The sequence below is a fragment of the Ursus maritimus genome, unplaced genomic scaffold (assembly GCF_017311325.1).
Source record: "Ursus maritimus isolate PB19 unplaced genomic scaffold, ASM1731132v1 scaffold_24, whole genome shotgun sequence".
Lineage (NCBI taxonomy): Eukaryota > Metazoa > Chordata > Mammalia > Carnivora > Ursidae > Ursus > Ursus maritimus.
The window spans coordinates 9,564,802-9,708,980 of NW_024424897.1; positions in this window are offsets into that span (position 1 = coordinate 9,564,802).

Here is a 144,179-nt window from a genome sequence, read left to right on the forward strand (position 1 = left end):
TCCCAGTGACTATGAATGTTTTTTCTGTTTTGTTTTGTCTTGTTTTTCTCTGCTATCAGTTTGGTTAAAATTCAGTTCCACAGCAAACATATAGGAATTCAAAGTAAAAAGAGGCTTATTAAATGTATATCTTTGAATATCATGATGCAGGCCTCAAAAACAATATTAAAATTTCACTGTCACACTTATGTCCATGTGATTTACATAACTTCCCTTTTACTGTTAATTACTTATCAGGAAAAAAGTTGTCTCATTGTGTGTAGGGACATATGTTGACATTTATTAATTTAAACACCTACCATAATATTTAAATATATAATTTTATCGGGAAAAATTCTAAACTATATTAAAATATGGGATTTTCTCAAAGGAAAATGAATAAAAAGTATTCATCACCCTATGTCTCCAGATATCATCTAAAGTAATGGTACCCAATAGATCCATAATGAAAGCCACATATGTAATGTTAAATGTTCTGGTAGCCAAAATTTTTAAAGGTAAAAAGGAACAGGCAAAATTCAATTTTAATGTTTTACTTAATCTAATATATTAAAATATGTATTAAATATATTTTATATAAATATATATTAATCCAATATATTAAAAATATCATCATTTAAACTTGTAATCAATATTTTAAAAAATCACTAATGAACTATATTACATTCTTATTTTTTTATTTTATCTTCAAAATCTGCGGTGTTTTCCATACATGCAGAATGTCTCACTTTTACAAGCCACATTTCAAGGGCTCAGTAGCCACACTTGAGGTAGTGGCTACTCTCCTGAGTAGTGGAGATCTAAAGATTTTTTTTTAAAGGAAAAAATAAGAAAGCCAGAGAAAGTCAAAATGATGACAAGACTTAAATTATATATATAGAGAGAGGACATTGATCATTTATGGCCTGATTCTTAAATCTCAAAGAATAAGACACAGAGAATAAACTCATTTATGATTATTAGAACACAGTCTATGAAACACAGCTCTGCTTCAATTGGATAAAAGGCACATTTTCTATGATTTACTATTTAAAAAAATAAATAAATAAAACTACCTCCCCTGCCATTATTACCATGGCTTTGTAGATCTAAATGGAAAAGCAATTAGGACAAAACAGCAAATATTTCTTGAGAATGTACTTGAGGTTCCGCACTTTGTTAAAAGCCGTGAGACATTCAAAACATTAAACATGTTTCCTATGCAGTAAGTGTGGTATAGCGGAAGGAGCCAGATAGACCTGGGTTTGAATTGTGGTCACATACTAGGCTGTCTGAACTTCATTGATTTATATAAAATAGATGCAATAATATAATACCAACCTCACAGAGTCTGACGCTAGAAATGAGACCAAGTATCCGCGCAGTGCCTACCTCACAGCAGTGCTTCCCTGAAGCAAACTCCATTCGATAATAAGTTAGAGTCCACTTTGTGAAGGAAAAATGATGTGTCCTGAATAATCCTCAGGCAAGGCAGGCTAGCCTTTAATTAAAAGTTTACTTGTGTGAAGCATGATTTAAGAACCATAGAAAAGTAGAGGATAAGAATTAAAGGCTGCCTGAAGGAAATGGCGTTTGAGCTTCTTCGGTCATCGTGAAAATTGGGCAATGGGGAAAGAAAATTGCAGATAAGAAGATTAAGGCAGTGGTACCTAAGTAGTGTATGTGGTGGAGTGATCAACTGAGCCAATTTGCGTGGAACTGAAAAGGTCCACAGGATGCAGGATTTTCAGTGCTAAAACTAGGGCAAGTCCTGGCCACCTGAGATGGTTGGTCACTAGCACAGGATAGAGAGAAGCAAGAAATTCAGCTTGATGGTGATAAAATGTTCATGTTGTGAGACTAATAGAAAATGGAATAAAGCGGTTAGATGGGGCAAGGTTTTGATGGGTCTTGAAATACAAGTAGGGGGTTGTGAAAGCAGTATGAGGGACTATTTGTGAACAGAAAGAACAAATGTGATAGAATGCTGGCTGATGAGTCAAAAGAGTTGAATTTTAGTTCTGGTCTACCACCAACTCTGATCCTCCCACCACCTTTACCTCTAAGGGGCTCAGTTGCCTCCCTTGTAAATGAGAAGGCTATAGCAGACGACCTCTCTAGCCTTGTGTGGCTGACCTCTGTTGTGATTCTCTTGGAAATAAGAAATCCTAGAAGGCTTTTGACCATACTGGCGGTCCAAGCTGAGTCTGAAAGGTGTATATGCAGTTTAGATGGTTTCTCTGTCATCTTGGAAACATTTTCTTACTCTCTCCAGTACCATTACTTGAAAGTCTTCTAGTGACACAAATTGATAATGTGTACTTCCATTTCTTCTATTAAGAGTGGAATAAATTTGTAGGCTGTGAGTTTCTGATGTATCTGGGGATAATGTCCAAAATGCTGTTGAGTTGAGGTTACTTTTTTCATCACTTCCAAAACAGTAAAGGTGTTAAGATACAGTTATTTACAAGAATTCAAAAGGAAGATGACAGACCAGACTACAGCCATGAGCACCTTCTTGAATACATACATTCATGAGTTACTGCCTTACTAACAGAGCCCCACGCTAGAATTTTCAGTGTTGCTTTCAAAAGGTAGTTTTGACATCAGAAACTAGGAAGAGAAAAGGAACAACCAAGAAAGGGAAAATGATTGCGAAAGCTATAAGACATACTCTCTAGAGCCAAATGACTCAGCTTTATGTTGTCCGTATTCACTTCCTTTCTATTTATGGCTTAACCATGAGACTTTTAGCTAGTACCTCCTAAGTAAGAAGCTTATCTATTGGCTTCCGAGATCCCGTTGGCAGAAACTCAACTCTAAACTTAGTGTTTATAACCAATAAACATTTAATGCTAGACTTTAGCTTCTTGCCAGAATATAAGTATCGTTATAAATCTTCATGAAAGGAAGAAAAAAATTAGTACATTGGAAATTCAATCAATGAGAGTATGCATGCAAAAGAATGATAGATCATAGTCTACCTGTTTAAGTGAAAAGGAAGAAACATCTTAATTACACTAATGGCTTACATTTTTTTTCATGTAATTACTAGTCTAAAGTTTTTCTTTGCTGCTAATTTTGTATGAAACATATTCGTGCTAAATATTCCCTTACCATACACCTAGAGATGTTTATTTACACAGATGCAGGGTATTTGAATCTAGAGGGAGAGGGTCATTGAAGCCAGAACTCAAGGCCAACCCCTCTCCAACAGTAATTTGTGGGTTTTCCTACATTTAGTGGTTACAAAGGAGCCTTAGACTCTGTTGGTCACGACCAATACTGCACCATTATTTTATATGAAATTTTAGAAAAAAGAATCCTTACTCTCATAACCCAATAAATATTTTAACTCACTTTAGGTGAGTATTGGGGTGGTGGTAAGGAAGGGGTGGAGGTAATCTGGGTGGTGTCACATAAATGAGACCAAATTCCGACAGAAGGGAACTGCGTGTCCAGTTTCTTTATCTGAGCCATGAAAACAAACTTGTGTCTGGGTGTAAAATAAAATAAGGTAGTAATAAAATAAATTAGGCAAGGAGCCAAATGTAGAATCGATTTACTTTTTTATTTTATTACATGAAAGCCTCTATGTAAACATAATTAAACAAAAAGATATCCACGTGTATGCACAACGTATCGTTTATATAATGAAATCTATGTGAGTTTCTGCAAACAGAAATGTTCATGCAGGTGCTGTTCATATTGAGAATCATAAAAAAGGAAGGAAATATTGATCAAGAAAAAAAGGATGAGCTGGGAATGTGGATTTTCAGGATGTGTGAAAGTATGATTTGAAAGGTAGCTTAGCAATTAGCTCTTTCGTGAATTATTTTCTCTCTCCTCCACCACTAGCTGAATATCCTAAGAAAATAAGGTAAGATGTGTAAAAAAAAACCACACACAAAACAAAACAAAACAAAAACTTAAAACGATGTTAATGTTCTGATTAAAAAGAAACAAGGGGGAAAAGACCAAGAAAATAAATCTGATTAGGCAAACAACTCTTACACATATGTGGGGAGAGAAAATACCATTTCTTTGGGATAGTAGCTTGATCGAGGACCTGATTTGATCATTAAGTTTAATATCCTTCTCTTAAAAATTTAGCCCTAAAGCAGTTTTCAATGACTATGTGGGTGGAAAAATAATAATATGTTTAATTTCAGATGCAAGCTAAAATATCCATGATTTTTAGGTGTTTTCTCTAGAATCCCAGTGGAGAGAACAGCTTTGGGAATCTATAGCATGAAGATGACAATGATTTATCAGAATTTTGATTTGAGGTTGATATAGTCGGTATAATATTTAAGCCTCTTTTCAAGAAATTGGGTGTTTCATTCCATGGCTCAAGCATTCAGAAGCTGCACGGCTAATTTTATGGATGAAATAAGCATATTCAGTTTCACTTATTTGCTTTCAATGTATAGAAATAATTTTATTTCCAAGGTTCTGTCACTAACTCTTTCCCCTTAGCTAAGAAGTAAAAATAATATATTGTTATAACTGGCATTCAGTTGTAGCTTTTTAAAAGCTCATAATGTTAATTTGGTTTGACTAAAACACCAAATTTTCTCAACTGGAGATTCTGCTGGAGTTGCAGTAACAAAAAGATGAAAGAGTTAATAAACATTCATATTTAAGAAACACTAAGATGAAAAATCTAAAATGTTTTAAAATATTTAAAACTAGAAATATTAAAAACTTACTCCTTACCCTCAAGTGAATCACGAACACATAATTGCAGAATGGAGAGAAGTCATTCTGGAAAGAAAAAAAGAAGAAATGAGATTATGTGTGTGGACAATTGCTTGGGGCCAAAGAGAGTATAAAAGTCTTAATAAAATAGAAAAAGTATATCCTAACTATACCTGATGATGTTTAGCAACATGCAAATGAGCCTGTAATTATGTATCTGCTTCTACATCTTCTTCCTACTTCTTACCAATATTACCATGTTAAAATCTTTGTAGTCCTATATTGATGTGGGAGTTTCCATCTGACTTTCCACCTGGAAAGGCTTTGGGACATGACTTCTGACCCAGTTAATACCCTTCCCTGCCCCCTTGTGGTTGCCAAAGTTACACACCAGGTTTGCCTTTGAAGGTAAATGCCATTGGCACTTCATCACATGGTACTTTCTTTGTAGCTATCTTGGTTCCAGCTTTCCCATAAATTTTGGCACAGTCACTCCTTAATATCTTGTCAGTGTTGCTATGTGCTGACATATGTTTCAGCAACAGAGCAAGCAGGGTACAGAAATAAACTTACTCGTATATGGAATCTTGATATATGACAAAATGACCTGACCAGTTACTTAGAAAAGAGAAATTAGCACTGAAAAGCACTGAGCGACTAGTCTGCCCTTAGAAAATAATGAAACTATCTCTCTATTTTACACCATTTATAACAAGTAATGGCAGAAGGATTAGGAATTAAATGTAGATTTCTGTTTCTAGTAATAGGCTAGGTTTTTGAGACCAAATCTCTTGCTGAAAGCAGATATTGACTGACTAAATAGATTTTATACTAGTAATACTTTTTGAGTTAAAGAGAGTCATTTCATCATGATTAAAGATTTAATTCACTAGAAAAATGTAACAGTTCCAAATGTAGGTGGACTAAATAACATGGCTTTAAGACACAAACATGCATACATACGAATAAATATGGCTAAATGAGAAATGAGCAAATTCATAATAGAAGTGGAGGGTTATTGCTTATCTCTCTGGTAATTGCCTTAATATTGGAAATATTTCATCTCTTCAAAACTGATCTTTAGATTTATGCAATCCCAATAAAAATGCCATTTTCCCCCCTTTGGTAGACCTTGACAAGCACGTTTTAGAATTTACATGAAATTGCAACAGATCATAAATAGTTAAGAACTCTGAATGAAGGACAGGTGGGAGAACTTTCTCTTCCTAATATCAAACCTTATTTTAAAGCTACAGTAATTAAAGCAATGTGGAATTTACACAGAGATAAACATACACAAAAGTATTTGACAGCTCAGCAATAGAACATATATATATACACACTTAATGTATGTCAGAGGTGGTATTATACAAGGATAGAAAATACACATTTAAAGGTGCTTTGTGTTTTAATTTATTAATAATATCATTCGTATGCATTTTTAAAATTTTGAATTCCAGACTTTCAGGAATGTTGAAATATCAGTATTTTCCCAAATAGCCTTCAGTCAGATGCTCCAAATGTCAACATTTTTTAAAACACACACACACACCCACACACTCACTCCCTGAATAAATCACACACAAAAGGATATGACTTCATTCAAATATGTTCAAAGACAGATAAAAGTAAACTGTATCACATAGGCAATAAACCATGAAGAAAATGAAAATGATTTTAGTGTAAGTCTGGGTGGCAGTTTCCTTGAAGGGCAAAATGGTCAGAGAAGGGAACCTCAGTCTCCTGAGGGAATGATGATGTCCTTTCTTTCTTTATTTGAGGGAAGGCAATGTTATATTTATTTAATTAGACGTGGTTCACATTACGATATGTATATTTTATCCATGTTTCCACGTATAGTACATTTCACAATAAAATGAAAAAAAAAAACATTTAAACCAAGAAGAGTAGAACTTTAAAAACTGTTACCAGATTTATCAATCCTTAAAAACCTATGGGTAAAATCTACTTTATCAATAATATCTTTTGTCAGTAAATATCACACTTAAGATTTTATCATAGGATCCCTTCTGGTCTCAAGTTTTTTAGAGATAATTATTCGCTGATAGTAGTGGAGTGACTGTTTGCCATGTTATTTATCAAAGTTGAATAAACAATTACTCATCTCTTGGCTAGACAGGTGTTGGAAGAATACATGACAGGTTTTGGCCTGGAGAAATACTCTTAACAGATAAACATAATATCAGTGACTTAATGAGAAACTAGCTAAAGACATGAAGAACATCTACTATCTTCACCAGGCCACTCACCAACCTCCCATTCTGTATCCAAATCCTCTGCCCTCTTGGGACTCTGCAAGTGAACTATTTACGCTCCAATCCAGCTCTTGTTCTTATATTATCAGTTTTCTCTTTCAATAGCATTTTCGTCATAATTCAAGCATGCTGTTGCTTCTTGCATTTTGGGAAAGCAAACTGTTCTATATAGCAACATTTCAGGAAATGATTCCTTGTATTCAATTTGTATCTTTCCATATTATTTTAAACTCACTTCGACCAGGTTTTTGCCCCCACTCCTCCACTAAAACTTCTCTTGTTAAGATCTCCAGAGACTCCATGTTGCTAACATCCACGATCAATGATTAGTCCTCATCTCATGTGATCTGTCACCATGCCTTTGTCACAGTTGATCACTCATCTTGGAAACACTTTCATTGCTTGGCTTCTGCAGTATCACTCTACATTTTTTTTTTTAACTTTCTTCATTAGCTGCTCATTATCAGTCTCCTTTGGTACTTCTTTTTATTCCCCTCAACCTGGAAACACCCCCACCCCCCAAGCCCAAACCATGGGTTTTCTTTTTTTTCTTTTTTTCTTCTTTTCCTATCCGCACTCAATCTCTTGGTGATTTCAGCCAGTAGCATGGTGTAAATACCACCCATATGCTAAGAATCCCCACATTTACATTTCGAGCCCAGGCTGTTCCACTTAACTCAGACAACTACTCAACACCTCCGTTTGGATGTCTAAAAGACTGAACTACTGGAATTTCCCCCAAAGCTTCTTACCACCTTACCATCTCAGCCAAATCACAACTCCATCCTTCAGATGTCTTTATGTCATTCTAGAGTCCTCCTTTTCTTTCACGCCCCATGTCCAATCTGTCAGTTCATGCTGTTGGCATTATCTACTCTCTATATATAATGCATATAATTTTGTCTTAAATTATTGCAGTAGATTCCAAATTGCTCTTCTCACTTCTACTCATATTTCTCCAAAGTCTGATCTTAATCTTGCAAGCTGTAGGGTGCTTCTAACACTTAAAACAGATCGTACTCCTCTGCTCAAAACCTTTCGACGGCTTCCCATTTCATTCAGAGTAAAAGACAAAGCCTTAAATGGCCTACTAAGCACTCTGTGATGTAGTTAGTCTCTAACCTCGTCTCCCACTTGGGCACTCCGGCAGAGCCAGGCAGATCATAGACCCCATTGCTATTCATGGGATGGGCACACTTCCATATCAAGACGTTTGAGCTTCTTCCTCTCTGGCCTGAAACATTCTTCCCCCAGATTTCGGGGTGGTTCATTCTCTTGCCTCCTTTGTTTAAATACCATCCTCTCAATGAGGCCCCTTATTTAAAAATTTCACGTCCCCACCCCCAGAACTCCCAGTCTCCTATACCTCGCTCTCTTTTGCCAATGTATAACACAAACCATCCTTTTACATATTCATTGTTAATTTTTATACACTTGGAAAAGTGTCTCTTTTTTGTTCACTAATGTTTCCTTAGCTCCTAGAAGAACATTCTACATAGAGCATATGCTCAATATATATTTGTTCAGTAAATTAATTGTATTGCTTCATATAAGCTGTAAGTGTTTTAAGAGTTTGGAGAAGAGGGAGACAAGTATTAGCCAGAGGAGTCAGAGTTTTGAACATACACAATTCCTGCTTGTATTTCATGTGCCATATGTGGTTGAGATCAAGCAGAAAGAAAAACACCTATATTGGATGGAGGTATGGAAAATAGAGTTGAGAAGAGAGACCTTCTCCCTTCAGAATAAAAGTCATGGTTTCTACATGGTCCTTCATCACCAGTTTAAGATATAAAATAAGGGTCTTTTTTTTTCTTTTTTCCTCACTTTCTTTCTCTCTCTCACTCACTCTCAATCTCTCTCTCTCTTCCCTTCCTCACTCCCTCTTTTTCCTCCCTCCTTCCCTTCCTTCCTTCCTTCCTTCCTTCCTTCCTTCCTTCCTTCCTTCCTTCTAAGGTTCCAATCTCCCATCAAACATTTCTTGAAGAATTCTTTTCCTTTCCTTCCTAAAGACCTTTTCCCATGATGAGTTGAAGCCTATGAAATAGTTGTCTACTTATACCTGGATTTTTTTCTGTAATAATAAAATCTTACTATTTGGTCTGACTGATAGGATATAAGAGAAATTGTGTGTGTAACTTCTAGGAGACATAATGAGGTTTAGGAAATGTCATTAAAGAATGGGAGCATGCTCTTCAGCCTCCTTTTTCATCCTCATGCTGTATGAAATGCAAAATGATGGCTGGGCTTGAGAAACATCTTGTATCGCAAGCTGGTAGTCAGTTATGGAAAATGGCAGAACAACACAAGAGAAAAACCTAGGGTTCCCAACAATGAAGAAGCTGCCAAAGCAGCCCTGGGCTGTCCACCTGTACTTTCATGTGACCAAAATGAAGCCTCCATGTTGTTTAAGCCACTAATAATTTGGTTGTCTGACATTTGCTATCAAATTTAATCCTAAAACACTATCGTTAAAAGGTCTCATTATCCTAAAGATGAAACTTCTTTTCTCAGACATCATATAAAAATATAAAACAACCAATAAGGCAGAGTTACCAAGCAAGCCCCATAAACATTGACCTTGGAGTTAGAGAAGCGTCTTAGAAACCCTCTGCTGTGCCAGTCTTTAACCCTTTAATTTGTAGATCTTGGAGAGGTCAGAGTGATACTATGAGTAAGGCCAGTCTGTCCAGAACTGACATGAAGATTTCAGGGAACTTGGAGAAGGCTCCTTATCAACGAGTATGTGAGTGTTTCAATACTGTAGCAGCATAAGTGGTTATGAATATCAGGTTCATCTCAATATCAGCTCCCTCTTCTTCTGATCCGAGAGTGAAGTGGGGGTGTATCCCCTTTGTTTTTTATCTATATGATTCAGTTGGAAATAATTCCAGTCAGTATTCATGATTATAGGCAAAATTAATCAGAAAACCCCATTGCTATATCAGTCTCAGGTCAGTAAATATTACAAAACCTAAGGCATTTATTATTTATTATTATAAGGCATTTTTAAAACATTTATTTTAGAGAGAGAGAACAAGCAGGAGGGGCAGGGGGAGAGTGAATCCCAAGCAGACTCCACACTGAGCGCAGAGCCCAACATGGGGCTCAATCTCACAACCCCAAGATCACGACCTGAGCCTAAACCAAGAGTCAGACACGTTAGCTGACTGTGCCACACAGGTGCCCCTATTATCACTATTAAAGAAGCAGGATCTATAGCCATTTGGATCTGGTTTGGTAATGATGTGAGCTTGGGGCTGCTGGAGTCACAAGTGTAGTTTGAGAATGAAGCTAAGATGGTAGAAAGGATGCCATCAGTGCTGAGATTCTGGGTGCCAGTACCTCCTGGGTCCTGAATTCAGCCATACCTGAAATCAAGAGCTATCTATAATTTTTTATTATTACAAAATAATAATTTCCTTCTTTCCTCTTGAACTAGTGTAGGTCAGTGTTCTGCTGTCTTGTGACCAAGACTCGTATCTAATCTAATGAGCAAGAATTGCAATCTGCAGATGCATCAGAAAAGAGCATTCTAAATAAAGCACAGACACGGAAACATGGGCATTCATTTTGGAAAAGGGAACTAATTTTGTATATACATGGTAGCAGTTTGAAGAGCAAATTGAATCAGGTAAAATTAAAGACTACAAGATACATTAAAGGAGCACTGGAATATTTCAGTCAAGAATTGATGAGGCTATGAATTAAATAAATGGGAAGAAGCAGACAGTAGAGCCACCATGAAGTCAAAATGGATATTAGGGGAACAGCCTGAATAATTCAACCAAAGTCATGGATTTCTTTATTGGAGTTGGTGATTCCAGCTCCGCAGGTCTCTGCTTTGACCGTTCAACCATAACTTCCTCTGATGCGAAGGGTCCCCTTGCCAGAAGATAGGACGAGCTACCTAAATGTCAGGACCCAGTGCAAGATGAAAATGTGAGCCTCTCGTTTAACAGCTATTATGAATTTTGAGACAGCAACAGCAAAACATTAAGCCAAGCATGGGACCCTTCCAAGTGCAGGGCCCCGTGGACAACACAAGCTGGCCAGCCTTGAAGCTTGCCTTGTCAAAAATGGAATTTGTAGGGGCGCCTGGGTGGCTCAGTTGGTTAAGCGTCTGCCTTTGGCTCAGGTCCTGATCCTAGGGTCCTGGGATCGAGCCCAGCGTCAGGCTCCCTGCTCGGTGGGGAGTCTGCTCCTCCCTCTCCCTCTGCCCCTGTCCCTCGTTCATGCTCTCTCTCTCTCAAAATAAATAAATAAAATATTTTTAAAAAATGGTATTTGAAGCTTTCTTCAATGACTCTTCACACATGGGTAAGGCTATAATTTGGGGAAAAAAACCCAAAGGCTATTTCACTGGCATGGCTTTGTGCCCTTTTGCTGATTCAGTTATGGGAGAGAGAGAGATTATTCAAAAAAACAAAACAAATAAAAACTTGGCCATGAGGTATGATACAGCAGTTCTTCATCTTGTTCTACCTACACGTTGCATTTGACCGTCTTCTGTTCAGTGGTACAACCCTTCATATGCAGCTCCTTGAATGGCCCAAATCTTCCATTCATGTTGCACTAGCATGCTTAACATTTGCAATGCAGTTATTTATGAAGGTAATTTTTAAATAGATTTGAAATATATATCCTCCTTATCTTTTTGAGAAAGACAAAACTAGTTTGATATTCTCATTTTTTAATGTAAAGCTTTTATTTAGCTACACTTTTGAAACATTTTGGGAAGTTCTTTTCTAGAGATTAAAAATATTGAGATTTGCCTAAGGCTTTTATATCTAGAATGAAAAGGGATCTTAGACACATTTTATGAAGACAGACCAAAGTCAGCTCCCTTCTCTATGCAACTCCACGTCTATGGAGATAATTTAAGTAGTATTTGCCCTTTGCGAAAGGTCCAATTTGTGTTTTGTTTCCTGTGCCCATTCAAGTATTCATTATGAAGGGGTTGCAAATGGAAGGCCTGGAAACAAGAAGTCTAGGTTTAGATCAATAGCTGTCACTTAAATGAATTGGGTATTCCACTTAACCTCAGTGATCCTGTCTTTGAAAAAGGAATAATAATAGGAGTGATCTTATTAGGGCTTTGTAATGGTTATATGAATGAATACATGTAGGACAGTTAAGATAGTGCAGGGAACCTCATAAGCACTTAATACATGCAACAAGAACTATGCTTTTATCCACCCAGCAAATATTGAGTCCAGACGATAACCACAAACTTGGTAAGTGATGGGCTCACAGTGTAAATAAGACCGGCGTGCCTCCTACCCAGGTACAGCACACAACTGTGATACTGTGTGATAAATGACTTGAAGTGAGGAGTACAGCACACTATGGAGCACTTAGCAGGGGCACTGGAACAAGGTGGGAAGTGTGTATTGGCTAAAAGAAGTGGGTCAGAAAACAGGTTCAAGAAGAATATGCTTCTAAATCAGGATGAATAAGTAGGAGTTGGCCAGAGAAGGGATAGAGATAAAAATCCCAAGGCAAAGAAGAGTTACAAGTGAGACAAAAGAGAACAGAGAACCCCTAAAGAACTGGGAATTGTTCAATAGGGTATTGATAATTGTGGGCAGTGGTAATACGTGAACTACGGAGGGAAGCAGGAGCCAAATCATAAAAGCATGCTGAGGGGTTTTATTTTTATCCTAAAGAAAATCTGCAGATGTATCTGAAGCCAAGAGTGGGTCCCTAAATCAATCTTTTGTAAAAGCCTATTAAACCTTCATGTGGGAAGAGGGGAGAATGGCAAAGGAGAAATGAAAAATTTGACAGAATTATAGAAAATCCACTGAGTAATTGGAAGAAAGAAAGATAAAAAGAGGGAAATGAGGAGGAAAAAGAAAGATGACCAGGGAGATCCAGCCTCGAAGAGGAGTTAGAGAAGAGGGGATTAAGAGAAAAAAAATCATCAACAATGCGTACAAGAGCTTTACGCAGAATTTTAAAAAATACGAATTTCTAGATTAAAAGACATCACCTTGTGTTCGGTATTCTAATTTAAAAAAAAAATTCACGTCAAGGTGCCTCATAAAAAAATCATAGGTCACCAGTAATAAAGAAAATATCTTAAAAGCTTTTAGGAAAAAAATCCCAAACAAACAAGGCAAATGCAAAGAAAAACCATGAATGAGATTACTGGGAGCTGGAATATAGCAGGAATATGTCTTCAAAATTCTGGAAAAAATTCCAAAACTATAATTATAATCCTAGCCAAACCATCAGGAGGTGTAATAGTAGAATCGAGGTATTTTCAGACCTGCCAACGCTCAAAAAAATTACCTGCCATACATCTTTTTTCCAGGAAGCTCCTGGCGTCACACTCCAAGGCAGTAATCCATAAAAGAGGAATATGTAGGATTTATGAAATAGGGAAGAAGTGAAGACAACTCCCAGATGATGGTGAAGAGAAGTCTTAGGAAGACAGCTGGTATAGCAGACCCGAGCAATGCCTTCTGTGGTTTGAGGCAGAAGAAAGGAGATACCGAGAAGTACACAAACACGTGCATGTGCACGCCCACGCCCCCCACAAACTAATCGACTCTCTCATGTTGGAATAGAATATTGGGGAAGTTGGACTGTTTTTCCTTTGAAATCTTTGAAGCCAAATAAGTGATGGTTATATAGAACAAAACGCAAAGAAAAACAAAATAGAAGCGACTTCTAACCGTCAGGAGAGCATAAAAATGTACAAAAGAGTGAAATGTAATCTTAAAGTACTGGGTGGCTAAGCTATAAACAAAATATTCCCAGTCATAATAAGGTGTGCGCTGGTTAAATATTAATTTAACCAAAAAATTCTGGGAGCAGGACGGAGGGAGGAAAAGAGCCCACCCACGCCTGTGTGTGTTGAGGAATAAGACCTGGAGTTAATTGTCCGTCAGCTCCGGAGGGAAGCAAAAGTGGAATCTCTAAACTTTTTTAAAATTAAAAATAGTTATAACAGCATTTTCTTGAGAAATATGAAGATCAATACCCTTAGAAACAGCCCGAGTGGCTTCATCTGTTGAAAAGGAATTAAAAGATGAGAACAAGAGGAACAAAGAAACAGCTGTTTTTTATTATGGAGTCTTCCAGCACTATTCAACTTTTTAAAACTTTTTATTGTGAATTATAACTTATATGCAGAAAACTGTATAAAACATATTTGGACAGTTTAACAATATAATAAAGGAAACATCTGTGTGACCACCACCTAGGTCAAAAAATAGAACACTGCTGGCCCTAGAACCCCCCCCCCACCATGTGCCCTCTCTCAGCAAAACCTCCTCCCGACCTCTCGAGGTAACGACCCCGACTTTGGTGATAGTTACTTTGCCTTTATTTAGATTTTCAGCACCTATGCGCACATCCCTTAACAATGTAGTTCAGCTTTCCATGGTTTTGACTGAGTTGTCAAGTATGTGGCTAGTTCACTTAAATGAAATTTAAATTTTTAAATGCAGTATTTTGCCCATACAAGTACAAACACTGGATTTATACACCCTCTACTATAAAGAATTATTGAGCATACTGGCTTTCCCACACTGATACTTTCATAAGAAAAAAGGTATTATTACTCATTTCTCCCAGACGCTTGTAAATATACCTTTACCTTGGAACTGGAAGGAAAGCCTACAGATCTGTACAAGGAATACTTGTATTTCTATACCATTAAATGACCAACGTATGTTTTTAATATTGTGCATTAAAAGCTATATTAAAATGCAATTTAACAATTATTTCAATGAGCCATACATGATTAACAGCAAAAGAAGATTCTAGGCCCAGAAGGAAGAATAATGGCAAGGACAAGTCACTTAAAAAAAAAAAAAGGAAAAATTAACTTTTACGCCCATACCACAAATCTGGTATTTTGCAAGAGTGGTTTCCATGTAGGGTGAGTATCAGAGTTGACTGAGGTTTTAAAACAATCCCAGTAAAAAACCATCCTTTTTGCCAGAGAGGGTAAATTAGAATCTCAGGGATTGGGGGATGGTGACCAGCATTATTTTAACAAACAGTGGCCATCCGTGAGGACACCAGCAAACTCCTCAGGGCATCTTGATCCTAATATACTCATTCCTTATTGTGGTATACCATCCCAGAGCACAACTGTTGTATTAGTGAAGAGCAGACGCTCCCAACATCTCCCTCGACCCATGGTCTTCTTTTCCCATCTTTTCCAGATTTTCTGAATACCTTGCCGGTGGAACCTGAATGGTCCCCATTTGAGACTTGGAATCTGCTCATTTCCTTTCCAGCTCTGGCCCTACTACCTGCACTGGGCGGTCACGGCATAGTGTTATAAGGTGAACTACCTCATTGCTACCACTTCTCCACCTAGTCAAAATGTATTCGTTGGAACTTATTCTGGGCCATGGAACAAAATGTAACAGGACACAGTCCTGACATTAGGGGAGGCCAAAGAGGTAGAGAAAGAGCCAGTTTGGCTGCATCAAGCCTGAGTCCTCTCTCTGTTGCTAAGGAGGAGCTTCGTCTGGTGGTCAGAGCAAGAGCTGGGAGCCATGACTCATGGAGCCTTTTCCTGACTCTTCTCTGAGTCACTTTATGACCTTGGACAAGTCCTTCTATCTTGCTGGGCCTCATAACCTCCATCTAGTCCTTCCGGTCTCCCTGAGATTTCATATGTTTATATTTTTTAAGTGTTAAGACTCTTCAAGAGAGCCATTTCAGAAGAAATATTGGTTCTGTAGCTCAAGCGGATTGTCCAAGTCAGGCTTTGCAAGTAGAGGTACTAAGTCCCTATTAACCTGTGTTGGTTTGCTAAGATTTTCTTTCCTTCCTCCATCTTGAGTTCTGTCTAGTTTACTTTTGCCTGCCAGTGCTGCTTATGGCTATTTGGTGACCTTTACTTAAAGCCGAACGCTGATCAAGTTGAACCTGCCATCTGCTCAGAAACCTGTGACCCTCTCATTGTCTTTCAAATAAAGATCAAGCTGAGATTCAGGTCCTTCCACAATTAGATGCCCATCCACCTTCCCTGTTTTATATCTTCCATTCCCTTACATATTTTATGATATAGATGAACCAGTCGCCTAGCTGTTTTTCAAATAAGTGCTACCCCCCGGGGGCAAAGACCTCATTTTATTCGATTTCATAGTCTGGGATCAAACACAACGCCTCCTCCATTGTCACTGCTTAATGGATGTTGGGTGAATGCGTAAATGAATGAATGAGTGAATAAATGGATGGATTCTGTTTCCTCCACCCAAAATGTCTTTAAAATATAAACACTATCCATGTTTTATGGCCCATCTCAAATGACACCCTCCACAAAGCCTTCCTGGACTCTCCCTGTGGGAAAGGGCTTTCCCTCCTTCTTTACACCATTCTATCTGCTCTAATGACATAATTCCATGTATTGAATTTACTTATATATATCATAGCCCTCATATCACAGTCTCCCGAAGGGAAAGGACAGAATGTTTTTCAGTTTTATACTTTTACTCGGTCCCGTTTTAAAAACCGTTCTTCGAATTATGTGTGCGTGTTTACGTGTTATGTGCATGTGTGTTAATATGCATGCCTTGGAAATAGTATATTCCCCCCCTTTTTGCAAATATTCTCCATCTCTCAGTTTCTCCTGTAATTTGGGAGCTCTGAGATTTAGGCAGCACCTTCCTCTGCCATAAAATAGAGAAGTAGGACCAGAGAATCCATTTGATGTAGGCACAAGATTTCTTTAGGTCAAGAGTATTAGAATGAAGAAATGTAATATAAATGTATTACTAAATACATAAGGAGTGTTTGGCACCTTACATTGCCTGGTATTTTTGCTGTCTTATAAGTCATTAAGAAAACGATGTTTTTCTCGAGTTTTCATCTTTGGCAGTTTCTGTTTGCTAATGTTTAGGGCCAAAATCTCCCTAAGTTAAATAATAAAAATCACAGACCCCAAAAAGACCCTTGAGGTTATATACTCTGGTCTTTTCACATATCAGAGGAGGAAATTGAGATCCTGGGACAGAAATTGGTTTGCTCCAAGCAACCTAAAGCTGAATACGAAATCCCAGCAAAGGATCTCATTCTCCTGGATAAATAAGCAAAACAAACCACAAGATTCATCAGCTTCCTTCTTCCTGATGACGTACCCATGAACTTTTTGTTTCCCTTCTCCACCCCCTTGTTGTTGTTGCTGTTGTTTTAATTGGGGGATTAAAAATGAGTCTTTGGTTTCAGCAGTGACCCTACAGGTGTCTAAAGCATATGGTCCAAGTTCTTCTCATATGAGGTACATAGCCATTATGAAAAGCACTGTGAGATGGAGTTGAGGGGCATATTCCAGATCCAGCTAAACAACTGGGCAAGAAATGAGAAAAGCAACGGTGTGAGTTTGGACGTTCTTGGAAAGCTTACCATATCTCAGGCCAGATTTGCATCCTTTGTAACTCCACAAGGGAATTCCCAGAAGGCGTATATTTTCTTTCCTTGACAAATGTCTCAAATTAAAGAGCAACAAAGGAAAATGGTTGAAGCACCAAGGGTGTGATATTTTAAGAGATTTAACTCGGTCTTTGGCTCTTTTGAGCTGAATAGGTCACAGCTCTCCATAGGGAGAACATTTGTCGATCAATTTGTATCTCATTAGGGCTCCAAGGGCGCTGCTAGCAGGGTCATCTATTTATTTGAGGTTTAGTGGTGAAAAAGATTGATTTTCTCCCCACCCTTATGCTGCTTTTTTTTTTTTATTTTTAGTTCCAGCTATCTTTTATTGTTCCCCGTGGTAGATGATCCCCTTAAGAGAAGCTCAGTAGAGAAGGTAGAAGCCCCTGGAGTTGATATATGCTCCCATTAATCATGTCTAGGAAAGATAAAGAGTCTTGTAGGCAGTTCATAGAGCAGATTGAAGACAATAATCAAATGGTATGCTTACTAACCCCTCAAGACTATGGCATTGGCAGAGATGTCCTATTTTTGTTCGTTTTTCCTTAGTAAGGAGCATTAATATTCATAGTCACTGCTGTAATATACTTATTTATTGAATTGCAGTTACTACTAACATATTAACATTCTTAAGATGTGCTTTCTTTGTTTTTAAGATTTTATTTATTTGAGAGAGAGAGAGGGAGAGAGAGAAAGAGCACACAAGCAGTGGGGTGGGGGGCTCACAGAGGGAGAGGGAGAAGCAGATTCCCCACTGAGCGGGGAGCCTGACGAGAAGCTTGAACCCAGGACCCTGGGATCACAACCTGAGCTAAAGGCAGTTGCTTAACCAGCTGACCCACCCAGGCGCCCAGGAAACGCTTTCTACAGAGTCCTTTTATCTCCATTACAAGAACAGTGACACATTTCAGTTGAACTTATTTTCTATGTTCATCGCCCCTTTCCTGCAGGTGCTGAAAGGATGCTGATTCACAATGCAAACATGGTTTTTTTAATAATGATTTTTTATTATATTATGTTAGTCACCATACAGTACATCCCCGGTTTTCGATGTAAGGCTCGATGATTCATTAGTTGTGTATAACACCCAGTGCACCATGCAATACGTGCCCTCCTTACTACCCATCACCAGTCTATCCCATTCCCCCACCCCCCTCCCCTCTGAAGTCCTCAGTTTGTTTCTCATAGTCCATAGTCTCTCATGTTTCATTCCCCCTTCTGATTACCCCCCCTTTCTTTATCCCTTTCTTCCCCTACTGATCATTCTAGTTCTTATGTTCCATAGATGAGAGAAATCATACGATAGTTGTCTTTCTCTGCTTGACTTATTTCACTTAGCATTATCTCCTCCAGTGCCGTCCATGTTGTAGCAAATGTTGAGAACTCATTCTTTCTGATAGCTGAGTAATATTCCATTGTATATATGGATCGCAACTTCTTAATCCAGTCATCTGTTGCAGGGCATCTCGGCTCCTTCCACGATTTAGCTATTGTGGACATTGCTGCTATGAACATTGGGGTGCATATGGCCCTTCTCTTCACTACGTCTGTATCTTTGGGGTAAACACCCAGTAGTGCAATGGCTGGATCATAGGGTAGCTCAATTTTTAACTTTTTAAGGGACCTCCACACGGTTTTCCAGAGTGGCTGTACCAACTACAATGCAAACATGGTTTTTGAAGGTAAATTCTAAAATTTTATAAAGGTGTTGAGAAGACTAATGCACATATTTAAAATTTGATGCACATGAATACTGATCTGATATGAGAGATTACAAATGAAGTATTTCAGCCCTAAGATGGCCTTTGCCTCAAGATTTTAATTAAATTCTAATTAAAATGAGGCTAATATTTACCTTTTCATTATAAATACTTCTTAGTGCAATAAATACTGCTATCTCAGCTCCCTGTTTCCCACACCCCCAACTTCATCCTCCCAAAAATCTTATCAACAATACACAAAAATAATAATGAAAGGCATTTATAACATTATATGGCAGGCACAACTCAAAGAATTTACTGCGATTAATTTGAATAATTCTTACAGTTCAACCATCTCATTCCATTATGAGCCCCTTTCTACAGTTGATAAAAAATGAGAGCTGTCAAGATAGTTTGGTACAGAGAATAAGACATGGACAAGTCAAATTGGTGGCCAAAGTCAAGCAATAATAAGTAGGAGAGCTAGGATTTAAACCCTAACCATAGACGTGAGGGAGAAAAAAGGTTGATGTGATACACACACACACACACACACACACACACACACACACCACAGTGGAATATTACTCAGCCATAAAAAGTACAAAATCTTGGCATTTGCAACAACCTAGATGTGGCTAGAGTATGATGCTAAGTGAAATAAGCCAGTCAGAGAAACACAAATACCATGTCATTTCCCTCATATGCAGAGTTTAAGAAGCAATACTAATGAGCAAAGGGATAAAAAGAGAGAGAGAGAGAGAGGAAAATCATAAAACAAACCCTTAACTATAGAGAACAAATAGATGGTTACCAGAGGGGTGGTGGATGGGGGGGATGGGTTCAATAGGTGATGGGGAGAGGCGCCTGGGTGGCTCAGTCAGTTAAGCATCTGCCTTCAGCTCAGGTCCTGATCTTGGGGTCCTGGGATTGAGCCCCACGTCAGGCTCCCTGCTCAGCTGGGAGTCTACTTCTCCCTCCCACTCCCCCTGCCCGTCCCCCTGCTCTTGAGCTCACAAGGGTGCATGCACTCTCTCAAATAAACTCTTTTAAAAAAAAATTGGGTGATGGGGATTAAGGAGTGCAGTTATGTGTTGAGCACAGGGTGTTGTATGGAAGTATTAAATCACTATATTGTACAAATGAAATTAATATTATACTGATGATAACTGGAATAAAAGTAAAACCTTAAAATCAGTCAATCAATCAGTCAGTCCAAGCTCTTGGGCTCCACCATTCATGCTTCTGTCATGGAGAGTCAGCTTTCTGTTGATAACAGAGTTCAAATACTTTGTTATCACTTTGTAAGTATATTAGAGATATTAACCACTACCTTCTTACAGGAAATTAACAGATTATATTAGGAGTAACAGGGTATTACGCTGTATGGACTAGCTCAAAGATATTTTTTAAATTTATTTTTCATAGCACTTTTCACTACTTATTTGAAAGATGCTATATCAAGCTTAAAAATGCGTAATCATGAGGAAATTACAAGTAAGAAAAAGAAAAGCCAGTACTAGTAACAAATATAAGATGGCGTGCATGTGTAGTGCATAACGGCAATATTCTCTAATAACTACACAAGTATTGTTATCCTTTGCCACAAAACAATAATTTCTATGATATATTGTTTCATAACTGTAAGTCAAATTATTATTGTTTCCTTGAAAAAAGTTATGTCTATAATGTACGCTTTCTAAGAATTTAGACCATGCTACTTTTAGCAAAAGAGAAATTAAAAAAATAGTAGTTTGGACCAAATCCTATGATATCTTCTATATAGTGAAAGCTTCAAATATTTTACTACTTTAAATGATAATAAATCTACTCAGATTGAGACGAATATTTATTATATTTGGAATTAACAATAATAAAACCAAATATTGCCTTCTGCAATATTCAGAGTGGAATTTAATGGAAATAAAATGATCCTGTGAAGTTTGATTTTCTACTTAATACATTGTCATATTTTTGGAACCAAGGTCTCCCTAAGATTACATTACTTGAAAAGTTGAAATAACTGCATTCAGGTGTAAATCAGACTATTTTTCCTGGAGCTAATATCACCACCGTGGCCTAGTTTTACCTCTGTAGCCTTTTAAAAAATGCACTTAGGAACAGTCTGCTTAAATTAAAGAAAGAAGAGAGGAATTTCTTCTTTCTGCCTAAATTTGAAAACAAACTCACTTGCAATAAGAAAGAAGGGACTTCTGGACATTGGAAATGTCCTTCAAATCGGGGGGAAATCGGTTTTACATCAACTGCAGTTTTCAGTTGCAGAGTATTAAAAAAAGAAAAAAGAAAAGGAAAAAATTAGCTACAGTGGAATTTTTACCAAATGAACTGCTCTATCTATTCCCAATATACCTTAAAAATTAAAGGATAAACGTATTTGTTTCCCCATTTCAGTTTTTCATGGGAGCCTTTAAAAAAACCAAACATACGGCTCACCCCCGCAAAGGAAAGCCTTACCTCCCTCTGCTGTTCAACAGTCTCCACGTAACAGAAAACACTTATTTTGTAATTTACTGAGACACTGCACTCTGCAAAATTGGGCTCAAAGACAAACCTCAAAGTGTAGTAGCAGCTCAGCTCCTGAAACAACATACCTGGGCTATATTTGGAAATGTCTGTGTAGACAAAACAGCGTGCGCTTGGAGGGGCGGGTGTGTGGAGGAGCGAGGCAGGCATTATCTGGTTTCACTGTCTACAGTGATCATATTAACTGAATAATTGCCCATTATTTGCTTTGTATCCTAGAGCCCAAGGCCAATGTATTTACTTTCAAAGTGAAATGAAGAACAGAGGATAAGTCAGCTCCCCTATGACTTTTCCCTCCTCCGTCCCCGCTCCAGCATTTGCTTTTAGCTTTCCAAATTGAGAAGCTATGCCTAGGCCCTAAATTGAATTTCGTGACTTCATTTGTGATATAATTATGCATGGCTCTGCACCCTTTAAGCTGAGCATTATAAAGGGCATGCAGCCAGACTGTGTGTGAGCAGGCGAGGTGGGGCAGTGGTGGGACCAAGCAGCTCCGGATGGGAAGCTCTTAGGGCATCCATGATAACTGCAGTGGGTTTGGTATGGAACCCGCTATCAGATAAATGTGGTAGATTTCAGATTTCACTTAAAACGATTTCTGAACCTTGCCACTCAGATATTCCTCAAATGTGTGCCTTTCTTTTCATCCCACTTCCAAAGTTCTAGAACAGACCCCAGCATCAGTAACGTTGAGTATTGTAGTTGTCCTCAATCTGGTTTCCAACTTCCTCCATCCAGTCTATCTTCTACATTGTTTCCAGCATGTTCTCAAACAAAACTCTGGCCATGCCTATCTCCTTCGTGAAAACCCTCCAAGGGCATCCTATGACTAGCAGGAAAAACTCTGAGACTCTCTGGGTCCCAGCTCTTCTCACATTGCTACCCAGTGCTCCTCTCTGGCTTACCTACGTTTTGAGTAATACCCAATCACTAGTACATTGCCCAGATATGTGCCCTGTATGTCTTCTGCTTCAGATTCTCTGTAATGCAACAAAGCCACCACTCTCCCCTTTCTTAACCTCTCCATTAAAACTACACTTGTTCATCAGTAAAGTCAGGAAATATTTTCTGACACTAGAGCTGACTGTCATTCATCCGTCCTTCTGTAGGATACTGTAGGATACTGTCCATAATTTATCAGAATAAGATTAACAGATATATATCTCACATTATATAGTAATCTTCTCAGAGGGGAGAGATTTCCCATGACCTAGCACTTCTATCCCTGTTTACCCAGTAACCAGTATGTCAAAGGCACTGCTTGAATGTCTGTGAAGAAATTTCCATAGCACGGAGAGCCACACTAACTTACTTATACTTGCTGGGTACGTCTTCAGCTTGATGAACACTGCATGTCAGATATCCCTGCAGGGACTACTTAAAGTTGACTTTTGCTCTAGGCTAAAAACAATATGTTTGAAAAAAAACAATAACATGACTTCCACCCTTGAAATTTTCATTTGGCTAAATTTTATTTTTTCCAGACTGTTTTGAATGACTGAATCGGCCACTACGTAAGTGTGCATTTTTGTATAACAATTTTGAGTGACTTCAACAGACTCTACAGTTGCAGGGGACTTTATATGTTGGACTAAAAGAAGAATAAAAGCTAACACTCACAGCAGGAAGAACAATTATCAAATTCATGAGTCAGTTCAACTACAGTTGAAATACATGTCTCTTAAGACTGTCTTTTCCAGAGAGAAATTGTTATGATTCTGATTCTAATTGACTCTTGAAGGGTGATCATTTATTATTTTAAGTAAGACCTTATGCCTTGAAGGTAGTTTGAGACATAAAAATGCTGACTTAGTATAGTTCCCTGCTGTGAAAGGCAAAATATGTGAAATTCAAACGGGAGGTCACCATTTTATCCTAAGCAAAATAACATGGATGTAAGCAAATATATGAAATCAGCCTTGGCAGGATAATAATAAATAAGACCTCGCTAATGAATTGACTTGCATCATCCAGTTGCTGATGTGAACTTCAATATAGTCTGTAATTTAATGCACATGTGCATCTTATCTGAGATTGTGGTAGTGTGGTTTAGTCAATAAATACATAGCAAACATCTCCTTGGTGTCAGACTTGCCACTAGGAGTTTATGATGCAGATGTGAGAGACATAGACTAGAAATTGGAAGATTTCACATTTTAGGTGAAAAGGCAAATGATCAATCCAGTCATTAAAATGCCATGTTTAAATGATCAATATGCAAAAGGTAGTACAAAAAAACAGAGGAGAGCCATCAAACTCAGCGAGAGAGTTCCAGGAAGGCTCTGGAGAAAATGCTGCTATACTGGAATTCAGCAAAATTGTAGAAATAAGTCAAGCAGAGAATATGGCAGGAGGTTCCAGAAAGAGGGGAAGTAGGCACAGAATGCTGGGAGGCCTCTCAGATCATGGCATATTTCAAGAACTTCAATTAATTCAATATGACTATTGGATGCTTTATAGGACAGGATGAAGAGATGAGGTCATCGAAGTAAGATATCAAAGGATAGACACCAGGTGTGTATGTCATGCCTACTAGTTTTGGTGTTGTCATGTCTAGGTGACAAAAAGGGTTGCAAATGATATTTACATTTTATAACTATAGAATGGGGTGACTCCTCAATCTCTGGTAGAGATGGGAGACAAATGCATTATTCAGGGGAAGAAATAATGGAGGTCTAAAATAAAATACTGATGCAGAGAAGGAACCAGGCATGAGAGCTGTTTGGAAGGAGGAAATACAGAGCTGATGGTGTACCAAGTGGTGAGCTGGAGGACATTGCTGCAGATTTCTGGCTTGGGAGACCTGCTGATGGTAATGCTGCTTCCTCAAGATCAGGAATAAAAGAATTGGATTTGAAGAGCTGGGGGAAGTAAGAAGGGCTGATTTGTAGACATTCTGAGTTTGGGTTCCTTTGGGAGCTATCAATCAGTGAAGTCGGTAGAGAGAATATAGTTGTTTAAGCAAGAGGCAGGAGTGAGGGCATATAGGAGCTCTTCGAGTCATGGGTGCTGTAATCACTCTAGAGAAGCATACGGAATAAGACTGGGGACTTTAACCAGTAGGATGAAGGAAGAGAAAAGCTCAAAATTACCAAAGGTTCCAGTGCTAAAGGAAAGGAACACGTTCATTGGATTAAATAAATGGTCATTGTTGAACTGAAGATTGTGATTTCAACACAGTTATAGTGGATGGACCCCAGATGGAAAGGGTTGAATGATGACTTGGAAGTGGGGGATTTGTAACAATCTGGGGCTGTTCTTTCAAGATGCATCAAGGCGAGGGAAGCATGATTAAAAGTTCAACACGGTTTGATGCTGTTTTAAGACAGGCTTATCTGACAGAGGAAGAGGACATACAGGCCAGGTGTTTGAGGGTTTTGGACCTAGAACAGAGAAAGAGAAGTTATACTTGGAAAAGAGGAGAAATGTATTCTCATCCGAGGCCAAAAGGAAGATGGGAATGCCAGTATGTTTTTATGTAGAGGTGGAAGGCAGTTGGAGGCTGTTCCCACCTGGCGTAAGTAGGAGAGAAATCATTTGCTGAGCTAAGAGCAGAGATTGTGAGACAGGTGAATGGTTATTTGGGGGACAGACTGCTGAGCCAAGTTGTCTCTTAGCACAGCTGAAGCGTCAACGTCCAGTCCTGTTGTTCAGCCTTCCTTTCTCCCTTCCTTCCCAGTTCCTCTCTCTGTGCTCCGTTCTTCTTCAAGGCAACGTGGCAAGCTCACAAATTCCTCAGCTCCTCCTGTGGAATGTGTGAACCCTGCCAAGAGATTTGACCATGGTCAGCTTGTGCAATGAGATGCCTAGGTCTTTGAAAGACATGAAATCATGTCCTGCTAAATTCTTTCTAAATTCTTAGGGAAAGGCCACCTTCTTCTTCTCTGGTCCCTATAAGGGCCGGTGGAGATAATGATGGAGGTGGAGGAAGATACCATTCTTTAAGTTATGTAAGAAGTTCTTGTAAATGAGATGCTAACCTCATTCTGATGTCATTATTATTATCTCATATTTCAATTTTATACAAAAATCCATGGAAATATTATGTAAGAATTATTTTATACATGAGATCTACTTTTATGTTTCAAATTTTAGAAAACATAGAATAGAAATTTTGTATGTTAATTGTGTCTTAACGGATGAATCAACTGAAGTTCGGTACATAAAGCCAGTCCCTGTTCTAACTTCATCTCTGGACTGATTTATTTTATTTTGAACATTTTTCATAAACATATACCAATTTTGAGAGTATACTAAATATACTAAATATATTATAACAATAGGTATTTTATATATACATATATATATAAAACATATCACAATACATTTGACTTAAATATCACACTCAATGAAACTAAGCCATAAGAGATCACTCCAGGGTTGGGTTATTTCTTTATTTCTTTTCATTTTTTGAACATGGGAGAAATTGTTCAGGGAGAGACAGACTGGAAGCAACATAGGGGCTTTGATTTTATAAATATAAGGTTGTGTGTAAATCATCATTTTATAAATTGAAATATACTTAACCTTAAAAGGGACCTGGTTACTTTAAAACTACATTATTGTGAATATCTTTTAAGTAGGTAATTATGTTTATCTGTGACTTAACTTTATTTTTATTTTTTTAAAACACTTTTTTTAAACAATTTTTTAAAGGATTTTATTTATTTGTTTGAGACACAGAGATAGAGAGAGAGAGCATGAGCAGGGGGAGAGGTGGAGGGAGAGGGAGAAGCAGACTCCCTGCTGAGCCAGGAGCCCAATGTGGGGCTCAATCCCAGGACACTGGGAGCATGAGCTGAGCCAAAGGCAGATGCTTACCCGACTGAGCCACCCAGGTGCCCCAACTCTATTTTTCAAACTATACATTGTTCGTAGTGGGTCATAACTTCATGACAAACCAAAGGTCAATTATGACTATTCATTCAATTATGTTTCAAGTGAAGGCCAATGTGTCTGCATTAAACAGTGATAGAGCAGATTTGACTGTCCCTCAAATACAAGGCAAGGGTAATGTGAAGACAAGCAACAGTTAGTACCACCAGATATGCAGGAACACAGAAAGAGCTAAGATGAAAATTTTGGTCTTTGCCATGTTTTTTGCCTTTGGAACTCCTGACACAGCATTTATTAGGATCTCAAGATGAAACCTCAGATTCCAAGCTCTTCCTCTGTATTCTCCACACCTCCCCCAAGAGTGAACAGACACACCGAGACTCCTCTGGTGTCTCATGTTCCAGCAATACCTAGCAAATGTTTTGACTTCAGCGTCGCATTAACTTTTTTATCCATAAATTACCCTGAAAGTGTGCATACACTTTGTTGGTCATTCACATCCAAGAAACACCTGCTGTGGAAGAGTCAGGTTGAGCAGAGCTGCCAAACTGGGGAGACAGGAACACGAGTGAATGGCTTCAGGGCCCTCACACTCTGCTTTCTCCCTACAAACTGGAGGAAGTGTAGCCTTGAAGACAGTTAAAAAATCCAGAAGATACAGGCATGGAGTTAACTGACCATGTAGATGCATTAATTCTTCCAGCAACTAAGGGTATACACCAGTGTCTTCCAACAAGAAAACCTTCAGAAATAACAAATGAGAGAACTGGAGATGTATCAAAGGAAAATTATTCTTTCTCTATTTCACCACTGACTTAAGAATTACGAAACCTGACTTCATATTATGCCTCCATATATTTACATGATGCTAGTTACTTGGCTTCTTTGTGTCCCACTTTCTCTATCACTAAAAGCAAGAAATTGTATGACTTGACCTCTACTTATCTTTACTCTCTATTATTTACATTATATAAATCCTTAAATAAAAATTCAAGGATATTTTTAATGTCAGTGAAAATATCTCTAGTGATATGTATAAAAACTATGCACTAAATACTATTTTTAAATCATTTTAGTTTAAGCAGGCCTGAAATAATTTTTTTGTGTCTTTTGATGGTCAGTAATTCACAAAGAAAAAAGTCAGCACCATAAGAAAGTTAAAAAAAAATAACAATTTAGGTGGTGCTTCTGAATGTTTAAGAATAGAAAATGTAAGATTTTTATTCAATAAAATAAGCTTGTTTACTCTTTGTTTAGTTTTTTTATTTTATTATTTCCATTGTTTTAGTTATGTATATAGTTTGGAATTTGGAATTAGCTTGGAATTTCTCTTGAAAACCATATGCAGTTCCATGTCATACAATTTGTTATTAAATCATTAAGTGAGAATGTTAATCACAGGTTAATATGATAGACTATTTTGTCTAAAAACTTCTCCAATTCTTCTTAATTAATTGACTGTCCTAAGTGCTGGATATATACCTCTCTGAACAGAATATATCACTTTGTTTGTTTGTTTGTCTAAAGAAGGAGAGAGAGAGAGAAGGGGCAGAGGGAGAGGATGAGAGAGAATCTTAAGCGGTCTCCACACCCGGCATAGAGCCCAACGTAGGGCTCGATCTCATGACTCTGAGATCATGACCTGAGTTGAAATCAAGAGTTGGACCCTTAACCAATCGAGCCACCCAGACACCCCAGAATATATCATTTTGTATTGGAACAATTTCATATCTGTGTCTTCCATCAATCCTATATAATCCTTGGAAATTAGTGCTGGACACATGCGTAGCACTTAACGTTTTTATTTGAAAAAATAAGAAAAAACATAAATATATGCATTCCTTGAACTTTTCTTCTCTAGGTTTTTCGGTAATACGTTATCATGATCATAACCATCATCATCTCCTTCTTCATCAGTACAGTCAACTTGATAGTTATAATAATTTTAGGTGGCATTTATTAAGCTTTTGCTATCTCCTAGGAACTATCTTTAGTATTTTACTTAGTGCTCTCCTGATCCAGGTTCTTTCTGTCCTCTTCTGTGTCCTGCTCCGTGTCCTGGAATTTTGATCTTTGCAGAAAGCATCACCTAAGTTCCCCCTCATTCGTTAGATTCTGTTGCCTTCAGCCAATGGCAGACATCAAAAAGGGACACAAGACGGAAGAAAATAAGATCATGAATTCCTTTTTCTGCTTCCTTCCTGCATAGACACCAAGTCCAACAGGGACTATATGCCCTCATGACTACTGACCCCACCAGGGTGTCCCCTTTTCTGTGGTTCCACTGGTTTCAGATCTTGTCTACCTCTAATAACACTGTTTTCTCTCTGTGTCTGTTAGGATGCTAATGGCTTCCAGCAATTGCTGAGTCTCTTTAAACTTTACTACTATTCCCTTAGGTGCCGTTATCCCATCTTTATCTCTATAAGTAGTTTCTTCTTTAAAGTCTCTACATTTGAACCATCTGTGATTTCTGTTTTCTGGCAGATTATGTAATAATAAATAGATAAACATAGTTTAAAATGTGTAATAAAAATTATATATATATATATATATATATGTGTGTGTGTATATATTTGCATTTATGTGTTTAACCCTATAAAGAATATGCTTTTAGACCCAGCATTTTATGGTCAAGAAAATTGATACGTAGAAATGTTAAATAACTTTCCCAAAGGCTGTATTTGGCAAAGGCCACAGGTGCTATAATAACCTAGAATTTTTTTTTCTTTTTCTGACTCCAGAATTTCTCATTTCCCACTTATTTTCCTGTGGTGGGGGGTAAGTTCTGGTCACCACTGTTAGTACTCATAATTTTTGACTATTTCATAACCTGGGTTCTAGACCATCCCCATTACCATATGAATTCCCAGGGAGAAAATAATGTTCTACAGTACTTTTCTAAGAACTTCCAGACTTTCTGGGCTTAGTAAACTGGGACTATCACTAATAGTTGTTACGTTGCCTGTTATCAATGGCAATCAATTATTAGTGGTTAAAAAATAATAAGAGTAAAAGCGTGATAAACTTAATGTCATCTTTGCCCCTAATCCAGCCAAGTTGTTCTAGTTATAGAGTCGTCTTTTTTTTTTTTTTCCCTTCTTTTCAGCTGTTTCTCCTTGCTCAGTGCACACGGGTTTGGCATTTATTTTTCCTCTCAGTGGGAACACTCTGAGCTGTGGGTGGCCTCTCTTGAAACCTCTTGTTTAAAATGAAGTTGGGGAGGAAGCATGATGCTTTCTCAACAAAAAAGAGAACATCTGTTCTCTTCCCTGGAGGATAAAAATATAGTGAGATTGGACCCAGGGAGAGTTCATTTGTCCCCTCCACCTCCCCCCTCACTCACCAAGCCTATTTTTTCCCTCATCTAATGGCCCCAGTGCAGACAGGGAAGCAGATCCTCTATCTTAAATCATATGCTCTTCCTGCCAGACGGAGACACTTGGACATGGCATCATCAATTATTGGTCAGTGAGACTGTGTTTCTTTACTGTTTGGGATTTCCAAAGGAAATAAGCAACAATTGTATTTAGTTATCTGCTTTTCCATCTATCCTCCCTTCTCAAAGAAAAGGGGGTCCCTCTTCTGCCCAAACTTTATTATTTTGCTCTGTGGCATTTCTCTTCTCAGACATCTCTCTGGTATTTCTCCTCATCTTGAAACAATAGCACCAGCCCCTCGCCCAGCATTTCCTTCTTCTAAACATAAAAACAATCTAAACATCCCACTGATATGTAGAAAAATGAAAGAAATCATGTCCACAGGTACTTCCACCTACGTCCATATTTCTCTCCCTTCCTCCACAGCAAAGTTTTTGCAGGGATTATTCACTCTTTGTACTGACTCAGCTACCAATGCACTCATTCCCATGCTAGCCATCCAGCCTGATACAGGGACTTCGATGGAAAGGCTCTGACAAAATTCTGGAGTGTGCCTTTTGCCAAAAAATCCAGTGGATGTTTTTCAGCTCTGCTGTGACATGACTTATCTACCTGATTGGACACTCTTGACTCCTCCCTTCTTGAAAATACCTCATCTCTTGACTTCTAGGACACTCTGACGATCTTTTTCGAAACCTCTCTCTGGTCATTCTTGATCTTTTCCATGAACAGCCCTTCCCTACTCATCTGTTAAATGATAACGACTCTCCAGTGTTCTCTTGCATGTGATTGAGCTTCCTGCACCACAGAGTTCTGTGCTCAACAACCTTCTAGAAATTTGGGGAACACCACAAACGAAACATGTGCCAAGCACATCTCAGCGTGTTTCACCAAGCAAACACACACTGCTTCCCCAACCTCCCTTTCTCAATAAATTATACTATCCTGTTTTTATCTGTACAAAAGAGAATATAGAGAGTCACCCTAAACCACCCCTCTCCCTCATTCCCTTATCCAAATTACCCGTAGGTTCATTATGTCTATTACTTGCTTTAAGATCCAGCCCTTGCTACATCTCAAGTGTTTCTACTTTATTTGGGGTTGAAGCTTCTCTTGAATAAGTCAGTAGATTTTGCTTTTCTTCCCGGCTTCACTTTTATGTCCCTCTACTCTGTCTTCCATGCTATAAGTGGTCTTGCCAGAAGTCACACGTGTCTTTGGCATAAACTCAGAGCTCTTTGGAATAAAGCTCATTCGAGTCATCAGTTTTTTGCTTCAGCTCATGCGCAGCCCTGCTAATAGTCTTGTGTGTCAGACTACTTACAGATAACCACACACGCATGTTCTCCCAATAACTTGCCTTGCATCTTGTTAAAGTTCTGGCAGGAATGCCCTTCCTCTGCTTTACTCTCCTTTTCATCCTGTTTAGAACCTAATTATTTCTTAAGGCGAAGATTTAAAGCCTGCTAGAGGCTTTCCCTGAGCATCGCAGATTGGGTTAGCTTCCTTTCTTTGAGCCCCTAGGACACCTTGTATCTGTTTCCCTACAGCATGTACACATCCCAGAGTCATTTTCAATCTGCTTATCTAGCTACCCTACTGCTCTGTTGGTTCTTTTAGCTCCGTGTCTATCAAATACCTTATCTGGAGTACCAAATTCAGACAGTGATTTCTAGTAGTCTCCAAATGTTGGTGGAGGAAATAAACTGTGAAGTGAATTATGTTATGGCTCGTTTGTCCAGTCATTTAGGAATAAGCTCCGGGAGGAATTTACAGCTCAAGGTAAAGAGCATTTTCATCACTCACGCTGGGACCTTCTGTGAACTCTTCTGGGGAGGAAGAGCGTTTGGGGGGATTTCAAGAAAGAGATATCTTCTGTTTCACACCAGATGCTCAGAGAAATTGTAAAGAAGAGTTAAGCACTTACAAGCCCTCCCACAAAGTACAAAATAGGGGATTTAATTTTACCACCTAGGAAACAGATTAACCCTACTTGTATCTCTTTTACAAGTGAATCTTTTTACTCTAAAAGAACAGTTTGGTTCAGCCACCAAGAATGTAGCAATAGAATTTAGTATGTCTTTAATCCTGTTGCTTAGAGGTTCATAGGATGAAACACTACACAGCGAAATGCCAGGATGTGCGAGGAGGACTCCAGCATGGGTTGAGCTGAGGTTTCTCCTTCCTTTTGTTCTGAAAATAAATGTAATCATAATTTCACTTAGCATACTATTTTTTCAAGGTTCATCTCTCTATAGCATGCATCAGTTCTTTGTTTCTTTATAGTGCCAAGTACTATTCCACAGCATGAATGCATTATTACTTTTTATTTTTCCATCTGTCAGTTCTTTCCACTTTTTGACCATTATGAATGCTGTAAACATTCATATACAAGTTTTTACATTGGCGTAAGTTTTCTATTCCTCTTGGGTATATACCTACAAATGGAATTGCTGGGTCACATTATGTTTAAACTGATGAGAATCTGCCGAACACTTTTACAGTGGTTTTACCATTTTAGATTCTCTCCAGCAATGTGTAAGCATTCTGATTTCTCTCTAGCATCCCTAACACGTGTTACATTCTGTTATGTTCATTACGGCCATGCCAGTGTTTGTAAAATGTCACAGAAAATCATGATTTTGATTTGCATTTCACTAGTGGTTAATGATATTAAGAACCTCTCCGTGTGTTTATTGGTCATTTGTGTATCTTTGGAGAAACATCTGTCCAGATCCTTGTAATGATATCCAGCTCCTTTTCATGTGCTTATTGAATATTTGCCTGTCTTTCTTTCTTCTTTCTTTCTTTCTCTCTTTCTTTCTTTCTTTCTTTCTTTCTTTCTTTCTTTCTTTTTCTTTCTTTTCTTTCTTTCTTCTTCCTTCCTTCCTTCCTTCCTTCCTTCCTTCCTTCCTTCCTTCCTTTCTTCCTTCCTCCTTTCTTTCTTCTTTCTTTCTTTCTTCTTTCTTTCTTTCTTTCTTTCTTACTTTCACTTTCTTTTGGAGAAATGTCTATTCAGATACCTTGCCTATCTTAAAACTGTGTATTTTTTTATTATTGAGTTGTCAGAATTCTTTATATATTCTAGATACCATTACCTTATCAAAGATATGGTTTGCAGGGGCGCCTGGGTGGCGCAGTTGTTAAGCGTCTGCCTTCGGCTCAGGGCGTGATCCCGGCGTTCTGGAATCGAGCCCCACATCAGGCTCCTCTGCTGGGAGCCTGCTTCTTCCTCTCCCACTCCCCCTGCTTGTGTTCCCTCTCTCACTGGCTGTCTCTATCTCTGTCCAATAAATAAATAAAATCTTTAAAAAAAAAAAAAAGATACGGTTTGCAGATATTTTCTCCTGTCCTGGGGATTGTCTTTTAACTTCTTGGTGGTGTCCTTTGAAACATACAAATTTTATTTTTGATGAAGTACAATTTTTTATTTATTTTTATATTTTGTCACTTGTGGTTTTGCTGTCATATCCAAGAAAGGTGTGCTTAACCCAAGGTCATGAAAATTTACTCCTGGATTTCTTCTAAGAGTTTTATAGTTTCAGCTCTTACATTTAGGTTTACGATACATTTAGACTGTGTGTGTATGGTGTGAGGAAAGCATTCGGTTTCATTCTTTTGCATGTGACTAGCCAATTGCCCCAGCACTACTTCTTAAAAAGACTGTTCTTTTCATATTGAATCATCTTGACACCTTTGTTAAAAAAAATCATTGACCACAAATGTGAGTGTATGACTGGACTTTCAGTTCTACTCCATCGATCTGTTTATCTATCCCTGTGCCACCACCTCAGTTTTCATTATTCTAGCTTTGTCGTAAGTTTTTACGTGGGTAAAAGTCAGTCCTCCAGCTGTGTTCTTTTCTGGATTGCTTTGGCCATCTTGGGTTGCTTGAATTATCACTCAAATTTCCATGCGAAGTTTAGGTTCAGCTTATCATTTTCTAAAAAGGAAAAAAAGCTTGCCACAATTTTGATAAGGATTGTACTGAACTTGTAGATGGCTTTGGGGCATTTTGTCATTTTAACAAAATGAAAACGACTCTATAAATTTGGGATTTTTTCTTATTTATTTGTATTTTCTTTAATTTATTTCAGCAATATTTTAGTTTTCTTTTCTTCTTCTTCTTTTTTTAAAGATTCTATTTATTTATTTGACAGGGAGAGAGAGAGCATGCAAGCAGGGGGAGTGGCAAGCAGAGGTAGAGGGAGAAGCAGGCTTCCCACAGGGCAGGGAGCCCAATGTGGGGCTCGATTCCAGGACCACAAGATCATGACCAGAGCTGAAGGCAGACACTCAACAGACTGAGCCACCCAGGTGCCCCTGTTTCACAGTTTTCAAAGTGTAAGTTTGCAATTACTTGGTTACATTTATTCCTACGGATCATATTCGTTTTGTGCTTTTGTAAATGGAATGTTCTTAGCTCAATGTCAGATTTTTCATTGCTAGTGTATAAAAATCAAATTGATTTTGGTATATTGATGTTATACTCTGCAACTTTACTGAACTCTTTCATTAGTTCTAACAGTATTTCCGTGGATTCCTTAGGATTTTGTATACCCAAGCTCATGTCATCTGTAAGTAGTGATAGTTCTGCTTCTTCTCGTCCAATCTGGATGCTTTTTATTTAATTTTCTTGCCTAATTGCCCTAGCTAAAATTTCCAGTACAATGTTGAAAAGAAGCAATGAGATGAGATGCCCTTGTCTTGTTCCTGATCTTAGAAAACTTTCATTTTTTTACCATTAAGTATGATGCTAGCTATAGAATTTTTATAGACACTCTTTATTGGATTGGGGAGTTTCCTTCCATTCTGAGTTTGCTGGGTGTTTCTTTTTTTTATGAAAAAGTGGTGGATTTGGTCAAATATTCTTTCTCTGTCGATTGAGATGATCATGTGTTCTTTTCCCCTTATTCTGCTAATTTGGTGTATGTAATTGAAACTCTTACGTTGAACCAATCTTGCAATCCTGAGTAAGTCTGATACATTCTTGGTATAGAATTCTTTTTACAGACTACTAGATTCAGTTTACTGGTTATTTATTGAGGATTTTCATGTTTAAATTTATAAGAAATATTGTTTCATAGTTTTCCTTCCTTGTGATGTCTTTGTTAGGCTTTTGTATAAGGGTAAAACCAACCTCATCAATGATGAGTTTAAAAGTTTTCCCCTTCTATTCTTAGAAGAGTTTGTGCAAGATGGGTGGTATTTCTTATTTCACTGTTTGGTAGAATTCACTTATAAAGCTGTCTAGGCCGGGACATTTTTTTGTGGGAAGATTTCTGATTGGTAATCCAATCTCTTTATTTTTACAGGTATATTCTAATTTCCTTCCTGTAGGAAGGAATCCAATAGTTTGTATCTTCTAAGAAATTGTCCATTGTGTCTAAGCTATGTAATGTTCTGGTTATCTAATGTTTAACAGTCACTTAGATATCAATAAGATAACAAAACTTTTGTTTAAAAAGATAAATAACAGTATATGTAATATTTTAAAGAAGTGAATGTTTGGTAATTAATTCCAATTTAGGTTTCATCCTAAATTAATTTCCCAAGGTAACGACACATGGCTGATGCTACATTATCTCTCATGCCCTATACTTTGTCCAATCAAGTCCTGTTGTTTGACCTGTTCTAATCTGTTCTGCCACCACCGTAGTGATGCAGTGCTCCTCCATCATAGTTTACCTGGTTAATTTCAACAGTCTTCTATTTGATTTCTCTTGGTTTTACACTTGAGCACATTTAAATAGCACATCAGTGCAACATCAAATATTAGTGAAAATGTGACGCAGCCAGAATTCTCAAGTATTGTTATGAGAATGTAAAACATGAATTCACTATGATAGTTTCTCATGAAGTTATATATACACCTATCAACTCTGTGACCCAGAAATTCTGCCTCTGGGTATTTAGGCACAAAAACAGAAAATATACGTCTACCAAAAAACACATATAAGAATGTTCATAAGAATTTTATTTATAATAGACAAAAACTGAAAAGTGTCTAAATATCCAGGATAGTTAAACATACTGCAAGGCAGTCTCGTAATTAAATACCACCCAGCAATGCACACGGTGGATGTCTGATACAAGCAGTAATTTGGAGGAATCTCACAGACACTATACTAAGTTAAAGAAAGTATATAAAATTAGTGTATACTGTATGATTTCATTTATATGAAATTCTAGAACAGGCAAGATAACTTTAGAGGAACCAGAATGGTGATTTCTCCAAGATGGTGATAAATGGGGTTGAAGCCTGGGGTGTCTGTTGTGGGGATGAGAATGGCGATGTTCTATTTTCTTGATAGGGTTGTGGGTCACATGGTGTATGCTTTTCAGAAATTCATTGAACTTAAAATCTGTGTAAATTATATCTCAATAAAATTTTTTTTAAATCTACTTTAACTAAAAAAACCCAAAAACAACAACAATAAAAAACACCCAGCAAATTAGAGGGAGAGATTTTTATAAAGAACTTTAAATCAGTTCCATGTATTTCTATCTATAAATCATTCACAAACTTCTTTATTACTAGTAAGAATTTCTTTCCAACGCATCTTACACGTGATTAAAACACATCAGGGACGTGCCAACTGAGAAGCAGTAAATCTTGATAATTCAAGCTTTAAAATCCAAAATCCCTTGCTGTCTCTCTTCCTTTTATCTCCCCTCCCTTCTTGATTGACTGACGTCTGAAAAATCCAATTAGCCACTTGGACTATTCAGATAATATCATTGTTCATACAGATAAAATGCAGTCTCAGCTGTGCCCAGGGCTTTCCTGCGCTCGTGTCAGGGATTAAATTCTACACGGTACTCTAATGTTCCCCACCACTCATTCTAGGCCAAAAAATTACTTCAGACTTTAACACCGCCTCCTCAGGATATGAAAGTTTCCACGTTTACCGAATCATTTTCATGGAGATTTGCTCCGCAGGTCAGATGACTAGAGACAGAGCTCTGAATAACTGGATACCCAAATACTTAGATAATTCTTAAAAGAATAGCCTCATTTGACTATCTACTTCCAGTGTACTGTGTTCTGAGTAGACGCCACCTCAATTTAATCCTCCCGGTATTCCCAGCAAGGGCTGCTCTTAGAGGAGTAACACATACGCACAAAACACGTAACTACTGAGTTTATAGAAATGGCTCTAAATGATACAAGTACCAAGGGGGAGCAGCGTATTGTCCTCAACCATAAATCCAATTACCTAATGTGTACAGTTGCTTCGTTAAATGGAAGACATTGAAATAATAAAAAGATACTCATTCCTTCATTTAATCAACAAGCATTGGTGGAGTACTTACAATGTGATGGGAGGACTCTGTTAGGAGCTGAGACTTAGTTTTTAACTAAGAAGAGGGGATCTTGGCCTTCAAGCAGCATGCAGTTGAATGAGGGAGGTGGAGGAAGGAAGAAGTAATGTACTATAATATAGGTATGGAGAAGGTGAGGCAGGAAAGCCAAGAAGGGGGGTGCCTGGCTGGCTCAGTCAGTTAAGCATCTGCCTTCGGCTCAGGTCATGCTCTCAGGGCCCTGGGATCAAGCCCGAAGTTGGACTCCCTGCTCAGTGAGGAGTCTGTTTCTCTCTCTCTCTCTCTCCCCCTCTCTCAAATAAATAAATAAATCTTTAAAAAAAAAGAAAAGAAAAAAGAAAAGAAGAAGACGAAAGAAAAGAAAGCTGGGAAGGAGCTTTGAGATCTGCAATCTGATCATTTTCTTAAGCAAAGCTGAGAGGTTGTCAGATCCCCAAAGCAGATCACTCTTGGAAGAGTTGCCCGGGTCTTGTAGGCACAGATTACATTTGCAGAGCGACTCACTGTACTTCCAGAGCCAGTGCTCGGGCCTCAAGCCAGTGAGCTGGGTGTGGCCAGGTCCTATTTGCAGTGAAAGATTCATCCAAGTCCAGGAGATGACCATGAGCTTTCTCTAGAAAGATACTTTCCTTTCTCCTTTTTCCAGAGTAAGTTTCCATGAGGTGGGTGTGTTTGGGTTTTAACGGGGAAGAACTCCACGGTGGTGTGTTGTTTTAGTGGTTAGAGCATGACATAAAGTGAAAACCATAAGTTCAAAGTGTCTGGCTGTTTACGGGAATCCCACCTCCAGAGAACTGGCATTGGAGGGTGAAATTACTCATCTGTATTAACGTTTGGGATAAACACTTTCTTGTTAAGTGTGACATGGACTATACATTTCCTGACAAAGTTGTTCTCAAATTTAAACAGAATATCTGAAGGAGGGTGTCTTTTTAAAGATATATTTAGAAAGAGAAGAGTTACTTCAGTGCATTCTTTTCAGACACTGCCTGGGGTTTTGGGGCAAAACCACAGAGCAGAGACTTGATACCACGTTCTCAGTGAGAAGAGAGCTGACCAATATTCCAGGTATTTCCCATGACATCACTTCATCTATGTCTTGGCAGCTGCAATCAGCTCAGTTATCTCTGGTTCAGGGTGTTACTTTGTACATTAATTCTAAAAGCCAAGCTAGGGGTTCCTCAGACTCCAATTTATTTGTGAAGCCCGAGTCTGTGTCCGTGTCTGAGGTAAGAGAGTAAGTGCCCACAGTTGACATAACTGTAAGAATAAATCTAGAGGAGCAAAGTCATACTAACAAAAACCCCAAATAGAATACACTCAAGAGACAACAAGAGGGAGAGTGGAGAGGATTATCCCATCTAACCACCTGCTTCCTTCTGTGGAGATGGACATAAGAGCTAGCATTTACTTAAATGTTTGTTGACCACATTTCTCTAAGATGTATGTTTGTGGTCTTCTTTTAGTAGGTATGCCCATCCATTTATTTATTAACCGATGAATCTCCAGGGCCCCTGGGTGGCTCAGTCAGTTAAGCAGCTGCCTTCCACCCAGGTCACGATCCCAGGGTCCTGGGATCCAGTCCCACATCTGACTCTCTGCTCGGCAGGGAGCCTGCTTCTCCCTCTCCCTCTGCCTGCCGCTCCCTCTGCTAGTGCTCTCTCACTCTGTCTGTCAAGGAAACAAATAAAATCTTTAAAAAAAAAACAAAAACAGATGAATCTCCAAGGCATCTCATTAGGTGCTTTCGGCAATATAAAAATTATGAAATAGAGATATTGTCCCTGGAGCAGAAATTTCTTTGTTTTTAAAAGATTTATGTATTTATTTAAGAGAGAGAGAGAGAGCAGGGAAGGGGCAGAGGGAGAGAGAGAAACAGACTCCCTGCTGAACAGGAAGCCTGACATGGGGCTCAGTCCCAGGATCCTGAGATCATGACCTGAGCCAAAATCAAGAGTGAGACACTTAACCGGCTGAGCCACCCAAGTGCCACTGGACCAGAAATTTCTGATGAAATTATAAACAAATAACAACTTCCTTCAAAATTAGTAGGCACCTACCTACCCTCCTATCTTGGTCCCTTTGGGCTGCTATCCCCAAAATGGCATAAACCAGATGACGCATAGAAAACAGGAATTTATTTCTCACGGTTCTGAAGACTGGAAGTCCAAGACAAGGGTTCCACCATGGTCAGATTGTGGTGAGAGCCTTTGTTGTGGTTCATAGAGAGGTCTTTTCACTGTGTCCTCATATGGCAGAAAGGCAAAAGAATTCTCTGGGGTTTCTTTTATAAGGCCACTGATCCCAATCATAAGGGTCCCACCCCGTGACCTAACACCCTATCAAAGGCCCACCTCTAATACTATTATCTTGAGGGTTAAAATTTCAATATATGAATTTTGGGGGGACACAAACATTCAGACCATAGTATTTCCTATCTTAAGACTGAGCAAACCAGAGGAGGCAAAAAGATGTTTTTCATCCCCCTAGACATGTTAATGATCTTGGGGAAAATTAGAGATTTAATAGTGCTGTTAGTACAATAAGAGAGTGAAGTTATTTAAGTAACAACACTCTTCTAAGAAGTGTGGATATTGTCAAGTGATAGGGCTTTTGATTCTGTAAGTATAAAGAGGGACAAATGCTTAATTAGAGCAACACTGTCTTCTTGCCAGGTTGGATATTGGGTTATTTGTTTTTGTTTTTAAAATTTGATATAGAGAGAGAGAGTGAGCACAAGCAGGGGGAGAGGGAGAAGGAGGAGCAGGCTCCCCACTGAGGAGGGAGCCCCACTCAGGCTTAATCCCAGGACCCCAAGATCATGACCTGAGCCGAAGGCACACGCTTAACAGACTGAGCCACCCAGGCGCCCCCAGGTTGGATATCGTTAAATGGGAAGACTTTTACTTTGCTGAGTACCTTGGTGTATTCGGATAGGCAGGCTTTTGCATTCCCTGGACACGAAGTCAAGTATGTGCCCAGTCTTATATAGATCTGAAGGTGGAGAGAGAACCCAGCTTTATACATGCAGATGTTCAAGAAAAATGTGGGCATATCTTGACTCTAGACCAATCATGGATTTATGTTCTTCATGAAACCTTTTACCTCAAGATCTGGTCTGGAGCTCTCCGTTGCAGAGTTCAAGTTGATACTGCAAGCAACTCAAACAAACTAACAAATGGGAAACAGAACAAAATGGACTCCTGTCCCCCACCGTGCCTCTGGGGTACATAGAGGAGCTCCTACTGAGGAAAGTCCCCCTTTAATGTGGAAGAGAATCTGAAGAGGGGTCCAGAAACAAAGAACACTGCTGTATCTTTGCTGGACCTGCTGAAGTTGCCAGACCAGCCAAGAGCAAGAATTGATTCTTGTGACTCACAGGACCTGAGAAGTCCTCCTGAGCCACGGACTCATGGGGCAGCTGGCTCAGCCCTGCGTGGGGTATGGAGAAGGGAGGGGCAGTAACACAGGAGCCACCATTAGGCGGGGCCACCAGGTAGTCAATATGGCAACAGAAGCCTAACCACAATTACTAGCTAGCCCTTCATAACATTTATTACTTTGTGTACTCTCTATGTGATTATTCATATTTGCCCAGAAACTTAAAAGCCAGAAATGACTAAAAGGTGGCACATGAATCCACTATTTCAAAATCCATGAATCGGGTTGTTCCAGAAGCATTTCATCAGCTTTCCTTTTTTTTTTTTTTTTCCTTGTGTAATTCTGACTAGAGGTAGCAGTGGCAACATTTTGGAGGAGGCAAAGCTTGCTGTTAGTGTGTCCTACTTCCAGGTATTGAGAAACTTACAGTAGTTCCCCTTTAGCTTTATGTATGTAATTCTGGATTCCTAGCTGAGTTCACACTTCGTAGCAAAACTTTCTAGACTTTTCCAAAGTCCTTGTTCCTCACTTTAATACTTTAACTCTAAATATCCCATTTCTGTTTATTCTTGCAACCTTCTCTCTGCTGCTGGATTGCTATTATATACCTTTAATTTGTGAAAGGATTTTTGTCATTTTTAAATATTAATGTTTCCTTATTGAAGTTTCCCAGAGAGGGATGCCTGGGTGGCTCAGTGAGTTAGGCGTCTGCCTTCAGCTCTGGTCATGATCCCAGGGTCCTGGGATCGAGTCCCACATTGGGCTCCTCGCTCAGCGGGGAGCCTGCTTCTTCCTCTGCCTCTGCTCCCATCTGTTTATACTCTTGCTCGCTCGCTCTCTCTAGCAAATAAATAAAAGAAATTTCTCAGGGAAAAATATCCTAATCATACTGTTGATTAAATTTAAAGACAAGACCTAATGAAGTTTGGGAACAGAAAGGAGTTTGGGAATTGGGAAGGAAATTGAGCCCTTAGATGATATTCAATAATACAGAATCAGCAGACATTCATTCCACTAAAAATTCATGCCTCGCCCTCCCCTCTCTCTCTTTCTCCCCCACTCCTTCTCTCTCTTACTCCCTCTCTCTCTCTCAGTAAACCTGTAAAGTCAATAATTTATATACTCATACTTTTAAACCTAGAGAATACAATGCTTCTGAATTGTAGAATGTTTTCCAATAAATTTTGCTGTTTTGTAATTTAATATACATAATAATTTAAAAAATTAACTCTGTACATGAAGAATTTAAATTATCATAAATTTATCTGCATAAATTACTTTCTTCCAGTGTGCAGATTTCCTTGCTGGTAACATATTTATACATGTACACACGAAAATGCAGCCAATTTTGTTTTCCTGGAGACCTGGAAAATACCTGACTAGTATTCTCTAATACCTGACTGGCTCCTAAAAATAACTCAGTGAGATGGTTAGCTAGCTAGCTATCTAGATGATAGATAAATGAATCCTCCCTGACTACGCAGCTGGCCAGTATAGAATTTTAGTACTTAGAGACTTGACATAAACAAGAATAATGTGAATTGCCATTTCACCACAAATGTGATTGTCTTATTCTGGATCCGTTGCTGTGACATTTGGTCATAGGAAAATCATAAATGAAAAAGTATACAGACACATATAAATTAGAAATTGAAAGATGGACTGCTTATTTTCTCTAGTTTTTTTTAAATTCAGTTATCTATAGGATTTGTGGGATAACCTCACTTCCAAGGAGAATACTGTTGTTATTCTAACTCCAAAGGACACAATATTGCTAAAACATTAAGCTACAATATTTTCTTTAAGTACAGTTAGCATTAATGATGATCACTGTTTACTGTTATTCAAAAATCCAATTTGACTGTGCGTACACCTAATTTGCATTCTTTATACTCTGTGTTTCCCCTTTGCCATCAGAGGGAAGGATTGGATCATTTACTCTCTAAATTTGGATGTGGAAAATTATCTGGAAGAAAATATTTTTAAAACTCCAGGGATACCAGTTTATATCTGTAATCATAGATATTTTCCCTGAGTTTGAAATGAAGCAGTACAGATCTAAGTGTATATATGAAAATCCAAAAATTATTACTAGAAAAACCTATCATTTCTGTCTCCTCCTGTAGCAGTTGGCTAAAAGTAAATATTTGTTTACTCAGTAATTTATTTAAAATCCACTAAAAAAAGGAACTTGGGTTTTAAAGCAAGTTTTTGGTTTATTAAGCAAACTCCCATCTTGCCGCAAAGTTCTTTGTACCTGCTTAAGGACATTCCCAAAAAAGATGAAAAATCAGCTTTGTTTTTTCAAGCCTACCCATTTAGGGAAACCTGTATGCAACCGAAAGTAAAATATTAAATTTTTAATTATGAGAAGTGTTTATGTTTTTATAGCAGATCCTACCGCTTTCAGTTCAGCTCTGAGAAACTCTCTTGCGGTCCAAGTGAGGGTCACAAATCAGGCCAGGGTCACAGATGACACTTTATCAATCACTCTGCCAGCAAATTCTCACATTTGTGCCTAGGAATACAGACTCTCAACCCCTGACCTCCATAGAGATCCTTAAACCAGCAAGAGAAAACGTTTTCGTCTTCATGCTAAATACTGAAGGTTTATGGACTGATAGATTTGATTCTCCGTGTGTTAGAAAGAGGTAGTAGGTAGTATGTGGAGGAAGGAGGGAGAGAAGGAGGGAAGAAGAAAGAGAAAAACAGCCTCAATCCATCTGAATCATTTAAAAACACAATGAATATCTCATGCATAGGAAAACTGGTTTGCAAATTTACATATAGGCACATAAATATATATATTTATATATTTATAATTTTTTAAATATTTATATATTTTTATAATTGTATTATATATGTAAATTTTATTTATACATATATATGTAAATACATATATATGTAAACATTTTATATATATATATATATATTTATTTATTTATTTATTTATTTATGTTTAGTTTGTTTCTCTTCAAAGAGGTGAATTTGACCACAGAGACTTGGGCTGCCGTGGAAATCTTAAGACCCTCAAGGAAGAAAAGCTTTGTTCGGTGCTTTCTTTAGAACAGTGTTTCTCAAGCTTTAATGTACATATGGATGAGTTGAAAATCTCAAATTGCTGTAAGCAAGTTTGAATTGAGACCTGAGAACTTGCATTTTTGAAAGCCTCCCGGGAGATGCTCCTGCTGCTGTGCCGTGGATCTCACTTTAAGCAGCAAGGCTGAGAAGACCCAAAGGACCTTAGGATAGAGAACATAAGGAAATGCTTGCCCTCACCCAAAATAGACTTTCTCTCCTTTCATGCTGGATTTGTTCTTAGTCAAGCAGTTCATAGTGCCTGTCTTCAGTGAGGACTTGACCTTGACAACTGCTCCGGGGTCCTAGCAAACAGAGGAGAGGAAGCCACACCTCTCAGCTCCATCTTCATCTTGGTATTCTTCACGTTCTCCTAGAATCTGGCTTAGGAAGTGATCGCAGAGTCGTGAATTATCACTTCACCAGTGCACAAAAGCAAACAAGACAGGGTGCACCTAGAGGCTTCTTCATGGGTCTGGGTACAGACAGACACCTCAGTTAAACACTCAGCCCAACACGGGACACCTTAGTTACATTTTCTCTACATTGTAATTAAACTACCTACTCATATGGACAAGAAAATTTTAATGAAGCAATCAATGACTGTGGAGATTTCTCTGTGTAACGGCAGCCTACCCTTAAAACTACATGCCAAAACTTGGGTTTCAGAGGAGTGGAAACCTGTCTCAATTTGCCAGAAGATGGGCTTTTTGAGAAATTTCCATAATAGAATGTTGGAGAAGAAAACTGAAGAAGGCCTTCCCTCATTCAAAAGCTCTGCTCTGTCCCGTCTCACAAGGGTTTGCAAACTGCCCCTCGAATTTGCTGTGTCTTCTGCCCCCAGGCATGAACTCTTACTACAGATTTTCAAAGCCAGCTAAGGATCCGGTATCACCAGAGGTGTCTTCTCTGTAAGTGACCCAAGTTGTTAACCTCCTACTGTAACTCGTCTTGTTCTAATGGTCACCCTGGCGTATGGCTCCTCCCCAAACTTCTGCCACCTCTAACTCAGGGTTTTCTGTCTTAACTCCCCAGAATACCAATATTCTCGGCGGTGGAACTGAGTCACTCTGCTGGTCAACATTCTCTTCCCATGTTATCTGATGGCTACAAATGGCCTGCCGGGTATCTGTCTCTTGTTGACCTGGCTCTGAGAAGTCTGAGGGAATTCTGTGGGAAGGTAGTGGAAGGAGCAGAAAGGCTGATTAAGCCATCGCTTACATTGATTTAGTAGCCAGCAGCTTCAGCTGATGCTTTATCAACTCTTAAGTTCAGACCCTGGCTGGAAACTGAGTCATTCATCAAGAAGGATTAGAAAATGCAAAGGGTCCATAAATTTAGCAGACTGATTCTTGTTATCTCCAGAGATTTTCCTGTCACTTAAAAATGATGTCTGGGGTACAATTTGCATCTAAAATGGCCTTGGAAAGAGGCAAAAGGCCAGTCCTTCAAACTAATGAATCCTCAGGTTACAGAGAAATGCTCTCAGCCAAGTAAAGCAAACCACATTCTGCCATATTCCAATCGGACCTAACCTGAATCAGCAGCAACCTTGCTAGTGGACTTTAGCTTCTTTCTTCCTGGAGAAATACTATTTTTCCCCCACAAAATTCACATTAAGTAGAAGTAAAGGTAGCATATAGAAAACAGAAAAACAGGGTGGTATACCAAGAAAACTTGGGTTCTAATTTCAGAGGCCACCAAATAAGTCTGTGATTGTAAGTAAGTCACATTTTCTCTTTGGGATTTCACCATTTATAAAGTTGAATATCCAACATCCTTTCTGTCCTATTACTGTACAAGGTCTTTTCTTACTGCTCCAAGACTGTAACTGTCTATGATTTTACAAAAAAATAATGGCTAGCGATTTTTCTAATGAATTAAAATGTTCCATCTCCCTCTCTTACAGGGTAGGAAAATGAGTATTCCATGCTTTTAACCTCTTAAAAACTTGTTCTTAGAGTGCTGTATGTCTTCCTCATTCCAACCACAGATTATTTGAAGGTTATCTCTAGTGTGACATCATGTCCTATGGAGTACCCATTCTGTGTGTGTGTGTGTGTGTGTGTGTGTGTGTGTGTGTGTGTGTGTGTGTATACTTTTCCAGATAAATTTCTCTAAGCCATACTTCTAAAACAGGAAAGACATGGTCTACTCATGTGAAAACATTTTTTGGATACTATTGTTATGGGCTCATGATAGAGTGTGAACCCCAAAATTGTGCCCACTGAAATGTGTGTTTCTTTTGCTGGAGGATTGTGAACAGGGTTCATTTAGACATAATGAATGTTGCTGCCTTAGTGGGGTTTTTCAGTATTTGAATAGATAAAATAATTGGATCAAGTCTGGCGTGTGCAACAGCCTGGTATCTTGGAGGGATACGTTTTTTTTACATGCAAAACTTCATTCTCCTTAGGGAAGATTATGAAAATATCAGATCTTATCCTATAAAAACCAAAAGACTACACAAAATATGTGAAGATTCTCTTCTGAGGTCATTTCTATGGCAAGCTATGTTATTAGGCATTTTCAGATAATAAAAAAGAGATACCCAGGATACGAGAGTGTGTGTTTTGAAAAAGCGTCAAGAAAAAAGCAAAAAATCTTGGGTATATTTTCTGCAACAAAATAGTGATTTGGGACAAATTATTGTCTTAGTCCCTCTGCATCGGCTAAGCGCCCCCCCCCGCCACGCCCTGCCAACTTGCAATGCATGGCTCCCTTTTAGAACCAGCATCTATAAGACCTTAAATGAAAGAACAGTTGACCCCTGAGCAATGTAGGGGTCAGGGGCACTTACCCCCTGTGCTGTCACAATGCCAAGTATAACTTTTGACTCCCCAAAAACTTTACCAATAGCCTACTGTTGACCAGAACAAGTATTTTGTGTGTTATATGTATTATGCACTGTATTCTTACCATAAAATAAGCTAGAGAGAAGAAAATGCTATTAATAACATCATAAGAAAAAAATACATTTACTGGACTGTCCCATGTTTACTTTTAAAAATCTGCGTAAAAGTGAACCTGGACAGTTCAAACCTGTGTTGTTCAAGGGTCAACTCATAATGGATGACCATTTTGCAGTTTTCTAAAGTCATCAATTTTGACCTTTTTGCCTCACCTGGTCAATTTTCTGCCCTTAGCAACTTTCCCACTAGGAAGTGTTGTTTTTTTCCAAGTGGCAGTTATACATCATAAACTCACCAAGTTACTGCTATCACCAATTTGCTTTCTCATTGCACGCACTGGCTCATAGAATGCTACAGCATTGTCTGCTAAAATCAGATTTATGCTGTCCATATGTAGTGCCAGCAAAGAACACTTCCTATGAGTGACCAGCCAGTGGGCAGAGCCTTGCTGTGCTCTCATGGGTTGAATTCTTGAGTGGTCCAGTTGCTTCTCTAGCAAGAGGGTAACAATAACGATTCTTGTAGACAAGAGTGTTTTTCTCCACATTTTCTATTTTACGTAATATATAATGCCTTTAAGTGTTTTGAATCAAGACCTGACATGGTTCATGGAACTCAGCAAATTTGACGTCCCTATATCAACCTGTAAGTGTTGTTAAAATACAGTGTGAGTGTAAACCATCTTTGAATGCAAATAATTCTTGACTTAAGCCTGGAGGAAGTTTTTAGTGATCTAGCCTGAAGCCGTTAGTCTAGAGAGGAGCTTGTCATTTTAGGGCTCAAGGCAGTGGTTTAACTCCTCTTCTTATAGAACTATCCTAGGTGTACAGTACATTCACAGGTCAGGAAAGGCAAATCTGAGAAAGTCGACTGTGACATTGGGGCAAGACCAGAGGACACCCCAGAATTGTCTTGAATGTTGTGGTCGTATGCCTGAAACCACCTTTTTGCTTTTACCAGAAGAAAGAATAGTCCTAGTGGTGAAAGTGTAGACCTGATAAAGTTAAAATTTCACAGTGTTTTCTTAAATTTCAAAGTGTAAGTAGCTTGGTTCACCTGCCTTCCTGTTATTCTGATCTGTTATTCCAGATAAGACAAACTGGGACAACTAACTGCAGTTTGAGGATTGAAAATTTTTAAATCCTAAACTCTTCTTATGCCCTTTAGTTTATGCTCGTTCCTTGGAAATCGAGGACCCCCAGCTCTGTAAAATGTAAGCTTCAGACATTTTAGAATCTCTGTTTTAAAAGAACAGATGCCCAAAGCTCATCCCAGATTCTGAATTTTCTTCCCTCTTGACGCTCCAAACTCAACCACTCGTTTGAAATTTCAGATCTTCTGTATTTTCTTACTCTCTTCAGTTAAGGAGCGTGACTAAGCCCTACTTCTGTGGTTTCTTGGCACCATGTGCAAATTTCTATTGTATTTTTTATCACATTGCACCCTAAGTATTAGTTTTATGTCTGTGCTTTCGACGAGGAACCACATTGACACCAGGTCAGGAATCTCTCCGTAAATATTCACTTGTTTGTTTATTCACCAATGATATTTTTTAGCCTTTGCATTTGGGTCTAGGAAATAAAGATAATCAAAATATTATCAGCAGAGTACAATAATAATTGTCAAATTGTAGTCATTTATCAATAGTTATGTGAATGAAGAAAGGAAAAATAGCGGCTAACCCCCACCATAGGCAATAGAAGGCCTGGGACATGATAGATAATTATGAATATTTCTTAAATGATGTTGAATAAATGAAGAATAAATTATTAAGGGGCTTTCAAGTCAAAAGCCATATTCTCTTTAAATAAGCTTTCTTTCTTCCTTCTTGTCCTCTTTTTTTTCTTTCACATTGCACGTTTCATCTAGATCGTTTGCGCTTTGCTTCATACTCAATACTAGCCTCATACTATCAACAAACACTCACAGAGGACTACCAGTTTGTTCAATTAGGGTTTTTCAAATCAAATATATTTATGTCATTGTCCCTGTTCTACTTTGATATGAAAAGGAAGTGTCTGGTTACCATTGTAAATTCCGCTGGGTATTTGATCGCTAACACATAACACTGAACATTTTCTCTCTGACCATTTCTCTGCTCTAAAGCAGATCATTAAATTGCTCCCAGGCAGAAAGAACACGGACCAGAACAGCAGGGCACTTTTGTAATAAGACCTTGTAAATTGAAAGCCTTGGATACCTTTCCCACTGTGAGAACCCATGGAGATTGGTTCCTTTTAACATGGCATTAATAGGCTCTTCAGACCCAGTTAATTAAAGACAGTATATCTAGGCGGGCTCTCACAGGCATGGCAACTCTTAAAACCCTGTTCTTATCTTTAGGTATTTTCCCTCTATTGAAGCTTACGCTGGTCGTCAAGATTTGGTTGGCCCAAATCTTCCAAAACTCAGTCTCCCCCTTATGTATAGAGCCATGGACTTGAAATGGCCTGTATTAATCATTCAGTCGTGTGCTTGAACTTTACACATGTTTTTCACAACAAAGTCAGATGTAAGGAGCATCTAGCTATGATTAACCAAGTCCATTTATTAAATCCCTGCTGGTTAAAGGAAAGGCTTATAATTGCAAATATCATGGCCCTACAGTTACAAACTGGGGGCCTGCTGAGAAACGCAGAACTTAATGAAGAGGTGTCATTAAAACCTCCAAGTCAGTTGAGGTAGTTAATCACTCAATTAGACTCTCATTATCATCTGCCCCGAATCAAAAAGACTTCCCGCAGTCAAGGAGGGGTTGTAACCAGTCACTTTGACAGGTGATCCCCCTCCTCAAATACAATGGCTACAATAGGCCTTGGAGGAGATATCAGCAGGACGGGGCTTGTATCTAAGCTGAAGCAGAGGCCCGGGGAGCTTAGACAGCCCTAGCTGAGGAGATCAAAGGCCGGGAAGCAGCTGATCCCAGACTGGCTGGTGTCAGCCTGGTGTTTCCTCTGTCAAAGGCAGATGGAGAACCAACTTATTGATTGCTGGCCTCAATATTCGGCCAGGAATAAAAGGCCTGGCCTGGGGGAATATTCAGGAGGAATGTCTGGCTTTGGAGGCCGTGGCAGCAGAGATATTAAGAATCCACCAGCCCTCCCTTCAGAAAAGGACTGCTTGAGGAAATCGAGGGCAAATTTGTCATTTCTCCGCCACACAGTGGCGTGCGGGGAAGTTAAATCCAGCCGCTGGCACAGTTTAAGGCATGGCTCTGTTCCATTTAAATGTTTTTCACACGCAGAGCTGGTCTTCCTGGGTGTGACTGTTTGCTGGGGACTCTAGTAACCAACCGAGGGTCCCATGGGACAAGCAACACCATAGACTAGCATTGAACATATAACCAGCAGCATTTCCAAAATATCTGAAGTGTAATAAAATAGGGGGGCTTATATTGGCCTGATGCAACATTCTAACCTTTTTCCTAAAGAGTCAAATGCCCACCGAAGTTCATAATTTAATGCATAGAGAATGGAAAGTCTCTAAGAGAGAAGCACAGATGGGTTCCTGGATATGCAGAATAGAATTTGTCAAGTGGGACTTTATTCGTTACTAAGTCTAATAAGTTAAAAGATCGTGGACTGATACTGACTTTTAAATAATTTCTCTTCACAGCTGTCAGTCACTACCCACCCATTCAAACTGGGCTTTCTCTGCATGTGCCAAATATCAAATCCTGAAGTAATTAAATCACATTACTGAGTTGTCAGTGAGGTTCATAATTCCATCTTTTAACAGGAGACCCTGGAAACATTGTTTTCAATGCTTTTTAGCCTGAGACCTTTTCCTTAGAATTTGAGGGCATCATGGACTGTCTTGGTAAACAGGCTCAGTTGGTTTATTTTATCCTGCCCTTTTTTAAAATGCTGAGCTTTTTTTTTCCAAGAGTTCCTTTAACATTTGTGAATTTTTGTCAAGCCAAAAAGTCTTCAAAAATATCCGTCAAATCAAGCACTCAAGGCCTTCTTTTGTGTTGCCCTTTGCAAAATAACTTGTTTACAGTTTTATTGGCAATAAATTTGAGATACATTAATCTGCTTTTAATATCTCTTAATTTACAGTATCTTCAGCTTAGCAGAAACATTGCAAAGATAACACCAACTTCCCTTACAACCCCACATCTCGTTTCTCTTTTTAACATCTTCTATTAGCATAGTGTATTTGTCACAATTAATGAACCAATCTTGATAGGTCATTACTGATTCAAGTCCATTCTTGACTGAGATTTTCCTCACTTTTTACTAATGTCTCTTCTGTCCCAGGATCCCAACCAACATACTGTTACATTTAGCTGATACAACTCCTTAGGATCTTCTTCGTTGTGAGTTTCTCAGACTTTCCTTATTTTTTTTTTTTAAGATTTATTTATTTATTTTAGAGAGAGCGCAAGCAGGAGGGGCAGGGAGAAGGAGAAAGAATCTCAAGCAGACTCCTGTGCTAAGTCCAGAGCCCAATATGGGGCTCAGTCTCACAACCCTGAGATCACGACCTGAGCCAAAACCAAGAGCTGGATGCTTAACCAACTGTGCCATCCAGGCGCCCCCAACTTTCCTTGTGTTTGATGCCCTTGATAGTTTTGGGGTGTACAGGTCAACATTTTGTAGAATGCTCACCAATTGGTATTTCTCTAAAGTTTTTTCTTTTTTCATTATCAGACCGAGGTTATATGGGTTTTTTGGAGGACGTCTACAGAATAAAAGTGCCATTTATATAGCATCATACCAAGGGTGCATTCTATCAACATAACTTATTACTATAGATATTAATCTTGATTACCTGGGTGAAGTAGTGTTTGTCAGGATTCTCCACGGTTAAATTACTCTTTTTTTCCCCTTTTTGCACTGTGCTCTTTGGAAGGAAGTCAGTATGGATAGCCCACCCTTCAGGAGTAGGGGCTATGCCTCACTTCCTTGGGGGCAGAATATGTACATAAATTATTTTAAATTCTTCTGCATGGGAGACTTGACTATTCTGTAATTATTTATTAAGTAACTTATCAGTAAGCACTCATGGATATTTCTTTTATACTTTGAGTTATTACCCAATACTATCAACTAGTGTACAGGGCTTAAGAATAGTCTTTTTTGCCTTTACTCTTACAGATTTAACTCATTTCCAAAGTTACTTAAATCAGTACTTTTTTTTTTTTTATCTCCTTGAGTAAGGTTGTTTCATACCTTTTCAATAAAGTTGGGTTACATTCTGGAGTCCCCTAGCCGCCTGAGTGATTTTGTTAGAGATCACTCTCTCTGCTGGAATGTTCTGTGGGTTTTGACAAATGCTTAGTGTCATGCATTTTTATTATACTATTGTGCAAAATAGTTGTACTGCCCTAAAAATGTTCTCACTGCTTCACCATCCAATTCCACCTCTTGGCAAATACCAATCTGTATATTATCTCTGTAGTTTTGTCATTTCCAAAATGTCAGTAGAAGCATGCAGTGCGTAGTCTTTACAGACTGGCTCTATTTCACTTAGCAAAATGCATTTAAAAATCATCTGTGTCTTCGTGTGGCTTAATGGCCCATTCCGTTTCATTACCAAATAGTATTCCGTTTATGGATAAAACACAGTTTATCCATCTATTTATTGAAGGGTTGCTTCTACTTTTTGACAGCTGTGAAGAAATCTGCTGTAAACATGCATACTCTTGTTGCAGGTACACTTTCAATCAGTTGGTTAATTACCTAGGGGCATGACGGCAGGCCTGTAGGCTAAGACTCTGGTTAGCTTTCTACGAGACTGCCAAGTTGTCTTCCAAAATGGCTGCACCCGTTTGCATCCCCGACCATCCCTGACCGGCAACACCGGTAAGAGTTTCTGTTATTCTTCCTCACCAGCATTGGTATCATCACATTGGGTTTTTCGTGTGTTGTTTTTTTTGTTTTTTTTTGTTTTTGTTTTTTTTTTTTAGGCCCTTCTAAGATGTATGGAGTTGTCTCTTATTTTATTTTGCATTTCTCTAATGACAAATGATGTTGAGTGTATTTTCTCATAGTTACTTGCTGTCTTTATAGCTCTCTGGTAACATGTCTGTTGGATCTTTGGCCTACTTTTAAATTGGATTGTTTGTTTTCTTGTTGTTGAGGCGAAGAGAAGTTTTTTTTTTTTTTTTTAAGATTTTATGTATTTGAGAGAGAAAGAGAGAGCACAAGCTAGGGGAGAGGCAGAGGGGGAGGGAGTGGGAGAAGCAGACTCCCTGCTGAGCAGGGAGCCCGAGTAGGGCTGGATCCCAGGGTCCTGGGATCATGACCTGAGCCGATGGCAGATGCTTAACCTATGGAGCCAGCCAGGCACCTTGAGAAGTTCTTTATATATTTTGGGCACACATCCTTTGCCAGATGTGTATTTTACAAATAAAAGCTTGTCTATGGTTTATCTTTCTTAACCTTGTATTTCGCAATGCAGAAGTTTTACATTTTAATGAAGTCCAAATTATTATTTTTTTTTCTTTCGTGGATCAGTCTGTTTTAATTAAATACTAAGAATTGTGAAGAATATGAATCTGCGAAGGGATTTTCTCCCCTCCCCCATAAACTTTAATTTTCAGTTGGAACAAAAAAGCAGACATACTCCATAGTTGGAACAAAAAAGTTGGAACAAAAAAGCAGACATACTCCATAGTTTTCTGTTTTAGTGACATTTGAATAGATTGTCATTAAGTTGATCTATTTAAAATGTGTATATATATATATATATTTAAAATGTCATTTCAACAATTCTATAGAAATTCTTTCCAGTCACCTACTCCTTTTTAATTTATAGCTATCCTTAATCCTTTGGTCTTCTCCCTTTATTCCCCTTTCAAGTGCCTTGTTTGAAAACATCTTCAGTCAATTTTTTATTTACTTCTCTACCCACCTCTTCAAAACAAAAGGACCTAGAACAATGTCTTGCAGGGGTGGAAGATCTAAATTATGTAAGCAGAGCACCTAGTGTATACTGTAGACTCTAACAAGCGGTTGTTAAATGGCGTCACTGTAAATTAGAGTGACATGTAAATTACAAGGTGCCTGGACTGTGTCCATGTGTTTATCTGGTCCCAGAAGGCTGGGGTCAATATAAGCGTATGTGAAGAGCCACTAGGACCGGATTGAGGTACATGCAGCAGGACACAGTGGTCGAGGGCAGAGGTTCCAGCTCTGGGCTGCCCCGGTTTCTATGCTGTCTCTTCTACTTACTTAGCTGGGCCACAGCGGGCAAAGTCATCTTGCTATGCCTCCATTTTCTTCATCTGTGAAATGGGTGCTGACAGTACCATCTCCCTTACTGGACTGTGAGAGGATTGAGTGAGTTAGTGCCTGTAAACCCTTAGGAGAATGGCTGTCCATGAATGGGTGCTGCATAACTGTTTACTAGTGTTTCTCATTAGCGTGGCATTCTGAAAGCATAAGGCACCTTCCCAGACTTATCATTGGCTAGTAGCTTACAGCATCAGAGTATATGAACCCTTTACCTTTAAAAGTTTTAACTTTGTCCAATAGACTTTGCTCCTGAAAACTATTTTCCTTCTCTTCCACTAAAAGGAGAAATGCGGGGTGAGTGTGGTGGTCGTGGGAGTGCAGTGGGAACATGGAGCTTGTTTGGAGCCAGGACTCCTGCTGGAGAGTACAGGAGAGGCCTGGATGGGGGGAGCCGTGGAGGCAGTGATGTATGACAAATGAGTTGTTGTGGCGATGGATCATCAGAGCCTGGCTACACTGGTGACACGTCACAGTTATACATCATCAGAGCAGTGCCCGGCAGGAGCAGCAGCCTGGAAACCACGCTGCCCCATAAATTTTAACACAGCCAAATAAGAGAGCTGTAATTTTCTTTTCTTCTAAACTAAAGATTGACACTCGGGAGACGAGGGACAGAGGAGTCTTTCATAGGACCCAGTTGCTTTGCAAAGACCCCAAAGGCACTGGGGTCCTCCGCTGATATACACTATCGCCATTGCTCTGCAGTGAATGCAAAAAAATCCGGGTACCTTGGTTTAACCAAACCAGACTGCCCCACTCTCTGACATGGCACAATCTGCCCTGTAATGTAATGATAGCCTGTATTAACTTCTGGACAGTTGTCTGAGATGGTGGGTCACTTCGTTATTCTCCATTTGTCTATAATCAGCTGATGGGAGTGCATTAAAGTTTGCTGGGATTTGTGAAGCATCCTTGGCACTTTGTGTCTTAGTGGAGATAGGTGTGGCTAGCCCAGTGAACAAATTTAATGAGTTCTTTTAAAAATCAAAGTAACAATTTACTGGGGCGCCTGGGTGGCTCAGTCATTAAGCGTCTGCCTTTGGCTCAGGGCATGATCCCGGCGTTCAGGGATCGAGCCCCACATCAGGCTCCTCCGCTGGGAGCCTGCTTCTTCCTCTCCCACTCCCCCTGCTTGTTTTCCCTCTCTCACTGGTTGTCTCTCTCTGTGTCAAATAAATAAATAAAATCTTAAAAAAACCCACAAAATAACAATTTCCTTACTAGGTTGTGAGATACAACAATGAACAAAACATTCTAAAAGCTTGCATTCTAGTTGGGCTTAAGAGGAGATGCTAAAAATGAACACAAAATGAGTAAGACAGTTCCAACTTTTGAAAAATACTCTAAAGAAGAAAAAGGAAAAATAAACATAGTAATGTGATAGAGATCATGTGTTCATTTTCACTAAGGTGGTTATTAATGTCATCATTAAGGAAGTTACTTATGATTTGGGACCTCAGTGATGAGAAGTAAGCAGCTGAGGAAATCTCAAGGGAATAAAGTGTCCTATACAGAGAAATAGCAAGTGGAAGTCTTGAGACAGTAATAAGCATATCAACTTTGAGACAGAAGGGTGTCTCTGTAGCATACGCAGAAGGAACACAAGAAGACTTGAGACTGTAGAGATCAGACGGATAGGCAAGTTGCAAGTCATATAGAGACTTGTAATCCATACAGAGGAGTGTGGATAATCTGGTTGCAACCAATTAGAAGGTTTTAAGCAGGGGAAGGGTGTGAGAACAGTCACGATTTGGAAAAAGTCATTCTTGTTGCTGTGTGGAGGGAATGGTGAGAAAGGCAGCATTGCAGAGAGGGTAAGCCTAGACGTGGAGAGACCAGTGAGAAAGCTATCAGAATAATACAGGCAAGAGATGATGTTGACTTTGCAATATAATTTTAGCAGTGTGATGGAAAGAAGTTTGGATTCATAAAATATTTTGGAGGCAGAGCTGACATGACTTGCTCTTGGAGTAGATGTTTTGCAGAAAGCAGGAAGCAGAACCAGGAAAATTCTTAGTTTCTATTTCTAAATGACAAAGTGGTGGTGACATTGTTTACTGAATTGTCTACTAAAATTTTGGAGTAAGTTTGTGTGTGGGGGGGGGATCAAGACTTTTGCTTTTTGGCCATATTCTATTGTGATGGCAATTCAGTATCCTAATGGAGCTCCCAAACAGGCAGTCAGACATGTAATATGTGAGCTCAGAAGACTGGTCTAGAGATGAAAATTGAAGATTCTTCAGGGTCCATAAAGTATTTTAAACCATGAGAACAAATGAAATCTGAGAATAAGGTAGTGCTGGAAAAGACAGGAAGATTGAGGATAGGGCTCTAAGACATTCTAATGTTTTGAGGTCCAGTAAGGGAGAAAGAACACTTCAGAAAGGGTGATAAGATAAGGAAGAGTAGAAAATAAACCCAGATAGGAGTTGGTGTTGGGGGGAAAAATCTAGAAAACAAAGAGTTTCAAGAAGGAGGGATTGGTTCTTCTGTGTCTACTGAGGCTAAATTGTGGTTTAAAATCCAGCAATTGCACTACTGAGTATTTACCCCAAAGATACAGATGCAGTGAAGAGAAGGGCCATATGCACCCCAATGTTCATAGCAGCATTGTCCACAATAGCTAAATCATAGAAGGAGCCGAGATGCCCTTCAACAGATGACTGGATCAAGAAGATGTGGTCCATATATACAATAGAATATTACTCAGCTATCAAAAAGAACGATTTTTCAGCATTTGCTGCAACATGGACGGGACTGGAGGAGATTACGCTAAGCGAAATAAGTCAAGCAGAGAAAGACAATTATCATATGGTTTCACTCATTTATGGAACATAAGAAGTAGGAAGATCAGTAGGAGAAGAAAGGGAAGAAGGGGGAATGAACCATGAGAGACTATGGACTCTGGGAAACAAACTGAGGGCTTCAGAAGGGGTGGGGTGAGGGAATGGGATAGACTGGTGATGGGTATTAAGGAGGGCACGTATTGCATGGTGCACCGGGTGTTATACACACGTAATGAATCGTGGAACTTTACATCAAAAACTAAGGATGTACTGTATGGTGACTAACATAATATAATAAAAAATATTATTAAAAAAATAAAAAAAATAAAATGAGCATCAAGAGTATCATCTTTCACGAGGTTAATGTTGTTAGTAACAGTGTGACAAATATCTATGGAGTGATGGAGACAAAGGTCCAAGTGGAATGATCAAAGGACAGAATGGTGGCTAAGGAATTAGGAACACAGACTGTAGACAACTGTTTGATGAAATAGCATGTTGCCAGCAAAGGAAATGGAAACTGGAATAGTAAAAGATGGACATGAGGTCTAGGGAAGTCCTTTTAAAGGTGGGTGATATTAAGGTACATTTGAGTACTAATGGGAATGAACCATTAGAATGACAGAAGTAGGTGAGGCAGGGCAGAAAGGGGGAAATTCCAGGAGTAGAGTCCTAAGAGGGTAGAGGGGAAGAGACCCACAGTATACAAATGGCCGTGAATAAGAGCAGGGGAAGTTCGTGTACTTTAAAGGGAGATGAGTTTCAACATACGATGCTTATGCAGGTGGGTTGGTAGATGTGGTTGCAGTCGGATAAGGATTCTTATTAGATCTATTTTCTCTATGAAGTATGAATCAGGTCTTCAACTGAGAATGAGGAGTGAAGGTGTTGAAGATTTCAGGAAAAAGACAGTGGGGGAATATCATCTTTAACAGGGAAAAATGACTATGTTAAAATGCTAAAGTAGTCCAGAAACTTGGGGGCTTATTTGTGATCGTGAATTTGTCACCTGTCTTACTTCAAGGATTGTTCAGATCCTCAGATCCAGGCGTTGACTAAGTGGTTAGTGGGTTAACTAGAGTTGGGTATTGCTGGGCATATTTAAGGATCTATGCAAGGGATCGGTTATAGTACTAGGCTATGGGACACAGCTTGTTTAAGAAGAGAAAGGAGCACTTGCGTGTAAAGAGGTTTTGAATGATAATGAAGACATAGTGCCAGAGATGGGTTGGAAGTTAATTGGGAGAACCAGCGTAAGTGAACTGGAGGGTAGCAGGTGATACACGATCAGACCGTACTGACAGAATATAAAATGAGATTGTGATATAGAGGTACCGGTATTATTTCTTCCATGACTCATTTTTATAAAAATGATACATGATTTATCAGTTCTTCAAATACAATAACTTGAACACTTGTGATTTTTGTTCTGTGTTGCTTTTTCCCCTGGCTGACTGAACTAAATATACCCGACAAACAGCTCTTACTCGATAAAGGAACATCTGCATGTTTTTCCTTCAGGAGAAGGAAAATATATTCTTAAGACATGCCTTATACCCTCTCCCTGCGTACTTCCCTCTATGATAAATATTATGTTTTTCTAATTCATGTTTATGTAAAAAAATAAATAAGAATAGACTCAGTGTAGTTAAATAATTTATTTGAATGATAACCATAAGGCAACATTAAGATGAATGCTCTAAGATCCTGAAATGTGGGTGAGCCTATTGCTTGGTTTATAGGAATGTCTCCCTCCCAAATTATGTAGGAGACACTGATTGAAAATGAGGGAGGGACAGACAGAGAGACAAAGATAAATACGTAGAGACCTGCAGAGAGACAAAGACAGGCAGAGATCAGGATACCGTCTCATTAGAAAAATACACCTAAAGTTCTGTAAGAAATCCCTATGCTATGGATGCTATCCCAAACATCTCTTGGCTAATGTGAAAAATGTGAATACATCCAGCTAACTGGCTGGAAAATGCTCTCCAGTGCCATGATTTTTTTTCTGAGGCGGTACCTGTGTGGTTTCATTGAAAAGTTTCTTTAGCAGACGATGTTGGAAATTCGGGGAGAAGGCGCCAAGGGTTTCTTAGAAATGTATTTCATGGTACAGTATCAAGGGACAGCATTTATTTTGGATATGCTTCCAGGGGAGGATTGAGATGTTGTGGGGTAATTTGTCCTCCCCACCTCCATATAATGTTAATGGTCCTAAATTAATTATAAACCCCAAATTAGTCTGCTCCCAAAAGTTAAAAGGAAATGCCTCCGTGTTTTCTTCTTCTTCTTAAAATTCTAGGGGACCCAGTCCTGAACAAACCTCACTCCCACCTATCAAAGGATCCAGTGTGTGTTAATTCTGTTACTCACCCAGATGTGTGCTTTTTTTTCTTCTTTTTCTTTCCATTCTCTATTAGATCTCTCCTAAATAAACACTGCAAAAAGAAAACGAACTGGATTTTTAAATCTACAAAATAAATTAATCTGCAAATAATGCTCTAGTATTCAGAGAGCCGAGCTAGTATTTGAGGAGAAAGGGAAGAAGTCTACCCACCTTGAGCCCTCTCACAAGAAGAGAAATAAAATGTCAAAGTCCTCTCTGTTATGGGAGGTACCTTCCATCCTAGAATGGGCAGTAGGAATGTCTTGTTTTTGTTACTATTCATTGCACTTTGTTTGCCCTCATTCAAGTTCCAAGGAGAGTGATGGTTTTGACCCAGCCCACACTTCGCATTTCATATAGTCGCCCATCAGTTATTTGCATGAATGGGTAAAAAAAAGAGACAGCGACAAAAGATGCCACAGATAACTCTAGAGAGAGAATGATCCTCAAATTGTGCCCATTTGGTCTTTGGAGGGTTTTATTTTAATATGATGGCAGTGATGTGATAGGTAGAATTTCTCAGTTCTTAAGTTAATATAATGATTCATATAATGACGTTTAATGAGGCGCAGTCACCTTTCTCAATTTGCCTTCATGCTTGGCTCTCCTCTCCTTATTTTCATAGAAGGACTTATTTATATCACTTCTGAGACTGATTATTCCAAACCACCACCTGAGGAAAAGCAGTCCTTTGCAAATCTTGTCCCCTCACACCTTCCCTAGGGCAAGAGATACTTATCTTGGCTTTTGAAAATCTTTCTGCTTGCTAGCCTAACCTTACGTAAATATCCCGTTTCCACAAAGTGCATAATTAGTTGAATGAATGAAAATGTTAATATAAATTTAAAAGCAGAGTCCTCATGGATAATTTTTAATTCCAATAATTCATTCCCGGATAATTAGGAATTCCTTCATAATTCTTAATTAAGGAATGGGTCATGTCCCTGTACATAGTAGTCTTCAAGGTAAAAGTCATAGCAATGTTTGCAAAGGCTAGGAAAAGTCCAGAAAAATAAGGTAAGAAATTGGGTAGTTTTTATGTACAGAAAGACAAATGATTCAGTGTATTTCGTTTAGAAAGCAGGAGCCTGGGGAGCAGTAATTGATTATTATTTTTTTTTTATTTTAATTTATTTGTGATAAAGAGAGAGAGCGAGAACACAAGCAGGGGGAGCAGCCAGGCAGAGGGAGAAGCAGGCTCCCTGCTGAGCAAGGAGCCCAATGTGGGACTCGGTCCCAGGACCCTGGGATCATGACCTGAGCTGAAGGCAGACACTTGACCAACTGAGCCCCCCAGGCTTCCCAGTAATTGATTATTAATTTGAGAATTGTATATGAACAAGTAGAGGTAAGAACTACTCTCTATATTTGGGCAGTTATTACATGCACCCGGTTTGTTCGCACAGAGTAAGACTGTGAGTTATTTATCTCCATAACCCTAGGGTCTAGCCCAGTGCAGTTCGTCTCAAGTAATTATTGGATATTGGGAACAAAGTAAATGAATTAATTATTTAGTGGGCTTTATAATGACTTCAGGCACACTCTCAAAACTTGGGATTTGCTGACAGGCAGGAGGAAGCTCAGATAATCCATCCATATTTAGTATTTCTATGCATTTTACACTTAATCCTAATAATTACAATTTATTAAATATTTTATTCTACATTCAGCTCATTATACACTTTATCTCACCAAATCCTTGTCAATTAAAGAAAAAAGATAAGACCAAAAAAAAAAAAAAACCCACATCAGAAACGCATGTAGTCTCACACAGCAGCCATTTAAACCCAGGTCTGTCAACCTCCTTCATGTATCATCACGTCTACACCAGAGCTTCTAATTACTTGACTGAAGATGCTTAGACCTGTTCTATATTCCACCAGGTTAATTGCAAATGGTCTTTGATAAGAAGCTTTGATTTTGGTTATCTGCTGTAATCAGAATTCAGACTTTGCCAGTGTTCTCACTATTGTTATTGTTTTAATGTTCTATTCATAAATTACGCAAATTTAACCTACATGTGACCAAAATGGCGGTACACAGTGTACCATGAGTTAATAACAGTTTATTGACAGAGAAGAGTTCCTTATTCTTTCCCATAACAGGAAGTTCCCCTCAATTCTGAGAATCCCAAATGTCGGTCCCACGTCAGGCACAGAGATATTCACGGATTGTACCCTATCTTGTGTCTAAGATCCTCCAACTTTTTTTCCAAAAGACATTTCCTTATTTTTGTCACACATTCTGCCTACAACAAGCACACTCTTTTTGCAGTGATGTTTTACACTGTGTTACTGTGAGCCCACTTGTGTCTGCTGCAATGAGAATAAATATGGCTAAGCTCTGTCTCAGTTTTAGAAATTGGAGAGTGGGGGCACAGTGAGGGTAACTGACTAGTCCTAATCCTTGGGGAGCTCTATGCAATGGTGCTATTCCCACAGATCAGGGGAGGACCAGCCACAATAAAACTGATGATACATAAAGGCTTCTTTTCACATATTAGTGCTTTGTAAGTTTTAGAACTTATTTTGCCCATGGTGCTTAAAAAGATAAAAATAATACCAGCATCTTAAAAAGAAAGTGACTTCCTTGTGTGGTAAAATGGGCAAAATAATTCTAGAGGACAATTTTGTGGTATTCTTCAAAGGTCTTATAGATAGTCTTGATTCTATAACCCACATTCTAGACTATATTTTTTTCCAGAAAGTAACAGTAGTTCTGCCTACAGGTGTGTTCAGAAAAGCTTCAAATCATGCTAAACAAAATTTTGAAGTATCAAAAAGTATAGCTGGTTAACTAAATTACATAATATTCTACTAAAATCCATGGTATAGAAAAATATCTTTTATAAAAATACCCTTCTAACATAGAGGTATTTAAAAGATATTTAGAAACAGAACAGAGTAAGATCTATGTCAAGCAAGAGTGAGAATCTCACAATGAGACTCATTTGCATATGTGTGCTTCCAACCACTGTTCGCATTGATCTTTGAACATAGTTTAGGCAGTTGTCCCTCAAATTATATTTCAGTCATGTAATTCCTCTTTAATTAGACAAAAAAATTGATGAATGCTCTACTGGGAGTGGTAATAGCGTTTAGTGACTCTCTTTGTGGAGATGAGAATCGGGCTGGGTAGTAGAAAATCATAACTAAGAATTCGATGAGCTATCTTAGATTTGGGAGCTTGGGCTTATGTCATCACAGCTATCCAAGAATGTTCCAAAGCTTGGTGGCCATCAGAGTGATAACTACACCTTCACTGCTTCGGTGCTCTGGCAGCCCTTATGACTTTATGACTGCAGGACCTTATGACTTTTTTTTCTAGTAAATTTCCAACACCCAGGATGGTACTCCTGGAGATTCTCCTATGGGCATCCCTTCCAAAATCTGCAGACACCCGGATGTAGTTCAGGTTACCACTGGACTGCCTATCCCATGAAGACTGGATACTCAGCTGGCTGCTGACCCAACAGTGAGCCTTTCCTGCATAAGGAGCGTCCAGTGAATATCATAAATCCTGCTTGTGAAGTTATCTGATCTCAGAGAAAGCTTTTCTTCACCTGAGTAGCTTTGTGTCCCACTCATGAGGGCACGCAGAGCCTTGTCACCACAGTCTTATTTCAGTGGGAGTATGACCACTTCATATTCTCTATTCTACAGCTGTAATGTGCAAAAATTATACAGCAGTCTCATGTCAGCTACAGTGATCAGAATATACGGGCGAAAAACAAGAGTACAGAGTCAGGAAAATAGTTTATTTTTCTTTTTTTACATATATTCATGTTCTACGTTTTTAAGTTCTCGGCTCTTGCTGCAGCCAGAAAGTGCAGTTTGTACTGTGACAAGAAAAGCCCAATAACATCCCTTTATGTTCATAGAAGTTGGTCCCTAGTGTTTTTAGGGGACACAAAAACGCACAGCTATACACAACAACAGCCCATAAAGCAGCTTGAGCAACAAAACTGCTGCTGACTGATAGTTTTTCCCGTATTTACATGTCCTTGCAAGATAGAGAAAGAAAAATAAATAGATAGATAAAAAAGTACCTTCTACGCCACCACATTTAGCCATTCCTAACTGTGCCTTCAGGCTTTTCCTGCAATGGGAGAGTCCAGTAAATATAATAAATAAATAGCAGAGGGAACTGCCTTCCCCAGCTACCCCTGCTACTCAGCTTACGCCCTGCAGCAGAAGACTCGATTTCACTTTTATCATTATTTTAGCTAGCAATTGCTTAGACAATTATCCAGTTCTTCTTAAGAAGCTTAATTAAATTATTTATGATGTTGACCTACCTAACAGTGAACTCCTTAAAATCTCCTTATGTAAGAATGGAGCACTATGTTATTTTATGAAGGAGAGAGGTGAGTTAACTATGGAAACGCAAGCTCCTAGTTATGCATTTTTCAACTGCACTTGGTACACAAAGAGATTCCAATGAATAATATTGTTGTCCAAGTTGGTTTCTCTGGCCTTATAATGAAGATGTCAACAATAATTCAGCTTTATTGATTGACTTGGTTATGTCAAAAATCAAAGGGAGAAGTGAAGGAGGGTTGTTCTCGTCTCTCATGTGGACAAGGTTCTTCTCTTTCCCTAATGGTTTAAAAAGAAAACGGGGCTTATTAGAAACCTGGGCCATCCCTAAAATACCGTGATGGCAAGTGACATCGGGGAACCATTTTGAAATGTTGCTTTGTTGGTTTTTCGAGTAGTAATGACAGTAACCGAAAACGTTAGAAAAGGTCTCTCATAGTCTGTTCTGTAGCAATTAGCTGAATTAGGGCACAGTTATTTGGCTTGTGCAGTTCCCATAAATACACTTAAGACTAGAGAGAGTTAGAGTAGAACCATGTTCTCCTGTCCAATCCATCTCTATTGGTTGTGCTGAGAATATATGAAAACAGAAGACTTTCAGATGTATGCTGTGCTATATTTTGTTCAGTGGCTGATGTAGTTTTCCTCCTGTTATATACTCAGGCTATCAAAATTTGCAGGCAAATACTGTGAGCATCCAGCACAATAGAAACCTAACACATCTACAAATGATACTGGGGAAAAATAGTGTTCACCTAAAACATTGGCTTTTGTAATAGTGGAACAAATCAAATGAAACTATTTATCTACTTCAAGGCAATATTGAAAGGTTGCTTATTTCTTAACTCGTCTTCATTCTCCCTGGTACCAGGCCTATGACCAGTTGAGGTCAACAAGCCTCCATCCATGAGATCTGTAGGCATTTGCCTTTAGAACGCAACACTTTAGTAAATGATAAGAGAAGGTGGCCTGATCAGTGATTCTCGGTATGTCCCATGGCTGGTTTTGTATGTTGGTTTATTGGTTTGGTTGCTTTTGCACAGCTGGTTTTGTAAGTAGTCGTTCTGGGCAGAATAAAGAGTTAGTGAGCTAAATACGTAAAGGAATATTTAAAGACAATATCCATGGAACGTTTGTAATTATCTCTTTCATCCTTCTTCCTCATCCCTCTGTTACCTTCCTGAGAGTTCCATTTCAGGGCCATATCTGCAGATTGGGGAGAGTCAGGGAACCTCCTGAGATATTCATACAAAGCCTCAGTTTTTCAATACATTGCTTTTCAGGCTTGAAGAAGTAGAGGAAACCCCATTGCAGGGTGTACATATAGAGTACCTGGGCTGTAGCGCACCCACAATACATCATAGAGAAGACTGCCTGTAAATGATTAAATGTGAAAATACAAGTGTGCCTATGTATTTGCAGTAGCTTCCTTCTTCCCTGGTCTCCCTGACTCCAGCCTCTTCCTGTTTCCAGCCTGTCCCACATTCTCCTGCCAGAATAAACTTCCTGGTGTAGTGGAGAACCCAACTTGAGCCTAAACTATGTCTGGGCATGTCGTTTAAACTGATGGGCAGTTATGACAAGACATTTATCTGTAGGTGGGCTTGGGGGGCCTTTGGGAGAAACTCATCTTGCGGGAAATAAAGAATTAAAAAGTAAAGCTTGATCAAGTAATAAAACCTGAGTTGTCAGAAATGACAGATGATTCTGAGTTCAGCCAGGAGCCTGTGATTAGTCTACTGGATTTAGAGTCTTCATCCAGGGGAACACTGTGGAGCTACAGCTAGGAGATCTATTTTACTAAAAATTCTTTATACCCTAAGAGCAAAATAATCACTACTTGGTATCCTGTGAACTGTGGTAACACAAAAAAAGCCTAAACGTTACTTGTTTTCATTTCTCTGAGGTCCCTCGTGGGCTTTTGGAACCAAAATGTGTTTCAGGGGCACCTGGGTGGCTCAGTCCATTGAGCGTCTGACTCTTGATTTTAGCTCAGGTCATGATCTCTGGGGGTGAGATTGAGCCCCACATCAGGCTCTGCACTCAGCACAAGTCTGCTTGGGTTTCTCTTCTTCTGCCCCTCCCCCCATGCTCTCTCTGTGACTCTAAAATGAATAAATAAATCTTTTTTAAAAATGTGTTTCAATGTGTGGGTGGTAACACCTGTAGAGTTGGAAAGCCCTATAGGACAGCTTTCCTCTACAGAAGTGTTGTCGGGGGCACCTGGGTGGCTCAGCCTGGTAAGCGTCTGACTCTTGGTTTCAGCTCAGGTCATGGTCTCAGGATCGTGAGATCAAACTCCGAGTTGGGCTCTGCACTGGGCATGGAGCCTGCTTAAGATTCTCTCCTCTTCCTCTGCCCATCCCACCTACCCTCCTCTCTAAAAAAATAAAATAAAATAAAAATAAAGAAGTCCTGTCAGAGATAAGAAAGAGACATTGGTGCCCTGGACTGGCACTCGGTGAGGCACAGGGAGACTCAGGGAAGCAGCCCTGGTCCCTCCTGGAGGGCCAGCGCCACACAAGGCACACCCCATGGTGACTGACCATGTTTATTTATGACCACGCGTGAGATGCTCCCTGAGACTCTCTGAAATATTTGAGGAAGCTGTGTTTGTTTGCTTGTTTGTTTGTTTGTTTTCAGGATTTTATTTATTTATTTGTGAGAGAGAGAGAGAGACTGAGGGAACAAGTGGGGGGAGGAGCAGAGGGAGAAGCAGACTCCCTCCGAAGCAGAGAGCCCAACTTGGGACTTGATGCCAGGACCCTGGGATCATGACCTGAGCCGAAGGCAGACACTTAACCAACTGAGCCACCCAGGCGCCCTTGAGGAAGCTTCAGATGGAGCTGAAGCACTGAATGAGTGTGTGGAGGAAAAGAGATACAGGAATTTGCCCTTTAAAAATTACAAAATATTTAAGTCCTATGGAAAATTCAGAAAACACTGATATCCAAGTCCCTGGAGCCCACATAAAAGAGTTGTGACTATCTTGCCATATTTGCTTAAGAGTACAGTTTTATGCTTTTTCTATTAAAAAAATAAAACATTATAGCTATATCCATGTTCCCTTCTACGTCCTCACAGGTACTTAACATCAGGGAGCTGAGACATGGGAATCCATAAAAAAAAATATTTCATGTTTTCTTTTTGCTTTTGAATGTTAATAATAGTAGATTATACACAACTTTTTAAACTTCTTACATTCACTTTAAAAAATACTTGATCTGGGGCGCCTGGGTGGCACAGCGGTTAAGCATCTGCCTTCGGCTCAGAGCGTGATCCCGGCGTTATGGGATCGAGCCCCACATCAGGCTCTTCCGCTATGATCCTGCTTCTTCCTCTCCCACTCCCCCTGCTTGTGTTCCCTCTCTCGCTGGCTGTCTCTATCTCTGTCGAATAAATAAAATCTTAAAAAAAAAAAAATACTTGATCTACTTCTTCTGTTTAAAATATCGTAGAGTATGCCATCATTTGAATGAACTGTGATTGATTTATGCATTTGAGGCACTGACATGTATGTTGTCGTTGATGTGAGCAAATTTTTATACACATGTTTATGGTATACTTCTCATGTTCACAATATTCCAGAAACTCCTACTATTATGTGTGGAATAAAGCCCAAACCCATCCGTGTGGCATTTGGGTTTGGCAATAAGGACATGTTCAGACTTTTATCCATTGCTCCTGTCCTCCCCTGTGTACAGGGAACCATGGCTGTGTCACTCCAGTGGCCATCCCATGAACTTTTCTCCTGCCCTCTCCCTAAAATCCTTCTTTCTGCCTGTAGTTCTTACCTCTACTCTCTGCCCCAAGCCAACACTACTCTCCATTTGGAGAATCACAATTCAATTTTTGAAGCCCAGACTGTTTCATACTTTTTTTGCCCCCCAGTTCCCAGTTGGATTTCATCTTCCTCCTTCTGGATCTTTCTGTTTGATCTCTATTATAGAATTGGTTATACCTGGACTTCTACTTCAGTTAGGACACTTGTGTGCCTTCCCCGACTTTGATCTCTGGATCATCCTTAGCTCCTTCCATAGTAAGTAAAAGTTAAATGAATATGAATAAATGAACAAAGAAAAAATAATAAATGCTCAATTAAATGGAGAGCAGAAGGTATTGCTAATCTGAAAGTAGTCTTAGTGTTCTTTAAAACCCAGAAGCCACTCATGACTGCACACCACACGGCATCAGCTGTCGTCTCTAAAATACAATTGTGAAAAATGACGAGCGACGGGGCGAATGAAAAGTGGTCCGGTCAAAACCACCAGCAGACATTGTTGACAGTAGGGACAAGGAGAAGGAGAAAACTCCTTTTCTGTTTCTGAGCTCAGACCCTGGGCGCACGCGCATGCGCATTCCTCCATCAGAGGAATTGATTGATTCGCAGGTGGTTCTAGGCAGAGCTGCTTGAGGCTGAGTCAAACCTTTTTGGGGGGAGGGAGGTCCAGGATTGAGAGACATACAGACGCAGGCACTCATCCCTGGCTCTGCTCCAGATTACAGGAATCTCTGGTAAGAGCCAGAGCCTGCTACACCATTAGAGAGAAAATCACTCGGCTCCCCCAGTCTTTTGCGTCCAATTTATGTCCAATTTGCAGACTTTCAACATTGCAACCTCACAGTTCATAAAATCAAACTCAGCCTGGGTAAGTCTCCAGGTAATGGATTTAGGATCACGGGAGGTGTTACCTGCAGTCCATGATGGGTAACTTTCTTGTTAACTAAAGTCCCTTTAGCTAAATGAGTTCCAGGTTTAAGTCTCCCTTTCTTTTTTTTGGCAGGGATTTGGGGGATGGGGGTGGGGTAGGCGTAGAACTTTATTAGGCTGCGCGTGGAGAGCTTTTCATTGCAAAGGCAACAGAAAAAAAATTGGGATAAGCCAGTCTTTGTATAAACGGAAGGTGGTGAAAGGAAGGCTGTGTATGGGGGCTAAGGGATCAACCCTCCGGCTCCACTCGGCTACATAGGGACCCGGGGAGACTGCCTGGTGCTCCAGGCGGAGCCGGGCTGTTTCCGCAGGTAACTGTGGCTCTGCGGGGAAGGCCCAGGGAGGCTGAAACCGCAGCAGAGGGGACTGGGGGAGCGCGGCGCGGACACTCGCCATCTCTCATCCCCTTCCTGCGTCCTCGCGCTTAGCGCGAATTCACTTTCATCCGCTTGCCCTAGGGGGGGGTTCTCATCAGTAGTCCGTCGTCGAAAGCAGGTCAACTTAATATTCTAGGTGTGTGTCTAAGCATGTGTGTGAATATGCATACCACACGGGAGCCTATGTGTGTGCTCACACTAACAATTACAGATCTATTCCAGAAACCTACAGGGAGCTAACCCTCCTAAGATCAGTGGCCCTTTAAATGTCAGGCTCAGAAATCAGGTTAATTGGATGTCTTATGTTTTTCAAACAAGTCATGTTTGACTCACTCCACTTAAAAAGCTAATAAAATACTATTTCATGTGGGCCTTCTGTTATTCCTTAAACCAAGACTAGCCGCTTCTATATTTTATTCCTTTGAAAGGTCGTTTCCTTTATAAAAATCGCATGGCTGCATGTGTTTCATTGCTCACCTGGATGCACACGTCTCTTAAACCCTTCACCTTGCCTTCCTGCTCCCTGTACCTGCTCCTTGGCCCCTCTGTCTTCCTGGTTTTTCCCGAAGCTACCATTCTGCCTTGTCCCATCTCTGAGTACCATGATCTTTTCCAAAGAGAGCTCAGACGACTGTAGTTGAGAGAGGAAGAATGAGTATTTGACTTAATTTAGTGGTCAGATAATCTACTTTTACTAAAACAAGGGCAGTTCCTGTTCTTAGAACTTTCAGTGAAAGAGACGAGTCCTTCTTTTATTGCTTTTTTGTTGTACCTACTGGAAATTGTCCTCTTGTTTCACACATTGTAGACATGAGGGCCAGTGTTGACATTTTATACATTACTGCAAGATTAATAGATAATAGACTGGCTATTATGGTATTAGAGTATTTTCCTTTACCAGAAGACTCTTTGGTATATATTTATAGACACTGTTTATGTCTATAGGAGATATGTAGTGCTGTGTTTCCATTTTCTCCATTGATACATCCGTAAGATGGAGTTTTGGGTTTTGTTTCTGTTTTAATCGGGTTAGTGGATTGTTGTCAGTATGGGAACAATACATGCACACGTCCTAATCCTATCACTAAATAGGAGCTCACAATGTTGTGGGCATTTTTTTTTTAAGTGGGGAGAGGTTACCATGATTTCATTCTTGTCCTGTGTCTCTCAACAAAGTTTAATGAGAGAAAAATAACTATTTTTTCTTTCTTTCAAAAACCCTACATAAACTCATTTAAAATTCTCGATGTTGTAGACACACTTACACCACAGTTTGAGGAAAAGCTTCAAGGAAATATGCTAGGATATGGAGCAAATGAGTAACAAAGATTCTGGTATCTGAATCTAATGAATGGACACAAAGTAATCACCTGGGAAAACCATTCAAGAGAACAACCGTGGAATGACTTTGATGAATTGTTGGAATCTTCTCTTGCTAATGTCCTTTCTTTCATCTGGCTTGCCTTTGAAAACAGATCTGCTCCTTCTTTACACATGGGTACTGTTCTTTGCTCTCCCTGGCTTATAGGAGGGAAAGTGGAGATGGAGAATCAGTCTGTTGACTCAATGCCTTGGGTCTTGTGAATAACCAACTTTCACTGGGAAGGAGCTACCACCATGCAGGGCCTCGATTTCAATATTTCAGTCTATGAATTTGAAGGGAAAAGAAGGTGAAGGACTTACTGGAAAATTTAAGTTACCTCTTAGTCATGTGCCCTTTGGAAATTAAACTGCTCTCTCAGAACTTGGACTCCAGACTTGTCCTTTGGTTTGTGTGAGGCATCTGGAGGGAAACTGTGAGCCAAATGTGGTGTCCTGGGTGGGAAAGGTGGTTAACCCGATCCCAAACACCTTTCCCTGCCATATGCTCCTGGGTGTCTTAGAGTTTGCCTTTCCAAGCCAAGCACCAGAAAATGTCTACAAGATGAGGTTGGGACAATTATACGGTGGTGGTGGTATCTTATTTTTTAAGAAAAGATGGGGGGAACCCTTAGGTGTTCAGGGTTTGGCAAACAGATTTAGCAAAATATTTTAGATTTAGAAATTAGAGGGGGACACTCTGTCCCTAGGACATCTGTCTTTTATTTCTGTTGACAACTCATAAAATATGAGTTAAAATTTTATTGTTTTTAATTCATTGAGGCTCTATTTGTTCAGAAAATCATTACTAAGATAAATATTAGAACAATAGAAGCAAGATATCAATAGTTGGAATTAATATGATTGTCTAAAAAAAAGCAAGCAAACTGACAAAAATAATTATAAGTAGCAAGTGTAAATTGTTGGTGGATTGCTGTAAAAACAATATAGAGCGATCAATTGCTTTCTTAAAAATCGATATTAGTCTTGAACTAAATTTGGAATTAGCTGGGGGAAAACTTTTCTGTGTCTATTTCTTTATCCATAAAATAGAACTAATAATAGTTCTCATCACAAACAACTATTATAAGAATAATTGAGATAGCATATATAAAGCATTCAGAACAGCTGAATAAACATAACATTTTAGTTGTATTAGTTGGAAAATGATATTAATATTATCTCATCCAAAACTGTCATTAAAATATACAAAAAAATTCTTAGAAAAATTTTACAGAAAAAATGTAGGACCTATAAGAAGGAAAATACTAGATTTTACTACGGAATAAAAGGTTTCCTTTCAGTAATGAAATAATATGCTATCTTTATAGATTAGGAGATTCAATATTATAGTGATATCAGAATACATATAATCCATTGGGAATGTTTAGGGTGTACTATGTGTCAGTAACTGTACAATTATTAGTATGTGTGTGTATATCCCAATTATTATTCATATCAACTCAGTGAGGAAGGAATTATTTTGTTCAACTCATAAAAGGGTACTGGGGCATAAAGAAAAAAAGCACAGAAGTCCATACAGCTTAACTGGAGGAATGTGAAATTGGATAGAAGTAAATTTATTTCTAATTTGAAAAATGAATAGGACTTTGGAATTGCTTAAATGGTTCAAAATTAATCGGAAAAGATAAGTCCACTAGAGCAACCAAGGGTAATTTTCAAACAAAGAATAGCATATGTACGATTATCTCAACAGGTATTAGAATATGTTATAAAGCCAGAAAAGGACAGAGTCATGGTACAGAATCTAGTCAAGAAATAGAATCAAGAATAAAGGATGGTTATCTTAGCTTGGGTTTGCTTTAAAATCGGTCTAAGACAAACATTTGCATCCAGATAGCTTCGGGATAGGAGCTGGGGACTTGGAAGAGTGGCACAAAGAGAAAGGCAAAGCCAGTGTAAGGGATGCATTATTTGGCTGATAACTCAAGTGGGCAACTAGGACTTGGTCCCGCTGGAGACATTCTGAGGAGCCATGTACAATACATCTTCGGCACTGAAGAAGACAGAAGAGCAGTGTATTCATCCGGTCTCCTGTCCCACACACTGGTCAGGGGTTGTCCTTGGTCAAGGGTACTATTCACTTATACTTCAGGATTTGTGTATGTGTCATAGTGGCCGAGTGGTTTCACCAAGCCTCCTCTGCCACTGTGGCAGAGGAAGTCCCTGGGGCTGGAAAGGAGAGATTTCTGTTTTCAGAGGAGGCAAGTTGCCGTCAGCTCTGAATCCATTGGGAGCTGCAGCAGTGGCCAGAGTATGAAATGGTCTGAAAAGATGGGTGAAGTCAGAGAGGGATTAGATGCAGGGAAGTAGTTTCTAGTAAAAGTGACATTTCAAAAGCAGTGCGGAAGCAGCATTTTATTTGATTACAGAGTTAGGGAAAACTGGTTAAAATATGAATAAAACTGAAGTTACATAAAGTTAAGTTCCAGGTGAAATAATTAAATTGGTAGAAAACAAAAATACTAAAGGATTAGAAGAAAATACAGGTGAGTAGTTTTTGTTTGTTTGGTTGCTTGCTTGCTTGTTTTAGTTTTTGTTTTTTAACAATCTTAGGGATGGAAAAGCGTCTGTCGCCATAATATTTAAGACTAAAAACCACATAGGAAAATACTAAACTAATTTTTTAAAATTTTTAAAAAGTTAATCCAAAATAGTTTTTGCTCTTCAAAAGTTGCTTTCTTTCTCCAGCTAAACAGTTTTATTAAATTAAATAAACATATCAGAAGTTTGACTAGTTAGTTGCCAAGTACTCATATCCACTCTCTGCCCTAATATACTGTATTTAATACTGTGTGTACAGCACTTAGTAACTTACAAGCCTATGATCAAAGAGAGATCTAGACCACCCTTAAATGTATATCTAAAATCTAGATGAATTTTTTTCTAAGATCAAAGTCAGATTTATACTCAGAATCTATTAGGGGTGTGGGTCTATAAATGGAATATCGGAGCAATTTAAGAGTAAAGTATTCCCCTCTTTCACTGCTATTTGAATTTTTTTAAAGATTTTGCTTATTTGAGAGAGAGAGAGACAGCACGAGCAGGGGAAGGGACAAAGGGAGAAGCAGACTCCCCACGGAGCAGGGATCCCAACTCCGGGCTGGATCCCAGGGCCCTGGGATCGTGACCTGAGCCGAAGGCAGACACTTAACTGACTGAGCCATCCAGGCGCCCCCAATTTTTTTTTAATACAGTCATTTGAGACACAACTTTTTTTGTTACAGTTGGAGAAACTATGATTTAGTGGTGATGCCCACATTTGCAAAAATAAATAAAATAATGCGACAATTTAGGCAATTCATCAAATATTTATTATAACCATCACCCTCTTGCGTCCGTGCCTAATCACACGCCATCAGAGAAGACTTTTGGTCTACGTTATAAACATATTTGATTATTTCTATACTTAGCTTTTATAATTTGATACAATTTATATATTCAAAAGGTGGCTTGCTTAATACGGGTTAGCATAGGTGTGCTCTTAGGCACTTCCAGGAATGAACCATTTTCAGTATTTCTCATACTCTCAACCGAGCAATGAATTTGAATTTTTTTAAAATTCAGATTCAAATAATTCTTTCAACTTGTCTCTATTACAATCTCATTTTTACAATTAGTGGAAAATGGAAAAAATCCGCTCAGAGATACTTTAAGTTGCAGACGAAGATTTAAACAAGCCAAACAACTTAAAAACTGTGTCATTTGTCAGAAGAACGCTAGATAGAAGAGAAATGGTCCTCACCACAGTAGCCTAAGATTGAGGACTTCCTCTAAATATCTACGCATGGTAACCTGTTCATTTCCTTAGTGCCTTTTTTCATTCATCTCGTTTTTGTGGCTGTGTTTTTCTGAAATGAATTTCATACTAAATGGGACCGAATGTTTCCATTTGTGTCTTGTCACTGACTAGCTTCTGATCTGCTTTGAGGACTGGTGAATACATTTGATGAATTCCAAAGCAACTGGGAAATTGGGTGAGGAAAACACTGGCCACAAATTGATTATCGTGCAGCATAAACCCAAAGAAACTCACTTTTTGAATTTTCCAGGTTTTGGACATTAGGGAAACGCGGTATTGGACAGAATTTGTGATGCTTTTCTCCATGGACCATGAAGGGGAATATCTTTGGGAAATGATCAACAGCTAGAATTTGTACTGGCTTGTGCTGCTTTTTCCTTTCAGCTTGTCATGTTCTTTATAATTTTTTTTAGTTTAATAATATGCAAAGCCTTGAATGTGCAATGCTCTCATACTTTCCACTGAGCTTCAAAGAAAGAAAACAGAATGAAGCTTGTTGTAAACTTTTATTTCCATTTTCTGCTCTATGTAACCTTATTTTAGTAGCTCCACTGAAATGTAACCACATTAACCAACACTTAATTTGGACTCAATGACGAAAGAAAGCCAAAAATAGCTCAGAAACAAATTTGAAAAGTGTATGTCTGCCCCCACATCAGATGCTCTCAAGTCACAGTTGGTTTTTTTTGGGGGGGGGGGCAGGAAAAGATAATAGAAGATAATAGAAACTCATTGATAGAAGTATTTGAGCAAGTGAGCTTAATTATCCTTTTCTCCTCGCTGCTGTGATAGTCGTTATGTAAAATTATGAAAATAAAGTGAAAAGTGAGTCTTTGTCTAATTCCAATTAGCTACATTATTACTAGTCACTTCTGTTTTCGTGTGAAGTTAAGTGTATGTTCAGTTTATTAAAAGTCATGGGTTTCGGGGTGCCTGGGTGGCACAGCAGTTAAGCGTCTGCCTTCGGCTCAGGGCGTGATCCCGGCGTTACGGGATCGAGCCCCACATCAGGCTCCTCCACTGTGAGCCTGCTTCTTCCTCTCCCACTCCCCCTGCTTGTGTTCCCTCTCTCGCTGGCTGTCTCTATCTCTGTTAAATAAATACATAAAATCTTAAAAAAAAAAAAAAAGTCATGGGTTTCTACATAAATTCATGAAATTATCAGAGTATACTCCATATAATGTCTGAACATACGATGAGAGTTTGATAATAAACGTGATGGTGGGTTAAATTCAGTGTTCTTTAAACTATGATCAACACCTGTGTTTTCTTTGTACCCTGTTATCAATCAACAACTGAATGATTGTGAGCCACTATAAATACCTTCTCTTTGTTTAATGTTTCACAGCCTACAAAATAACCTTATATCAGTTCTTTTATCTGATCCTAACAGTTGTCCATGGCTTGTGATATTTCAGAGTGTCAGCGATAGAGCTGTGGATTGATTGTAGATCTGTGACTCCAGATCCGAAGCATTTCTAGAATATCCAAATACTGTAGAGGTTTACGCTATATAAAATATGCCTTGTTGTGTATTACCTATTTAGATGTGTATAGTTGACAACTATATTTACTTAGAATAATATCCTGGAATTTTAGCATATTAATGAAAAACTAACATGCATCCAGGACCTAGTTATACAAGGATCTGCATTTCTTCTCTAATAATGTATTGTTATGCATAGTTTTTGGTAAGACAAACTTACTAAAAACTCAGGGACTTCAAATAATACCCATTTTATTTCTTTGCCATGATTCTGCCATCCAGTCAGTGCTTTGCAAGCAGAGCTCATGTGCTTCGATGGCACAGGCGGGGGCGGGGTTGGAGGGTGGCTAAGGCTACACTCCCAAGCAGGCTAACTCCCATGGCTGGAAGGTTGATGATGATTGTTTGCTGGAACGCAGATGTATGGGTTGGCCACTAGCCTTGGTTCACACTTCTGCCTGGATTTCATGAGTCTTCCTCCCCAAGCCTCTCGGTGTGGTTAGCTTGGGTTTCCTTATAGGACTGGGTTCTCAGGGTAGTTAACTTCCAAAAGGGCAAGAGCAAAATCTTCCTAAGGCTTAGGCTCAGAACTGGCACAGTGTCACTTCTGCCACCTTCTACTGGTTAATATGATTCACTGGGCTAGCCCATATGCAAGGGGAGAGGACAACACAAGGGTGAGAGCATGTCAGGAAGTGTGTTGCACTGGAAGCCATCGATGTATCATACAGAAACTTGTGCATAAATGATCATAGCTTTATTCATAGCAGCCTTACTCCGGAAACTAGCCAGATGTCCTTCAGCGGATGAGTGGCTAAACAAACTGTTAAACCCATCCTATTGAATCCTACTGAGCAATAAAAAGGAGTTAGTGCAAGAACTTGTATTAACCTTAAGGAGATAGTTCTGAACAACAACAACAACGACAACAAAAAAGCGCTAATCTTAGGATATATGCCACATGATTCCATGTATACAACGTTTGTGAAATAACATATTGTAGAGATGAAGAATGGATTAGTTGTTGCCTGGGGTCAGGGATGGGGAGGGTAGGTGTGGCTATAAATGGTTCACGGCACAGAGCTTTGCGGTGATGCTATAATTGAGTACCTCCATTGCGGTGGTAGCTAGAGAGCCGACACGTGATAAAATTACACAGAGCTACACACACATACACATGAGTGAGTCCAACATATGTTCCGTGGATTGTACCAATGTCAGTTTCTTAGTTGTGATACTGAATTCTGTTACACAAGGAACAGACGTTGGTGGAGCTGGGTGGAAGGCACGTAAGATCTCCCTGTACGTTTCTTTGTGACTTCCTGTAAAGCTTTAATTATTTTAAAATTGAAAATAATGAGGAAGAAGAAGATGACCCTTGGGCTTGGAAAACAGTCAGGGGGTGTTTAGCAGTCAAACGACTCTGGCTTAACCCTTGGCCCATGTTTTATAACGTGCCTTGGATTTTATTTGTAATCGGATATGGTGAGGCCAACAGATCAGGAGACTATTATCACTGAAAAGATAGTTACTCACAGTTCCCCAGAGGAGGGAACAGGAGCCATGCTACATAGACTGTCGGGGAGCAAGAATTTTCTGTCCCCTCAAGGTCCTTCTAGCTGGACCGAGAATGCTTATTAACATAAGATGGATTAACAGAAGGAAATCAAATTTAATAGCATACAGAGAATCCACACAGACATGGAGATTCCAAAGACAATCAGGCACAATGAGGGACATATGTCATCCTGAACTAAGGAGGAAGGGGTGGGGGTTTGGGACTTGCAAAGAAAGGAATGCAATTTACAGGAAGATGAAAAAGAGTAATGTTTGGTATACAAATGTTTGCTGGGCCACTTGGAAACAATTGGACAAAGAGAGGGCTTTGCTCAGACAGGCCTTGTTAGCTCCCTCCCTATCTGCCCTACCTAGCTGGCATCCTAATGTAGTTGTCCATGGTGACAGCTCTGTCCTTGAAGCAGGTCTTCTATGTAAATTCTATTAGGCAGTTGAGGGGCAAGTTAAGTGCTTTTCCTAAGTCTGCTGGGTTTTGATTGCTTTTTAACTCAAAATAATTTTCATGATGAAGTGGCCCATTTGGGGGCAGCCTGCCCTTGGCCCCTCAGGTCCACAGGGGAAAGCAGTCGGGAGGCAGATGGGGTATAGGGAAAGCATGGACTAGAGCCTTGATTGTGGTTTTAGCAGGAAGGAAGGGGCGAGGCAGGGTAAGCAGCTGAACAGGTTTAGGATCGGATAGTTGGAAAACTTTTGGCAAGCTCTGGCCCGTAGAGGTGGTCTCAGGTTATTCCAAACCTGGCCCTGGGGTGATTGAAAGCAGAAGGAACAATAGCTTGGTAAGTGAGAATTTGATAAAGAAGGTGATTGAACTCAGAATTGGTTGGTTTGCGTATCAAAGGTGTGCTCACGGGCAAGTTGATAGCTAGCGCTAAGAATTAGCTAACCTTGCAGGTTCATCTCTTTCCTCCTCGGGTTCCTGAGGTTCCAAGATGGGAAAGCATCCTAAAATAGAGAAAATAAAAAAACATGAGTAGTAGAGTGTACCAGTTCGTGGCAGTTGTAACCGCACAGTGCTATTTGACTGTTCAGGCCTCAGTTTCTTCTTCTTTATAATTTGGATAATAATAATGCCTAACTCCTAAAGTTACCATGAGGACAGACAAGAAAATAGTCCTCCCAAAGCACTTAACAACAGTGCCTGGCCCCTACGAAGCGCTCAAGGAAATGCGCTAATGCATGTAGGCTTGGGCTCCTGACAAAGCACCATTGGGGGCAATGGTGGGTGGATTTGGAGGTTCCAATAAATCTTCACTCAAATAATAATTCATGTAATGACTAATGTCATATATAGAATTCTGTTCTCCTGAAGCAAAACTCTTTTACTCTATCCTGTTTCCATTTTAGCGTTACTTATACTAAATTCCAGGATAAATTTAGAGGGGAATACATTTTGGTAGCAAAGAAAATCTTAGTACTATTGCAGTCTATAACGTGTATGTAAGACAGTTATTCCACAGATGGAAACCGATCTGGAAATTATCTTCCCGAAGCACAATAAAGATAGGTATTCTGACTTTGAACACCAATGCCCTATGGTTTCTTCTGTGGCAAGCACTAGCTCTGATCCATTCTGTATTTCTAAGAAATGGTTGATTTTCAGGGGCAATATACTCAGGTTGCACACAAAAACCCGGTTATATTCAAAAGTTTCGCTCCTTTTCTTTGCATGAAAATAAATCATGTTTTGTCAGCTAGAGAAGGTTAAAAGTCAATTGGTAAATGGATGGCTTCACCACTGATCTGTGGAACTTCACGGGGGCATCCAGCTAACTATGGCTCCCCTCACCACTTCATAAATTAAAAACAATCCATAAATAACTTACTCCAAATTAGATGGGAGAATGACATTTCAGGAGGCATGGGGATGGGAAAGACGGGACATTTTTTTCCCTAAAAAAATGAAAGCAGTCCCTTGAAAGATCTCATAAGCATTGCTTAATTTTAGTCAATGTGACAAGCTGAGCACAGGCCTGATAAAACCCCAAAACCATATAAATTGTCTAAGAAAATTAAGATACAAGTGATCCACTTACGTAAGGGTCTGAAGTCACGTACCTTTACAACTGCACTATATTTTCTGCAATATGATATGCAATTAATTCTTCCTTAAATAAACAAACTGATTAAAATTTCATTATGCTGACATCTCACAATAAACCTGGATCCAGGGAACCCCTTTCTTTTTGCTTATGTAAGCCTTTATAATTAATTCTGGATTTATGTCATTTGCTGGTCAATGTTACAGTCACCTTGCTAACTATTTAAGCAATTCGAAAGCTGTTGGAGCTCACAGGAGCCACTGAAGCAGTGGGTGATGGCCCCCGGTTTTAATCTAATCCTTATTTGGTGAAGTTCTTTTTTCCCCGTGCTGTGGCATTTTCTTTTACCCAGGCAATTAAATGATAATGTCTTCACTTTTTGCCCCACGGTAATTCCAAGATTCGATTTTAGCCGGAGATGTGGCAACGTAATTTTGTCTAATTCACAGCCTACTAACGCTTTTTACCTTTTAATTATTTTTTTCGGTGCCAGCCCCCAGAACTGTTTTGTCCTAATTGTTAAATTTAAACTCTTAGGTTATACAAAGATCCTAAGTACTTTCCAAGTCATTCGGCGACCCTCATTTGTGCTGTGACTTCGTTCTCTGAGCAGATGTTGGCTGGGCTCCAGGAAGGCATTTCATTGCCACACATGGAAGGGGCTACTAGAGCATCCCCGAGAAAGCAGGAGACTCTTGAGGACCTGGTACAGTTTCCCACCAAGCTGGTAGCATGGGAAGGACAGTCAAAATCAAAGCCTCACTCTGCACCGACGCTTGGCCGTGAGCTGGTGTTCCCTTTCACATTTGAGCATGTAATGTTTTCACCAGCTTTTAAATTTGTTCATATGCGTAAATGGTTTAAGAGTGGCCTTTTGAGGGTAGATATTAAATGGTAGCATCTCAGAAAAGAAGGGTAATGATGGGGGTGTTCACTAACAACAGGGTTATCATGATCTTTTTTTTTTTTTAAGATTTTATTTATTTATTTGACAGAGAGAGAAAGAAAGAGAGAGAGCAAGTGCAAGCAGGGGGACCAGCAGAGGAAGAGGGAGAAGCAGGCTCTGTGCCAAGCACGGAGCCCAGTCCTGCATCCCAGGACCTTGGGATCATGATCTAAGCCAAAGGCATATGCTTAACAGACTGAGCCACCCAGGCGTCCCAGGGTTATCCTCATCTTGCAACATATAGGTGTATCAGATCAACGCCTTGTACACCTTCAGCTTAACATAATGTTATATGTCAATTGTATCTCTCAGTGAAGCTGGAAAAAAACAAAAGTGTCCTTTCGGTAGAAACAGAACAAAATCAAATAAATCATAAGGGTGTAATTGGCACTTTTATCTCACACACGTAGGGCATGATTACGAAGTCTTATCTCATGAAGATTTCTCTTCCGGACTTCTCCCCAGTCCCTCCTGGTCAACACACGTTACATCCTACTTTGAGGTGCAGACTCGTCTTCCAGGATTGCTGGGTCTCTCAGAGATACTCCTTTTCTCTGAAGAATTTCATTGCCTCTGACGCTGATGTTCCATTTTCTAGAGATGTTTTTTTCTGTGTGACTATTCATTCCACAGGCATATCGCTTAATCCTAAAACAAGTTCGAAGGGCTTCCAGGGTGAGACCCAGACATTTTCTGTTTTCTTTCTTTTTTTTTCTTTAGTCTTTCAATGTACATAAATTATGTAGGCTAGGAATTCGTGATACAGCCAGAGGGAACTATGTTCTATTCATTATTTATTCTTATCTCACTTTGTTCTAAAAAGGTTTCAAGGTGGCGTCCAAGGCAGTGTATTTGAAACTGAATAATAAATTATTTTGTAATAAATGGTCTTGCACTGTGCACTTACACGGCGGTTTTCTGTCGTTCTCGTTCTGTTTAACCTCACGTCAGTTCTGTGCAGTAAGAGGCTGTGTGTCACTGCTCTACAGGTTAGAGAAAACCAGATCATGCTTGAAGTCGTGAGTTTCCTCTCCTGTACTGCCTCCCCGGGACGCCTTTCATCACGGAGGAAGAGTATTTTTCTTTTCCGCTGAGCCAGTGCATTCACAGGCTCATCTTCCAGACAGTTTAATAGATACACTGAAACTGATTATTTGGGAAAGCAGAGAGATTGAGGTTGGTGTCGTGGTCACAGAAAAGTAGACAGGTCATGTGCCTTATCAAATGCTAACCCAGGAAATTCCCAATGAATTCCATTTTGAACTCCATATGGATTGAGGGGAGATGATATTTTTAATGGGGAAAACAAATAGAAAATCAAATTCTACAAGGATTGTTCAACTGGTTTAAATATGAATGGATGCTTCTCTGTTCTCACAGGCTGTACTTGGGATTAAAGCAGGTTGATGACAACCAAGAACTTCCGAGCCCCCAGAAAGAGCCTGAAGGCAAAAATAGGTCTACCCAACATGGGGACTTAGAAAGGATTTATTAAGTAGCTTAACTTTGTTTGCATTGATAAATGAGCCTTTCTAAAAAAAGATTTTTTTTTTTTTTAAACTCTGATTCTAAGTGAGCCAGCTGCAGATGCCGTTGTCATTATGAGAAACCGTCTGTCTAGCTTGCTTTCAAAATCTCCCAAGCTCTATCCAGGTGTTGAGATTTAAGGATGTGCCATTCCTTCCATCAGCTGCACAGGATGGACTCACCCACACTGTCAGCACCTCGTGCTCCAGAGAAGGCTCTCTTTGTCTACTTCCTCAAGGCACCTCAGTGTAGCTGTCTCATTCTGTTTCAAATTAACATCACTGGGCATTTCCGCTGGTGATGCTGTGTAAAAGGAACTCTATATCCTTCAACTGTTCTCCGTTTGCGGGGCACCATGGGAGGCTGTTAAGATATGCAAATTGTGTTGTCTCAATGTACTCTCCTGGGTAATTTTTTCCCCCTTCCTTTTAGGAAATCTAAAAGAACGTGTTAGAGTTTGGCTCCTAATACCGGAGGAAAAAGAACAGTGACTGGGTTCTCCCTATGAATCTTCTCTTAAGGACAGATTTTCTAATAAGGTTGAATGCTACACTTTTGGGCATATGGCAGGGGCCAGTGAAATTGCCTGGTAAAATCTCTAAAGCAATCTTTAAATACACTGAGAAACGGTCTCTATCATATGTATGTTTGCCAGTTACTTCCCTAGAAATAAAATTTCGCCAGAGAATGAATTCTGCAGATATGATCTATAAGTAGTTTTAAGTCACATGTTGAATAATTGACTTTTGTCTCTGTGACCTAATAGTTAAGAATATAGTAGGGTTGAGACTACCCAAGATCAAATGCTCACTTCCATTGACTATGTGATATACATTGCTTAAAATCTCTAAGTTTTGGCATCCTCATTTTTAAAATCAAGATTATAATACCAGGGTGCCTGGGTGGCTCAGTCATTAAAGGTCTGCCTTCAACTCAGGGCATGATCCCAAGGTCCTGCTCCGCTGGGAGCCTGCTTCTTCCTCTCCCACTCCCCCTGCTTGTGTTCCCTCTCTCGCTGGCTGTCTCTCTGTCAAATAAATAAATAAAATCTTTAAAAAAAAAGATTATAATACCTAGCTCGTGATCTATGGCAAGATAATGTTCCTCTCACGTGGTCATCATTCATTCTAGGAAAGCTAATATTGTTATATTGTCATTGTTATTTGCTTTGGGGAAAATAAGGAGTTGAATATTGCTTATCCTGAGCATTATTTGAGAATTTTTAATGACCCATTTCTGCATCAGGGATCTGATCAATTTGCAGCTGAATTCACCCCATCCACCTAATATAATATTTTATTATATATAATCAATAGATAATTTAATAATAACATTCTTATAGTAATTAAGCCAGCACAATAATATTGTTTTTACCATAGTGGAAATAGGGGGAAAAAAAGTGATACAGACTCTAGCAAATGGTTTATTATAAAGGTTTAGTTCTAATTTAAATACCCGTGCAGTGTATAGCATCCTGGGTTTCCCCCCTAGCCCAGTCATTCGTCCTCACCCCCTCTTACACATGACAGTAGCTCCTAGCTCTTCCTCCTTGCCCTTCTTAATAAAATCCAAATTGTCGGGACACCTGGGTGGCTCAGTGGTTAAGAGGCTGCCTTCAGCTCAGGTCATGATCCCAGGGTCCTGAGATCAAGCCCCTCATCAGGCTCCCTGCTCAGCAGGGAGTCTGCTTCTCCCTCTGCCTCTCCCCCCGATCATGTGTGTTCTCTCTCTCACTCTCAAATAAATAAAAAAAAAAAATCCAAATTGTCCAAACAATGGCTGCTAATTCATAGGAACAATTTCCCCTTCTTCTAGAACCATCCTTGACCAACTATTCCAGAAAATTGCCACCATAAGGCACCACCTGCTGAAGCCCTAGAGAAGATTCTGCCCTCCCTGCCCACATTAGAATGCTCTCAGACCTGATGTTTTGAAAGAAAGGTTTATTCACTGTACTCTTGTTGATTTTCTCCCACAGTAATCTAAATTTTCCTTTTCCCTAAGTTTAAGAAATATTTTTCACAAATGGTGGAATATCTTATTTTTTTATCACCTGTCACCATTTTGAAAATAATCATTTGAAAGAACAATAACAAATTATGGTTACTGGTAAGAAAGCAAACTCTTTCAAATGTCCATAAATCAGGAAGGGGGTTCAGGATATGCTACCCCAAGATACGGCATCTTGGCCTATTGACTATTTCAAGTTGAAGGTGTTGGAAGAAATGGCAGAAGCAGGCAGGTTACTCTGACCCCCTTGCCTGCTTGCTTTTCTGTCCTGAAGCAGGTCATAAAACACTCATGAGAGAGGTGCCACCCTCTAGCCACAGGAAAGGAGCATCCTTCTCTGAGAACAAAGGGATCTCAAGAAGAATCCTCACAAATGGGCCTCACTAGGTTTTCCCAGTTTACTACCATCACCTCATACTCCTTAACCTATCCTATTTCTCCAGAACTGTCCACTCATCACACCTGTCATTTAAAATGCACGGGTCTTACTGTTTTTTGGGGTCTTCATTTCCTTATGAAGGCTCCAGGTCCCATAAAACTTATATTAAAAAATGTGTATGCTTTTCTACTGTTAACCTGTCTTTGTCAGTTTAATTTTTACACCCAGCCAGGAACCAACCCTAAGAGGGTTGAGGAAAATGTTTCCATCTCTACATCAGCTTGGATTTAGACTCTGGGAGATGCCACATTTAGAATTACTTTCTAGAAGCCCTTTACAACAAAATCCTCCAGTTGGTTAAATGCTTCCATTAAAAGTCAAGTAACTGCTGGCACTCTTCTCAAATATTATAAAAGGTCCCAGTATGGAAACAAAATAGGTAAACAAAGTCATAGCTGCCCTAGGAAAGACTCAGGGATATTGCAAGGTAAAGGAGCTCTGGACCAAGGATCATTAAACTAAGATCCTCGTGCTAAATTCAGCTGGCCTCCTGTTCGTCTTTGCCTAGGAGTTAAGAGTAGTTTTTATATCTTTAAATGGCTGGGAAAAGCATAAAAAGAAGAATCGTATTTTGTGATATGTGCCTATTTTTTGAAATTCAAAATTCGGTAACCATAAAAAAAGTTGTATTGGAAACACAGTCACATCCAGTTGTTTGCCGATAGTCAGTCCACTTCTGACTTGCAGGAGCTGAGCTGAGTAGTTGGGAAAAAGACCACTGGTTCCCAAGGCCAAACACCTTGACTCTCTGGCCTTTTATGAAAAACATCGGCTGACTCCTGTTACAGACCATTGGAATTATAGATGGCCATTAGAGTACAATTTTCAAAGCTCATTTTCATGTGTTGGTTTAGATGACATAAGAAATTGCTTATGTTACAGAGTTAAGGAAATAAAAGCGTGATGGAAATTATATACAGTGTAATGCTGATTATGTAAAATTAAAATGAGTATATTACTTAAAAAAGAAATATGCTTAAATGTTAACAGTATTTGACTTCAGATTGAAATTATACACATTCTGTCCCCTGCTTTTCTCTGCTCTTTTGGGATGTCTACAAACTAGAAAATCAGAAGAAAGTAATGAAAACAGTTTTAAACGGAGCTAATTTGTATGACAATCTGTTAAAGTGTTTCTACAGTTTGGTTCTGGTACATCAAACAAGGGACATATTTTATAACTATATTCTGCTAATTAAGGCTCCAAAGACCACATCTAGTTAACTTTATCTCTAAAAATCCATCTAACACATACTATTTCCCAAAATAACTCTTAAATTATTAACTGCATTTAATAGAAATCAGAGTCTGATTCTAATATCTCTGTATCTTATGGGTAAAGTAAATGTTATGTTTCTATTATTTTGCTAAACTAGGAGAAATACTACTAACAAATTAACTACAAATTGTAAATTTTGAATGGGGAATGTAGTTGTTGGAGTTAAAGAATACATTTTAAGTTTCAAATGATTTATTGGACTGTTTAGTTATATATGGAGAAAATCCATTTGTATAAATATTAATTTTGTGGTAAGAATTTTCCATTTTTAATGTGTGTGTGTTTTTTTTAATGAAAGAGGATTAAAAAAAAAAACCAAGCAAAAGTCAAGCTCTTTGCTATAACTCAAGTGCACTGAGAAGGATATAGTTCCCCCAGATGTTTACCTATTTGGAAATGAAATACGGAGATGTACATGAGGATTGATAAAGATGTGCATATATTCAAGGCCAGGTAACTCAACAGATTTATGTATGATTAATTTCAGTTAAAAGAATTGTACCTTATAGATTTGTTTTTCTGATCATGGTTTGCATTGTCAGTAATTTTGTAAATGGCTACCCAGAGAACACATTTGTTATTGGCTAGGCTGATGTATTAGGCCGTTTTGATCATTCTTCATTTACCAAGCATTTGTTTGCCTCCGTTTGCTTGTGGCAGATTGAAGCAAACAGAAACAGGCTTTCAAATCATTATACAGCCAAGTATTTTTGCAGCGAAATACGTGACGAACAGAACTTGAGAGAGCCAAGTAAGAAATAGATGCGTCTAACAAAAGCAGGTCCTTCTTCCAAAATACAATCGTCACTTCTTAATTATTGTCTTTTTTTTTTTAACGTCTTCTTTACAATTTCTCTATTCTTTTTTATGAAATGAAAGAACACAGTGGTTTTTTGGGGGAAGAAAATATGTCAAAAATGAAACAAATTGTTGTCTGATGTTCACTGCGAGTTACTCGAATACATGAACCTTATGAATGAAAGAGTATTAAGTTACATTAGGCCATGCACTTACGTTCTAAGGGAGATCATGAGCTTGTAAAAATAACTCATTAAAATGTTGATTTTGTTTTTCCTTCATCTTATTAGAACAGGCATGAAAATGTGTGATACTTACGATAATGCCCTCTTCTGCACACTGGGTACTGTCTTTCTCCAAACTTGAATAAAAACCTCAGAATTCTCAGTTGAAGTCAGCACATGAGGCAGACCAGATCCATGCCATGGACATGAGCTCTTCAAGGGCAAGGCCTCCTTGAGTTCATGCATCTACCACTAGAGAGTTGCATTCGCCAGAGCCAACAGTTAAGCAGTGCGTGCTATGTCCCAGACACTTTCCTAAGAGGTCTCATTAGTTGCCTCATGGACCCCTCTTGACAGTCAAATGCCCCGAGGGACCATAATCCCCATTTCACAGATGAAAACACAGGCCCCACAAGGTCTGGTAAATGTGCCCAAGTCACACAGCTGTGAAGTGAAAGAACCGGAATTCAAACCCAAATTCCAGCCCTGCTCTGGCACCTGAGGGGGCCATGCCTGCATAGCTCAGTTTCTTTAGAATTCGACAGTTGCTTCTTAAGTGTCAAAAAGAGCTATAGGGGCGCCTGGGTGGCGCAGTCGTTAAGCGTCTGCCTTTGGCTCAGGGCGTGATCCTGGCGTTCTGGGATCGAGATCTGCATCAGGCTTCTCCGCTAGGAGCCTGCTTCTTCCTCTCCCACTCCCCCTGCTTGTGTTCCCTCTCTCGCTGGCCGTCTCTCTCTGTCATATAAGTAAATAAAATCTTGAAAAAAAAAAGAGCTATAAGTGTGCTTCTAGGTGTGGAAGGAAGCAAATGTACTCAGTAGATTTGCTCATAAAAGCACCTTTTCCTGGGGTGCTTGGGTGGTTCAGTCAGTTGAGTGACCAACTCTTGATTTTGGCCCAGGTCATGATCTCAGGATTGTGAGATTGAGCCGCCCCCCCATCCCCCCACCCCACCTCCCTCCCCCTCGATCTCTCTCTGGTGCTCTCCCTCTCCCTCTCTCTCTCAAAAAAAAAAAAAAAAAAGTCACCCCTTCCTAATAGTCCCCACCCTTGTCTGCCTCAACCCAACCTCCATTGAATGCATTTCTCCCCATCGCTGTTCTCTGGAAACAACGCCATAAAATTATGCACTAATTACTGTGAATCCTAATTTGTTAATTTCCGTTGGTTATCTAACTTTTTAAAATATTTTCAGGGGGCGCCTGGGTGGCACGGCGGTTGGGCGTCTGCCTTCAGCTCAGGGCATGATCCCGGCGTTCTGGGATCGAGCCCCACATCAGGCTCCTCCGCTGCGAGCCTGCTTCTTCCTCTCCCACTCCCCCTGCTTGTGTTCCCTCTCTCACTGGCTGTCTCTATCTCTGTCGAATAAATAAATAAAATCTTTTAAAAAAAATTAAAATATTTTCAGTTTAAAGGATAAATTAATTGTTATTCCAAAGGAATACGTTACTAGTAACAGGAAAGATTTTGGGGGGTTGGAGTCCCCTCTGGAGCACTACTCCTAAAATCCAGCCACCAAAGGCCATTCATACTTAATGTTACCCATTGCTCATGGAAAGCATCAGAGACAAGGTACCAGGACCTCTAATAAGTTGAGGGGCTCAAAAAAGTGTTTTAAATTATTTTAAAATCAGAAAAAACACACTGTACTTTAAGGTCAAATAAAAGCTTTAATATCTAATACTAATACATTTATTTTCACACCAATGAAGTTTTGTTATTTATTTATTTATTTTTGAAGATTTTGTTTATCTCTTTGAGAGAGAAAGAGACAGACATAGTAAGAGGGAGCACAGCTGGAGAGGAGAGGGAGAAGCAGACCCCCTGCTGAGCTCTCCGACTGCTGGGCTCAATCCCAGAGCTCTGAGATCATGACCTGAGCCTAAGGCAAATGCTTAACTGACTGGGCCACCCAGGCGCCCACCAATGCAGTTTTAAAATATGATTTCTACCTCCTTCTCTTTCCATCTCTTCCCCTCCCTCTTTGCTCATTCTCTTCCTTCCTTTCTCTGCTTCTTTATTTAATGAAAGAAGGGAGCTATGAAGGCAGAAATGCTTAGGGTCACAGAAGTCAATGTGGCTGATTGCTGAGGAGAAAACAGCTATTTACTCGCATGCTTCCACCTTCTCCTAACAAGTTAACTGAATCTAAGAGAAGAAAGAAATAAACAGCAATAACAACAACAACAAAACACAAAAGAAGTCCCTTTTTGATCATATAAATAACTGAATCTAAGAATAAAATAATTTTTTTCTTGTAAAATGGTTTCCATGGTTTCATGAAGAGAATGGCTAAAGTCCCCTCCATTTCTATGCTTGGTTATTTCACAAGAAACTTGGGGATTTGGGGATCTTATCTTTCTCTTTGTGCTTGGGTTATTCTATTAAATAATTGAATAGGATTAACCAGGAGCAACAGAAGAACATTTTATTTGTGTTGCAAAATACAACTTTCTGATTTTGTTCAGGGGAAAATATTCTTATTTCTGTGGAACCTGTCATGGAATTATTTTAAGAAACTTTTATTGCTTTTTTTAAAAAAGATTTTATTTATTTATTTTAGAGAGAGAGAAAGATAGAAAGGGAGAGTATGAGTGGAGGGAGGGGCAGAGGGTGAGGGAAAGAGCATCTCAAGCAGACTCCATGCTAAGCACGGATCCTGATGCAGGGCTCTATCTCATGACCCTGAGCTCATGAGCCCAAATCAAGAGTTGGACGCTCAATCAACCGAGCCACGCAGGCCCCCCAAATAACTTCCATTGTTAAAATAAGAACAGTTTTGATAACTGCCACATATTGCTAAATTAACAAAAATTTAACACTAAAATAGTAACAATGCCAAAAGATTTAGTTACGAAATTTCGAGGTCCTAAATCTTCAGCCTTCTCAGAAGTCATGCATTATGCGAACGGGCTTTGCAATATTTCAGATCAAGGCTTCCAAATTTGTTCTATCCAGTACAGTGGCCACTAGTCACATATGACTGTTTAAATTTAATTTAAATGAATCAAAATTAAAGAGTAGAGATTCATTTCCTCAGTCACACCAGCCACATCTCAAATGCTCAGTACTCTCATATAGAATGTGGCCACCATGTTGGAAATGGCAGTTACAAAGCATTTCCATCATTATAGAAGGTTCTGTTGAACTTGGTCAGAGGCTAGCACATAAATAGTTTAGGCTTTGTCTGCCATATGGTGTTTGTTGTAACTACTCAACTCTGTCATTGTAGTGGAAAAGCAACTGTAGACAATATATAAGCAAATGGGTGTGGCCTTGTCCCAATAAAAGTTCATTTGAAAAAACAGGCAATGGGCGAGGTCTGGCTACAGAATATAGTTTGCTACCTCTGGACTAAATTATTCATGCAGGGCACTAAGCACCGTGTTGGACACATTATAAAAAATTCAATAAATGGTATTCTTTTCTTGAGTTTTTAAAAACAAGGAAAGTAACTAAAAGACAGAAAATAACTTAAAAGTCCAATAGTTTTTGTAAATATAATTTGGTGTGTTCCAGAAATGTAATAGCTCTAATCACTTTAACACAATGCTGGAAACAAAACAAAAAACCCAAACCCCACACTGAAAAGTGTTTAGTGGAAAGAAAGATGCTTCTGATCCATCTTTATATTTTAAAGAAATTCTGTAGGTTATAGGCCTATTTTTTAAGAGGACGGAAACACAAGTGGTTACACATCTCTGTGGAGTGACTTAGGCAAGTTTTAATTTCACTGTCTTCGCTTACCTGTGTTTTTAAACATTTTCTACACATAACCTTTTTATTTTTTATAATCAAAAGAAAGAAGGTACTAAACTAATAAAAGTACCTGGAGTCTTAATCTTCCTACAACGTGTTCCTAGTGTTGGTGAGGGAAATGCACCGAACACGCTCTGTTCTCACTGAAGCACACCATTGTCCCGTTCTATTTAGTCTGTCTCTGTATATGTACTTTATAAACACCTTTGGTATGAGACAAAACAGTAATAGTGTGAAGGTGGCCAAGCGTGGAAATCGTGAGTAATTGAGAGATACGGTTTAATGGACTGCTGGATCGTTTATGACTTCAAGATAATCATTTGGAACTTAGGAGACAATTTCGTAGACAAAATCCCCCCTCTGCTCACCGATTGTGTCTTCTTGTTACCTAAATATAAACACAGAAGTTTAAAACATTTTCCGTATATGAACCGTGTTGCATCTTTATCAGCAGAGGGTACACACGTATTAGGGTTCGGTGCTGCACCAAAGCACTGAAACCAGCCCCCTCCATGTTCCTTGAGAATTTCTAGCCTAAGAAAATGTCTACAACAAAGTATTAGGAATAAAAATGGATTCATACACTACCTGGATCTGGGTTATAATACAGACAAAACATACAAATGTCAAACTGAATTTTTAAATTTACATCCTAGAGTTTTATTTAAAAAAAAAAAGACCCATACACACATTATATAGACACACACACACATATATATATGTGCATATATACACACACACAAAAGAGAAACAGAAAACTTTTGAATGTGCATTAAGCAAATGCACAAATAGTGAATTTGAAATGTACCTTAAAGTTAAACAATTCTATACAAATATTTGCTCCATCAGGAAATAGAGCATTATCACAGTTTCTGGCAATATTTTTATTAGAAATCAAATGCAGCCTTTTAAAAAAATTGTCCTTTTTTTCTGTGGTTGGAGCAACAGCAGACCAGGGAAGTTTAAGACGATTTAAAGATGCCTTCTACCTAAAATATTCTGTTTTACTAATGTTGGTAGCCTGATCACTTTAGTTTGAATTGTCACGAAATTGATCGTAACTGGCAATTATGAAGTACCTAAGCATGCCTATATTTTTATCTTCTTGATGGGCAAAAATTCAGTTATATTTTAGATTATAGTGTACATAAGAAAGGCAAACCTGTTTCCCTTTTCAGTTGAGAAAACCTCATTTGGGTAATGATGTGATTTTCCATCTGAGGTGGTTATGCAGGCATTAGTCAAGGAGCCCTATAGGAAAGGACGAGATGTTAAGTTTTACCTCAAGATACATTTACAAGTCCTGTTTGGCAGCATTTGCTCTGAGAACAAGCTAAGCTATATATTTCAGAGAAATTGAAACCATATGTTGACACCTAAAAAATCTTGAGAAATACCCCTGGAGTTTGCAAGAAAACATATAAATATAATCAAATCGTTGTAGAATATGTCTACTTGGACTAACTATAATACTTCACTTGTTTTTCAAGGAGCTGTATTAGTGATCTTAATGCTATTAACTGTAATACACTGTGACCTAATTTAAACTGACTGATTGAGTTAATATTAAACTCTTCATCTTATATTTCCAAATTGAAATGAAAAGATTTAATAGTACCTGCTTCAATTTTAGTAATAATTATGTTTCCTTGCTGATACTTGGCATCGAGAGCTCTCCTGTCGAAAGACCGAGGTCTTGGAACACAACTTAAGCCAAAATGAAGCCTCAATAAGAAAACACAATTTGGGTCATATTTAGGCTGGCGGATGTTTGATGAACTACCAACAGATATTCCAATTTCTCCAGTACCCTGACCAGTCACTTCTGTCCACAGAAATTGAAAACGCCCCTCCAAAGGCAATGACTTCAATCTTAATTTAAGGATGGACACCTGACAGGAATTACCTGTCCCAATGAAATCTTAATTTAAAGCTGGATACGGGACAGTTCTTCCGGAGCCCCAGAAATATACCTATGTAGTGGTAAATATGGTGATAAAATATTGAGTGCTCTTTGCCTATAGAAGAGTCTCCACTTGAATTAAAGCATTCATGGTATCGTTGCCTTGGTGTGGTTTTAGAATTCTGTCCACTTGGAAAGCATAAAAGAAAAGTATGGTTATTATTATTTTTTAAATGTTTTTTGCATCAGGTTGAGTTGGTGATTCTTGGTGAGGACCTCAGGACGGGAAAATCAGATGTCATCATCTAGCTCTCGCTGTATCTACTAGGGGTTCCCACTCGCCGCTGTCACCCGTGAGTCTCCTAATCTCCATTTGCTGTGACCACACAGCTGAGTGCTCTTGGTTGGCCGTTCCTCTCTGCACATCTTTTTTGTTGTTCTTGTTGTTAGTTTCATGGACTATTTGATATTGAAAATAAGGCAATTTTATTGATGCAGTTTTTCACATGTTTCTTCCACACACTTATTCTTTTCTTCAAATTTTACTTCATGAAGAACATGTTTCTACTTGCAAATCACGTCCATCTTGCCAATTTTTAATTATGTAGGGCTTTCTTACTTTCTTCTTTTCTGTGTTTCTTCCTTCCTTCCTTTCTTTTTCTTTTTCTTTTTCTTTTTCTTTTTCTTTCTTTTTTTTTTCTTCCTGCTGGTGGTAGAATATTTATGTGGAACAATGTACTTCTAACTCAGTTATTTGGAAAGAAGCCCGTACCCACCCCAACACAAACACATATCACCACCACCACCATTGCTACCCAAGGCACAGAGAAACAGAGAAACAGAGAAACAGCTCCATGTTTTTCCAGTGAAAATTCACAAAGAATATGCATTTCATGAAATTTTATATGATTCTTATTAATATCCTCATGAGGGAGAATGGGGTTCACAAGACATGCACACATGTACTATGCCACACTGAACTTTGGACCAACAGTATCTACCTCCATATACTGAGTACCTATAGTATGTGCTAAAGAATTTTCTAGGTTTCAAATATATCTTATTTAAAACCTAACTAAAATCCATAAGGTTAATCCTCTATATACGGGGAAATGGATTTGGGGGAATTTAAATAATTTGCTCACATTCCCATAGCAAGAAGATCAGAGATAAATTTTTTAAAAGTCTTTATTTGAGAGAGAGAGAGAGTAGGGGGGAGGTGCAGAGGGAGAGAGAGAGTCTCAAGCAGACTTGCTGAGTGTGGAGCCCAGCCGAGGGCTCGGTTTCACGACCCTGAGATCGTGATCTGAGCTGAAACCAAGAGTCAGATGCTTTACTGACTGAGCCACCCAGGTGTCCCGGGAAAATAAATGTAAACGTACGTTTCTCTGACAATGAAGCCTGTGTTTTGAAGTGCGTTACGTATTGCCCACTTTTTATGTCTCTGATCCACAATTGCCTTGAAACTACCGTGAGCAAATAAAACCAACAAAAATGCAAAATCATTTGAGACATAAGGGTGTGTTAGTTCACTTATGTGTCAACTAGACTAGATCAGAGGATGCCCGGGTATCTGATTAAAAATTATTTCCAGGTGTTTCTGTGAAGGTGTTTACAGATGAGATGAGCCTTTGAATCAGAGGACTCGGTAAAGCACATTGCCCTCCCCGGTGTGGGTGGGTGTTATCCAATCCAGTGAGGCCCTGAATAGCCGAAAAGGTAGAGGAAGGGAGAACTCATTCCTTTTTCTTCCTGCCTGGTTTCTTGAGCTGGGACATCAGTCTTTTACATGCAGACGGGGACTTACATGTCTGCCCCTCCGGTTCTCAGGCCTTTGGACTCAGACTGGAACTATACCACTGGCTTTCATGGATGTCCAGACTGCAGGCAGCAAATCATGGGACTTGTCAGCCTCCATAAGCACGTGAGCCAGTTCCTTATCATAATAAGTTTCATATATACGTATCCTTCTGGTTCTGTTTCTCTGAAGAACCCTGACTAATACAGAGTGAGAATTTACAAGAAAGGAAATAGACAAATACAGATTTTAAATTGCCTTATTATCAGGACTCTATTTGAACCTCTCAAATCAGTGGACAGAATTATGAAAAATGGCTTGAGTACATTTATGGACCCTTCTGGAGGGAAATGGTCGATAGCTTTTATTCTCTAAGTGGTTCATGATAGCTCTCTCTTTCATAGTGAGGTCCTTTATTTACCAAATAGAAACATACCTCCTCATCTTATTTAAATTACTAGTAAATGGGTCAGGATTAGATCGTTTTAAGAGAATGTTCCCTGGAGTCACTTAGACATGCATTCAAAATCAAAATCCTCTTTTACAAGTTGAACAACTTTGGGTAGGTGTCCAATTTTCCGATGCTCATTTTTCTAATCAAGATGGGAATAACAACAGTGCATGCCCCATAGAGTTGTTGTAGTTTTAAAATGAGAAAACATAGGTAACACTCACTATAGTGCCTGTCATACCGTAAATAAATTTAACCTATTTTATTGAGTGTTATTGTAATTGCTATTTGTTAAGCAAATGAACCAAGAACCATAGACATAATCCAAGAACCATCCCAAACCTGTTGAACCTAAGTAATTCAATTTCAATGACAAAGAGTCAAAAACAAGAGAAACCAAAACCAGGGATTGGCTTGGATAACCTAACAATAATAACTGAACGGGCTAATAAGTAACAATTCAAAACTTTGTTTGTATACTTTTGTTTCTATAAATATATATATATATTTCTATAAATTATAATATATGTAATTATAAATGGATATACATTTCTATAAATGGATATACATGTAGCTTCATCTATGTATCATCTATCTACCTATTATCTCTTTCTTTGAGCTAAACTGAATCTCTTTGCCTCTTTTTTTTTTAAAGATTTTTATTTTTATTTATTTGACAGAGAGACAGCCAGCCAGATAGGGAACACAAGCAGGGGGAGTGGGAGAGGAAGAAGCAGGCTCATAGCGGAGGAGCCTGATGTGGGGCTCGATCCCATAACGCCGGGATCACGCCCTGAGCCAAAGGCAGACACTTAACGACTGCGCCACCCAGGCGCCCCCGAATCTCTTTGCCTCTTAATCATTGTCACTCCAACTTACTTCTGGGTTCGAGTCCCAAACCAAAGTGCTGACTTTAAAACCATGAAGGAAAATTACGATATAGAGCGTCATGTTCCGGCTCAAATTAAGAAAGGAAGGAAGGAATGATGTAAAAATATACTCCCTTCTTGATGCTTGGTGCTTAGTGATCCCGTACTTTTCCACCCCGCCCTAGCTAGCAGGTAACCAATCTGAGCTCATGCTGCTTTCCATTCCAAGGTCATACACTAGCCCACGGCCTAACTTGCCTTAAGGAAGTTAAGTAATTTAGAGTCAGACTCTGAGGTAGTAATTAATGTGTTCTAGACTCTGCAAGCTCTAGGCTCTGTTATCATATGATTGGTTTTCTGAGTGGCAGGATCCATACTTAATAAAATGAGCTACTGTGTAGCCCCTTTGAAGAAGCTCATAAAACAGTGGGTTTAATTTGTCTGGGAAAATAGAGACTAAAGTATGGTGCAGGTCCCTGATGGAAAATGTGGCTCTGTTATGCAGTGTTCCCACCAAATATCTTGGAAAATGGGCAATGTTAACATTGCTGTCTGGAGTAGCGCCAGAAAGAAACAGTGGATGTTCTCTTGTAAAAACCCTGAAAGCAGCAAGCAACCCATAAACAGTATGCAGACTGAGTCTGAAAATGGACCGTTTTATGTTCCCTAATGGAAGGATAGCTTATTTGTTCATGGATTTATAGCAACAATGTGATGTCATCAAGTGATTTATGGCCAGAAGCATAGCAAGTGTCAGTATACAGTGGTGGGTGGAAACATCCTCTTCTCACCAAGAAGCTGATCCCCACAGGAGGTTGTCTTTGCCTTAGGGCGGGGCTGATTTAGGAAAACCCAAATTATTAGTGTTACTGGAAATGGGATGAGGGGGGTGAAGAATTACTGGAGCCATCCATCTTAGGAAGGAATTTGGGGAATATAAAATTAGTTTATTTAGAACATAAAAATTGTGATTGCAAACCAGATCATCTCTCTAATTCGTGATTCAGCCAGTGACTAGATTTGATCTCCCACAGGAAGGTGGGAATGTTAATTACAAAATCCAACCACACATGTAGTATTTATTTTTGATGAGAAAAAGATACTGACAGTATGATGTGATAATAATGAAACATGACATTTTATTTTAAAATTTATATACATGAAAATTTATTCTTTTGGTATGTAGTTCCACAAAAATTAACAAAAATTTAAAAATCATGTAATTGTCACCAAAAACAATAAATATGATGCCTCCATATATCAAAAAAATTCCCTAATGCTACTTCTTTGTAGTCAACCCTTCTCTACTCAACCCCTTGCAACTACTGATATCTTCTATGTTTAGTTTTGCTTTTCCCAGAAAAACATTTAAATGCAATCATATAATATTAGCTTTTTAGTACTACATAATGTATGCATTTGAGATTCATCCATCCCATTCCACTTGTCAATAGTGCCATCCATGCCATTCTACTTGTCATTTTTTCATTACTGAGTAATATTCCATTGTGTGGATGTAGCTTAGGTTGTTAATCCATTCATGTGTTGAAGGACATTCAGGTTATTTCCAGTTTTTGGTGTTTCGGAGTAAAGCTGTTAAAACCATCCATGTACAGGTTTTTGAATGATCATAAATTTTCATTTCTCTTGATTAAATACTTAGAAGCAGGATTACTGATTCCTATGTAGGTATATGTCTAAGTTCATAAGAAACTGCCAAAATGTTGTGCCATATCATTTTGTACCCACACCAGCAGTGCGTAAGAATTCCAATTATTCTCTATCCTCATTGCACCTGGCAACATCAGGTGTTTGTATTTGTTTTCGTTTCTTGCCATTGTAAAAGTAATGTAGTCATAGCTCTTTGTGGCTTAATTTGAGCTAATCCTGGAGATTTTCTAGGTAGATGGTATGAGCTGTGAAAAGAGAGTTTTATTTCTTCCTTTTTAAATCTGTATTCCTTTTATTTCTTTTTCTTGTGTTATTTCTTTGGCCAGGATTTCCAATATAGTGATGAATAGGAGTAGAAAGCAAGTACATCCTTATCTTGTATCGAATTTTAGGGAGAAAGCATCCAGGTTTTCACAATTGAGTATAATAGCTCATGTTCTTTCTTCCTGTGAATTCCCTTTTTCATGTTCAGGAAGTCCTTTTCTATCCCTAAATTGCTGAGAGTTTTTATCATAAATGAATCTTCAAAGCCTTGTCAAATGCTTTTCTACATCTATTAAGGTAATTAACTTTTTTTGCTTTACTTTTATTCTGCTAATAATGATGAATTACACTGATTGATTTTTGAATGTTGAACTGGCTTTGCATTCCTAAGATAAATTTTATTTGGTGGAGTGAATTATACATTTTAAATATAGTGAATTCAATTCACGGTATTTTATTGAGATTATTTCATCTATGTTCATGAGTATATTGATTTATGGTCTTTGTGCCTTTTTATGTTTTTATCTAGATTTGGCATCAAGGTAATGCTGGCATCATAAAATGTGTTGTACAGCGTTCCCTCCTTTCTCATTTACTGAAAGATATTGTGCAGTATTTGTGTTATTTCTTAATGTTTGAGAGAATTTGGTAGTGAAACCATCTGGGCCTAGAGTTTTCTTTATTGGATGATCTTTAGCTATGGATTCAATTTATTTCCTAGCAATACTATTGTTTTTGTTTAGGCTGCTGTTAAAGAAACAAAACAAAACAGAACAGACTGAGTGGCTTCCAAATAGGCTTCCAAACAATGAAATTAATTTCTCTCAATTCTGACCTTGGCTGGTAAATCCAAGGTCAAGGTGACAGCATGGTGATGGTCTGGTGAGGACCCTCTTCCTAGTTCACAACTGGAGCCTTCTTACTGTGTCCTCACATGGTAGAAGGTGCAAAGAATTGCTGTGGCACCTCTTTTATAAGAGTACTAATCCCATTAATGAGGTCTCCATCCTCATGACCTAATAACCTCCCCGAACCTTACCTACCAGTACCATTACTTTTGGCAGTTAATATTCAACATGTGAATTTTGGGAAGACACAAACATTCAGACCATAGTGGGTATTATTTAGGTAATCTATTTATTTTCCAATACGTTTTGATAGCTTGTGTCTTTTAAGTGGTTTATTATTTTATAAGACTTAAAGACTCTTGAGGGCGGAACACAGTATAATATACTTGGGTAGGGGAAAGGCAGATCCCTCTGTTACTTACAACATCAAATTAGAGAAGGCTGCTGGGCAGGGCCACGCAAAGACTTGTACCTGCGGTGTAGGGTGACAGCAAACTGGAGCTGTAAGGGTCAGCTTATGTATGGCCCATTAGAGCAGAATCAGGTTGGTTTCCTGGGCTCCCTGGATTGGCTAATTTGAACAACTTCATGGGATATGGGTTGTAGTTCTCACTGGTTGTTGGTATCTAGCTCTGGGGTGATTAAGACAGGTGAACAGTAGTTGAGAGTGTGAGAACCTCATAAGGAGGTGATTGGAGTGTGGACTCCATTGGCTGCAGGAAAGGGAATTGACCAGCCTCTAACCAAGGCCTCAAACTGGGTCAAGACAGCATTTTATTTTAAAATATATCGCTTCACTTAATCTATTTAAATTTGTAGGCATAGTTGGCAGCATTCTTTTATTATCTTTTCAGCATCTTCTATAGAAAAAAAGTCTATAGTATTGTCCCATCTTTGATTCTTAGTTTTTAAATTTGTGTCTCTTTTCTTCTATTTCCTGATGGTTTTGGCTAGAGTTTTATTACTTTTATTAATATATGTATTTTTAAATTCAGCTTTTCCTTTCACTGATTTTTCTCACTTATTTTTCTGTTTTAAAATGAAAAAAAAAAAAAACCACTTACCTCTTCTTTATTATTTCCTTCCTTCTGCTTGTTTGGTTTTGATTTGCTCTTCTCTTTTCTAGTTTCTTAAGATGGTAACTTAGCTTTTTTATTTAAACTTTTTTCCCTAATGTAAATGAAGAAAAATATTCATGGATCCTCGTTACTTTTTTTTTAATACAAAATTATATTACCTAGGTAATTTTTTTTTTTTTAAAGATTTTATTTATTTATGTGACAGAGAGACAGCCAGCGAGAGAGGGTACAGAGCAGGCGAGTGAGAGAGGAAGAAGCAGGCTCCCAGCAGAGGAGCCCGATGTGGGACTCGATCCCGGAACGCCAGGATCACGCCCTGAGCGGAAGGCAGACGCTTTAACGACTGCGCTACCCAGGCGCCCCCTACCTAGGTAATTTTGAACAATATTTGGCTTCTACCCCCTAAAGAGAGAGGCTGCATTTAAACGATGCCTCATTTAACAGATACTTAGGCAAGAGAAAATGAACGGAAAAAGCCAAATTCCAGCAAGTAGGAGGGGAAGCCACACCAAAAAGGAATCACGTCTACCAAAGCTACAGCAGCTTTGGCTATCCGGAATCCCGTGGCTATCCGGAATCCCGTGGCTATCCGGAATCCCGTGGCTATCCGGAATCCCGTGGCTATCCGGAATCCCGTGGCTATCTGGAATCCCTTGGCTATCCGGAATCCCGTGGCTATCTGGAATCCCACGGCCCCACCACGAGCTAGGAGATACTGCTCTGGAACCACTGAGCAAAGTTGATTCTGAGACTCCTGCATAACCCAAAGGACTGGGAGGAATGTAACCCCTATGAAATGGAAACAGACAAAAGTTCATCCACTCGCACAGGTTGGGACAGGAAATTTGCTGTCTGTCTGGACCTGGGTAGGGAAAAATTCTCCCATGAGAAATTAAAATTATGCCTGCTAATAAAATAAAGATGCTTGCTCTAAAAAGTATAGTCTATTAATAAAAAATAAATTTTCCCAATATCATATGTCATTAGGGAATTGTAAATTAAAACGAAACCACTACTACGCACCTGTTAGAATAGCTAACATTTAACACTCTAACAGCACCCCATGCCGCAGGTACTGCAGAACAAGAGTAATGCCCATTCACTCCTGGTGAGAATAAAAATGGTGCAGACACTTTGGGAGACAGTTTGGTGGCGTCTTATAAAACCAAACATACTCACCGTGGGTTGCAGCCATCACCCTCCTTGGTATTTACCCAAGTGAGTTGAAAACTGATGTCCACACAAAAGCCTGCATACAAATGTTTATAGCAGCTTTATTTGTAATTGCCCTAAACTGGAAACAACACAGTAGGTGAAGAGATAAACAAGCTGTGGTACAGCTATACAGTGGAACGTTCTTTATCCATAAAAATAAATGGACTATTGAGCTGCAAAAACACATGGAGGAACCTTAAATGCATGTTGCTAAGTGAAAGAAGCCACTCTGAGTAGCCTACATATACAGGATCCCAACTACATGACATTTTGGAAAGGGCGAAACAATGGGAACAGTGAGGGGATGAGTGGTTGCCAGGGATTCTGGGGGAGGGAGGAAGGGGATGAGTAAGGGAGGCACAGGTAAACGCGTTCAGTACGAAAATGTAACGGTGCATACCTATCATTATGCATCTGCCAAAACCCATAGAACTGTACAAAACAAGGAGTGAAACTTGATGCAAACTGTGCATTATAATAAATGACTATGTTATCAATACTGGTTCACTAATTGTAACAAAGGGTCACACTGGTGTCAAATTTTAAAAATAAAGAAAACTGCATATAGGGTTGGGATGGGGCATACATGGAACTCTACATACAATCTGCTCAATTATTCTATAAATCTAAAACTGTACTAAAAATAAAGTCTGTTGATGCTTTTAAATTTAAGAGTAGGCAATTAAGAATAAAAACATAATGAACACATTGAAAAGAATTAGGGGAGTAAAATGGGCTTAGGTAGATAAAAGTCAAGAAAGAGAAAAATAGGTAAAGAGAAAAGGCACAATATGATGGCTTAAAGATCTGCAAGTATATCAGCAAACACATTACCTGCAAACAAAACAGCTGTTCTGTGAAAGGACCAATTTTAAAACTAGAATAATAAAATGACCTAGTGCTTTGAAGGATTGTCTTTAAATATCCTGTTATAGAAAGGTAGGAAATAAAGATATGGAGAAAACCGTGACTGGGAAATAACAAGCAAAAGGAAGCGGATATATCACTATCAATATTGGAAATTAGATTTTTGGGTAAGAGGAGAGTCATGACTTAGTGATAAAGGAGCCATTTACTGGGAACACAGAACAACATTAAATCTATATGTATCTGACAATACAGGCCTAAATGTATAAAGCAATCATTGACGGAAGACCAAGGAGAAATTTAATTTGCAATAATGCATGCCTTTCTGTAAGAGTAATTAAATAAATCAGGCAAAAAGTAGATGATGGGAATTCTTGGTGGCTCAGTCAGTGAAGTGTCTGCCTACAGCTCAGGTCATGATCCCAGGGTCCTGGAATTGAGCCCCACGTCAGGGTCTGTGCTAGATAGGGAGTCTGCTTCTTCCTCTCCCTCTGCCCACCCTCACTCCTACTCTCTCTCTCTCTCCCCTCTCTCTCTCTCAAATAAATAAATAAAATCTTTAAAAAAAGATGGTGGAGTTCAATATTATAAATAATTAGTTTGATTGCCTGTACTACACTTGATCTTAGCCAAAAGACCAAGAAGTGATTGGTTTCATTGCTTGTAGAACAAAACACAATTTCGAGAACAAATAGAATGTTTATACAAATTGACTATATACTATGTTATAAATATCTGCATGTCAGTTTCATTCAGATCAATTTTTTAGTTGTAAAGTCCATACACTAGAAAGAGAATAATAGATTTAAAAATAGATTTGAGAAACTAGAAGACATGTTTTTAAGTAATTTATGGTTCAGATATGAAATTACATTGATTACAATAAATACACTAAAGAAAATTTAAGAAATCAACAAGGATTGGTTAAGATGTTGGCGAGATCTTCTCCCACTGCTGATTGGGATAGAAACTGGTAGAGCACTTTGTGGAATGAATAGGCAATATATAATAAAGGTGAAGATACCCTCTAAGCCAACAAAACCACATTTAGGTTCATACACACAGCAAGTTTCATTCATGTGTAAGAGGACACCATAGTTTTTAAGCATTATTTCTAATAGCAAAAAATACAAAACAATGAAATTTAGTTTATTAATTAATGAACACATAAATAATTGTGTACTTATAAAATGGAGAAGTATCGATTGTCAAAATTAATGAATTACCTAGATCAAGTTTAGTTTTTTAGACCTTGTAGGCTAAGGTGTAAATTGAGGATATTATAGAGGTACTTATATAGTATGAGAAAACACACACACACACACACCCATTTCCACGTTTTTTTGATGAAATTCAAAATAATAAAAATTAAGTATTTTATTTTGTAATACAGATCTACTAATGAGAAAAAAAATATGGGGCTAAAATTTCATCGAATTGAGGTTTAAAGTTAATGTTTCCTGTCATCGAACTGATTGCAAATGTTCATTTGAAAAAAAAAAAAAAACACAACTTTTTTAGTCTGAAGGCTGCACAGAAACGGGTGCTGGATCAGATTTTGGCCCTGGGCCATCTTAGAGCCTGGCGTCGGGCTCCCTGCTCAGTGAGGAGCCTGATTCTCCCTCTGCCCGCCACTCCCCCTGCTTGTGTGCGCTCTCTCTCTCTGTGTCAAATAACTAACTAATTAAAAAAATAAATCTTAAAAAAAAAAAAAAACTTCCTGCACTAACCCAATGGAGAGACAGTGCTTTAAGAGCTGTCTCCCTGTTTCCTTACTTGTAACAAGTAACAAAAAGTTACTTGCTTTCAACACTTCCTTGGGTTGCTTTCAATTTGATGCACCCCAAGGGGGAAACCCCTTGAGTTTGGTTACGATATCCCTACCAATATTACATTTTAGGATTATTCCCCAATACGTTTTTATTTATTTCACATACAAGCGTGTTTGTGTATTGTTGACAAAGACAGTATTAAATACATTCGAAATAAATTTTTTAGGTGTATGAGTAATATAAATCTTTTCGTATTAACAGCATTCATAAAAATCTTTTTGTTCTTACTAATCAATCAAACACATTATTTGTAGTGTAGCTAGTATTCGTATATTTACTAATATATATTTATATATATTAGTATTATATATAGTATTATATATATAATAGTAAATATTCGTATATTTACTAATATATACGAATACTAGCTACACTACAAATAATGTGTTTAATAAGAGCAAGATGATGGTGTCTGCTGCCACTTCTGACCTGTTCTGTCTGCACATATGCTCTGTGTCATTCCTGCTAATAAGGGGATTCAGTGCCTCTATGGAAGGACAGCGTCTTCAATTTCCATCCTCTTCTCTCCTAAATCAGTACATAATTTCAGCAGTTGTTTCTGTTCTTTCTTTCTTTCTTTTAAAAAGATTTATTTACTTATTTTAGAGAGATTGAGAGAGAGCATATGCGTGCATCTATGAGAACTGGAGGGGAGGGGCAGAGGGAGAGGGAGAGAGAGAATCCTTATGCAGAACAGGGAGCCCCATATAGGGTTCGATCCTAGAACCCTGAGCTCATGACCTGAACGGAAATCAAGAGTCCAACTCTTAACCAACTGAGCTGCCCAGGAGCCCTTGTTTCTGTTCTTTCTGAAGTGGTGTTTTCTTCCCCGTACTTGTGTTGCGTTGTTTCAAACAGCATACAAACATTCTATCATGTTTCCTATCTGAAAACCAAAACAAAAGCATCCCAGGACTCCAATAGCTCACTATCTCTGCTCTGGGGGAAAGATTTTGCCACCCCAAAACATGTCTCTTTGGCGTAACTTTTACCTTGAGCTCATTTTTTTAAAGAAAGCGCAGATACAGAATGTGCTCGAAAAACCAAATAGAAATTACCCTTTTGTAAGAGACAGTTACATTTCTAAGGGAAATTACCATTTGTAAGAGTATTTCTCTCTGTGCACCTGGAAGAGAAAAATGACTAAATCTCTAAAAACTTATCAGTGGAGAAGACCAAGAAATTAAGTCTACACAACATCCTCAATATTGTTTACCGTGCTTTTCCTGATAACCTCCCATATTCCATCCTCCCTCCCACCCTGCCCCCATCTCTTTCTTTTGTCTTTGTCTGGAGATGGTATTTAAGGTAGTGTATTGGGCCACTTTTTGAAAATTACTCAGTTTTCCTGGGTATCTTCAATGTATACAAGAGATTTACATGCTATTTAACGTCTATTGGTTTTTCTCTTGTTAATCCATCTTTTATTACAAAAGGTCTCAGCCAAGAACCTAGAAGGGTAAAAGGAAACTTATTTTTCCTCCTCTGTATCCCACCTTATAGCAAATTTCTTTGAAAATATTTCCTATACACTCCCTTTAGGGCCTCCTTCACCTCAAACACTGCCCACTGAAATAGCTCTTTCCAAGGTCACCAGTGACTTCACAGATTTAAATCCATTAGCTAATTCTTAAATACTTGACCATTCTCTCCTCCTTGGGTGACCGTTCCCTCCTCCTTGACACACCATCTTCACCTGACCCTAGGGAAGCACTGTCTCGCTTCCAAGCTTACCTTCTGACCCTATGTTTACTTTGTTGTTTCATTCTGTTCTCTCAAGACTTCTGAATGACAGTGTACAATCCATCATCCAGGCAGGGGTCGTATGCATGTAGTTGATCTCAGGCACGCTGATGGCTTTGCATCCAAATGCTGATGACTTATAAGTTTCCATCTCAAGCCTGGTCCTCTCTACTGAACTCCAGATAGTTCTAGAAACACTGACTTGACACCCCTACCTCTATGTCTATGAGGCATCTCAGATTTAACAGGTCCCAAACAAACTCCATATTCCTCCCCTTCATGGCTTCTCCCTCATTTGTCACCATATCTGTAAATGACAGCTGTAACCTTCCCTTTGTTCCGTCTTAAAGCCATGGAGACAAATTAACTTCTTTTTACTTCACAAACCATATCTAATTCATCAATAAATCTTTTTGACTCTACCTTCAAAACATTCTATTTCTGAAATCTGAGCAGTCCCCTTACCATCACTGCTGCCACTCTGGTCCTTGCCATCATCATCCCCACCCCCACACTGTATTACTGAAGTACCCTTCTAGGGATTGTCCTTATTACCCCACAGAGTCTCTTGGTCACACAGTATTTAGTACTTAGTACTTCTACTGTCAGAAGGTAAATAGGACTGTACCTCTCCTTTGCTCAAAATAGTTCTTGCAGATCCTTGAACATACCAAGAGCATTCCTTGCCCTGCCCTTTGTTTGGGGTGCTCTTCCGCATAGTGTCTCCACGGGTAGCTCCTTCATTTCCTTCATGTCTCTGCTCCTTGAGCCCCTACTGACAGTACATACCTCTCCACCCATAGCATTCCTTACTCCCCTTACTCTGCAAATCATCACCCCCTACCCAATGTAAGCACTTGTGTGTGTATATTTTTTAAGTTATGCACTTGTTTACTGTTTATCTACCACCACCAGAATATAACCTCTCTGATTCAGGGACTAATGCATTTTGTCGACAGTTGTGTCCTCAGAATCTGGAATGACAGACCAGTTGATAGAAAGAGCCTGGCAGATTATTTTCTTTTTGAAAGTGAATGAAGAGCAAAAGAGTGCCTGACTAAATAGATTGGTTCTGATTAGCTTCTTATTGTTTTTGACTTGTAGTATGCCTGTGATGGCTAATTTTATGTGTCAACTTTGCCTGAACTATGGTGTCCAGATGTTCGGTCAAGCACCAGTCTAGATGTTACCGTGAAGGGTTTTGGTTTGTTTTTTTGATGTGGTTACTGTTTAAATCAGTAGATTTTGAGTGATGCAGCTTTTCCTCCATAATGTGAGTAGACATCATCCAATCAGTCGAAGATGTTAAGACAAAAGACTGAGGTGCCTCGAGGAAGAAGGAATACAGCCTCCAGACTGCCTTTAGACTCCACAGTTGCAGCATAACTTTTTTCTGGGTCTCCAGCCTGCTGGTCTACCCTAAAGATTTCAGCCTTACCAGCCTCCATCATGTGAGCCAATTCCTTAAAAGCTCTCTCTTTTTGTCTACATACGTATATGTATGTATACACACGTATACACGCACTCATAGACACACACACATCCTCTTGATTTTATTTCTCTGGAGAACACTGATCAATACAATGCCTGCTGGAAGCCTTTTTCTCAGAGTAAAAGCAGCTATAGCTCTATCATTTTTCTTTTGTAGAATCCTACCTTCATTAGTAAATGTAATTGTAGTAGAGGTGATAGCAATTGGCCTTACCTCGTTCTATGTTCTAGGCACTGTTCTAAGATATTTACATATGTTAACTCATTTAATGCCTTCTATAAGCAGTGAGGAATATGCCCTTATCTGATTTTGAATAAGGAAACAGCGCCCCAGAGATGTAAACTGTTCCAGTGTTCAAGTCACACAGTTAATAAGTGGCAACGGTAGAGGAGGGATTCACAGCAAGATAGTCTATCTGTGGCTTCTTCGTAGAAACCATCTAGGCCGTGTGTCCATTTTATGAGTGTTGGGGTAGTTAAAAGCAGACATTGTAACCTGTCGAGCCATCTATTTAAATATATTTAACTGCATATTTTCACAATGCCTTGCAATTATCTGAAAGAAAGAGGACAATGACACTTGCACTGTCGAACCCACACCCTTGCCTTAGGACATGTTTTGGACTGCACAGGACACGTGACCATCTGCTACACACCCATACCAATCTATGTATTATAACCATAAGTGACACATGACATGGGGAGACACCCATATACAGCTGCATATTAAGTACTAGCACACACTGATTCCTTCATTTGCAAACAAAATGCAGGCATGAAGACACAGTGGATTGTGCTGCTCGCCGCCAGGCCCCCCTTGGAAGATTCCAGCTGTGACCTTGGGGTTCCCTTTCTTCCTAACAGTGCACAGGGGTTTGAAAGATAGAGCAAAATGTGAAAATTACAATTCTGCATGTGAGGATTCAGTTTGACAGACGGATTCTAAACAGTTAACAAAAATGTGAAACAGTTTCACGTTACAGAGCAACACTACTGTGGCCTTTTCCTGGGTAAAAAGTGGCCACAGAGTTCCTGAACCTCGCCAGCAGACACAGTCTACTAGGGAAGGAAGATTTCTACATGTTGCAACACCTATTTATTTTTTTTTCTATACTCTTCTTCAGAAAATACATAATTTTGCAGTCAGATTTGAAACTAGGAATATGTCACTTTCCTCTATGCTTTTTAGTTTATTGTGAGTAAATAATGGTCACACTGGGTTATTTTTACTATATACTCCATCCCTTAAAATAAAATAAAATAAAATAAAATAAAATAAAATAAAAAGTAAAATAAAATGAACCAAAATGAGATTGTGAACATTTTACTAAATTTACTTAAATTACTCTGCAGATCATTTTAAAGATTACATATATATATATTGGCATAGTTTTTGGTAGTTTCAGCATTGTATTAGTGACAGTTTTAATATTTAAATGCTCAAAGTAAACTAACTAGACACTAATAACTCCCCCACCCCAAGTATTATATATAAATACACTAATGGCTCTTAAAACTTAACATAGTATGGAAATGTATTGTGTTCTTCACAGAGTCAAATACTCAAAGAAAATATGGACAAGAGGAGTATACAACAACAGCCCAATATATTGCCAATGCTCAAACATTAAAATTAAAACAGTCATATTTTCTTTCTCACAACCCCAACTCTGTTTGACACCTATTACCGTGACCGTTTTTTAAAACCGCGTGACTGGAATGGGCTCACATTTCTCACACCTTTATCTACTTCAGGGCAGGTGTGAAGGAAAGACTAGAAGACAAGTGTGTGGCTAAAACCAAACTCAATTTTGAATGTCAATTTTGAGAAGGGGAAATAGTGCAAAAATGAAGCTGATTCATTAAATTGAAACCACCTTTCCCCTTCCAATTAGAAACATCTCCTTCCCTCAACCTCTTTCAAAAGTTACCTGCTGTATTGCATGGATATAGGGTGCAGTTGCAAAGAGTAAAGCAACATAGAACAAAGCATTAAAGCAAGAACATCACGGATTCAGTAGGAATTTTAATGCTTTGTTGTAGGAAAATAACTATAGGATACTCAAGACAGATAGCAAAAGGTTAATAAGCTTCCCCTTTCTCCTACTTTTAAAGATAGACAGAATCCACTGGGTATTATATAAGATTGATAAATCACTGACCTCTACCTCTGAAACTAATAATACATTAATTAATAAGTGTTAATGTTAATAATGTTAATTAATTAAATTCAGATAAAAATTAAAAAAAATAAAGATAGACAGAAACTACCCATAAATCAATCACAGTTGACACTTGGACAACACAGGTTTGAACTACGCAGGTCCACTTATAAGCAAGTTTTTTTGAATAAATACAGGAGGGTACTATAAATATATTTTCTCTTCTTTACGATGTTCTTTTTTCTTTTCTTTTCTTTTCTTTTAAAGAAGGAGGCGGGGGGAGGGCAGAGGGAGAGAGAGAAGCTCAAGCAGTCTCCATACCCAGTATGGAGCCCTACATGGGGCTTGATCTCACAACCCTGAGATCATGACCTGAGCCAAAATCAAGAGTTGGATGCTTAACCGACTAAGCCAACCAGGCACCTCTTCCTTACAATTTTCTTTTTTTTTTCCTTTTTTTTTTTTTTAAGATTTTATTTATTTATTTGACGGAGATAGAGACAGCCAGCGAGAGAGGGAACACAAGCAGGGGGAGTGGGAGAGGAAGAAGCAGGCTCATAGCAGAAGAGCCTGATGTGGGGCTCGATCCCATAACGCCGGGATCACGCCCTGAGCCGAAGGCAGACGCTTAATGACTGCGCCACCCAGGCACCCCACAATTTTCTTAATAACATTTTCTTTTCTCTAGCTTCCTTTATGTAAGAATACATACATAATAACATACAAAATGCATACATAATAACATACAAAATAAGTGTTAATCGATTGTTTATCAGTAAGGCTTCCGGTCAACTGTAGGCAATCAGTAGTTAAGTTTTGGGGGGGTCAAATACCATACATGGATTTTCAACTGTGTGGGGCAGGGAGCGTGTCAATGTCCCTAACCCCTGCTTAGTTTAAGGGTCAACTGTATTTTCATTTTGTTTTCAGATTTCACAGAAGCAGTGAAAGTACATATAAGAACATGACTCATATGAAATTGTGTGTTTAAGGTGCATAATTAAAGAAACCTTTTCTTCCTTCAACAGTTCTACATATTGTATTTAAACTAAGTTGCAAAGATACTAAATGCTGAAAAAACTCCCAAGAGCGAATATTACACAAATAATAACCATAAAATATTTTTTTAAATGTTTTTTGTGTTTAGCATAAGATATATATTACCAGAAGCTTACAGTGTGGGCTTTCTCACCTCTTGACATTTACTCTAAAATTTGCTGATTTCTGTATGAGCTAGGTCTTAAAATGATTTAATGACTTATTTTATGTCCAAGAATCACATACGTCATTCTTGAGTTATCACAAATCAGTGCATTTCTGTTATAAAGAGGCTTTAGGACACGTCGTACTTGAGGTAGAAGCTTCCCTAAATAATACCAAAAGGACAGGTACAAAATTAACCAGTCACATGTGGTTTATATGATAAACCAATCATATAAATATTTGAATATTTTTAAACATTAATATACTCAACAAGCATTTGAAATTGCTAAGTTATTTCAAAATTTTGATACGTTGACACAATGAACACTTTAAATAATTGCATATCCATTATACATTTCAATTATTTTCCCCCAGTACCAAAAGCAAGGTACATATGCATGACTCTTCCCGTCTTCATGGGAGTACAGGGCTCATGAACAGCTCTGAAAGAAGGGATTAAAATCGGACTCGTGTGGGGAATTAATAGGGCCATCATTATTTGGACAGGAGAAAGAGACAGTTATTTAAAGCGTTATTCAAAGAGGAAAAATAAACTATTTTGTTGTTGTTTACAACTTTAAAAATAAGTAACCTATACCATAACCATGTTAATGCTAGGCTTGTTACCAGGACACATTGTGTGTGTATTTGTGTGTGTGTGTGTGTGTGTGTGTGTGTGTGTGTGTGTGTGTAAGAATTCAGTCTTTCATCTACCAAGCATATAATCTGCCTCAGATCATGGATACGGACCAATTTACCACTGAAAGTGGTACTTGTCCCCTTGGTCCAGAGAAGGTGTGAAGTGGAAGGTTCTGGAAAATTTCTTTTGACAGAAGCCTGAGTATAACATATTCAGTGCTGGCTGGCAATGTGGATCGCAGTGCTCCTCATGGTATAGTTCTGGCGTTGGGATTTTAAGAGAGAGTCAACACCCTCACTCAGAAACAAGAATAAGTGAAAATTATATAAAATTGTCACGTTCTGTATTGCAGTTTCATGTAAAAGCATCTGAAACCTTGTAAAACTCTTACATTTTTTTCCCCTACGCAGCAGCAGTTTACTTGTAGAAAGAGACCTTGGTTATGTTCTAATACATTTTGAAAACTGCAAATCTGGGTGAATAATAGAAACCACAGCATGGTGGCCCCAGGGGCTACAGCAGTACTGGGGCTTAGTCGTCCTTATTAAGGAAACCGATACCTTGGCCTTTTAATCGTTTTATATCTTTTACTTCGATTTTCTGAGAAATAGGTGTATTGATATGGAAGCCAGCTAGCCGAAGGATTCAGCTGTCGCTTATTTCCTTGGGGCCAAAGGAAATGCCGAAGATGACAGGACGTTTTAAAAGGAGCTGTTAGGTGGTTCCGAAGGCGCATTTCGCTTTCCATCAGCTGGCTGATACCAAGCTGGTGATAATAAGAGGTCTGTAGAGGAACATAAATGTCGGTTCTGCGCCTGCCTGTAACCTGAGGAAATGGATGAAAACGCAGCACACGCATCCACACAATTTAAACTCAGTAAAGGAGCTTTGGACGGACTCCCTTGGTTTGTGGTTTCAGGATCCAGTGTACCCGACCAGTGAATGTTTCTTTGTGGGTGTTCAAACCAGCAGAGGCTTATCTGCAGACTCACATCCCCACCCTGTGGCTCTGTTGGACCCAGGATGCTGGGTTAGAAAGAGCCTCTTACCCATGACTCGGAGCCCTATTTCAACATATGTCCCTTAGAGCAGCGTGTTCCGTCGGTACCAGAAAAGGGGCTTTCTTATTTAATTTAAATTCTGTAACGAAAAATCCTATTTCTTTCTAAACCTAGTAATTCCCCTAAATTATTCCTGAAACCATCCTGGAAATGTAAAAATAAGTCGTCCTACCCTAAACGGCCAAGCCTCACTAATGTGCATCCAACAGTAAGAATTTGTCCAAATGAGAAAAAATTCAGATTTAATTTTGCAATATTGGGGCGCCTGGGTAGCGCAGTCGTTAAAGCGTCTGCCTTCGGCTCAGGGCGTGATCCTGGCGATCCGGGATCGAGTCCCACATCGGGCTCCTCCGCTGGGAGCCTGCTTCTTCCTCTCCCACTCCCCCTGCTGTGTTCCCTCTCTCGCTGGCTGTCTCTCTGTCACATAAATAAATAAAATCTTTAAAAAAAAAAAAAAAATTTTGCAATATTAACTTTTGCTTTCTCACTGAAGGAAACTGATGGCGTGATAAAGCTAGAAACTGAAGCAAGTACCAAAGATACAGTAAAATAAGAGAATGAAAGGAGAAAAATAGGACTTAGAGAATATTGCTGTAAACCTTAAACTCAAGTTTGGTTCTTTACTTCAAATCTGCCTCTAATATCATTCATTTATTCCAAACACTTACAGCCGAACCTACGACTAACATTTTAATCATCAGAGTTCAAATTAATAACATTTATTTTAGTTTGATGTTTCCTATTACTTTTCATTTAGAGGGAAGGTTTTTAGAGACTAACCAATTGCAGTGTGATTTAATTTCCAGAGCTCACTGATTTAATGCATCCCTTTAAGTGCCATTTGGTTAGGCTACCTGTTGAACCATCTGTATCCCTTCATTGTTTATCTAGGAATGTCTCCTCCATTATCCTGGAAACTAGGAATGTCTCCTCCATTATCCTGACTTGGATCCGGAAGTAAAGAGCTTTACACCATATTTTCTGATGAAGTCTTACACCCCTAAGATGATGTCCTGTTCCACAAATCTCCTACAGCTCCCCAAGTTACCCTGACCCTGTCTGATGACAGTCATGAACAAGGTGATATTAGTAAAAACTGATACACAGAGGAAGTTGATGTGTTTAACAAGAATCTCTTATACTCTGCACCATGAGAGGCACCTTCCTTTTTTTAAATTTTATTTCAAATCCTTATGAATATAAGCAAAATTTAAATTCTAGATAAGCACTAAAACATATAGTATTTGACTTCTTCTCCCTTTCTTTTCCTTCTCTTTTCTTCTGTTACCTCTTGGCCATTTCACTGCTCATTAGCACTGTTGACTGAACCTTAACCAGAGGGAAGGGCAAGAGAAGGAAACTCAACCAGGCAATTTCGGCTCCTGCTATTGTAGCCTTAGGAAAAAGTGGAGGGAGGGTTGCTGTACCAAGGTGAAAAGAAGGTTCCAGAACCTATAATAGAGGTGGTGTATCTTTAGATTCCTTCCTACCAATATGTCTTCCTGAATAAGAAACAAGTTAGAGGCGCCTGGGTGGCTCAGTTGGTTAAGCGTCTGACTTTGGCTCAGGTCAGGATCTCAGGGTCTTAGGATCGAGCCCCTCGTTAGGCTCCAGCTCAGTGGGGAAGCTGCTTCTTCTTCTTTCTCTCCCTCTGCCCCTCCACCCCGCTTGTGCTCTCTCTCTCTCAAGTAAATAAAATCTTTTTTTTTTTTTAAGAAACAAGTTATACTCACATAAGCACATACACATGTGACTTTCATTCTGAGATAAATAGGAAGCTTTGTTGGTTGGTTTGTCAATTTTATGAATGATCCATGGAAGACACAATCTAACATTTATTGAATGTTAGGAATTCCCATATATGTTCTCAAATTTGCATAAATCTCTCCATTGCCTTAATCTTCACTACTACTCAATAAGGGAAATGCCACCATACTCCAGAGTTTTCTTTCTCACTTACAAGACATCCTTGAGACCTCTCTCCTTTCCATGTCCCTACCCCACTGTATTGAGTCCATAATCAAGACTTACTGGTTTTTACCTTCTAAATATCTGTCACAGGTATCTACTTCTTTCCAAATTCCTCACCGTGACCCTAGGCTAAAACTACCATTTGCCTTCTCAGTAACCAATCGACCTCCTAACTCTCTCCCACCATGTGGACTTTCAAATCTAGAGGCTGGGACCACGTTTGCTTTTGCCCCTCAGGATCTAGTATAGGACCTGGTATTTAGTAGGGGAAAGAAAGTGGCAGTAGCTATTGCTAATACATTAAAAAAATATAAGTAGAGGAGATAATTATACTTTTAACACTATAATTTCTTTATTTACTAACAAAAACAACACACACAGCCCACAAACACTTATTTTTCTATACATAGACGGTGTGGAATGTCACGTAAGGACCACACTGGACAGGACCACAGATCCTGAGGCCACTGGTTCCAGATATTACCACTAAGCATTACCTCCAGCCTCATTAAAAAAAAAAATCCCGTTCATCCAATGAGCTTTGCCCAAAACTATTAAACTGACCTAAAATGAACAGAAACAGGAATCTTTGGTTCCAGCAACAGGTCTCTATACTGTGTGGTGGATGACTGGCACCCATTGTTTGGGACCAGCCAGTTCTGAGAGCTAAGAGCATTTCCACCACGCATACTGTTCAATCTTAGACAAGTCATTTCAGCTCTCTGAGATTTGCTTATTCTTTTGTCCTGTTAGAATAAGACACATAACTTCCAAGGATGTTGTGAGGGTTGAAGACAATATTTATAAAGTGCCAAGCACAGTGGCTAGCATAGAAAAGATGCCCAAGAAATTTTAGTTTGAATTTTCAAATAACAATCTCTTTAAGCTATAAAATAATTTTTGCTGATCTTCCTGGCCAAAAAAAAAAAAAAAAAAAAAGGTGCTGTTATAGCACATTTTTAGCGCTTCCAAAGGCCATTTGCAACTATTCAAAAATCTGCTTAGATACTACCAAAAAGTTGGCAGCACAGCTGTGATTAGTCCCATTTTTTAAAATAAAGAGCTAGAGACCCAGGTAGTTGTATGACTCGTACAAGGTCATAGAGTCAGTTAGCAATGAAACTTGGAAGAGGGCCTAGACTTTAGGATTTCTAATCTGTTTCTATCTGCCTCCCCCTGCCCCCTCCCACCATGGTAAGAACTTATTTCATAGAGGTTCAGATTGTGGGTGTGACTTGTCCGGCGTACCAAGGCTTTTTGGACCTGTCAATAATAAGAATATTTTAAGTTATGAGAACTATTGTACTATTTCATTACCTGGTGAGTCCAGCTTTTCTGTTTGAAGCTCTGCTTGACCCCATGTTTGTTTATTCCCTTACTCATTAAAAGTTGTAAAGCCAAGATTGTAGCAAAGCATGATGAAGAGATGCAGAGATGGTGTGCCGTGGTGTCAGAGACTCTCCTTCCTTACGTTGTAGCCAAGGATAAACCTGCTAAAATGCCCGGCAGCCAAGGGGGGGGGGGAAGACCACCATTAGAGGTGCCCCCTCCCAACGGAATCACATGATATTACATACCTCCGAGAGATGGGAGGTAAGCCCAAGGTTGTGATAAAATAATTTGCCTTATACCAACTGCTCAACCCTGTTACCGCAGAAGATCAAATGGAAAGAATCTCAAAACAGAACAGAACAAACCAAAGAAAGAAAAGAAGAGAAAAGAAAAGAAAAAAGAACAACAAGAAAGAGTTAGATAGAAATGAGATCCGGAAAATATTTCTGGGTGGTAGCATGTTGAAGTCCAGATGGAAATTTAGCATTAATTTGGCTAACGCTATTTTAGTCACAGCACATTTTCAACTATTTATTTTTGTACGGAGCCTCTCCTAGTAAGGTGGGTATCGAATGGAAATTTTTTTCCTAAGGTGGCATTTCAAATAATAACAATAATAATAAAATCCTGGATCAGGAGCAATTTTTCCATTAGATACATAAAGAAGCACAGCAGGGACCTTGAATGGGCCTATATTTTTTGCTAATTTAATCTGTGCATATAAATGACATCTTTCCATGTCTTTTTTAAAGAAGGCTTGTTTTTCCATCGCTTTCAATGATTGGCTCTAACTTCGAGATGCTTGTTTCTTTAGTGTTGATACCCAGCTACGAATGCGGTGCTCCTTATGTATACCGGGGGAGAAGGAGAGCGGAGTATGAGAGAGGAGGATTTCATCCATGCCACGGTTCCGTATATAGAAAATTGATTTTCCAACCGTACCAAATGATAAAGTCCATCTTTGATATATTCCTGTCTCGCTGCTTTCCAGGTCTTAAGGCATCTGATCCCAGGTCAGCTCCCCTTGGAGAGTAATTCAGAACACAGTCCCTTCCCTTCGGAGATCCCATGCCACGGGGCATGGGTATGTTGTTTTTGGCTGGGACAGACCTTATGAAAGAAATTATTCTGCCGCCTCACTGACAGAGTTGGGCATGGGGTACTGAGAAATGGAGCCTCTCCCAGTGGCCCTTTGCCTGGAATTTGTCCTAAAAGCATGAAACTGAGCAGGATTTGTAGCAGACAGATGTGGATAATATATGCACCACCTTTCCATTCCGGTGTCTGTTTGCATGAGAATGAAAAACTGCAGGGTTTGAGATGTGGCCTTAGGTGATGGTGAAGCCGTGAACTCTCACAGAGACCGGGTTTCGGGTCTGATTGGGAAGGTTCCTGGGGGCGGATCCCTCCGCCAAATCAGAAAGAAACCCCCGTGGTGCCGTGTCTGCTGGGGTGAGTTTTCTGAGGGGCTAAAACCTTAAAGATTTTGAGCAGCCCATGATAAGAAGATGTGATGTAAGCAGAGACAGCCGCTCCACCCAGCAGGGGGCCCCCACAGTTGCTTGCCCTAAAACGTTACCTGAAAACTGGGGCTCCTTAGCAGGCCACTGGCATTTACTCAAAACCCTCTCTCTGCCATGTAGTTCTAAAATGAGGGAGAAATAACTGGGTCAGCGTCTTAACCTAGAATTATTGAAGCGTCCAAGAGTTTGTTACTTGGGTTCTGTTTTTGTTTGGGGTGAGCTTCCAGGAGCTATTATAGTAAAACATAATTATGTCGTGAAAAGAGCCCCCTCTTGGGTCGTACGAGTTCTAGTTTTGCCCAGCATGGATTTTGAGCAAATTATTCCATTTCGGTGGGACAGCAGTTCCCTCCTCTAGAAAGAGAGAGGATTTAGGTGACTTCTAGCTTACATTTTTCCCCTTTAAAACATTCTAACATCACTGATGAAGAGTTGGGGGTTATAGTGACCTGAAGGTAAAAGAATTGAAAATCGGCCATTTGGCTTTCGATTGCCCGAGGATGACTGGTTTGAAAGAAATCTATATTACGGATTATATTTTTAGAACATTTATTTAGTTTTTCTCCCTGGAATTTGAACTGGAGGTAATACCTGGGATTGGGGTGACCTCCAGCTACTAGTACCCCTTCCTCGAAGCCAAGAACTGCCCCTCTCGTCTGGAGCATGGTCGTAAGGTTAGCTCTGCTTGGAGCAGGAGTAAGTCAACTATGGCCCCCAGGAGGAATCTGGCTCAGACAACTTGTTTTGTAGGACCAAAAATTAAGAATGCTATCCTCTCTGTTTTTAAATAGTCGGGGGCGGCGGGGACCCAACGTCCAAAGAAGAATTATTTTCAGAACATGTGAAAATTACGTGAAATTAAAATTTTAGCATTCATAGATAGAGTATTATTGGAGCACAGCCGTGCCCATTTGCTTACAACGACCTGTGACTGCTTTCATGCTGTAATGGCAGAAATCAGTGTGTGCAACAGAGACTGGGTGCTTACTAAGCCCAAAATATTTCCTATCTAGCTTATTACAGAAAACTCTGTCGACCTGGGCTTACAGCATGGGTGGGATTAGTCAGAGCAATATTAGTCAAGATGAGCAAAGGAGAAAGAAAACCCAAGAAGAACATAAAAAGGAAAGTAATCATGATCGCTAAATTATAATTCTAATAGTGTTAGCAGTATCTTTTTAGGGATGATACTACTAACGTTTTCAAAATATAGCACATATATTATTTTATTTAACCAGGCCAAAAAAAATAATGAAGAAGTAATACAAGCATGATATTCTTCATTTTGTGGAATGATAGCAAGACCCATTCGTCTAGTCACCCAGCAGCTCAGCCATGTAGCTGAGGATTAAAATCTAGGTTCCTTCAGACAAGTAGATCTGGTTCATACTGCATATGCTGAAGAAGGCTGATCGAAGGGGAAGGATCATTCTGGAAAAGTGAAATCAAAGCTTTTTGTGAAGACTGGATTGTAAATCTTCCTAATAAATACATCTAAGACCCCGGGTTGGCTCTATTATCTCATGTGTTGGTTCTATTAAAAATAGTACACACACACACATAAATATATGTAAAACATTTATTTGACTTTAGGAGATTTGGATTTATCAAAACACATGAACATACAAACTGTTGAGTTTAGACAACACTGTATCCTTTGCCCACAGAACTACTCAGTAATTTTATTATTAGAAATAATATATTATACGCATCATTACTATATACAGTGTTACTATGTTATATAGATATTTATATGTTAATATGATTGGTATGATTATACATACCTAGATCAACATAATGGAATATTGAATTCCATATTATTATCTACAATGTGGTATGAAACAAAAAGTATAATCAAGTCTAGATCTCAAGGTTTTTATCTTTTATCTTGACCAAAGACCAAATTAAAAAGTGAATGAAATAACCTATATATCTAGTAAATTCCACGAATGCCCCAAATGGTACTCCCTGATCTGGATGTTTTGTGAGAAAGTAGCCAACAAATACAGCCACTGCCTTTCCCACCTCAGCAATCACCATCAAACCCAAATCCAGAGCAGCTGATACAATTTAGTGGCGCAGGAAGAGACAAACACGTGTGAAAGCCAACCCTGAAAGCCCATTGGATTACACAGTGGAGACTTTTGTGATAAAGGGGACTTAGTTTTACAGCTTAGTTGGGCGGGGGGGGGCGGGGGGAGAAAAACGAAAGAAGAAAAATCACCCAGGGTCTCTTTGGTTAAGTTATTTTGCAGATTTATTGAAACGTGCACGTGGTCGCAAATGACTTCCAGAAGTCAGAATTTCAGCTAAGCCATCCTGTGGCTGCCGGCTCTCCTGTGCAAACATGGCCTCGTGCTCTGAGGTAACGTGAGGTAACTGTTTACAGGCAGGGAACACTTGACAATGTTAATTGCAGGATGCCTCAGGCCCGGGCTGGCAGGAGGCTCCTGGATCCTCCACTCTGATTAGAAATTTGTGAAACATAACACATCTTGCCAGGTCCATTCACATTTGGGTCAAGCCATTTCTGCCAAGTAAAAAGAGGAAGAGAAATATCATGGAAACACACACAGACACATGCCTACACACGCATGCACATGCGTGCACAAAGTGGGTCCTTGGAGCCAATGCTGAGTCTACACAAGCTTGCCTGATTAACTCTTTTTAGCTGGTCACAACAGTGAAAATGATCGCATTAGGTTATACTTGCTCCTGGCTCTTCATCAGATATGCTTTCCCTGTGGTTAGTGTTTGCCGACGCAGAGCCGTGCTTACTGATAGCCGGGAACACTTTATTAAATACTAATGCACTGATGAGTTTAAGCACTTTCACTAGTTCCTTGGCTTCCTAATATATAGCCCCAAAGTCAACAAACAGATATTAATATCCGAGCTATGCCTACAAGAATCCAAAAAAGCCCATGAATTTTGTTTAATCCACTTCACCACTTTGATTGAATTCACAGGTGGTTTAGTGAGTCTGGGTAGAAATACCTACAAATTTATTTCATAATAAAACAAAACAAATGTCAATTTAACCAACCCAGTGGGGGAAAATAGAGCCACGCCGTTGTTTGCTGTAAGGCTGCACTAGAGGGAGATAACCTTGTACAATTTTGCAATGTCTTTCTGGCGCTCTGTGATGCTAGGAGTGATGTTTTCTTCCAGTGGAATTTCTTCGCATTTCATATAATAGTCTTTTGTTAAGTCAGATATTACCCAGGTAGAAGCATTTTGTGTTATTTTGCCTTCCCTATTCATTTATAATTTTCTTGGAGTAAGGGACTCTGATGCATTTTTGTATCACACACAGCAAAATGTCATCCACAGACTAGTTGTTCTAGAAATACGGAATGGAAATAAATTGAAAAAAATTAATGATTGAGAGGCAAAGTCTCTCACATTTCTTTGGGCTCTTCTGTTGTTGTTAATTCATTCCACACATGCTCATAATAGATATATCCTGTGTTCCAGGCATGGTCCTTGTCACTGCCGTGCTACAGATATGAACAGGATATACTGCCTGCCCACACGTAATGTAAGGGGAACATAATAGAGAACAAACATTTTGATACGATACGAAATACAGTATATCTTATTAGGTCCAAACAAAAGCCTATGGAGGAATTCAAGGAAGGGCTCCATTGTTTTATTTATTAATCTATTCTTCATTTATTAAATGCATATTCCTTTTAGGCAGGCACTGAGAACACAGTGTTATTGGCAATCGATAATACTACCTATCACCTGCGCAGTGTTTGCTCCGTGCTATCAGCTATTTTCAGTACATTACAGGTATTAATTCAGTAAGTTGTCACAAAAAAAATCAATGAGGCAGGTATTACTACTGTTCCTATTTGCCAGATGAGAAAACTGAGGACAGAGAAATTAAGTAACTTGCCCATTCTGTGTAGGAGCCACAGAGACACACTGATCAAATAGTTTCCTTTAGTGTGGGAAAAATCCCAAAGCAAGATCCATGACTGTAGATGGCTGTATAACCGACCAGTGTAGTATGCACCTTAGGCTGATATTTTAGGCACTATTTTGAAATCAGCTTCTCTCAAGTGTATCCTAAGTTGACCAGGGTGTGCCAGGTCCAGGAAGTGAGTACATCATTTAGGATTTGTAAATGTGACCATAATGATAGTGGATCCAAGCACAAAAGTACTTATATTAGAAAATAATTCAATATAGGGGCGCCTGGGTAGCGCAGTCGTTAAAGCGTCTGCCTTCTGCTCAGGGCGTGATCCTGGAGTTCGGGGATCGAGTCCCACATCAGGCTCCTCCGCTGGGAGCCTGCTTCTTCCTCTCCCACTCTCCTGCTGTGTTCCCTCTCTCCCTGGCTGTCTCTCTGTCACATAAATAAATAAAATCTAAGAAAAAAAAAAGAAAAGAATTCAATATAAGACAAATCATGCTGGTCCTATCAAAATCCATGTCATCCATAATTAGAATAAAATATAACTGTTAGCATAATATCATCTCTAATTACAAAATAAGATGTGGGGGAAACACCTAAGATTTGGGGATGCAAGGTAAATTCTGTGGCTTAAGTAAATTTCTCAGAAAACTATCAACATTTCATCTCTTTAACTATAATACCAAAGTAGTTTGCAAATAAATTTAGTTAGCCTATGAGAATACTTTTCTCCCTTGATTGCTTTTTAGCATAGAATACTGTGAAGACCCACAGCCTAAACTTCAAAAATCTCACACAATTATATGTCTGCTGTAAAATGGGATAAGATAACCAAGTTGAATTAATTTTATTTGTAATATATACTTTGAGCATGGTACATATTCCAGAAAAATAGAAACTTGAGACTAATTCTTATTGAGTATGTGTTTTGAACCCTGTGTAATAAATACATAAAGAAAATTTCCATGAGTTGTGAAAATCGTTTTCTTCGTTTCAACCAGGAGATTTGTTCTTTAAAATGATAATGTGGTGTTAAAAGTTTGATTGCAAAATGGCCTTGCTCTGGGGGCAGCTCCTGTGCTGCCTTGTGGTTTCTGCTGATATAAATTTGATATTTTACAAATGCAGAATATGAAATATATTCCTAACATGTGTTTCATACACTTATAATACACCCAAATGAAAAACAGCCTAGGCTTGGAACATTTCTTGGCTGTGTGCTTAATGCGCTGTTTCTGGAACATGTTAAATGTTATTATAGAAATAATTGAAACATTTCACACAGTTTCATGTAGTGAATTTTGCATGTTAAACTCATACTTCTTCCTTCAGTTACAGAGGACGTTGCATGACTGATACACAAATGTTTCCCGTAGAGTCGGGAACACGGATCTGGTGGGGGTTTTGTTGTTGTTGTTTGCTTGTTTTTTAGGAAGCCGTATTAGGTAAACTTTGGAAGGATTTCATACTCAATTTTGCCAACAACCGCCTATCCCTGAAGAGATTTATGAGGAGAGGTTTTTCTTAAAGTGAATTATTGAGAAAGCATAGACAGGATTTCTATTTTCACAATTGAAAATGATATCTTTTATTCCACTTAAATTCATCCCTAATTTTCCCTTGTATTTCCTCGGTGAATTCTCTTTGTTTATCCTGGTATCCTAGCCTTATCTTTTCATTGATAAGCTCTAAATACTTAATCATCCAAATAGAACTCCTTTAATTCTGTATGCTGAGTGTGGTCCATTTCTAATGAGATTCGCTCTCTCAATTTATGCAAGTTGCAAGCTTTTCAGTTGCTTTGGAGAATTCAGGAAGGAGCGGCTCTGAGAGTTCTTTGCTTTCTTACTTTTTAACCCAAAGTTACACTGAGTGTCTGGGTAGGTTGCTGGTAGCTACGAAAAGACTTAGAAAGTCTGAAGTTATTCAATAATCATAGTAAATTATTTTTGGATATTAATCTTTTAGTTTGTTCTGTGAACTGAATGTGACATTTATGAATCTATTAGTAACTACTTAATATATATATATATATTTTTTAAATTCATTAATCTAACAACAAACTACACTATCTATTTATTGCATGTTTGACTACTATCACTAAAGTACATTATGAGCTTACGTATGTTCCATTAACAGTGCCCGCTCTATTGCAGTGGTTTTCAAAGTGGGGTCCCTAGCGTAGCACCAACAGCAAGTCTCTGGAACTTGTCAGAAATGCAAATTCACAGGCCCCACTCTAGAGCTGTAGAGGCAGAAACAAGAGCCTGGGAGCCTATGCTTAGACAAGCTTCCCAGATGATTCTGAAGCATGATCAAGTTTGAGACCCATTGTTCTAGAAGGATCCATACATTTTACTGTCTACTGAGATGATGAACATCCATATTTTGCTAGAGTCTTTGCCTAATTACAGGGTCAATTGCAGGTTGTAGAAGAAATACTTACATTGAAGTCAAATAAAGTTACCAGAAGTCTGTCATTTATTAGGCAATAGATAACCCATCTTAAGATTGTGGGTAAAATACTCTTCTTGCTTTCTGTCCTTCTCCCCAGTGCCCCATCTTTTCTCTGTCAATATATACTCACATCTGCACACACACACACACAATCCCTAAAGAAACCAAATAAATATCTTTTTTTTCACTTTTATTTCAGCAAAGAAATTACTTAAGACCATCATAATCAAATTAATTTGTGTGTGTAGAAATGTATAGTTTAAGTCATGGAAAAATGATCTGTCTGATTTTGAGAGATCCTGGGGAGTAAGCATTACATAAGTTTACCTAAGTTTGCCGGTACATCTGTCTGACGATCGTCAGCGGCAGTAGAATGTAGTATCGTGTGTGGTGGAGTTTCTGGTTTTTTTTTTTTTCCTAAGAAGTGGAGTTCTGAATCTGAGTTTGACCAGTTGTTAGTTTTGTGACCTACAGCACTGGTTTTCAGTTTTCTCCGTTGTAAAATGGCAAAAATAATACGAACTACACCATATCATTTTTTTGGAAAAAATAAACAAGATCGTGTGTGCATAACGGCACACGTAGTACTTATTCAATAAACGTTAGGTATCATTAAGCTGGATTTTCATTGCGTGTCTTTCTTAAGGTCACATCCTCAACCTTACTTTGTTTTCTTGATTAATGTGCTAAAACATTACCTTTGGAAACATACAGTGTAAAGTTTCCTTTCCACTGAATTTTCAATAAATTATGAGCTTTCAATGTAATGATATGCATTTACCTTCATGCCCTCCCTTTAAAAAAACTCCCTTTAACATTTATATTAATGAGTCTTTTCAGTAGTTATGAGTCTGGACTATGCTCTTCCAAAGAAGTTTCCTCATAAATTAGCATTAATTGATGTCCAGTTTTTGGAAAATGTTAGCACACGTTATTTATGGCACGTTCTGTTCGTGTGGCGCCTCTTAATGTGAAAAAAAAAAAAAAGTTTTCAAAAGAGGTTCAGATGCTGTTTCCTTTGCTTGCAAAATGGGGAAAGCCGCGGCCTTTGCGTGTTTGGCAAACCCTCAGCAATATTTCTGGTTAAAGAGCATGTAGGCGATCTGAAGTCAAGGGTAAATGTGTGATCACTCTTGTACGGCAGTTGACGTTTAGCCTGCACGAGCTCCCGATCGTGTGCAACCAAGTGACACAGGCACCTTCCCCGGACTTTAATAAAAATGCCTTCTATCTAAAATGCAGAAAAATTTCAAAAAGGTTGCCATCCCTTCTCCACATCTTACATTATGAGAATAACACATACACTCACAGCACTAAAAATACTTAGTTTTATTATTCACTGTGCACGTGTGTGTGCACACTTGTACTGTTTGCACTCTGATAAGTATCTAAATAGACCAGAAAAAAAAAAAAAAGCAAGATTCCATTAAAAAAATAAGGTTACAGTGTGGATATGTGCTTGTAAATCTATAGGGAAAACATGATGTAAGATTGTAAGCAGGAATGTTCCTGAAAGTTGGGAAGTTTTTTCTTCACGTTAAACACCTTGAACTCATGTGTGCTGACTGACGGTTCCCGCAGATGTGCTAGAAAGCTAATCCTTAGAGATACAGGAAATGGGTGGTTAGACTCTAGCACATAATAAATTCTCAATAAATTGTGCCTGTTGTTTTAATTTTTTTCTAGTCTTCAGTACTTGGTGATTCTTTTGTTTTGTCCTTTTTTCAATTCTACTGTGTGTTTGCTGATTTGGGGGTAACACAAGGCTTAAGTAGAGAAGACTCTTCCAGTAGAGATAAATCTGTTTTCCACCATAGAAAATCTAGAATTAGTCACTTCCTTTAATATAATCAGTCATATAAATATAAATCTACACTGGCTTTTACTAAGGGGAGATCAAAGTTAACTGGGTATTTCCATAAAAATTTAGATTAACCAAGAAACATGGGATTTTTTTTTTTTAAGAATTTTTATTTATTTATTTGACAGAGACAGCCAGAGAGAGAGGGAACACAAGCAGGGGGAGTGGGAGAGGAAGAAGCAGGCTCCCAGCGGAGGAGCCCGATGTGGGACTCGATCCCGGAACATCGGGATCACGCCCTGAGCCGAAGGCAGACGCTTAACGACTGCGCTACCCAGGCGCCCCTAAACATGGGATGATTTTTGCATCAAATATAAGCCTGGTTGAATAAATAAGTCAAATCAAATAATACTTTTTTAAGTCCCATTGTAAACCTAATTTTTGAGTAATAAGTGTGTCTATAGATATAACCCTTTCTCTAAGGAATTTGTACCTTTTTTTGAGGAGATGGTATGTAGCCAGGGCAAATGAGAACACTGGAAACTTCATATAAGAGATTCTGCAATCTGCTGCTTGGTTGTATATGGGCAATTATAACCATAGAAATTCAGAGGACGTCAGTAATATTTTCTGCATTCTACAGTTCTTCAAGAGTTGAGTCAAAAGAGGGCTGGTTCCAGGAATATAAGGGACATTTCACAAAAGATGGTCTCAAAGTCAAGGAGGAAAAGAAGTATTAACAGATAGCAAGTCAAGTATACGTAAGGTGGAGAGAGAAGACGGTGTCTGAGTTGAAAACAAAGTGGTTAGAAGGAGATAAGCCAGATCCACAAAGTGTGGTTGGTAGAGAAGCAGCAAGAAAGACAATTGAGGGGCGCCTGGGTGGCTCAGTTGTTGAGCGTCTGCCTTCGGCTCAGGGCGTGATCCCGGCGTTCTGGGATCGAGCCCCACATCAGGCTCCTCTAATGGGAGCCTGCTTCTTCCACTCCCACTCCCCCTGCTTATGTCCCCTCTCTTGCTGGCTGTCTCTCTCTGTCAAATAAGTAAATAAAATCTTTAAAAAAAAAAAAAAAAAGAAAGACAATTGAGAAAACAGATGGCTGGAGTGAGGAGCAGATGTAAGAATAGGCTCATGCCATGATTTTTCAGAAGCTTAACTAAACACGGCTGTTAGCACATCTGAGAGAATATGGGCAGGTTTTAGACATAGTATGGGGGGGGTATTAAAAAAACAGCTTAATTGGTGGAAAAGACGCTGTTCATGGGTCAGATTCTGTTAGCGTCAAAGAATATCAGGGTAAAATAGAGACTCTGTAGGCATAAAATTTAGATTGGTTTTGTCCTCTGCTCAAATTTTCACCCGAAATGGGAAAGTCGTGTAGTGTTCTTGACCTACTGTTTTCTCATCTGTGGTATAGGATTAATAATACAAACTTCGTGGAATTCTTCTGAAAGTTAGCAATGGTAATATGCGTTGTTACCGCGAGATCTAACACGAGCTGTTTTTAGTAAATACCTATGGTTCTTATTCAGCTCAATTTCTTACCCAGTGCTTCAGTCGTCCTGATAACATACACATCAATTTGCATTATGACTAGGGCTTGAAGAGTAATGAGTTAGAATAGTCATAGTTGTTTTTCTTTTTGTTTTAAACTAGAAGACATCATTCCACCTATTAGAAAATCTTCCACTCTATTAAAATATTCTCAGCCTACAGTTTTTCTGCACTAGCTTCTGAAGTTCAACCATGGATGACCAATAAACCTAAAGTTTCTTTTGCGTGATAGCATGTCCCAACTCTCGTATGCTCTCCGGGTTTCTCTACTCTTTGCTTCTGTGGGCTGAACATCCCCGTTGTCTCATTACTCAAGGGAGCTCAGTGGTTGCTCTCTCTCTGAGAATATTCTATCTGAGAGAGGGAGTTTTAAAACAAGTATGGTGTGATTTGACCCATGCAGAATAGATCTGAAGAGTTACCTCCCTTGCTCCTAGATAGATATCCTAATAAAATACGGTCCAAGTCGCCAGCTTTTGACAGCGACATCTCAGGATCTATGACAGCAGATTGTCAACTTAAAGCTCATTCTAGGGGATAATCCATAAGTCAGTCCACCTACTGACTGAGCCATTTGAGTTTGCATTCATTCCATGGACGTGCAGTGTGAAAAGGCACTTCTCTCGAAATGACTGAGATTAGAGGAACCTCAGAGATTCCCTCTCACCCCAGGTTCAGATAGTCCCAGATCCCTGACAGTCGATATGTGAACTCAGGGGGTTGTTTTTTGCTTGGTTAGTTTTTCCTTTGGCCCAACCATACGGATGATAACTACATCACCTCAGCATCGTCCTGAAACGCAAAGAGTAAAGAATTCACTACTTAATAAGAGAATGTAGAGACAGGAGGGCTACTAGAATGTTGTTTATCTACCCCTGCTCTTTTAATTTATTTTCTCCGTGTTCCCAATGCCTTCTCATTCCAGTGTCTGTTTTCCCTTTCGCTTTCATGACTAGCCATGCAAAAGGAATTCAGTAATTTCAAATTTTAGTAAACTGCACTTCAACGGTAAACAAGCAAAAGCGACCACATCAGTGTCATGTTCCCAATAAATATTAGAGTCTGACGTAGATTGGGTTTTCCCCTGACTGCTCTGGGGACTCTTGAAGTTCCAGTAATCAGTCTTTCCTAGATTCTTTGACTGATTCACTAGATGTTCTGGGCTCGACTTTGAGCGTGGGGATTGTGTTCACCATGAAATGACATAGCTAAAGGTTGAAGTAGAAATCTGTGACTGTAACCAGCCTAAAGAAAACAGAGAAATCCGTTCCAATGAATTGTATTCTTTATTATCAAAAGTGAAAAATGTTGATAGAACAAAGTATACACAGTTGATTCCTCAGAATTTATTACCCCTTACGCTTAAGGATAAATTTTTGTTAAAAAAATAATAAATAGAGGTGCCTGGGTGGCTCAGTTGGTTAAGCATCTGACTCGACTTCAGCTCAGGTCATGATCTCAGGATCGTGAGATCCAACCCTGTGTTGCGCTCCCTGCTGGGCGTGGAGCCTGCTTAAGATTCTCTCTCTCCCTCTGCCTCTTCCCCCTCTATAAAAAAAAATTAAAAAAAAATAATAAACATATCGATTTACCCTGAAGAGTTTCAGAAAAGTATCACATTAAAAAGGCATGGATCTGCTGGTAATGGAATTTTTTTTTCCTGAAACTATGATTGTTTTTCAAAAGCTAAAAGCAAATCACAGAAGAAAAGACAAGTAGTTAGGCCACCAAGGAGAATATGCAGGCGCAGTTGAAAGTGATTTTATATTTTCAATTCAAGATATATGCAATCCATTACAATTTTCAGGGCCCAAATTTCTGATCTCTCTTCTTTTAAGAGATCTATTTCCCACACCATTTAATATTACTATTGCCTGGAGTCAAGTTCAAGCCATAATGTCCAATTTAACAAAAATGTTAATGCAAAAAAAACACACACACACAAAAAACAACAAACAACTGACATCTAGGTATTCCCAGAAGACGGACTCCACCAGAATTTCACTGATATGATTGCTCATCAGTCAGTGCTCCCTAAATACCTTAATTCTAAAACTTCTGAAAGTAGTTTCCCTTGGATTTGATGATTTCAGAAAAAAGAACTGAACCACAGATCAGATGGAATTGTGAAAAGAAATTAGGTAGGACACGCTAAAGAGAGAGAAGTAACTAGACATCTCAATCATAAGCCACTTTCAAAATGGTGTTTTATTACTGTTAGGAATGCAGAGTAACAGGAATAAGTGGCTGGTAGTGTTACCAAGTAGGAACACTAGCAGACAAGCTGAAAGAGAGAAAACGTCGCTGTAAATAAAATAGTATGTTAGCTACGCATTGGTAAAGTTGGTTTTAAGAATGCTGGCAAAGCGTCTTTTTTAAAACATCTGAACTTTTTATTCCCTAACCTAGTCTATCAATTTTTAAGATGACACAAACCCCAATCCGATCCATTCTCATAATATTGAAATCCGAATGAGTGCGAAACAAAGTAGCTTTTCACCACATTTACATTTTTATTCCAAGAAACCAACATCACCAAGAGCAGGCTGCCATGAACGTACACGTTTTATTGAAGGATGAGTCAACGCGAATAAACCAAGTGCCATTTGGAGGGCTAAGTTACAGCACGAGCAGGAGGACTCGAGGGACCTTTGGGCTGTAGACGTGTAAAGCGTAATTTAACGTATGATTCTTCCCGCCTTTCTGCTGTAACCTCCCCCCACCAGCTGTTGATTTCTTCGTACGTGGAATTCCTTCTTGCGGCATTTCTAACCCTCCTGAACATCCATTAATCAAGGCTGCGAAGGGTGGTAGTTAAATGCATGGGCTTTCCAAATCCTGGTACCCCATGCACGAGTGTGTGACCGTGGGCAGGTTATCTTCTCTCTGCTTGTTTCTAAATTGGGGAAAAAATAGTACTTATTTTCCCCCTCATAGTTGGGCAGATCAAATGAGAACGCATTGCAATGTTTAGAGCAATGAATGACTTAGATTAAGTCCTAAAGGACTTACTTACTGTTTGGCCTAGGCACATAACCTAGAGCAAGTACCCTAATGTTTTTTCTTTGCATTTATCTAATGCTCACTATTTGCAGAGTACTGTGCCACAGTACGAGAAATGCAGAATTTCATACAGAAATCTTCTGTAACTTCTTTATTGATGTATGTATGTGTTTTTGTGAGAGAGACAGAGAAAGTGCATGAGTGGGGAGGGGCAGAGGGAGAAGGAGAGAGAGAATCTCAAGCAGGTTCCACACTCAGGGCAGAGCCTGATGCAGGGCTGGTTCTCACAACCCTGAGATCATGACCTGATCCGAAATCAAGAGTCAGACACTTAACCGACTGAGCCACGCTGGCACCCCAGGAATTTTCTATAATTTAAGGCAGTTTTCAATTTAGTAGAAAAGAGAAAATTTCTGAAAAATCTGTAGAAAATGACCATTGATCGAAACTGCCAGCCGAAGTTCTGGTGCCTCGTATGTATCATTCAAAGCAAGATCAGTCTCAGATCACGGAATGCACTGGTCACAGCCCTAGTGTTTACTGAGCACCGTGCGTCTGCCAGGCTCTGTGCTTGGTGGTCAAGGTATAATGTAAATAAGAAATGGGCTTCATCTCAACATACTCCTGCTTAGTAAAGCAGACAGATCTATAAGCAAATAATTGTATCTCATTGACAGACAGACTAGAATCAGGATGTGTTCAAGGGAGGATGGAGTAGATTCTTCTCAGGGGGAGGGGGGAGGATCCCATTTCAGAGATGAAAACAGGTGACCTGATCCGGAGGAATGAGCGGAAGCAGTGTCAGGCCTAGTAGGCAAGTGAGCCCTGCAGACAATAGAAGTCAGAGTGTGGTGCGTTTAGCACCTGTCAGTACCCCTGCGTGGCTGAAAGAAGGGTAGCAGGTGCGGGAGACGAGTCTGTGAGCAGAGAGCCATGCGCAATGATTATTTGTAATTCACGTTCCAAATTGCTGCAGGTGTGAGAAACTGATGAAGAAAGACTAGTAGAGGAATTGTGTCTGTATGTCCAATAATACCTAAGCCTTCACCGTGACCCCACATTCCCTGGGCACCATCATCATTTGACTCTGTCTTCTCTGATCTTATTCGAATGGAGGCCTTCCTGCTTCTTCAAAAAACCTGTTGGAAAATAGAAATTGTTACAAATAAAATTTTCAACATTATTCTCTTTTTAAAAGGAAGAGCTTTATGTGCTGTCCTTTTAAGCCACTTTATTTTTGGCAAGACTTTTAGAAAAGCTCTCCTTTAAAAAAATAGAAGTTTTCCTTCCTAGAGGCACAATACTCAGACATGAGGAAATATCAGTCAAGAAGACAAAATAAACATGTAATTCAAAAAAGCCCTGAGCCAACTTGAATATATTGAATACTGTGTGTGTGTGTGTGTGTGTGTGTGTGTGTGTGAGAGAGAGAGAGAGAGAGAGAGAGAGAGAGAAGGAGGAGGAGGAAGGAAGGAAGGAAGGAAGGAAGGAAGGAAGGAAGGGAGGGAGGGAGGGAGGGAAGGAGGGAGGGAGAAAGTCTCCTTCAAGACTTCTGGTTTACAGTGTGGATTGTTGAGAATGATAGCCCCCTTCTCTCCCAGACTATAGCAAAACAGTGTTAGTCATCTGACAGTCCCTCAAGGGATTCAGGGCTGGCAAAAGATTGTTGCTTTAGGTTTTGCTTTGTGGTCTGACTCAAATTAAATCTATGCACCGTGCATGTCTCTAGTTATAATAGAATCCACCATGAGTGCTGTTTCCAGGAGCAAATAACATCACTATATCACCCAGAAATGGAAGAGCTGAGACGGGGTGGGAAATTGAATGCACAATAAGCCTTTTTCCTAATTCCAGACGACTCTGAGTTCAACGTGATCATTCCTATTAAACTTTATAGCAGTCTTATCTGTAAGGTTGAAGACGTTTTGGGGACCTTTGGTGTAATGTAGGTAACAAAAACCTTAAAATCTATGGAATAGGTCGCTGTCTGCCTTCACTTATCTCTTTAAAGGATTATTCATTTTCCTTAGAGAAAATCATCTATGTGGGGACACGGAGGGCACCTTGAACCTGAACAGATCACTGTCCTTGGTCAGAAGAGGAAGGAAGATTAATGCCAGTGAACATCAACACATCCCACCAGTAGAGGATCATGCGTTACTGCAGTGGGCTAATGACATCAGTTCTGTTTTGGGAAGAACAGCACTGTAAAATACGAATAGAATACAGGAAGCAGCAGAGCTTAATGAAGAGAGAACAGACTTTAGAATCGATGAAGCACAGGTTTACTTTTCAGTTCCGCGTGGGGCAGTCACCTAATCACATAGGCATGTGTTAAAGATTAGGCAAAGCTTACGTCCAGTGTCTGCTGGATCACCTGACATGTGGTCGGCCCAGAGTGCTAGCTGCTTTTCACACAAATAATGAAAAATCATGATGCAGGATAACCCAAAATCCAAAGCATAATTCCTTTTGTGTGGTGGAAAGTCAAGGACAGATGGATTATGGGGAATATAGGAATCAATGCAAAGGAGAGAGAATGACACTAACGCAAAAGGCGAGTTTCAGGAAGTCCCAGGAAACCGGCAAAGACAAGATCGGAGACGGTAGGGAAGCTGTGAGGACGGCCCGCCCTCCACTCCCCTGCCCGGCGTGAGAGTCTGCAGGTACTTAAAGGGGCTCCACTCCTGGGTGTGAAATGTCTTTCCTTCCAGTTTTATTGCAATGGCAAGTGGGGTGACCTTGAGTGACCCCTTGGCTATGTCAGGAAAGTGCTGGTAGTGCCTCTGACACAGGGTGCAGTCCCTAAATTTAGAGGTTCCCAGCATGAAGTTGGCCATTCATTCGTTGTATGGCTTGGAAAATCTGATGACGATTTAATTTTTCAAGGCCTCACATTTTTATCTGTCAAGTTAGGAGAGTGAGTCATGTAATCTAAACTCCCAGTGAGCACTAAGAGAAGATGACAGTGTTTTTAAGGATCGGGAAGGAGAATGATGAAGCAGGTGAGTTAGGAGTCTGTGTACAGCAGATTTGACAAAGAAGCAGCTGTCAGTCAAGTCTAGCAGGCTGCTAACTCCCCACTCACCTGTGCAGCCACAGCTAATCTTATGGTAAGAATCCCATCTCGTCATGTACACAGTGTATTCACATACAAGTATATGTCATATATGATGTGGCCCAGAGTCCTATCTGAATGTATAGAATGTGTTCAGTTGGCAGGAAAAAAAAAAAATATTCCGATTTGTTTTGTTTAAAAGAGTTAGCCTTTTCTCTTATTTATTTATTTTAATTCAAGAGAAAACCAGCAAATTCAGCCAGACAGTAGCTGTGTCTTTTGGCTATAGAAATAATCTAATAAAAGCATCGCCTTTCAAAAGGGAAGGTGGGGGTAGGAGGGGAAGAAAGAAAACCCATCTCAGACATCGGTAACGTCATTTCAGCCCCAAATATATTTCACTCCAGGTTTGTATTTTTTGGACTCGCTCAGCTTACAATGGTTTTTACCCCAAGTTCATGCCACCAGAGTTGGAATTCATAACACAAACATTGAGACCAGGCAGCGATTCACAGTCCTGACTCTGTTAATACCCCGTAGTAGGTCTTCTACCATGGTCAGAAGGTAAGATTTATTTTGACAAGTTTTCTCCTGGTTTTGTAGACTAGAAATTGTATAATGAGGGTTATCCAATGACTATATATGGCATAGATTATCTGAATCCATAGCAAAATGGCAGACAGCCCCCTCCCCTGTGTACCCACCCACAGAGCCTAGAATTAGGTTTTCATTAAGTCATTACCCTCTTTAATGGGTAGGATGTAGATCTTGTTTTGGGGGTGGAACCAGACAAGAAGTGATCATGAATGTAAGCTTCTCAATTAAGGAAGTCTCCTTGTAGGGGAATAAAGAAAAAAAAAGAAAAGAAAGAAAGAACACTTAAATTTTTTCTGTGGTCACGGTCAATTCCTTACCTTCGAAAGCACATTTTGGCATCCTTTTCCAAAAGGGGGTTTAATAGACTTTGGATTAAGGCTGCTGAGATTTTTTAAGAATAGTAAATGAGTGTGATGTTTCTCAAAGTGATGACTGGAGAGGCTTCATTAGTAGAATACCCGGGTTTTCAGAAAAGATTGTAACGTATAGCTGGATGGAGAAAATGGACCATATCATGACTCTTACGGTCACAATACTCATTCATTTCTTTTTAACATATGGATTCCAGACTTTAATAGTGTTTCCATCAAAAATGTAGTAAAGCTCTGCATGTGTGTGTGTATGTATGTGTTTGACTTAGTCACGACTTTATTGTCATTAGAGGAAATGATCAGTCTTTACTTCTCAGAGATATGTAACAGTCTGCCGTTGAAGTATCTAGGGTCTGCTGAGTGGTGGTGAGCTGAATGGTGGTAAAGTAAAGTGTTGCTGGAGCTCATTCTGCAATTGTTGGTATTTATCACAAAATAGACTGGCATGCTATGCTCATGAGACCAAGGATGTGTCCTTAAAAAAAAAAAAAAAAGGATTTTAAAGAGATCTAAATGTGTTTGGATAAGATAATCTTTATGATTTCGGCCAGTCCTGAGATTCAGGATTCTAAAGACTCAGTAAAAGAGATTCAAGAACATTTCATAGTTTTTAATCAGCATGTCAGCAATTAGAATCAGTTTCTTCTTCATACAGAATCAAAATAATAATCATTCAGCAGTTCTTTAAAATATTTGTATTAACTGTCTATTTAGGTGCAGACTCTGTGTCTACTCCTGGATGCATATCTCAAACATGTGGAATTTACAGCTTATGTGTGGAGACCAAAGATTATTAGCAACAAGTAAGAACCACAGACTGTGGAAAGAACTATGAATGACTCAAAGTGATATAACAGAGAGTAAATGAGGGAGGCTAACGGAAGACAGAATAGTTAAGAGAAGGCTTTTCTAGGGAGGGTAAAAATGAGCCAACTCTGAGAAGATCTCAGAGCCTAGCGTCCAAAGAGAGGAAGCAGCAAAGATGAGATTCTGAGAAAGAAAACGTGGGGCCGATTGGAACCAGAGAGCCGTAAGACTGAAACAGAGCTTGCTGGCAGGGGAGTGGTGGGAAGGTGTGGTCCAGCCTAGAGAGGCAGGCTGGACCCTAGTCATTCGAAGCTTTCTAGGCTGATGTAAGATTTTTGAAAGAATACAATTTTAGTACCATAAGAGGCCTTTGAAGATCTTTGAATGAAGGGAATGATAGAATTTGGTTCTCAGTTTTAAAAGTCACCCTGGATACAATGTTTAGAAGGCACCAGAGTAAGAGTGGGGAGTAAGGAGATTCATAGGAGGCCCTTATCTCTATTCACTTTCAAATGATGGTGGCTTATTCTACAATGCTAGTAGTGCAAATGAAAATAAAAAGCAGATTTAGTACATATCAAAGAGTTAGAATCAACAGACTTTTGATTAGATGTAAGGTTGAGATGATCATTTAAATTCATGCTAATTGGGCACCTGGCTGGCTCTGTTGTTGGTAGAGCGTGGGACTCTTGGTCTCAGGGTCAGGAGTTCAAGCCCCACGTTGGGCATAAAGTGTACTTAAAAAAAAAAAACCCAAAATAACAACACAGTAATATCAGTTGCTTAGTGTCCTAATGCAAGAGAGGTTTGATACTGGCTGATTTAAAGTCCAATCAGCAGTAGAGAGGGGGAGGGCTAGGTTTGAGGAGCAGCTCTTTCCCCAGCCTTTCAAGGAAACAAATTGAGAGAGGCCCCACCATTTTCAAAAGATAGCTTACAAAATTACTACGGACTTCAACATACAGCTACAAAACAGGGAAAGGGAACCGAGGGAATGCCCGCTTGTTACCAGTTTCATCCCCAAAGTGACATACACCATTTCTGTTCCAATTTCTTTGGTGAGAAATAGTTCGCTTTACCCAGATGCAAGGGCAGCTGGAAAATACAGTCCTGGGCCTCACAGTTGCTCCCACTAACACCTCTGCTCTATAAATTGAGGTCTGAGCCATGTCTGTCACACCGAGTGAAGAAGTGCCTATCATCATTTTCTGAGTTGTGTGTATTTTTTAATTTTTTAAAAATGAGGCAGAGAAACTTTGATTTAAATTCAGTTATACCTGTAATATGAAGTTGTACAATTTTCAGATCAGACAAGGTGTTTGTGCCAAAGAAGCAAATTCTGAACACTTACCTTCAAAAGGGCTTCAAAATAATGCTCAATGCTGAGAACGTCTAGCTGTGTGCTATCGTAAAGCTATAATCCTTAAACAAGCTAATTTGCCCATTTATCACCACAGTTGCTTTAAAGTGGAATCTATTGCATAAGTCCTAAGCCGTCATACTTGTTCAATGAGAAATTCCCCACCATTTTAGTAGGCAAATTAGACTTCAGCTCTCACCACCAGGATACAGGTATGTACCCAGACTATTTCAACGCTCAATGTAATTTGTCCATGGTCCACTCTCTCCATTATCTGCTTAGATTACTTGAAAATGAACGCTGTTTCATCTGATTATAACCAGCTGGCCACTGATGAAGATGTTCTCCTTTTTTATTTCTTGCATCAATTTATTTGAACATTGTTTCATATGTAAGTAGGCAATAAGCAATAAAAATACTGCAGTCCTCAAAAGGATAACTGAAGGTTTATTCCTTACATTACCAATCTTAATATAGATATGATGCTTTTCAGTAATTTTTCTGTTGTCTCTGGCTGGAGGTTTTACATATGCTAAGATTACTATGATAAGATATCCATTGCATAAAAACTTTAGTACACTTAATGGGTTTTTCTAATTGCTTTTGTCAACCATAGTCAGATTTTCCTATCAGTTCCTAAAGCATCTGAATTGAAATAAATTACAATTCATTTCCTTAAAAGGAGTTTGACCTTACTAAGCGCTGTTTTTCTCTAAAGCGAGGATGATGTAGTCCTAGAGTGATCTTTCAGAGTAATGAGAAGTTTTAGAGTTTCTACTTTCCTCTTTGGAAGGAAACATACATAGTTGACATTTTTTTTTCAAACCAAGGTATTAAAAGTATATAATATTTTTAAAACACTCTTCTTAGAACACATAAAAAAAGGGTCCTTATAATTAAATAAGGTAATGCATGCAAAATACTTAGCACAGTTATTGGGCCATGTAAGATAAACGAGATCTGTTGTGATGGCAACAAGTGTTTGTGCCACCAAGTATAATAACTGGACTTGATTATCTTCTTGGGCTCTGAAACTCCAAGTGGAACATATACACCAAGACGATCCCTTTCACTTCCCCAAATCACTTTGAAATACTTTGGGGTTTAGGGAGATAACAGTAAAGGTGCTATGAAGACCATACTGCCATTAAGGACTATGGATTTCTTGTCCACAAGCAATGTTGTTTGGAGAAGTTAACTAAGTGGAAAAAAACAGAAGCATATAAAAATGAGCATTGTAAAAAAAAAAATGATCACTGTAGATTTTAACGGTAGATTATATTGTAGAATGGTTTCTCCTTACCTTCATATATACATAGATATATATGTAATATATATTACATATATATACACATATACATTATATAGACATATAATATATATCACATATACATACATATATGTGTATATACATGTATATACACATGTATATATCAGATATATATTATATGTATATATGAATGTAAATATATATTTACTGATTCTATGAGAAAAAATTCTCAAGTTTTCAGAGAAAAACATCAATTTATTATATTTTAAATTTAAGTATTTTCAAAAGGTTTTTTAAAAATTGTAAAATACACATAATATAAAATTTACCATCTTCACCATTTTTAGATGTCCAGTTCAGTGCCATTAAGTACATGAACTTTTTTTTTAAAGATTTAATTTATTTATTTATGTGTTTGTTTATTTATTTATTTATTTGAGGGAGGGGAGGAGCAGAGGGAGAGGGACAAGCAGACTCTGTGCTGAGGGCAGAGCCCAATGGCGAGCTTGATCCTACAACCCTGAGTTCATGACCTGATTCCAAGACAACCAACTGAGCCACCCACGCACCCCAAGTATATGAACATTGTTGTGGTGCCATCACCACAACCCACAGAACTGTTTTCATCTTGTGATACTGAAACTTTGTACCCATTAAACAATAGCTCCCCATCCCCAGTTCCCCCAGCACCTGGCAACCACCACTCTACTTTTTGTCTGTATGAATTTGACTACTCTGGGTACCTCATGTAAGTGGGATAAGATAATGTTCATCGTTTTGTGACTGGGTATTTTCATTTAGTGCAATGTCTCCAAGTTTTATTCACGTTGTAGGAGACGTCAGAATTAACTTCCTTTTTCAGTCTGAATAATGTTCCATTGTATGTACACACCACCTTTTGTTTATCTACTCATCCGTTGACGGACACTTGAATTGTTTCCACCCTTTGGCTGTTGCAAATAATGCTACCATGAACCGTGGGTATTCAAACATCTGGCCGAATCCCTGCTTTCAGTTCTTTTGTGTATCTCCCCTGAAGTTGAATTGCATCTACCCTACATTTAAGTCTTTGATTTATTTTGACTTAATTTTTCTATGCGACATAAGGTCAAAACTTTTAAATCATTAACTTGGATTGGCATCTAAGATCACGTAATTCACAAATGGATTGAATTTAAGTATCATTTGATTTAATGCCCGAACTAACAAATTCTTTCTAAAATAGTCACAGAATATTTTTTTTCAACTTAGGCTATCTTCTACTTTTCCTTCAAAATTCAACTGAAATGTTATCTATTCTGGAAGTATTCCAGAACACCTCCCTCCTCAGCATACACTTATCTAGAATGGATTTAAGTGACTCATTTCTGAGCTCGTCCTAAAGTACCCACCATAATAGACTATGCTTTTAATTATCTTTGCCTGTCGAAAATATGTTAATCCTTAAGGCAGAAATTATATCTTAGTTTTCCTTGTGTTCCCAAAGTGTACTTGTCCAAAAAAATGAATCCAGAGGGTAATTTTCCAGCTTCCCTGCCTTATAAGAGGAACTGCTCATTTTTGGCTAAGTTAAATTACAGCAACATATTTTTCTTCACTGCAGTTCACATATTGTTCCTAGTTCAGCCTTAGATCAAGTAAAGTTCATCTTTTATATGAGAGTCTTCTAATTATTTTGACACAACCATCATGGCCTTCCCCAGTGTGAAATCTGTTCCAAAAAAAACTTGTTCAGATCCTCTCCTGACCCTAATCACCCTCTTCCTTCAGCTACGACTTTGTATGTTGAGAGTTGGGGTTGGGGGTGTTAAGTCATTTTCTTTGGAGTTTTTCATAGCAAAAATACAGGAACTGATGTAAAAGTCTCATCAAATCACACAAAACTATTTGGAATCACTTTAGAAAATTAGTTCTGAATCAGGAGATAAGAAACTCTACACAGGGGTGCCTGGGTGGCTCAGTCACTAAGCATCTGCCTTCGGCTCAGGGTGTGATCCCAGGGTCCTGGGATCGAGCCCCTCATCGGGCTCCCTCCTCTGCTGGGAGCCTGCTTCTTCCTCTCCCACTCCCCCTGCTCGTGTTCCCTCTCTCACTGTCAAGTAAATAAATAAAATCTTAAAAAAAAAAAAAAGGAAAAAAAAGAAACTCTACACAGATGATATATGTGCAATTATTGTTAGTTTGAAAATGAATCCATATTTGGCAGCTGGCAACTCTTTTCCCTGGGAATGTGTAGAGGAAATCCTGACACTGTCTGTACCTCTCAGGTCACTACTATCTTCTATAGGTGAATGAGCTTTTTTAGAATTGTACTGCACTCTTCCCAAGAAACAACTCATTTTCCTGTTAGAAGTTGATAAGGTTTTTGAAAACGCACATATGGAGACTCCTAGCCTTCTTGATTGCCTATGTTAAAGGATATCATAATATCAGATTCTTTCTTTTCATTTCCTCTCTTCTCATAATCTTTTCATGTTCCCTCTCTCTCTGTGTGTGTGTCTCCGTCTCTCTCCTTGATCCTTGAACAACACAGGTTTGAACTGTGTACGTGCACTTGTACACGGATTTTTTACAGTACAACTCTGTAAATGAGTTTTCTCTTCCTTATGATGTTCTTCGTAACTCTTCCCTCGAACTTACTCTATCATAAGAGTGCGTATATAAAATACACATACAAAATAGGTGTTAATCGACTGTTTATGTTATCAGTAAGTCTTCCGGTCAACAGTAGGCTATTAGTTAAGTTTTGGGGGAGTCAAAAGTTATACATAGACTTTGGACTGTGTGGGCGTTGGACCCTGCATTGGTCAAGCATCAACTGTATATATATATTTTCTCTGTGCTTTTACAAATAAGATGTATAAGTTAAGAAGCTCCAACTGAACTAAACCCAGCACTCATATTTCATTCACAGTTTTTATCCTACTGCTTTGGGAGTAAAAAATACCAACTGAGTTCCAAGTTTGCAATGACAAATGTAGAATTCATCTTGAATTCATGTATGGGTGACATTTGCATGTTGATTTCTTTGCCGTCCTAATGGTTACATTTCAAAGCACATCTTTCCTTTTATCTTCAGCTGAATGAGACATCAGAATAAGGGCCAGATAAAGGCGGAAGTCCTTTGTCTGAAACTTCCCAGGCCTGGCCAGCTGTGATGAAAACTGTCTGAAGTTTCACAGGCTTCTTGTCTGGCCTCAAGCTGCTGTTTGCCTCTTTTATTTTGGAGATTTTAAGGGAATATTGCATTATCGCATACAATGTCTTAAGGGAACATCGGAGTCCTAGTCATGGTTGCGTCTGAATATATGTTAGATTAAATCATTTATTAGGTAATAAACCACTAATTACACGAGGGAGAGGGGCTGGCTCTTATTGTAATCATGTTAATTTCTAAGTCAACCACGTATTTAGGTTATATCACAGTCTGAGCTCCACGGAGATTGTTTATCCCTCTTACTGATAAATCTAACCTTTTAAGGACGTTTAGTTTTCTGATATCCCACTGTAGGTGATGAGATCATGTGTTTCGCTTTAGCTCGTTTATTTCCCATATAAAATCTGTTAGTAAATCAACAAACAAGATACTGTCTGATGATAGAGGAGAAAGGTGAACAGACTGATTATCTCAAATTACGTTTAGTCAATTTTGAATAAGAAATAATGGTGATTTGATCTAAGCAGCAAGTAAATTTAGACAACTCAAGTTTTAAAAATCAGACAATTATGTCAGAGAATGGTATTGGTATAATTAAGACTCTCAAGCAGTCTTTTAGTTTTTTCTTACTTCCCGTAAATATATGCCTGATTTGGGATAGGTACCTATATGGTATGCCCAGGAATAAAAAATATCCTGTGGTTATCTGAGCCTGCAGCATTATTCATGTTGTTTAACATTGTTTTAGAGAAAAACCATTTATTATTTCAGAATATTTTGTTCTCTACAATAGTGTAAGGGCAAGTACACATAACATATCATACAATATCTTGAATCCAAACAGGTCAGGAAAATTTGATCATTATACATAGAGGGTCCTGAGCTGTTTTGGGATCTAGCTCCTTGAAGTGCTATTCATTAAATCAGGTTGACTCACTTCCTCATACCCTTCTATGTTTTTTTCATGCCTGACAGCCCAGTCTACTTAGCCTGACCTCAAGGCCTGGCACTCTGCCTCCAATCCAAGTTCCTGCTCCTTCAGGCCTGCATCTTGTCCTGCACATCATACACCTGTCAACCTGGACTATTCACTTGTCCCAGAACCTCCTCTGTGCTTTTTCACCTCTGCGCCTTTGTTCAGGATGTTCCCACAGCTGGAATGCTCATCAGCGCCATCTTTGTTACAGGCCTTACTGTTCTGTGAGTCCAGTTCAATTGCCTGGTTCTTCGTGAAGTTTCCCATAAGCCCTCTTTTCTTTTCTTTATATCATCATCGACTTGTTTGTGATTCTTCCATAGCAATGATTTTATGCTGCATTTTAGCTAGATCTTCTTGATAATATAATAAATATCTTGTCTATAAAGACAGCGTTTTCTTAATAGGCAAATCTGTAGTACAGCCAGTGCCTTATAAATGTCAAAAGACGTCAGATGACTGTAGGGACTTGAGTCCAAAGACAATGCCAAGTATTTTAGGTTTTTGTAATGGCAGCAACCTGCTCCCAATTTTTGTTTCAGTTATCTGTTGTAGTTTAATAGACCAGCTCAAAACTGAGTAGCTTTGAACAATATTTATTGTTTTTTATGATTCTTTGCTTTGGCGAAATGGGGAGTAACTCTGCTAATCTTTCCTGGAATCACTCACATGACTACAGTCATTCATGATTAGGCTAAGGCTGGGAGTTCCAAGATGGTATCAGTCACAGATCTTGCTACTTTGACTGGCTATAAGCTGGGCTTCCTTGGTTTTCCTCCAGTTGACCTCTCATCATCCATTAGACTTGACTTCTTCACCTTATCGTGGTTTCAGGATTCTAACACAGAAAGGGCCCAAGTCATGCACTCTGTGAAGACCTGGGCTTCGGAATTCACACAACTGTACTTCAGCCATGTTGTAACAGGCAAAACAACTCACAAAGCAAATAAAGGAGTTGGTAAGATAAACTCCACTTCTTGATGCAAGGAGCTCCTATGTTCTCAAATTAACTTTTTATTTTTTAATCCCTTCCACCTTTTCTCCCTCACTCTCTCTGCCCAAATTTGTAAGAGTTAGCATTCTGTTGCGCGAAGAGCTTCTCCTGCTAGCTCATGCAATTCTGTAGCCACTACCACCACCACCAGTAATAATAACAAGCCTTTGCTCATTGCCTGTTATACTCCAGTTCCTTTACATACATCATCTGTATTCAACAACTCCATAAAATACGTATGATCATTAAACTAAAAAATATGAGATTTAGACTCTTTAGGGAGCTAGGGTATACATCTGGACTTATCTATACAAATCTGTGTTCTGTCCACTCCCTCTAAGGGGTTCTACAAGAGGATTTGGTCAAAAATTAAATATTTACCGAGCCCCTCCAAGCACTAGGCAAAGGGCATACGAAGCTTTAGTAGAATGTCCAGTCTGGCTCCAGCCTTCCCACTCATTCCTTGGCGTCTCTTGGCTCCTCTGTATGTCAAAAAATACAAACATAGCTGTCAATGAATGTTTTCTCACCTTTAAGCCAGAAAACTCAGAGTTTAGCATCTGTATGTTATTTTTTTCCTCTTCATCTTTTTTTTTTACTTTATTTTATTTTTCTGACTATTTAATTTATTTAAATTTAGGATTGGTATTTAAATTTAGTATTGATGACTATGACAACACGTAAGTAATATAGTTCAATCTTCTGGGCCTTTGTTTTGTTGTTGCTGTTGTTTCCTTGCTGTTGTTTGTTTGTTTTGAATCGGTGTAATTAGGTGGTTGGGCCATATTCTAAGATGTCTTCAGGATCTAGGCTGTTACTTCATGGACCAGCATTAGTAGATCTGCTCCTATGAGTGAAAATGGGGTAGAGAACAGACGACCTGTGCAAAGGACCAGTGGCAAGTTAATGCACATAAGTAACAAAGATGAAAGAAGAAGGGAAATAAACTGTCGAGGGGACATTTTTCTTCTCCTTCACCTCTCTCCTTTTTAGTCCAGAAATGAAGAAATCATTTAGGCAGCTCTGCTATCAGCACCTCAATCTCTTTGGTCCTGCTGTTATGTTCACTTGGATTTAGGAAAGTCTCACATATCATTTTTCAAAAGGCACAGAAGAGGAAATATGGTAAAATGACAACCCTTCCAGGAAACTCACCTTAGACTCAAAATTTAAGATAAAGCAAAGTGGAGATGCCCACAGCTTTTCAGTGGATTTTGATTTGAATGCGAAGGCTCTTCAAAACTGTATTTTTTCAGTAGTTAATTTGAGCACATGAAAAAGAAGGGGAATGGTTTCCAAAATCTCTTTGTTTGACACCTTACACCACTGCAGAAAAGACTCATGCAAAATTTAGTAGGAAATACCATGAATTCCATCTCCACCTCCATCTCCATCCTGTGGGTCCTGCTGTGGAGGTCTTAACTCTACTTGATGGGAAGAACACTCCAGAACACTGGGAGAAACAGAATAGGATCTGCACAGCAAGAACCACTGGAAGGAGGTAGAGATGAAACTCCTTTTATTTTGTAATATTCTTCGTGTAGCAGAAGGCTGATTTTTCTCAGTAAGTTTATCAATCCCCCCATTTTACTCTTCATGTGTAAACACACTCAACATCACAAAAGTTGAAGAGGAAAAGACTAAGTTTAAATTTTCTCCTGAAAACCTTTATTTTGTATTGCCTTCTGTAAGAAACAACTAGATAAAGGGGAGCTACCTGATAATATAAAACTAGGGAAGTTAAGGCCCTTTGTACCTTATAAGAGTTCTACATGGTTGTTGTTAAAAATTGGTCTTGTTCTCTTTCAATAAATAAGAGTATTCCATCCTATGGAAATGGCCATTCCATCCTACTGAAAACCATGGGAATATTTGGAAATGAGCAGATGTCTTGAAGCATGGGCAAGCTACCCTCGCAGTCATGCAAAACGGAAACATATTTCATAATGGAAAAAAAAGAAACAAGGATATCAACATCTCGTGGGCCCCAAGGAAAGGACGTGCAACACAGTTTTCCCTATTTCTCTCTCTGGGGACTTACATGCTTTTTTCACTACTTCATTTTTTTGTATTGATTTTAATTTGTCCACAGAATGGCTTCCTCTCAGGTGCTGATAGAGTCTTTGAAAGCTAATTTTAAATTCTCATAAAAGAAAATATCATTGGTCTAACTTGGGCTAGATTTCTACTCTGGGTCCAAAGTAGTTATGGATGCCTAATGCCCCTTCAAAAGAGCTTATGATGGCAGATGGTCAGAAAAAAGTTTGGGGCTTATTTTTTCTAAAGGGAGCATAGAAAAGGAAGGAAATAATTGGTGGTATTGGAGTTTCTGTTTCTAGAAGAACATACACGGTGAGTGGGCTGAGGAGGGAGGGAAGACAGAAGAGCATCAGCTACAATCATTCTTGGTCAGCGGAGGCCCTGCTTCTCTGAGCCTGAGGGTGTGTGGATCAGGTTTGCTATCTCTCCAGCATCTCTTACTCTGTCAAGGCTGGTCTATTTCATGAGATGACACACACAAGGGCACCAATTGGTTAATACACTCAACTCTGTCTGACTTCCAATTATTGAAAATTCCTTCCAGATCCAGGCCTTAGGTTGTCTGTCAATCTTAGTTTATAAGGTCATAAATTTGCATCTTTTCTGTCTTTACATAGTTCTTTTAGTGGGAGTTTGGGAGAAGCTTTGTACGGGGCTTCTAGACAGAGGCCATTTTTAAACCAGAAACTTTGTTCACCTAATTGCCAAGTTTATTTGGCTCTTGTTTTCATTCAACCTAAAAATTTCGATGTGAACATTATCCAAGAATAACTCCTCCTTAAGTAAATATAGTATGTTATTGAATAAGAAGCACATCGAATTTTAAACCAAGAATTCTAAGGTTTCCAGAAAACAGGTTACCCTCTCATGGAGTTTCTTGGGGGGGGGTAGTAAGTGACTTGTGACCCCCAAATGAAAACAAACTCTAAGATCTCAATGGTTATAGTTGGGTATTATTTTTGTCTAAGAAGGTTGAATATTGTAGATAGAAGACTCTTATAACATAAGGAATATTATTAAATATTTGCATATCTCTGGATTATGTTTTTTTTCTTTCCTTTTTTTTTTTTTTTGGAGCTAGAGTTTGAGTCAACAAGAGATGGAAAGATATTTCTTCCTGGCTGAAAAATAAAATTCAAAAATAGGTATTTTGAACTTGTGCAGTTTTTACTTCCTAAATCTGTCACTAACCAGGGTATCATTTTGTGTGTGTGTGTGGTTGGCTGTTATTTATGAATACGTTATATTTTATGAAATTTTAATTTTGCAAAATATTAT